Genomic DNA, 126,470 nt, shown 5'->3' on the forward strand with positions numbered 1-126,470 from the left:
ACCGGAGGATGCGTGGTTTTGTGTGCTGCCTGCATCCCGTGAATGGGCCTTTGCTTGATTGTGTGTGCTGGTTGCTGGCATGCTGCAGCCTGGTACTGGTCCACAGACCAGGGGTTGGGGACCCCTGTGTTAAGCCATGGTTTATTTATTCAGGAAACCACAACGGCTGGTCTTACGTAATACGCTAAGCCACCAGTCAGCAAACTGCATTGTAGCATAACCTATGAGTCCAATTACGAGTAGACAAATATCATCTGCTCTAATTGCTCCTGGGCAGGGAGATTTTCTGACTCCTAATCTTTTACACTGTGGTGTCATGGCATGACGTGTGTCCTGCTGCAGGTAGAGCCCATGCTTCGCTTCTGAGCCATGGCTGCAGACTTTTCAGGATTTCTTGCACTTGTTTGATCAAGGGCCCTCTGCTCTGCACAGCAAGTATGGCCACTTTGGTTCTGAGGCTCTGCTCCCTGACCTTCAAAAGACTTGGCCTCCCTATTACAGAACTATGAGAATTGATAGGTCATCTTGGTGGAGCCTTGGTGGAGCAGTGGGCTAATGCCTCCTTAAGGAACACCAGCTGCCTGCAATTAGTGCAGGTTCCAGTCCCACCAGGCTCAAGGTTGACTCAGCCTTCCATCCTTCCGAGGTAGGTAAAATGAGGACCCAGATTGTCGGGGGCAATTAAGCTGACTTTGTAATAATGCCGCTTGGGGGTGTGTGTGAAATCCCTAATAAGCAGGCATATACACAGAATGAAGGCTACTGCTAAGCTTGTAAGCCGCCCTGAGTCTTCGGAGAAGGGCGGGATATAAATGGAATTAAAATTAAAAAAAAATCTTCTGTTCAAAAAAGAGTCATTTGAAAGCTCTATTTATTTGCATCACCCACCATATATATTTTTTGCACTAATATTTTAGCCAAGCGTAAAGTGATTCCAACCTAGATTCAAAACTTGCATCACACCGTATGGCAGTTGATGTTACTTTTTAAATTTTGACTAAAGTAGAGGAGCCAGTGGAGATCCATCAGTCAGGCATCTACCACAAGCTCCTTGCAGGAGCTGGGGAAGAACCTCCTATTCTCAAAGACCTTAGAGCAGTGGTGGCGAACCTATGGCACGCGTGCCAGAGGCGGCTCTCAGAGCCCTCTTTTTGGGCACACGTCATGCCCCAGAGATGGCAACCATCCCTCTTCAACCAGCTGCTTGCTGGCCTCTGTGTGCGGGGGCAGTGGTGTCAGGCAGCAGCTGCCCTGGCCCCTGCCTCGCCTTGCCCCGTGGCATTGGCACCCCCATCCTGCTTCACCTCACCTCGCAGTACGAGCCTCCTGCCCATCACCCCACCTACCAGAGACCCCATGGATGTCACCCAACCCTGTCCGGCCCCCTCGGGCGTCCCTCCCATGAGCAACATCAAGGTGACCACGCCCACTTTGGCCACACCCGCCGTCTGCCATGACCACCACAGCCACGCCCACCCAGTGGGCCACATCCCACCTGGCCATTACTACCGCAGCCACGCCCACCCAATGGGCCACGCCCACCCAGCACCCAACGATAAATAAGTGGGTTTTGGGTTGCAGCTTGGGCACTCGGTCTCTACAAGGTTCGCCATCACTGCCTTAGAGAATTGTTGTTGCCAACCAGTATAAACAATGGAGCTTGCAATGTTTCAAATTCATGCAAATTTAGCATATGTCTGTTTAAGCAGCAACATGTTTTTCCTGACTAGAGATGCTGCTGCTACTGCTGTACAGTCTAAAGAAGAGACTCATTTGCTTCAAAAAGGCAAAGATAGGAGTCCCTGTATGTTCTAAAGCAGGGGTGTCAAACTTGCAACATCACGTGACATGTTGCGACGTATCGTGACTTTTTTCCATTGATGGCAATGGGGTAAGCACGGTTTTGCCATCACGCATCCAGCCCTCGGACTGGCAGTTTGACATCCCTATTCTAAAGCATGTTTTCTACACAATCTGGATAGGTAATGTTGAGCTACTTAGACTAACTAGTTAACCTGGTGCAGTATAAGGGAGTTCTTAGGATACCTGCAACTGAGATAAGAGGAAGAAATATCTAAGATGTTGGAAGGCAGGACTTTACAGAGTTAGTGTAAAATTAACTTAACCTTAGTATCGGAGTAAATCTTGAAGTTCAAGATCTCGCCAAGACTCTTAAAGTTGCAACCATAAGAAGGGTCTCCAAAAATCAGACAGATTGATAAGAAAAGTCTCCTTCAAGATGAACTTGATTCTAACTACATGCAGTCTTCTTGGTCCACAATAGATACAGGCCAAAGAAAGAGCAGCTACAGGATCTAGCTCAATACCTACTTTCACAGCCAGAGGAAAGCAAAGTACCAGGCATCACTCCCTTTCATTCTGGCTCCACTACGTTACTCATCTGCATGAACTCTGTTGCTGAATCTTTGCCTATAACTATTAAAAGAAGCAACATCCCTAATTTGGGGAGTGAGGGCAGAATTGCCATGGCAGATCCAGAGGCCAGGATTCTGCAATCTGCTATTGACGCATTCAGCTTGAGAGTTTCCAGTAAATCCGTACATCTTTACATGAACTTAAACTTCCTTAGACCATTTTTCCATTTAAGCCATTGAATGCTGAGGCTGGCAACTGCCATCTGTTGGCCAAACTGCGTAATACTGATGGGGAACAATGGCAAAGAGCTGGTCTTCATCACGCTCCATTGCCTTGTTGTGATTCAGTTGCTTTTGAATCTTTGTGACATGATGGATAACATTTTGTCAGATTGCTATTTGTGTTCTTAAAAGTTCACGTTTGTGATATCAATGGTGTTTGCCAGTCATCTTGTCTTCTGCTGGCTTCTTCTATTGCCTTTACTTTTTTTCATCCATCACATCTTCTCCAAAGACTCTGCTTCCTGTATTATGTGTTCAAAATACTTAAGTTTTAGCTTCACTATTAGTTATTCCAGTGAGGTTCTGGTTTTATTACCTCTAGGATTGAATGATTAGTTCTGGCAGTCCAAGGTTCTTTCAACAATTTTCTCTTGCACTGCAATTCCTAGAATATACATTCTTCCTTGTTTACCCCTTTGGGTGATGCAACTATGACTTGTAAATGGGAAGGACATGGCTTTATCACTAGATACTTCTGTTGGCAATGTAATGCCTCTGCACTGAATACTTGGTGTACAACTCCATTTGAGTAAAACTTCTGTTTCATAGCTGCAGGATTCTAGATAAATGCTCCCAGCTCTTCTGAGCCCAGAGGAAGTGCTGATCAGCTGGAATGTTGCAGCGTCTCTAGGGTCTTCTGATTTACATTCAGATGCTTGGCAACTGATTCATATTTATGACGGTCACAGTGTCCCAGGTTCATGTGAAGTGACCAAAACCTGCTGCAACCACCCAGCAGAGGGGGGAGGGAATAAAAACCAAACACACCCCACCCCCACTGCCAATCCTCAAGAGAAATCCTCACAACAATAAAAACCTCGGACAGGAGGAAGAGCGCCGCCAGGTGTCTTGCTTGGCTGTGGCTTGGGGGCACTTTTTTCAGTGCCATTGTAACTTCAACCAGTCACTAAGCGAACTGTTGTAAGTTGAGGACTACCTGTACTTCGTCACTTTTTCCTTTTTTTTTTTTGGTCATCAAGTTTTTGACAACTTGCTAGGCAAATGGTGGTACTCGGTTGTTGCCATATCCTAAAAGTGGAACAATGGGTGAAAAGGTTGAAAAGCCCTGTGCTAGATGACAGTCAAGATACTGTATATAGTACTGAAGGCTTAATATTTTGGCTGTCTAATGGATTTCTTCAGGTCAGATATGCTGGCCCTGCTTTTTACCATCAATTTTTATTTAAAATGCAAATAAGTAGTAAAAGGCAAATGAAGTGGTACCAAAGTAAAACATTGAACATGGGATGATTCTGGACAGCTACGTTTAAGAAGAAACTGGACAGCTACTTGTCTAGAACAGTACAGAGTCTCCTGCCTGAGCAGGGAGCTGGACTAAAAGATCTCCAAGATCCCTTCCAACTGTGTTATTCTGTTACAGTTGGTTATGATTTTTTAATTCTTACATAAAGTAGTTATTGAAAAAAGATAGTATTTTTTTAATGTTGAAAAAGCATTTGACGATTAAATACTACCTGGATGTTATCTATTTATTGTAGTCCAGCAGAAATGAGAATTCTTCAGGGGATGACTGTATGGATAGGTATCCACAGGGAGATGGAGACAATGACAAAATGTTCATCATGTTGCCCTGATATAGCTCTGTGATGCAAGCAGAGAGGGGTTTTATGTAAACTAAATTTGCTTTACTTAAACACTGTTTATCAGTGATTGTATGACCTCTGTAGATGCCATGCACTAAATAAATATTGCTAAGCACATTTGATTTGTGCTTAGATTGTAAGCCGCCCTGAGTCTTCGGAGAAGGGTGGGATATAAATGGGATTAAAATAAATAAATAAAATAAATAAGCCGAGAAAGGCGGGATTTGTCTCATGATGACATCTCAGCAACATCTGTTTGCATGCTTTAGTATTATCTCTCAACTGTACATACTGCACATTTGGGAATCTGGAAAGGAGGGTGATAGGATGAATGAAGTCTGCTGGGGGTTTCATTCACTCAATAAAAGGACAGGAAAGACACCAGAAGGTACCATTTCAGCAAGGCATATAACTGTGATTGGATTTGCTATTGCCAGTGGGATTAAATTAGACTGATTAATAACAGGCATTTTTGTCATCTTCAGTAGATCTCTGCGCTTGGCTACATATCTAGTAAATTTCAGTTGCTTTGAGGTAGGCAGTAGAGAAGAGTTGCTTATTCCAGAACTCTAATTGCCAAGGATAAGGAATCAGATGTTGGCCTTAAATAAACCTTTAGTCTTTCCTGAAATTCTTAGGATTTCTGGATTTTCAGTTCACAACTCTTAAGACACTGAACTTGTGCCCCATTTGGGTAATCAGCCTTCTAGCCCCATGTAGAAATCACAAATACAAAAGTTCTGTCCCAGTGTTACGCTGCCATTGGATAGGGCACACTGATAGGCAGGACTGACAAACCAGGCAGAAGTGGATTGAAGTTTGAACCAATTTCAAGGTATTTTACTCCTTCTAAGAAGTGCCTCCAGGACAGGGGTGCCCATCACACGGAGTAATCCTCTTTCTCCCACACTGCCCATCGTTGTTCAGTTTTGTAAAGTTTTTGGGAGGTGTAAGTGCAGGGCTGCCGCTGCCCACTTTCATTTTCCTGTAGCAGGACCGCTCCAACAGCCACATCACTCACATTGGCTTATATAGGCATTGTCTTCATTGGGTCAGGGTGCTTCAAAACTGGCTCGGCTGCAAACAAGCACTTGAGCTTCTCAAATGTGGCTTGGCATTCCACTAATTACTTAAGTGGCTGACTAGGTTTGGGTTTGTCCCCCCGCCTTTTGTATTGAGTAAGTTCATAATGGGAAGAGCTATTTGGGCGAATGAAGGGATAAGTTGCCAGTAAAAAATTGCAAACCCTAGAAAGCTTTTTAGTTGCTTCCTGGGGCGGGGTGGTGCCCAATCCAATACAGCTCTGACTTTTTCAGGGTCCATCTCAATCCCTTCATGCAAGATGTGGTAGCCAAGATAGTCTATCTTACTTTGGTGGAACTCGCATTTAGAAAGTTTGGCGTACAGCTTGGCTGCTTGTAGTTTTCGGAGGACCACTCTCACGAGTTTCACATGCTCTACTTTGGTCTCAGTGTAGATTAAAGTGTCACCATGTTATACATGCTCATGCAGGACCTCATTGATCAATTGCATAAACAGAGCTGGGGCTCCCTGCAATCCAAATGGGAGTACTTTGAATTGGAAACAAACCAGCGGGCAATTGAAAGCAGTTTTCCACTCATCCCCTTCTCTGATTCTCACAAAGTAATATGCCTCCCGCAAGTCCAGTTTGGTTAAGGTTTTTCCTTTGGAAAGGTGGGCCAGCATATCTTTCATCAGAGGTAGGGGGTACATTTTCTCCATGGACACCATGTTTAATCCTCTATAGTCCACAGATAGATGAAAGGTCCCATCTTTTTTTTTCTCGGAACAGGACTGGGGCCACCAATTGTGGCTGTGCTGGCTGAACGAAGCCTTGGGCTAGTTTTTTAATTAATGAATCACCGGAGTTCTTCTGGGAATCATTGAGTATAGCTTCAGCTTTGGCAATTTGGCACCGGGCAGGATTTCTATAGTGCAGTCAGTAGATGTACAAGGGGGGGGGGGGAATTCATCCAAGCTCTTCTCATTAAACACTTCTTGGAGGTATTGATACTCTTTGGGGAATCCTTCCCTTGCATGACTGCCCCTGGTTCATGCTTTAGGATAGTCCCCTTAATAGGTTCCTTTCAGGTTTGGGAGGAGCAGTTTATTTGAAACTTTAGCAGTCCTTTTATCTGGTTCACATAAGGGTTCCACTTTTTTAGCCAAGTAGCCCTAGAACTAGGGGTCTCTCCATCCCCGGTGCTACTATGAAGCTCATAACTTCTGAATGCACCTCCATCTGCATTCCTATGGGTTCAGTGGCAAAAGTGACTGGGATGCTCCCCACAACCAAACTGTCAAGTTGACAAAACACCACTGGGACTTTTAACTGCCTCAGTTGAATTCCCAGCTTCTTGACCAGTGCTGGATTTACTAAGCATCTGGTGCAACCCAAATCTGGCAGGGCTTTGAGTTTAGCCTTCAACCTGGACCCAGGGAAGCTCAGTTCTATAGAGACCATCACTGGTGTGATCGGGTCACTTATCAGGGTGCCAGAGTCAGTGTCCATGAACCCCTGGCTATCTTCTGGTGGGATTGGAGTTCCCTTGGCTCTTTTAGGTGAGGGGGGTGAACTCCATGACCTCCACTCTTTTCAGCGCCGTCTTTGGCCCGTGGTTGCACTTCAGTGGGTTTCCCCATGGGTTTTGGGCTGGTCTTCTTGGCTGGATGGCCAGTTTTGTATTCTGCGGCTTGATGCCCCTCTTGCCCACATTTGAAGTAGGCTGTCGATCTGGCTTGCGAAGATTGAGGTTTTGCCATTTCTTCTCTGGAGGGGATTTCTTCCAGGACCTTGCCGCACGGTATTTGTTACGGGCTTGGTCAATTTCCGCGTCTGCAGAAAGCACACACCAGCTGTACAAGGTCGCAGAGGCTCCTCTTGCCAGACAAGTATTGTATAGGTCATCGTTCAGCCCATCTTTGAAACAGCTGATGAGGATTTCAGTCTGGTCAGCATACCAGGTCGTGGAACTCTTCATTGTACTCCACCAAGGCTCTGCGTCCTTGCCTCTCAGTTTTGAGGTGATCTCTGATTTTTTTGGTCATTGAAAAGGTCCTCAAACTGACAATGGAGAGTGGTCATAAAACGATCAAAGTTCCTCAACTCAGGATCATTTGCATTCTGCTCCTTCCAAAGCCAATGTAACACACTTCACTTTGGCACCTTTGTTAGGGATATCTGGTCTGTACTCCTGGATGTAGGTCAGGATGTGGGCCAGGAAGAACCCCAGTTGCTGGGAGTCCCCATCAAACTTCACATCCAATGGTGGGGCTTTTCTTCTTCGTGGGTTGCAGCAGCTCCAGTGCCCCGTGTGGTGGTTCTGGCACACACCCTTGTGTTGCTCCCAAAGTGCAGCTGCCCTGGCTGGTGTCGCTGAGACTCCCACCATGGTGTCTAGTGGTGAGGCTCTCCTGCCATCCTCCTCCTCTCAGATTTGACAGGTATCCCCAGAGGTCATCCTGGCTAGGGTCTTGTGCACCTTGAGGCTCTGGAATGCTTCCATTATGGTGCACGTGGCTTGCCTCATGAGGCAGTTGGCACTTTCTTCCTCTTCCAGCTCTTCCACAGCTCTGCTTGCCATTCGCATCATCAGCTGCCTTGGGTGAGAGTCACTCTTTTAGTTCTCCCTTCCCAGTTGTCCTTCTGCCTGACACCAATGGACCACCTGGGGTTTGATGAATCTCCCAGGCTGGTGACCTCTTCTGTCCATCTGGAGAGTTCCATCCTGGGGTTAGCCTTGGCAGGTGCTCCGCCCTCAGCATCCAGCTTCCTCTTGGTTGCTGCCTTGTGCAGACATTCCTTGCACAGTCCCCATGGTAGAGGCGGGTGCCTCTCCGGGATGACCACTATTGCAGATTCCACTTAATGTAAGGACCTGCCCCAACTGGCCCTCTCATGAAAGGACAACTCTTGACACCATGTAGTTAAACAAAAGCACTTTTACTGAAAGACAGTGGTTGCAGTAAGGTCAAGCGGAATCTAACATTCCCGCACCAAGCACCAAGCTAATCTTCCCACTTTGAAACCCAACCCCCCCTGATCAGTCCACCAGCAGCCAATACAATGCTGCAAAGTTAATTTTGAGAACACTGAAGCATAGGACAGATATCAGGTCATCTTCAGGGTGCAATGGCCTTGGAGTCAGGTGGAACTGGCTGGAAGTCCGTTCTGTCTCCGAAGATGATCCCCTCCCCATCCCTTTTTGCATTACAGCAAAAGCAAAAGCATGCAAAGAATGCTGTCCCAAAGCGTCCTCCTTCCCCCTTCACCAGAATTTATTTATTATTTATTAATTTAATTTGGCCAGGCACCCAAAAAAGGGGACCTGACAAGGAATTAGCTTTCATTTTTTTATATTGGATACATGATGTAATTCTTGTAAACTCTGATTTAATTATCTAATAGCAGCTCTATAAAGTATTTATTTATTTGGTGGATGTCTCTAGGACTTGAAGAAATACAATGTTAATGTTAGAAGTGGGCTGCATAACTTCTTCAGATTGCTAACTTTACAATTCATTTGAGAAACAAGGTGCTTGAATATTCTTTGTGAATTTATTTATTTTCCACTTAAGAAAATGTTGACTACTATGTTGTGATGGAAGAAATGTCTTCATCATGGTTCAGTCCAAGCCAGCATATCCTTAGCAGATGGATGTTCAACAGTGCCTGAAGTTCTTCAGTATTGGAGTGTCCCTCCATTCCTTAGATACTTGGTTCTGTTTATAGAGTTGCTCATAGAACTGATTTAGCTTTTGTATTCAACAAGCTGCAGTAAATAAATGATATCATTACCATCTTAATTCATCGTTGCTGTGGATTAAATTTGCCTTTTGTTTCTCTTTGCAGGTTCTTCTGGGTCTTCCTGACCAGCTGTCTCTTGCAATGCAAACCATTCTCTGGGGAGTTGGCATGACAAGCTTGAAGCCAAAGCATCAGTGGAATTGCAAAGGATGGGAGTAAGGCTGTAGAAGCAGCCCGGCTGTTTGCTAACTTCTGTCTCTGCCTGGATGTTTTGCATTTTTCTCCTTGCATCTGGTGGGAAGATCAATGACTAGCCAGCCTTAAAGAATCTGAAAGACTGATTCCTTCTCTCCTAGTCGGAAAAAGACAATAGAATCAGCAGGAATAATACCCTAGATTGGCAGTGCCAGTCAGAATAGTGAAACACAACATTTTTCTCTTGGGAATTCATGAGCAAGGAAATCAATTCCGTACTACAACCATTACCACTCCCTCATCCCTCAAAAACCAGACTACAATTGGCTACAATCATCTTCACAGAAGGCATGATGTATTAAATGTTAACTCTGAGAATTCCCACCAGAGGGAGGAGGGAGAAGCTTTTCCTTCCAATGTTTTAAAAAAATGGGAAAAACTAGATTAGCTGTAATTTTACATACCCCACAGCAGAGTTAATAATCAACTTGGTTCCCAGATTGTGCTGATGGAAAAGGCCTACAACTAAATGTTTTACACTACTTTAAAGCTTTAGAATGCTTTAAATAGTAGGGGAATATCCCTTGTATAATTGGGTAGGGGACTCTTTCTACAAGCAGAATTTATTTTTTAAAATGGCAATTTACTTTTTGTAGTTTGGAGACTTTTGTTAAATTTGTAGCATAGATTCATAGCATGGAAACATGCATCCAATCATAACAATTTTTTCTTTTGTTAGTAGATTAGCTCTCTTAAGTGAAAAGACATTGGCCAGAAATGGGTTAATACTTTTTCACATCTATCATATCCTGATCAGTATCATGACAGAAGCTGAAGTGAATCTATAGCGATTATCCCAGGATAATTAAAAATGAGTTTTTCCACACTAGGGATGTTAGTTTTCAGTCCTGTTTCAATTTATATATTTGTGTTCCCTGTGGTTATTTTCAACAACATTTTTAGGCAGGTATTCTAGAAAAACCCACAAATACATTGTACAAGCCTCAGCTTTCACCCTGATTTTAACTTTTTCATAGTGATTTGGCTATCCCTTCCTGCCCCACCACAATTCTCAGGAATTCTGTATCCTTTAAGAGACATCAAGAAGGAATTCAATACAGGTAGTCTTTGACTGAGAACCATTTGTTTAGTGACCGTTCAAAGTTACAACAGGACTGAAAAAAGTGACCAGTTTTCACATTTGATTGTTGTTGTGTCCCCATGGTCACATGATTAAAAATTCAGGCACTTGGCAGTTGGCATATATTACGACAGTTGCCCTGTCCCAGGGTCATGTGATCACCATTTGTCACCTCCCTAGCCAGCTTCTGACAAGCAAAGTCAATGCCAGATTTATTTAATACCACAGGATTCACTTATCAACTGCAGCAATTCATTTAACAACAGTAGCAAAATGGTCATAAAATGAGGCAAATCTCACTGAACAGAAATGTTGGGCTCAGTTATGGTTGTAAACTGAGGACTACCTGTAATTGAAGACTTTCTTGAACTAGAGTATTGAAGATGAATCACATCAGCCAAAACCAAAACCAAAAACCAAACACAATTTGTGTAGTAGGAGATGTGTCTACAGCAGGGGTCTTCAAACTTGGCCCTTTTATAACTTGTGGACTTCAACTCCCAGAATTCCTCAGCCAGGCAACAGGAACTATTGTAATTATTATTATTTATTTATTTATTAAAAGTTGTCCATTCCAGTCTTTTATACATTGGCACATGTAACAAATAGTGCTGGTGAGAATTCAAGTCAGCTCTAATCACTTTCTATATATAGTTCTTTGTATCTCATCATCATATCTGTCCCTCTTTTGCCACAAACTCTCCTGCTACTTATTTTTGCCATATTTATGCATTTTCCCACCCTCTTTCACCCTACTGCTCATATCACCATAACCACTTAACTACTAAACATTGTCCTTAACTAGAAAATCATTGCCATATTTAGACTAACATTGTGGGGTCCTTGGTGGTCTCTGAGCTTGGTTGTTTTCTTGGAGACGTTTAATTAGCCAACTAGGTAATATCATCAGTGCTAGAAGGGAGTGTGTCCTCTGTTTATATGCGAGTTGCTTGCCCTTTCAGTATTGGTGAAATCTTCTTGCCGATTCCTAAAACGGGGTACAGTTTACTGCTTGATTATTCATCTGGTATTAATCCTGGCATTAGTTTCATTTTTCTGGGTGCTGATTGCTGATGAGGTGTTTTTCGTATTTTTGTTAGGTTTTTTAGCTTTGAATGGTATGTTGTTTATCTCTATGTGTCCGTTGATGGCTGATTTGACATAAACCCCACCAGATGATAGTACTGAACAAGAGTCTGTACCTCTCTGCAGCTATCTAGTAGTTGTCCAGATTTTTATTGTCCAGCTCTGGTAACCCTTATTGAGAAAAGAATGGTGGATGAGTTCCATAGCTGTTCATTCCATTCTATATTATGCATTGTCTCCCTTTCATTCAAAACAGGGGGCAATAGAAAACCAACTGCTAGGTGAACCAATGGGCAAACTAAGATATTTTGACATTGATGCAGCAGTTCCTAATCAGAGGGAGTAGTTCCAATCCAGCAAAATGTTAGTATTGCCATTAGTGCATTACCGTATCCATCCACCAGCCAGCAGGCTGTTGGTTGGAAGGATGCGCATTTGACAACAAGCCGATGATCAACTGTTCCTCAGTAGAAACAGCAGCTGTTGTTTCAGCTTTTCTGATTACACAGAGCAGCTTGCTTGGCACAAAAGGCACATATAAGTAGATTCAGTTATGATTTTTTTAGGGACTACTCTGCTTTAACTCCATTTTTTGTTTGTTGCTATGTGACAGAGAGAAAGTCAGCAGGTGAAGGTGTTCACTACTGAACTTTGTGTATTAATTTTACCAGCTTAGCAGTATGTGTATTTGTGTTGCTTTATCTATTCTTTAGCTCTCCAAATCACAGAATCTCTGTCCAAAAATGGATTGAGCAGATAACTTTCCAATCTGCAAAGGAACAAGACATATGTTTACTAATTGGAGATACCACAATTATGCAAGAAGAATAAAAGGTAGTTTTCTCCTTTTTTATTTCACAGGATGGGGTACTGGTGCTAGGAGAGCCTTTCAACATCCTGCAAAATCCAGTGGGCTGAATTGGAATTCCCATTGTCTCATGGCTACAGATGACGGTATTGTGGTCCAAAAAATATTGAGGGCAGTGCAGCAAGGATTTTGTGGGTAGTGTGGGAGAATGCTAAACAACTGCTTCACTGACATTCTTCTCTCTCTCTCTTTCTCTCCCCACAACTGATAAAAGTTCTCGGGGAACATTCAACGCTGTCGGTGAGTTTTGTCAGTGAGGTCAAACCATCGACTGTTGAGTGTACCCTGCGGCCTTTGCAGACACTGGAAGTGAAATCACTTCACTGAAGGACCACCACACTGCTGGAGTAAATTAGTGGCTTGCTCCCATCAGCATGTCACACTTCTGTGCCAGACTTTTCCAGTGTGACTTGTTTTGCCTCCTTGCAGCCCAGTGCAAACCGGCAAGCTTTAATCCTGCTTAACTCTCTCCCCCGCCCACACTTTGCTGGGAAGGTTAAATTCTTTCTGGGAAACCATTGCTGGAAGAATCTTCTACCTACTGGGCAAAAGTCTCCAAAAGTAAAAAGTCACAATCAACATTCATTCTGTCGGTGGGTTGTTATGCTGGAGGAGAAGCTCACTGATCAGTGAATGCAACTGTGGCTGGAAAAAAACACTTGGCCAGTGGGTGGATTTCCCTTTTATTTCTACTCTGTCTAGTTAGCAATGTTTAAGAGGACAGATCCTTTATACCATAGCTGTTAGGGTTACTCAATTGTCTTTCATGAGGTGTTTTTTTTTAAAAAAAGTATACAATGACACTTTTCTTGTGTGGCGTTTCTATCAGTCCTAATGACAAAATGTGGATTTTGATAGTTTAGAAATGTTTTATGGCCCCTCATCTTACATGTGAATTCTGGGAGGTTAGCAATAGAAAACAAAAGGGATATAATGAAATCTCTACTACTCAGATAAACATTAAAATAACATTAAAATAATCACAGGATGGAAACAGCAAAATTCAGTGTCACAGCTTGTAAGCTGCCCTGAGTCTTCGGAGAAGGGCGGGATATAAATGGAATTAAAATAAAAAATAAAATAAATAAAACATACTAGTTAGATTGGAGTTATTTAGCATCCTGGCTCAATACTTTGAAGAAAAGCCATGTCTTTGTGACAGCCTTCTGGATCTCAGGGGAGGCTGTGACACAGGGCAGGCACCCTGGCAGACAAGGCACCATCCCTTTTTTCCTTTTTCAGACAGTGGCTGATAGAATGAACACCAAAATCCAGTCATCTCTTCCTCCCTCTCCACATTTTATTGTGTTTGCTCTATTAGAGGGAAAACAATATAAAGAGCTGCTACCTTTCAATCTAAATATTTTTTTTATAAAAAACAACTTTTATTAAAAGATTGTACATAGCTAATGAAAAATACATCCAAAGAAAGGAAAAATATTTCAAAATAAAAGTGAAAAAGAAAGGAAACAGATGAATATAAAGATCAAAGAGAACAAAGAAAATAGAAAAAAGAAAAAATGAACAGAAAACACAAGTACACACACACACCCCTATCTTCATGTTGGTAATTATACATAAAATTCTAATCAAGCCACACTCTCCCGAGAATTCATCATTTCCTTTCTTTCTGTAACCTTTCTCATCAACAAACCATTAGTCACCAAATTATTTTCTTTCTTGCACAAAAAGTCCATAAGGGGTCTCCCAGTCATTGATGAATGTTAGCAATGACCTTTCTCTAACCAAAGAAGTCTTTTATGCAGACCCAACATTCACAAAGGCATCTTCTGTTAGCTGCTGTCAATCAGGAATGGGACTTCAATGAGACAAGTGATGATGGATTTGTAGAATCCTGATCACAACAAAATTGCAACAAATATGTAAATTCCATTCATTTAGTGCAGACATGTCAAACACAAGGCCCGGGGACCGGATCCGGCCCGTGAAGTGGTTTCATGTGGCCCGCGAAGCCATCCTGGAAAAAGTGAGGGAACGGCCCCCACTGCCTTGGCCCTGGCCCAGAGACCCTCCTTCCACCAGAGACCCTCAGATCTGTCCCACTCCTGCCCAGGCCCCCATAGGCACCCTTGATGCCAATGATGTAGAGCTGGCCATGCCCACCCAGTAGGCCATACGTACTCTAGCCACGCCCACCCAGTAGACCACGCCCACCCTGGCCACACCCACCTGGCCCCCTGAGGGCAACCACAATGCTGATGCGGCCCTCAATGAAATTGAGTTTGACACCCCTGATTTAGTGGAACCTATGTGAAGCTGGAGAGGAGAAACAAAGGAGCCTTCCATCTAGTCACGTTTGTGTAGTTACTGAAGGATAGTGAATTCCCATAGGAGGGACCCACAGCCCTGGTTTTTTCAAAATACCCCAGCCCCGCGACTGCCTAGGGCCTAGGATGTTCAGTATGTGATCCTCAGCCATAAATCAAACTAAGGACTTCATTAGTTTCACGAGAAATAAGTATACCACTTAATTTTTATGATTACATTTTAATCTATAAGGCTAGCAACAGTCATAGAAGTTTAAAAAGTTTATAAAATTGGACCATCTAATTGGAAAGAAAGAAAAAAGAGAACTGATACAACTTAAAACCATATTTAAATGGGAAAGATTAACTTGATTCTCCTTGCATAATGACTGAAATCGAGGTTTCTTTTTGAGAACAGCCACTTTCATTCACCAGTCAAAAAGGAGGAGGGGTGGAAAGTTTCTTTTAAACTTTTTTTCAAATGCCACAACTTTTAAAGCTCTGGTCCATCCAGGGCAGCTGCAGTGATATAATCATTACAGCCCATTTCTTTCCCTTCTAGCCTCCTGGTGCTGATAAATCACTCCCACTGCATTCTCACAGCCTCCCTCTCTCATACTGTAGCCCCCTTTTACAGAAAAGATTTGTGTCAGTAATTGCTTGGCACAGCTTTGAAAGGCAAGCAAGCAAGAAAACCCCTACTTCCTACCGGTCTTTGGTTTGCATTCATTATGCTTTGACATCAAATGGGTGAGTTTGCTGGAAAAGGACTCAAAGGTGCTTTTTGATGACTACTCTCGGAGAAACTGTCATAATCCATTTATACTTCATTTCTAACTGTCTCTTCTGTGCAAAACCCAAATCTCACCTTTCCCTGGATTCTGCCATTCCCAAGGAGGAGGGAACAAGCATGGGACTTTATTACTTTCATTTCCTTAATTGTAACCTTTGTGTATTCCCCTGCTTGCTATCCATCACAATATAACCAATTACCAGGCATTTCCCTTTTGCCCACACCTAAGAAAGGGGGTAGAAAGTGAGGAAGGAATGCTTTGGGAATCTGGATTGTTTCTCTGGATGAAATGTGAGGGGGTTGGAATGATCCTATTTGTCCCATGAGGGGCTTGCCACCTGGAGCTTGGCTGATAAGGAACTGACCGAATAAACTGTGGGGTGGGGCTTGCTTGGGGACATTTAAAAATATCAATCTATGAAGGGATTTCTCAGATCCTGTCTATTATGCCTGCTATCTCCTATTTCTTAGTAAAGGTTCCTGCTTGGATAACCTTATCTCCAAGAGTCCTCCTTTCCTAAGATGTGGGCTGAAGTGGGTTTTGACATTAGACAGGATCTGCATTAAGAGTCAACCTGGAAGGAAGAACCTTACCAGGGGACTTTGCAAAAAATACAAGGGAGGAGGGAAGCCCCATGGAAAGGGAGCTTTTTCCCCGACTGAAATCCCACCAACTATCGGGAGCCTAAGCATCATATTCCTCCAGGGAAGAGGCGGTGGAGACGCGCAACCACAAACCACAAAGAGCCTTGTTGGAGCAGTGGACTAATGCCTCCTTAAGTAAGACCAGCTGCCTGCAATTAGTGCAGGTTCGAGTCCCACCAGGCTCAAGGTTGACTCAGCCTTCCATCCTTCCGAGGTAGGTAAAATGAGGACCCAAATTGTTGGGGGCAATAAGCTGACTTTGTAATAATGCCGCTTGGAGGGGGGGACGAAAGCCCTAATAAGTAGGCATATACATAGAATGAAGGCTATTGCTAAGCACATTGATTTGTGCTTTAGATTGTAAGCCGCCCTGAGTCTTCGGAGAAGGGCGGGATATAAATGGGATTAAAACAAAAAAAAACCCGCGGTGGTCGATGGGTGTTGGAAGGAAAAGTGGGAAAAGGCATCGAGGAAAGTGACCCTGAGACGGGGCGGCCACCAACCAGGATGGAAGCAAGAGATGGAGAGCTCCCTGCACGTCAGCAAAGAGGACGGGAGTTATGCACCACACGCAGATTGGATCCTAGAGAAAGCTATTGACCTGATGAAAAAAACCCTTGGGTCTCTAAGGGAGGAGAAACCTGAGCCCCGCGGCCGCACCAGCACCTGGAGCTGCAGCTGGAGAGACAGTGGGGGGGATCCAGAACCTGTAGCGCTGGGCCGTCCACTGAACCCGGAGCTACCACCTCAGCAGCACCCACCCCCCACCGACCCACAGATGGGGATCAGGATGGGGAGCAATACGAAGGCACCGATCCATTCAAAGACTCACATCTCTGAAACCAAAATTCAGGGGGGATCCGCCACACTTGGGGGTTTTCCTAACTCAAATCTTCAGTTATATGGAAGAATATGGACAGGACATCCCCAGCGACAAAGCCCGCATCTGCATTGTACAATCTGCCCTGGACAGACCGGCCGCAGACTGGGTGGTGAACCTGCATGACTCCAACGCCCCAGAACTCAACGACTTCAACCGGTTCATGTCATCCTTGAGGAAGCGATTCGAGGATCCTTTGGCTGATCGCAAGGCCCGGGAGAGAATCAAAACAGTAAGGCAGGGCAGACGGCCGGTAGCTGAATATACACAAGAATTCCGGGCCATTGCCAACAAGCTGAACTGGCCAGAAGACATCCTCCTTAGCCATTTCAAAGACGGCCTAAACTACGACCTATATGATGGTTGCCTGCCTTGAGGGGACCCACACCACCTTGATGACTGGTATGTCCTGGCAGAGAAGGCGGAGACAGACCTACTGAAGAGGCACCGCCAAGGAAAACCATGGGGCCACCCGTTCCCCGAGCAGACGCGCGAGCCAGCAAAGCTACCGGCTATGGCTAAAAGGTCAATGGGCTGTTTCAAATGCGGGAGAGAGGGCCACTGCACCACAGAATGCCGCTTAAAAGCCCCTCAGTGCAAATCAGACCCATCACTTGGCCAGGAGATCAGGGAAGTCCCCAGCCAAACCAAAAGAACCTGCCATGAGGGGGATAGAGTCCCCAACCCCTGCCAAGGAATGGGAGGAGACTTCAGCCTACACCACAGGGGTGGTGGACAACTCGGAGGATAGCTCAGAGGGCAAGTAAGTGGTAAGTGGATCCATTCCACCCATCCTTAAGACAGTGACTATATTAGCTTCCTCCATGCCTGAAGCCGTCAAAGTAAAAGCCCTAATAGACTCTGGCTGCACCCGCTGCCTCATTAGCCCAACACTAATCGCATAGCCCCACAGGGCATTGAAATGGACCATGAGAAAGTAAGGGCAGTATTAGAATGGGTACCACCCCGCACAAGGAAGCAATTGCAAAGTTTCCTGGGGTTTGCAAACTTCTACCACCAATTCATCCCTTCATTTGCCCAAATAGCCCTGTCCCTCACAAACTTGTTGAAAACGAGGGGGGGGCAGTGAAACCCAGACAGCCCCTGAAGTGGACAATGGAATGTCAAGCAGCATTTGAGAGGCTAAAGAGGCTTTTTTCTGCCAAACCTGTACTGAGACACCCAGATCCCGATAAACCTTTCGTAATACAGGCAGACACGAGCGATGTGACGGTGGGAGCTGTATTATTACAGGAAAATGATGAGGGGGCATTGCAACCATGTGCATATACATCCAGGAAACTCATGGAGACAGAACAACGTTGGGCCATGTGGGAAAAGGAGGTGTACGCCACAGCGGTCTTTGGTTTGCATTCAAGGTGGTCATTACTTACATAGCGTCATTTCCTTGAAGGAAATAAAATTCCCTTCCAGGTCAGGACAAACCACAAAAATTTGGAAGCGCTAAAAACACCCAGGAAACTCACTCCTAAGCAAGCCCGCTGGTCTCAACATTTTCGCCGATTCCTTTTCACGCTCAAAACACTGGGGGGGGGGGAGAATTTCCTGGTGGATACATTATCTCGCATGCCCCAATATAACAGCACACAAGCCACTGACTCTAAACCACTTATGCCCGAACAACAACTGGCAGCACCAGTAACCACCAGGGCCCAAGCTAAAATAAAGCCGCAGGTGGATAGCCAAACTGGAATCGAATTCCGAAAATCTTTAGAAACTGATGAATGGTTCCAGAAAAATAAACATGTGCACAATCAAAGACGGACTACACTGGGTGGGTGAGAAGTTATATATACCTGCCACCCAGAGGATCAATTTCATGCAGTTGTGCCATGATACAAAATCAGCAGGACATTTTAGGTTTGTAAAAACTTTACATTTAACTAAAAGACAATTTTAGTGGCCATCCATGAAAAAGGACATAGAAAGCTACGTGGCCAGCTGCCAAACGTGCGCAACAGCTAAGAGGCTGCAGGGGAAGTCGCCTGGACTGTTACAACCAGTGGTGAACCCCTCAGCCCCCTGGAAAGAAATAGCCATGGATTTTATAGTGGAATTACCAGAAAGTAATGGGAACACTGTCATCTGGGGGGGGGGGTCACAGATTTGTTTTCCAAACAGGTACACTTTATCCCATGCCAAAAGATTCCCACCGCAAAAACCTTAGCGAAACTATTCGTGCAGCACATTTACAGACTGCATGGGGCACCCCAACGCATGATTTGTGATGGGAATGCAATTTATGTCAAAGTTTTGGAAGGAATTTTAATCCCTCTCAGGAACTACTCAGGGACTGACATCTAGTCACCATCAGGGGAACAGTCAATTGGAACGCAGGAACTCAGTACTGGAGCAATATTTAAGATGCTTTATTAATTTCCAGCAAACAAATTGGACGGACCTACTGCCTTTCACAGAAGTTGCTTACAGGCCGTACTCAGCCTGGTTGACAGGCCATACTGAGCATGTGGTCCTCAATGGAACTGCATCTACATGGAGGGAAGTGTGTAGTGGGGTGCCCCAGGGCTCTGTTCTAGGCCCAGTGCTCTTCAACATCTTCATCAACGATTTGGACGAAGGGATAGATGGGGAACTCATCAAATTTGCAGACGACACCAAGCTGGCAGGAACAGCCAACACTCCAGAAGACAGGCTTAAGATACAGGAGGATCTGGACAGACTTGAACACTGGGCGCTATCTAACAAAATGAAATTCAATGGTGAAAAAAGTAAGGTTCTACATTTAGGCAGGAAAAATCAAATGCACAGGTATAGTAGTCTATATAAGAGGAGAGGCTGGGGGAATACCCTTGGGCCATATGCTCAGGTACGTGCCTCAAGGAAGATCCTGCTTGAGACAGGACTTTGTCTATTCCCTGTCCAAGAAGTAGCTGTCAGTATTGTGAACACTGGGTGGCATGACCATAAGCAGCTTCTAAATATTTCTTAGCTTTAACTAAGAATCTTTCTATTCTTCTTTTTGAATTGTTTTTTCTCACTCTATTTTGCAGCACACTTCTAGCCCAGAAACAACTGTACTGCATATTTGATCTCTTCCCCATGGACTTTCAATAGTAGAATAGAATAGAGCTGGAAGGGACTTTAGAGGTCTTCTAGTCCAGCCCCCTGCTTGAGCAGGAGAACCTATATCATCTCAGACAGGTGGATGTCCAGTCTCTTCTTAAAAATCTCCAGTGATGGAGCACCCACAATTTCTGGGGCTAAGCTGTTCCACTGGTTGATTGTCCTCACTGTCAGGAAATTTCTCCTTAGTTCCAGGTTGCTTCTCTCTTTGGTCAGTTTCCAACCATTGTTTCTCATCCTTCCCTCTGGTGCTTTGGTGAACAACCTGGCCCCCTCTGTCTTGTGGCAGCCTCTCAGATACTGGAACACTACTATCATGTCTCCCCCATTTCTTCTTTTCCTAAGACTAGCCAGACCCAACCCAAATCCCAAAGCTGTTCTTTGTATGTTTTAGTCTCCAGGCCCCTGATCATCTTAGTTGCTCTTCTTTGAATTTTTTCCAGACTCTCAACATCTTTTTTGTCTGAAATATCCTATTGCTTTTCAGCTAACTGTGAGATAGTCTCTTCCAGGAGAGATTAACTTTGTTGATCTTTAGTTTAAATCATTCTTCCTTCATGTGCCACTAGATACTCCACCAACCCAGAGCATAATTCAGCCACCTTTAACACACACACACCCCAAAAAACACAACCCCAGCTATGTATTCATTTTTTCTCCAAATATATCTGTTATGCTTGTGGCCAAACAGTTCAATTTTTGTTTCATCAGTCCAAAATGCTTCAGGTTTCCCTTTGAATAATTTAGATGCCATTTTTGTAATAATATCAGATAAAAGATATCTTTCTGACAACTCTCCATTTTTCTGGGCAATTCGCAGAGATTTTTCTTGGTTTTCCAGTTTTTTTTTTCTTGATCTCAACAGTTATATGTAACTTACAGTTCTTGATAATCTTTCTCACATGGTCAACTGGAAGCATTCAGAGATTTGAATAACTTTTACCTGCTTTCTAAAAATGAATTAACTTCATTTTCAAATACCGGTATTCAAAAAGCTATTTAGAGGAGTTCACAGGAAACTACAGAAACAAACAAGATTTTATTTCTGATGTATTCTCCCCATTAGCAAACTAATGAATAGGGACTAAAGAACAGTTGAAACCACATAAAAGGAAGAATGGAAAGATTTATGCTCCTTGCAGACAGCTGGTCATTTGCATTCTTTTAGAGAGTCGTTAATGTTGACTGGAGGCTTATCTGTGCCTTCAGGGTCACCTGAGTAGTGCAGTCCCAATGGTTCCAAGAAAGTTCCAGACCTATTTGCACTACTCAAGGTCTCTGCCTCTCCAGAGACACAGGGACAGAGATTATCAGTCAATGGTGTCTTTTTATATTTGCCACTCAAGATAGCCAATGGAAGCACATGGCACCATGCAAGCAAAAATGCTCTCCAATGGATTACTGTCCCCAACTGGTCAAGATAACTGGTGGGGGTAACAACATAGCTAATGGAAACTGGAGCCAGAAACAAGGGAGTTTTTCAAAATCCGCTTGCTTCTCTATCTCCTCTAGCTTTGTTGCAGGGTTTGGTTTGCTTGGTCATAGTCCAACTTGAGTATTGAGGCTGGAGAAAAGCTTAATTTAGCAAGGTTGGACTCAATGGCCTTGATCCATGAAGAGGAGAATTTGTCTTGGAGGATTAATGATGCAAAGCCTTGAGGAAAAATTTTTTAGCCAAAGATTGCTGAATAGCTCTTTTAGTGACATTCAAAGTTACAGCAGCACTGAAAAAAGTGACTTATGACCATTTTTCACACTTACGACTATTGCAGCCTCTCCATGGTCTCATGACTGAAATTCAGATGCTTGGCAACTGATTCATATTGGCAATGTCATGGGATCATGTGATCACATTTTATGACCTTTTAACAAGCAAAGACAATGGGGAAGCCAGATTGACTTAACAACCGTGTTACTAACTTAATAACTGCAATTCACTTAACTGTGATAAGGTCCTAGAATGGGGCCAAATTCACTTAACTGTCTCACTTAGCAACAGAAAAGTTGGGCTAATTGTGGTTCTAAGGACTACCTGTATACAAGGGGCTTTGGTGTTCTTGGTAGTTCCTTGATTGGGGTGATGCTTACTGATTGATTGTTGGGCTAGTCCTGGTATTAATCTCTTCTTATTTGGTATTGATTGTTGGCAGAGGTGTTTTGATATTTTTCTTTCCTTTTTTAGCTTTTGGATTGTCTTTCCTGTTGGTTTCTGTTTACTTAAGGATTCAAGAGCGCTTACACATTTACATGTGCTGTATACGCAAGAGATGTGTATGTGTAAGTTTGTGTGTATGTAAATATAGGAATGCCTATATTTTACCTATAGCTCTATTTATACAGCTATAGCTGTATATATATATTTTTTTAAAAAATACGGTATGTCCCATGCCAAAATTAGATTCTGCTTACTGTGGGATAATCCCCCTTCCTATAACTGTTAACACTGTTTGCAGGCAGGAGGAAAAAATCAAGCCACCTGCCTTTAAAAAGGGGGAGGAAAGAAGTCAGATCCAGAAAACAAGCCCTTTCCTCATAACTAGTGGGCCTCTCTGGACTTTTGCAGCCCCAATAAAACAGCCATTAGCAATGCAGCAGTACTCAGTACAATTTGGGAAATCTCCTGATCTAAAGATGGATAAAAGCCATCTTTTGCAAAGTTTTTGTAAAAGACATGGTTTTTTAAAAAATCTCTTCCTGGGCTAAGCTGATGGTCCTTGTTTTCGAAGGACTAATCCAGGGGTCTTCAAACTTGGCCCTTTTATGACTTGTGGACATCAATTCCCAGAATTCCTCAGCCAGCAAAGCTGGCTGAGGAATTCTGGGAGTTGAAGTCCACAAGTCATAAAAGGGCCAAGTTTGAAGACCCCTGGACTAATCATATCTTTCACACACACCTGCAAAAGGACATTTTGCACTCTTGAGCTCCTGCTGCTGCTGCTGCTAAGGCCCTTCCTCACCGGGGTGACTTACAAGGTCCTCCAGCATCCTAGAGCCGTCGCTGTAAAAGCCCGTTTGTCCCCCTTAACTGTACTGTGTTATCTTGGGCTGGAGCTCTCGGCCAGGAAGCAACGGGATTTTTTTTCCCCCAAAGTCCCACCGCCTCTCTCTCCCTCCCTCCCTCCCTCCCTCCCTCCCTCCCTCTCTCCCTCCCTCTCTCTCTCCCGCCCCCCCCCCCACAACCCTTTCTTTTTCTTTGCGAAATCAGACTCCTGGCTCCAAGCCATTGTTGGGGGTGGCGACCGGCTGCTTCTGAGAAAGCCATTGGCTCCTCCAGGAGAAGCCCCGCGGCTCTCCCACTTTGGCTCCTCCAGGAGAAGCCCCGCGGCTCTCCCACTTTAAACCCCGCGGGCGTCCGGGCGGAGGGCAGCGATGAGTCCGGCCGCTTTCCAACTCTGGAGGGATTATTTCCAGCTGGCCAAACTAGTGGAAGGCATGGGCCGATGCGAGCCCTCCGAAGAAGAAGAAGAAGAAGAGGAAGAAGGAGAAGAAGAAGAGCCCGGCCTGCAGGCGGCGGGAGTCCCGCCGGACCAGCAGCGCCAACTTTTCCCGCGGCGGCAGCGGCAGCTCCAGCGGCAGCTGGTGGACAAGCCTCCCTGGGCCGCGGGCGGACGGGAGGAGCCCAGCTGTTCTTTTTGCAGGCGGAACGGGGAGTCGCGCTCCATCTACACCTCCCATCGGCTGAAGGACGAGGCCGGCCGCGTGCAGTGCCCCATCCTGAGAAGATACAAGTGTCCTCAGTGCGGGGCGTCGGAGGACTTCGCGCACACGCGGAGGTTTTGCCCTTTAACGAAGCGGGATTATATATCCGTGTACACGCGCTGCGTCAGGAACTCCACTGGGAAGAGGGGGAAAAAGGCAAGTCGCCGAAAACACGAGCCCTCGTTGTTTTCCCCCTCGATATAGACTTTGCATATATATATATTTTTTTTAAAAAAAAATCCTTTTCCCCCATCCCAGATTTGAAAGCCACCGGAATGTATCGGCGGCGGCTCTAATAGGCGAGTACAGGCGATTGCTTGTAACTACCGAAAGGACACAGATAACGGTCGGGGTTGTTGTTTTTCTCCATACAGCAGTGCCAACCCTTAAGTGCTTTTGGCGTTCAGCGGGATTAGGAATTTCTTCCTTTCTAGATCTAAATCGAAGAAGGACCGGGAATAAATACCCTTTGCCCGTTTTACCTCCGGGTGCCACGCTGCCCGGCTGCTCTCCAAGCCATGACTTTAGCGCAGCGTTTCCCAACCTTAGGAACTTGAAGATGCGTGGACTTCAACTCCCAGAATTCCCCAGCCAGCTGGCTGGGGAATTCTGGGAGTTGAAGTCCACGCATCTTCAAGTTCCTAAGGTTGGGAAACGCTGCTTTAGCGAGCTACCCATTTTACAACGCGCCCTCCAAAAGTTGATCTTGAGTTATAGTTTGGCGTAACAGGTGGAACGATTTAGTGGCTAACTCAACAAATTGGATCTGACTGATTTTTTGTTGTTGTTGTTGTTGTTTGTGGGAATCCCTATACAGGGCCAGCAACGAGGAGGAAACGTGAATTCCTGAGTGGGGCCAAAAAAGAGTTTTGTGGGGGAGGTAGGAGAGGATCTGAGATCTAGTTAGCAACATGTTGACATTTCTTAAATTGTAGCCCAATCCTATACTGGGCCTGCTTTTTATCCCATAGAAGAGCCTGTAACTCTTACTATGATCTGCATGTTAAAAAGTACTAATAATTTAATTGTTTGAGAGGGAAATTCTACTTATTTCAGTAGGATCAAGAAGTTTGATGTAGAGATACAATAGTTTCCACTTGTCAAAGATTTTGCTAACATCTCTTTAAACCCACAAGGCGCAAAGGTTTGTGTGCTGCAGCTCATTTCATCAGATGCAGGGGAGTAGTGTGTAGCAGGATGAGGGGAAAATGGAAGGGAAGAACAGGGTAGTTATGCAAATGAAGATCATGTGAGACAGATCACAACTAATGGGTTTGTTCAGGCCTCCCATTAAGAAGTTTTAGGCTTTTCATCACCCCATTGTCATGGAAAAGCCACTTGGTTCCAGAACTGTTATTTTGAGATCTGTACTGGAATATCCTGGATGGTCGAATGTTTTGTTATTCCATTGTCCTGATGTCAGATTTGTATCTCAGAATAGCACTGCTGGCAAATCACATTAGGAAAAAGCATATGAAATTGCTTGTAGCTTTGTTTAGGATGGTGTTGGGACCCATATGTTGGTGGCAGTGTCAACACAAGGGCAAGTAGATATCTGGATTTATTGCTATTTGATTCTCTTGGTGGCATCCTTGCCCTGTTATTTGTTACTTGTGAGAATTTTTTCTTCAGGTTGTCTATACAAGTACGGATATCAGGACTAGTGGCTGAGATAGCGCACTGCCGTTGTTCAGTGTGGCTTGTAGTGTATTAGTAGTGTATATGAATATGAATGCCATGTATATGAGTGCCTTGAGCGGTGAGCTGGAGGTGTTCAGTGGTAGATATATAAATTTTAACAAAGTAAAAACTGTAACAGAAAATAGAATAAAGAAGTGAGAAAAGAAAGATGATAAAGAATTGGTTTCTGATTTTCTTGAGACAGCAGTTATATGTTTTACCCTAAGATTAGATCATACTTTCCTTCTTTTCATAAACTCTTCTTTCTAATCTCCAAACCTATAAATTCCAAGTTTATACTTCTCTTTTTTTTAAGCAAAAAGGCCATGGCATAGAGGTTTCCAAACACTAATAAATGTATTTGTTGATCTGTCACTAATCAAGTTAATTTTGCCATTTCTGCTAATTCTGGCATTTTAACCAGCCATTCCTCTGTTTTAGGTAGTTCAGAGCCTCCATTTTTGTCCATATAGCACTCTTTTGCAATATTCGTGTATAAAAATAATCTTCCTTAGCTCTTTTCTAATTGACTACCCATTACTCCCAACATGAAGTGTTCTGGTTTCAGTTGAATGATGGTTTTTAAAATCCTATCATTGTGCATATTTTCACACATTTCTTTCTGGCATTTTTACAAGTCCACCAGTCATGATAAAAGGACCGTTTGTTCACATTTCCAACATATATTTGAAGTATTTTATACATTCTTAACAATTTTTCTGGAGTTGTTTACCAATGGAACATCATTTTATTAAGAAAAATCACAGGCCATATTTTTGTGGTCAGTAAACTGATGTTGTGGAAGCTGTTGGTTTAGATTGGGGAGGGCCAGGTTCAAACTTAGCAACTCAACTCAGAGAACCAATGGACTGAATCAGTGAACCCAGTCACTATCTCCCAGTCTAATTACTTTGCAAAATTTTTGTATAAGATACACCGGGAGATAAATTACTTATATTGTTCAAATTAACCACTTTGAACGGGTAGCATTGTTTTTTTTTATGATTTCAAGATGCCAAAGCCAACTTGTCTAGTAAAAATTACTGGGACTTTGAGGATCTGCTCTTTTGCTTTGTGACTTTTAGGCAAAAGTCTGCAACCAGTAGTGTGATTGTTACAAATGGTTTTGAGGCAAGGAACTGATGAGAAAAAGCTTCTGGGTGTGGTTTGGATAGTGTTTACTTAATGAGAGTGATTCTGAAAAAGAAAAATGTGCATTTATCTAATTAGGTCCCTGCTAGGCAGTGTGAGTTTTCTGGGCTCTGGGGTGAAAAAGGTAAATATATATTAAAACAATTCTTGGCATCTTAAGTTGTAATTTTAAGGCTGGCAGTTTATAGAGCCCCTTCATCTTTGCTACACAGTTAAACTCTTGGGGAAAATACTTTTTCATGGTATTAGATTATTCATTCTTTATGACTGTGTTGATCCTGTTTTGTGAAGAGAGAACCCCATGTCTTTTTCTTAAAACTACAATACAGGACCAATTTTTCTTCATATTTTGTTGGGCTGCCTCCAAACGTGGCATTCCATCATACGAGTCACAACTGGTAATCCACAAACCTCATTTGCTCAGTTAAATCTGCCCATGTCAACAAGCATTAATTATGCTTCCTTCTGGGTGAGGAAAGTGTTATTGAAATTAGTGATATGTATATTATTTCTTTCAGGTGTCACAATAGCACTTTTCTGAAGAGTAGAGAGACTGTAGGACTAATCATTCATGTGAAGTCACCGGTGCTCAGAAATCAATTTATAAGCAACTTGGAAAGAGATGCGGAAAGGACTAGGTAACAAATCTGATACACCCAGGACCAGCATATCTGATATCAAGAAACCTTTGTTTTTCCTCCACCTGCCTTACATTTTGTTACAACTGTTTGATTGAGTTGCAAGATATTTTATATGATGTCTTCAGTCTACTCTTCTGCATTCAACTAACATGGATGTTGTTTGTTTAAGGTTCCTCATGTTTATTATTTATTTTCTCTGTGTTTATAATTGTTTATACTTGTTTTACAAGTTATTTTGTGAACCAGTGTTTTGGTTTTAAATTTATATAGTTATTGTTTCTGTATGCATACAGAATATTTTTCTTACTTTGGTATAAAAAGTAACTATTATTTTTCCATGATGGTGGAATTAAAAATACATAAATCCACAAAAAGATTTGTGTAGGAAACAGGAAATTTGGCAAAATAAAATGGCCAAGTTAAAGAGTAACTCTTTCAGTTGGAGACATCTAGATTTGTGCTCATCTTTGGCCTTGAAATCAGTATTATTTAAAAATGTTCTACTTTGTTTGACTTGTGCCCAAATAAAGGATTCAGATTTCCGTACAGCTCCCAAAAAGTGAATATAGCTTGCTTTCCACAATTTTGCACTGTCTAGATTTCTAGTAATCTACCTGATGATATGGAATTATGGCAATTGTAAAGTTAATATATTTGGATGGAATCATGCTGCACAAGGCTTTTCTAACTTATTAATAAACTATTAAATAGTTAAACCAAAATGTTGTACACAGTATCTGTAGTATTTTGTAGTGTGACTGAGGTTTTTTACTTTTATTTAAAAAGTAACAGATACGCTATTCTTCTGCATGAAGAAATCATGGGAGAGAGTTAACACTCAAATAATGCTGTATCTTAAGAGACGGGAGAACTGGGAAAGTTTTATTTCAGGATATTAGCTTTAATTCTTCTCAGTTGAGATAATCAAGTAGATGCTGAAACAAAGGTGAAATTTACTTAGATTTATTTTCTTGAAATGAAAAATAACATAATGGTTGGAAAATAAAAACCATGCCTCCTGATAGGCTGACATAGCTAAGGAAACCTATCAAATAGTAGAGCAAACATTCTTATAAATATTGAGGGAATAACAGAATCTACACATTATAATTCTCTCTTCTTTTTCACTGTACAAGCCATACTTGTCATATTGTTAATGCTGTGGGATAGGAGCCTCCCATGTTGTTTGTTTCTCCGAGACTTCAGTCTCTTGAAGGAATCCAGATCTCTGTGTGTACTCATGATCAACCGGCTGGAAAGAAGGTAACAATCAAATTATAAATTCTCACTGTTGTACAGACATAAAAAAACAGAGTCTGAAATTCAATGCTCCATTTAATCATTAGGCCAGAATATGTCTTTCTTCAGTTATCTAAATTCCTAACCATTACCATGTTTTTTTTAAAAAAAAGCAGACATCCATATAGTTAACTTTTATTTCAGGAAACTTCATGCTAGTTTAATTAAAAGTGAACATACATAAGTAAGGTAGTTGTCTTGAATCTGGTGATTGTTAATTTCTAAATATTGTGTTTATGTTACAGCTTAACTCTTGACTTGTTTTTTTCTGCATAAAATGATCTTCCAAATGCTTTTGGTTTTATATAGTGACAAGCACTACTGTTACTTGGTTATCTTTTATACTTTCCTCCAATAGAAGATGGAGGGAATGACATTTATCAAAATACTGTCTGATCTTATGTTTCCATTTTATCTATTGCAATTATTTATATTAGAAATAGTGGCCATTTCGGTCTCACCAAGGAGTATCCTAAATATATTAATGCTCAGATATTGAAAACACAATACAAGCAATCTTTGATATAAATCAGGAAGAGTCTGATACATCTTTTCAGACTAACATTTTAATAAAAGGAATAAGTTTTTTGTGAACTAAGGCTCATTTCACCAGATGCTAAACTGGTATAAAATTTAAAGGGAGAGGAAGACAGTGATTTTACAAATGCAGATACCATGATTGCAAGTACTGGTATCTTATCAGTTAGCAATTATAATGGGTTTAAAAACCCATTGTTTGTTGCCACCCTCTGATATATGTGTTTAATATGGGGAGACGAAATAAAAGATTTGTGAGCAACAGGAAGTCATAGGTTTGTTGCGGGGTCTCCTGCTGTTATCACTTCTTGGTGTTTATGAGAACCCACTACAGGTTTGATGGCTTTCTTTACACAAGCATGATCTGCCACCTAGTACCTGAGAAAGTGCAGTGTCATTGCCTAATATGAGTTGTAGGTTTTAGTGGCTTGAGCTGCAAGTTTTAAGTGACAATCAGTTGTGTTATGCATTCTGATTTTTAATAGGTCCTCCCTGGGAATTAGTTTCTCTACTGATTTGTCTGGTGAGAAGTTCAATTTTCTGAGTGCAAGCTGTTGTTTATTCGTATTTCTGAATGGTTGCTAAGCGAGGCAGTTAGTAGGCAAGGATATCTAGATCAAGAATGGAAAATCTGAAAGTGATAAATTCAAAATATTTTATAAAAAGAACCTGTCTCTTTCATGCTATGGGTATTATGAAGATGGCTACCTATTATATTTAAACTTTTCATGTGTTTTGTAACAAAGAAATATATTCTTACTTGAGATTAGACAGTTCTTTAATTAGTCCATAAACAACCTCTGTTGCATCTTCCTGTTTGGATGGATCACAAATCATCTTCATTTCCTCTCTGATTTTTTTTAATATGACAAAAGAATTAGGGAATTAGATCAATGGCATATCAGTGGTTTTTCAACTGTAAAAATGCCCTTAAATGTCAAATGACTATTAGGCATCATAGTTTTTAAATTCATTTTTCAATATATTTTAGAGCAGGAGACTCCAAACCCTGGGTTGTGGACTTGCACCGGGCTGTGGCATGCCAGAAACGGGGCCGTGCAAACAAGCGAAGCCCCATCCACAGGATGCAGGCAGCATGCAAAACCTCTGGTGCACGAAAAAAACTCTCTACACGGAACCAGTCCCTAGTGCCCAAAAGGTTGGGGGCTGCTGTTTTAGAGTACATTTTAATGTTAAATATGTTTTTTAGCAAGTACTTTTAGCACCAAATCTTAGATATCTTATTCATAAAACTTTTTGCCCCAAAATGCCCTAATATAGGACAAAGGAGCAGTATAAAGCTGCCAAACATTGTTACGTTATTACACTCAATGTGGACATCCTTTTGAGAATAAGCATGTTTTAATTCTGTATTTTGTTCTTTTCCTTTTTTTTTCTTTAACAGTCTGCTGAAAGCACAAAAAAGAGTAGATAAAAATGCAATGTTAGCATAACTTTTCACTTAAATACAGGTAAACGTGTGTGTCTGTGTGTATATACAAAATGCAGACCTTTCAATTTAATCAGACCATGTGGAATGTAAAATAAAACTCACATTAGGAAACCGACATACCTGATACTATTTGCATGTATTTCAGTAGAATCAGGGGGTGAGATTTTATTTTCTCCTTGTTTCCTTGTGATGTACTGATTACTTTTGTCCTCGAAACAAGTCTGTAAATCATTCAGAACACATGTCTGAAACCGAAAGAAAAATGCAGAGATATAGTGGTATTCTACATAACAAAAAGCTTACTTGGAGGTAATGGTGTCATTTTCATTTTTATTCTGCTAGTAATCAATCTCATTGAGATTATGTGTAGGAATTTTTAAAGATCTTTTCCAGTTAGCTTTGAGATTAAGCTGTTTGGGAAGGATCTGTTATGTGGCAAGGGAACAAACCTTGTTCATTTTCAGGGTAATTTTGCTAGCAAGCTTTTCTTCTTCACTATTTCCAGAATTCATGACACTTTCATTTTCTTTTTCTCCCATCCTCCTCCTATTGCTACCCCCTTATAAATGAAGAGGAGGAAAATAACTATAGAAAGCCATCTCTTAATTCAACTTATTAGAAATGGATTAAAATAAAAGAGAAAAAGACTTCTGTTTTCCACCCAGATGTGCCACCAAGAAAGCACACAGTACAACTAAGAAATGAGAGAATAAGGGAAAGAAGCCGAATGTTTCTGAAACAGAAAAAAAGGGGGGGGGAGCTTGGATTAAACCAAGGAACTAAATGGAAACTGGGATTTGACCTATCATCTCAGCAATTAATTCCAGCACTTTTTACATTCAAAACATTTAAAATTACATAACATATAAAAAATTGCACCTCAATCTTAATGAAACTACTGCACTTTATAAATGATATCCCCAGCTTTCAGGGTTCAACTTCAAAGACCCTTTTAGTTTTTAAATGACAAGAATTTGATATATATAATATATAATAAGAGTATATAAAGCTTGTCCAGACTTGCTTTGCAGAGTGAGAGAGGCAGCGTATAAATTTAATAAATAAAGTACAAGACCATTGCTTTCCAAATCAATATGAGATGCACTTTTAATTGTGAAGGAGTTAAACACCATTAATAATATTAATCAATTTTTAAGGCCTCATCTGTTCTGTGCAATTAATAGCGCTTTTTAAATTTTTTAGTCATTAGTAAGTCAGCTTACTTTCTGTGATTGAAATTCGACACCATGACTTTCCAGGATGCCTTCCAACTGAGTGTCTGGCAAAGACTCCAGATCTAGAGAAAAGGATTGTGGGTAAGGAGAATATGCTTGAACTACCATGTCAAGACCATTTGGTGCACTGATGCTGGAATCTGGCCCATGTGCAGCAAAAGACCCTTGCATTTTTGACTGAGCATTAGCTTCCTTACTGGGGTAACCGAACATCTGTGGTGGAAGAATCTCTACAGAGGGAAGGCTGCTTTCCACCTGGTCAGGTGTGCTCCCGTTTCCTTCACATTGAGCTGATTCTTCATCTGCCATATATATATTGCTGGAAAAGAAGGCATTTTGTTTTGGATTTGCCTCTGCCTTGGAAACCTTGATCACTGTTTTCTCGGCAACATTTCTGCTCGGCAATGCATTCATAATATTGTCCGTAATCAAATTATTTCCACTGAGTTCTGATTGCTGCATATTTAACACCAAATGTTCAGAACAAATTGCATTCTCTTTCTGGATCAGCAGAGTAGGAACATTTGGTTCAGTCGGGTTATAGACGCTCTCCTTCGTGCCAGCAGTATCCTCCAATGGAATTGTTCTGCTTTTGGGTAGAACATCCTCGTTAGACGGTGGGGAAATCAGATTGCCTTTTAAAATGATCTGGTCACAAATTGGTTCAGAATGATCCACTCCCTTTTCTAAATAAGGATCAACAGGCTGAACATATGGAAAGCCTTTCCCAGAAATACCTTGGTTTTTGATGTTATTTTGCTCTGCATGAATTGTCTCTTTTCTACAAGAGTCTATGCTTCTAATGCCTTTCTCTACAGGTTTGCCATTTGTTTCGAAGTTCTGCTGATCAGATGCTTTTTTAATCAGTACAGATTTATAGGCTCCAGGTGCAGAAATTTCAAAATTGCTACATCTACAGTTGTCATTTTGTTCTTCAGCTGTTCCACTTTTATATGAAAGTCTCTCTGTTTCATTGGCATCTGCATTTCTCTGTTTACTTGCACTAATTGTACATGGAGAACTGTTCAATTTTCCTGATGTAGGAACGAATATATCTCTAATAACTGGGAGTTGAATCATACTGGTCACCTTTTGGGTTTGGCTATCCATGCACTCAGAATAATGTGAATCTTTCCAGTTTCCATTATTAGTCCAGCCAGGGTCATCTACTTCATCTGTTTTCAAGATAATCTGCATCGATTTACCTTGTTGCACATTTGCGTCTGAACTATCCAGACGCTCTTCTTCATTTTGGCCACTTTTAATATGGTCAACATTCCTATTTTCTGGCAACATGCTTACATTCATCTGTCCTGCCGGTTGGCATTTAAGTGCCTCTATAGGGAGAGCTTTCTTTTCAGAATTATTCACATCATTATTACTTGGTACACAGAGAGAAAAAGAAACTTGCTTTTGTGACATTTCTTCTTCACAGTTGCTTGCTTGGGAATTTGGTTCAATCCCTGCTTCTCGTTGAGAATCAGATAATTCTGATACGGTATCATTATTGTTTATTTTTCTAGTCCCATGTTTATCTTTTATTTTTATATCTAATCTTTCCTTTATTTTGTCACAATGAGGGATTATTTGATCTCTATCGCTCTCCATTTTTCTCATTGATAATTCTGCAGATGTAACTGGGTTCTGGATAGTATTTACTGCAGTTCTAGATACATTTTTATCCACATGTTGATCCTTTCAAAAGGCAAAAAAAGTAGACAAAAAAGAAGTGCAAATATTTAGCATATTCTGGATATATTTTTTTCCTCACCTCATAAAAATATATTTGTTTAATTATCCAATATTTCTATTTTGATCCTTGTCACCACCTCCAAGTTTTCTTCTAATATCAGTGAATATAAATTCATCATATAGCTATAAAAACACTGTAACAAAGTCTTTATTTTTGGATTAATTTTTATTGTATTCCTATTCACTTGGGTGCATGTTGCTCCTTATTTTATGACCTGCCCAGAGTCAAAGTCAGGAGTCATCAAAATCAAATACATAAAATTATGCTAGCATATTCCAAGTGAGATTTATTGTAAAAAGGCCTTTAAATAAAAATATTTTAATAAGACTTTGAATAAAAATATTTTAATATCATGCTTAACATTAACAAGAAAATGCTTAGCTTTAGAAATGCATCTGCAAGACATCACTATTGCACAAATAAATAATTGCAAATAGCAGCAAAAATATAATCTTAGTTGTATTTCATTGCTTTTAAAATATTTCTATTTTATCTAACCACAAGCACTTTTTATGGTGGCAAATATATATTACATTATATATCTATTACATTGTAAACAAACAGAAAGTTTGTTGCTAATATTGGGCTCATACCTCTTTTGTCAAAATTGCTGTAGTTTCCTCAAAATTTCTTTCTTGCCTTTTAATCAATGATTTTTTTGACTTTGTAAATGTTGGTACGAGCTTCCTATTCTATAATAAAAAAATGAGAGTTGTATCCTCAACAACTTTTAAATTTAACAAAGTATTCAATGTGTCCTAGTAAAACTTCATACGCCTGAAGTTTTTGCTTAACGGGTTAAGCTAGAAAAATACACCATGGAAAAGCCATAGTGGTTCTGTGACTAGTTGGTTCTGCGATTGGTTCTGTAATTCAGCAAAATGTTTTTCTGTCAGAAAGAGAAACAGTTTTTTATTTCACCTTCCTTCCTCCTATGCATCACTGCGCTAGTTTCCCTGTTATGGTTCTCCTCTCTGCTCACCCTCCGGAGTACATTTCCATAGTACACAGGAAGTAAAAATTAAGTTAATATTAAAATAATGTAAGACAACCCTGACAATCCCACATTTCACCCAAATACCTTTAACGACCTTCCAAAAGGCTATTAATGGGACCAACCTAGCTTCTATGAAGAAGCCATTTCAGAAGGCTGGGGCAAAGAGAAGCACCTGGGCTTTGGGCCTCAACTTCCCAGGAATGGGGCATTATCAACAAATTATTCTGGTAGAGATGCCTCAGATGTGACAAATCCAATTAAAGGAGGTGATCTCTGAGATCCCAAAACAGTACTTTGAATTATACTTGGAAAGCTACTATTAAGACCCCAAGCTTAGGCTTCTTCAGAACTGTTGTCATATGGTTATACCACTGAGCACTGGAAAATACATAGGCCACTACATTCTGGACCAACAGCAGCTTCTGAGTGGTCTTAAGAGGCAGCCCATTTAGAGAGTGTTGCAGTAATGGTGATGTGCAGTGATGAGGGCATAAGTCACTGTAGCAAGGTGTTCCCGCTCAAGAAGATCTGCAATTGGCATATCAGTTGGACCTGGACAAAAAGACTCCTAGCAATGGAGACTCCTGCTCTTCCAACAGTAGTTATGAGTCCAGCAGTGGTACTCCCTCAAGAGATACCCCCAGACTAAATAGAATATATGTGATGTTCAAGTATAAACAATTTGATAAAGATTTGAGAGGCAACGTTCTCTGGCAACATATGTCATCTTATTAGAAAATCACAAGTAGAAATTACAATAAAATTCCCAGCAGCAGGAAAAAAGACAGTGAAGGTGGAGTGCAAGACAGCCAAAAGTACAAAATGAGGGGAAGATAAGTGGAAGGGGAAGAGTTGAAGTAAGTGCTGTAAATGTTGGCAGCTCAGATGTTGTAATTGGTGGGCTGCCAAGTGCCTAAAAATTTGACCATGGCAGCAATGGAGGTGGAGGCGCTGCAAGGGCCATAATCTCAAGGACTGGTTGTAACTACTATTTGTTAGTGCCATCATCATTTTAAATAATCACTGATCAAATAAATTGTACTTAAGGAAAGATTACTGGGAAAATTTGGAAGATGGTAACCTGCAGGTAAAAGAGACAATATAAATTGCAATTACACTATGAAATAAATACTAAGATGTTGTTTTTGCATTGAAATTGGAATGTACTTACTTGTGAAGAAGGTATTGCAACCTTAGTGTAATCTAGCTCTTTACATTCAGAACAAGCCTTAAGTAACTTCGCAGAGCTGGAAAGAAAAAATAAATTCAGATTTAGAAACAACAAATTACTAATTTAAATCTACCCCAAAGAAGGATCCTGCAATAGGGAAAAGATGGCTTCCACCTTCCAATAAATGAACTTTATACTCGGCAATTGCAACGAAGCAAGAAGGACAAATCTCTCCCTCCATATTCACATTCTGTTTTATTATATTTGTACATTACAGTCACATAGATTCATTTTCCCCTTGATTAAAGAGCATTTGCATTATAAATTCATTCCATGGGAAAAAATCCTGAGATAATTATCATTAATAGAAAGTTTCATGCCCGTTTACACGTTTTTAGTTGCCAGTTGTCCCAAGCTGCATGTATTTAATTAATGTCCAGCCTCCAGTGGTCTGCAGCTTCCCTCATTTTCCATTCCTTAATTAAATCCCAAGGAAGAAAATTGTGACAGACCTCCCTGGACATTTTCACTAAGACAGTGTCTCATTTCCAAGGGATTACTGCAGAGTACCTCCTTCCACTACATAAAATAAATCTATCCAGTTTCATCCTCCATAAAATTGTTTAGGAATAAGCCATTTGTATCAAGTTCAATTTAAAACCTTGTACACACTTTGTGATATTTTAATGGTTTCTCCCAAATTCTGATATGTAATAGCAAAAACATTATAATTTCTATGTTTCTATTGAGAAAAAAATTAAAACTTCACTGTGCTGCTTATGAGTTTATCATCTCCATTATTGACTTGCACTTCTGGTATGCATGTAATGAATTTATTTATTTATTATTTATTACCGTAATTTAATTTATATACCGCCCTTCTCTCAAGAGACTCAGGGCGGTTAACATATACTCAAGAGAACCAATTGTTTATAAACAATTGCAAGCATTTATATAAGAATGTCTGATTAACTCTTTACCTACTTTATGAGAAAGCAGTTATTCTGCCATTTTTTTTTCAAGCTAGAGTGATATTTAAAGAGAAATGAGGACACTCAAATGACTGGCATCTGGTGAGCACATTTAAAGCAGTGTGCATTAAAAAGCAAAACAAAAAAGAACAATGAGGAATTAATCTACTGCTTGGTAAGCTAGAAAATAGTAAAATAGACAACATCGCCACCAGATGGATTTGTAGCTGGCTGACAATCCGTACTCAATGAGTAGTGTTCAATGGTACTACATCCACGTGGAGAGAAGTAAGCAGTGGGGTGCCACAAAGCTCCATCTTAGGCCCAGTACTCTTCAACATCTTCATAAATGACTTAGATGAGGGAATTGAAGGGGATCTCGTCAAATTTGCAGATGACACCTCACTGGTAGGAGTAGCCAACACCCCAGAAGACGAGCTCAGAATTCAAAAATATCTTGACAAACTGGAACAATGGGCCCTATCAAGCAAAATGAGTTTTAATGTGGAGAAAAGCAAAGTTTTACATTTAGGCAGGAAAAATCAAAGGTACAAGTAGATTGGGCAAGACCTGGCTCAAAAAACAGTAACTGTGAGAGGGACCTTGGAGTCCTAAAGGACGATCACTTGACTATGAGCCAGCAGTGTGCAGCAGCAGCCAAACAAGCTAATACAATCCTGGGTTGTATAAACAGAAGCATACAATCAAGTTCACGCGAAGTATTAGTGCAGCTTTATAAAACCCTAGTAAGACCACGCCTGGAATACTGCAGCCAATTTTGGTCACCGTGCTACAAAAAAGATGTTGAGACCTTGGAAAAAGTTCACAGAAGAGCAACTATGACCCAAGCCCTGGAGACTAAAACATATGAAGAACGGCTGCATGACTTGGGTTTGGCTAGTCTAAAGAAAAGAAGAAATAGGGGAGACATGATAGCAGTATTCCAGTATTTGGGAGGCTGCCACAAAGAAGAGGGGTTCACGTTATTCTCCAAAGCACCAGAGGGCAAGACAAGAAGCAACGGATGGAAACTAACCAAAGAGCAAAGCAACCTAAAACTAAGGAGAAATTTTCTAACAGAACAATTAATCAGTGGAACAACCTGCCTCCAGAAGTTTTGAATGCTCCAACACTGAAGTTTTTAAGAGACTGGACAGCCATTTGTCTGAAATGGTAGAGGGTTTCCTGCCTGAGCAAAGGGTTGGAGTAGATGACCTGTAAGGTCCCTTCCTCCTCCTCCTCCTCCTCCTCCTCCTCCTCCTCCTCCTTCTTCTTCTTCTTCTTCTTCTTCTTCTTCTTCTTCTTCTTCTTTTTCTTCATCTTCTTCTTCTTCTTCTTCTTCTTCTTCTTCTTTTATTTTATTATTATTTTATTATTATTTATTATTATCAGCAGTAGTAGTAAGTAGTAGTAGTACTGATCAAGGAGAGAAGCAACCTGGAATTGAGGAGAAAGTTCCTGACAGTGAAGACAATTAACCAGTGGAACAGCTCGCCTTCAGAAATCATGGGCGCTCCATCACTGCAGGTTTTTAAGAAGAGACCAGACAATCACCTGTCTGAGATGATATAGGTTCTCCTGCTTGAGCAGGGGGCTGGAGTAGAAGACCTCCAAGGTCCCTTCCAGCTCTATTCTATTCTAATGCATACATTGAAGAGGGAAATGGAAAATGTCAAGATAAATTGTGCTTAGTATATTGTGTAGGCAATGCATATTATGTGGGACTAGAAAGGGATATGAGGCATAGCAGTACTGGATTAAACAATTAGGATACAAATGGGAAGGGAACCAGTTGCATACATTGCTCTGGCTAGCAAAGAAACGTGTACTACAATTGTTTCATTTCCTGCGAACAGGCATTTAGGTCGTCATGGACATCTCTACTACTTGAGAACTGAGAATTAGGAGGACTTTACCAGCATTTTGAATCCCTCTTCAACCTGTCCCAATACTGTTGAGACATCTAGCTTTGGGACCATGGCGGTTTATGTAATTTTCTCAACAGCTAACGCTAGTATTCAATACTATCACTAGGTGAGAACTGATTAAAGTATATTTTATCATCAAGAGAAGATTGCAGCATGGAAAAGAGGAAGACATGATAAGAATGAATTCTGGTATGTCGATATCGCTTAAATCATCCAAGCAACAAGAACTAGATGACTCATGGAATTTAAAAGGGTGGCTGAAGAAGATAGTTAAATAATGACAACAACAGCATTAGGGTTATTAATAAACCAAGTGACTCCAGGTAAAAATGATGCATTGAATCGAGACTCACAAGATGAAAGTGTAGTGGACCATCCTATCAACAACATGAGAAACCAAATTCCCTGGGCCTCTTTCTTCTTCTTGGAAGTAGCTACAGCAAGTTTGGTTGCAGCATGTACTCCAAAAAGTTGTCAAGAAGAGGCTTCTAAAAATGAAACTACAGATCTCATGTCTAGGCAAAGTTTACTGATGGTGCAGACTGCTTTGTAAATTGTTGATTATTTAACAGAAATAAAAGTGAAAGTAGATTCACTGAAAGAGCCCCTTGATGTATTTACTCAGTCTTATCATAATAAATTAACTCTGTTTCTATTGGGGGAAAAATCTAGTTTAAAACCTCACTGTGCTGCTCCAATATAATAAATTTATAAGTTATGGGATTATCATCTCCATTATTAGTTTGTATTTTTGATATGTGTGTGTTTTGTAATAAATTATTTCTACTTCAGTTTCTGAATCCAAAAATAATCAAGTCGCTGTAACCCAAGTAAAAATTCAATAAGCTGAATCTACTGTGAAAAGGGAACAAACTGACAGATTTACCTATAAATCATCCTTAATAGACTCAATAGCAGACAGTGGGATTCAAAGAAAGCAATACTCATTCCCTAAGTTGGTTACTTCAGTGTCATTACTACGCAACTAACATACATTTGGTGGAGTGGCTTTCTAATAAGATGGGCTTTAAGTGAAATGAGAACCACAGTGGCTGTGGCTGCTGCTGCCGCCGCCAATTGCAAAAATAAGAAACCAGCTCTGTTTTCTGGAGAAGCTTAATCAGATAAGCAACTTCAGACAGAAAGAGGAGGGGAAGATTGCAGTTGAATTTATAGAAGCATAATTAGTTGGCACCTTTGGAGCCTTGTCAAACTGTGAACGGGAAGATTTATTGAAAGAGTCAGAGCAGTAGGTTCTCAACCTTTTCTTCACCCTTTAAATACCTTTTAATGGCTTTCAGAGATTTTGCTCTGCAGTTAACCAGATGTGAAACACTGTAGCTTAAGATGGCCTCTAGGCAATAGTTTGATTTGTGCTGCTCTACCAGCTTCCCTGACTGAGTGAGCTGTTGTTGAATTGTTAACACTTCAGTAAGGTTAACAGTTAACAGAAAATCAAAGCGGTGGAATACCCAAAGCCACTGATTCTCAAACTTTTCTTCACCACGGACCCCCTTTAAATACCTTTTCTGGCCATGGATCATGGCTACAGATCCCCAAGACTTAAGATTTAAATCATAGCATTACTTCAAGCCTTTGCAGACCCGCTTTGATGACATCCCAGCCCCCCAAGGGTCTGCGGACCATAGACTGAGAACCACTGGGTTAGAGGATCTTATGCAAACTTTAAGCACAGTGTATAATAGCAATAGCATTTAGACTTCTATACCACCCTATAGTGCTTTACAGCCCTCTCTAAGCGGTTTACAGAGTCAGCATATGGTCCCCCAACAATCTGGGTCCTCATTTTACCAATCTCGGAAGGATGGAAGGATGGGTCAACCTTGAGCCTGGTGAGGCTCAAACTGTGAAACTGCCAAACTGCTGGCAGCCGGCAGTCAGCCGAGGTAGCCTGCAGTGCTACATTCTAACCACTACACCACTATATAAAATGGATGCCCCACTAATTATTGACTTGGTCTTTGTGCCCTATATAAAAGTTTGCAATGACACAGTTGGCATTAGAGGAACCACTGGATATAACCACCCTCACCCCCCATCAATATTTCCCTGGCAGTGTTTACAGCAATAAGTTTGCCTATCCAAACTAAATGAATGATATTTAGCTAATATTCCCTATCCTTCATTTTCTGGAACATTGCAGGGTGGAAATCCAGAAGCAGATCTTTATAATTGCTGACATATATCTCCAGCTATGACATCCCCCCCCCCATGCAAGAAATATGTTTTTTACTTTCTTGCCACACTGTAACAGTGACTGGTGACCCTTTTGTGCTAAATGAACATTTCAACCACAGGAATAATCATTATCTTTGTTAGAGAGGAATCAATCAAATCCCTTTATTCAGTAATAATGGATAAAAGAATAAGGGGTTCTAGATGGTGATCCACAAGGGCAGGAGCAGTGTTATCTGAGAGCTCAAACTAGAAGTAACAGAACAGAATAACAGAGTTGGAAGGGACCTTGGAGGTCTTCTAATCCAAATCCCTGCTCAAGCAGGAGACCCTGTATCATTTCTGACAAATGGCTGTCCAATCTTTTTTTAAAAGCCTCCAGTGATGGAGCACCCACAACTTCTGAAGGCAGGTTACATTGGTTAATTGTTCTGTCAGGATATTTCTCCTTAGTTCTAGGTTGCTTCTCTCCTTGACTAGTTTCCATCCGTTGCTTCTTGTCCTGCTTTCAGGTGCTTTGGAGAATAGCTTGACTCCCTCTTCTTTGTGGCAGCCCCTGAGATATTGGAACACTGCTATCACGTCACCCCACATCCTTCTCTTCGTTAAACTACACATACCCAATTCCAGCAGCCGTTCCTTATATGTTTTAGCCTCCAGCCCCCTAATCATCTTGGTTGCTCTTCTCTCTACTCTTTCTAGAGTTTCAACATCTGTTTTACATTGTGGTGACCAGGGCTTTTTTTCTTAAAAAAAAGGTGCGGGAACTCTCATCTTGTTTTTTTATTTATATAATTTTATTTATATATTTATTTATATAATTAAACAATTATATGCAATTCTTAACATACATTTAATTTATTGCATTTAAGGCAAATGTTCATAGAAAATTCCAAACTTTTGTCCAATTCTCATCTGGCAAATCTTCTTGACTCCTTTCCTTACTCTTAGTATCTATGGCCAAATGTCGTCCTCTGAGTAACCACAGATCAACGTACTTTGAAGGATCGAAAAGTCTCAGAGCTGGTCTGACAAGTTTGATGAACAAAAGTGCTGAAATTGTCTTAGTCTTTAACGAAGCTCTTGTTGGGGTGGCAATTAGATTCATCTGTGAAAACCCATGTTCACATTCGCTTGAAGAAATAGGAATGGTATTCAGAGTCCGTATCAAATGCAACAGTTTTTCTGGATATGTCTTTTCGAGAATGTATTCACGGAATCCACGAATCATTTCTCTTTCATTTAGTTGCAGTCTGATTGATAAGTTTCTCATTTCCACTTCTCCAAATGTCAGTTGAGTATTAACATCTTCAGGCCAATTTTTTTGATCAAGTACGCGAGACCAATACGCCAACTCATTGTCTTTGCTATCAAGTAATCTTTTTTCAATTGACTCTTTCAATTTTGTATAAAGTATACTTGGGTCAATGGGAGGATCCTTTTTTGAATCTCTTTTGTGAAATAAAACTCCACAAAAGCGAAGATCACTTACAGCAGCAACAGCACATTTACAATAGGGCCCAAAGTTCTGTCTTCTTTCTTCAAAAACTTGTACCAGTATTTTTATTTTCTTATTTGCCTTATAGAAGTCGATGTTGCAGTCCGGTAGATCCAAACTTAAATCTGACAATTCTTGGAGAGCGTCACACATCAATCCTAGGTCCAATAAAAATTCTGTAGATGCTATTTTTCTTTTCAAGCCATCATAAGTGCATTTATCATTTTTATCTCTTGTAGGATCATGCATTTCTTGTTCAAAATGATACACAAGGGATTTAAAATTATTCCATACAGCCAAAACTGTACGCAAACTAGATGACACCCATCAGTTACTTAAAATTCTTCCAATTTTCAGCAGCTCAGTCCCCAGTAATTCTGCACATGAATGTAACTCTCTGCTATTCTTTGGTGAAGCATGGTATATCATACAGTTTATCAATAAATGATTGGAATCTATTTATTCCTGAAGTTTCTTGGCAGCATCACTTACTGATAATTCTAGTCTGTGATTAGCACAATGCCAAAGTATAATAGAAGGAAAACGTTCTGACACCAATTTTTTCACTCCACTTTTACATCCCATCATCACAACGGCGCCATTGCATGCCAGATGTCCAATGTATCAAAAGTAGCACCAACAGTAATTCAGGTCAAAATAGCCAAGATAAGAGAATACTATCCACTTTTGACAAGTTCAAATGTCCAGGATCAGATGATTTACATCCCAGGGGACTGAAGGAACTGGCAAGATGTGATCTCAGAACCATTGAATGCGATCTTTCAGAGTTCCTGAAATACAGAGCAACTACCAGAGGACTGGAAAAGTGCTGATGTGGTTCCAGTCTTCAAAAAGGAGAAATAAGTAGATTCAGGAAACTACAGATCAATCATCTTGACATTGATACCTGGGAAAATCCTGGTGAAGATAATCTAGCAGCAGATTTGTGAGCAACTAGAAATGAACAAGGTAGTTACTAGAAACCAATACGGTTTTGTTAAAACAGATTATACCAAACAAATCTTATTCTCTTCTTTGATAAAGTGACTAAATTAGTGGATTGAGGAAATGTTGTAGATATAGTATACTTAGATTTCAGTAAGGCATATGATAAAGTAAACCACATCCTACCTCTTGGTAAGATATAACAATATGGAGTAGAAAGGACGCAAACAGATTTACAATTGGCTGACCAACTACACTCAGTATGTGGTTGTCAGTGGAACTATATCCACATGGAGAGAAACATGCCCTGGGGTACCTCAAGGGTCTGCCATGGGCCAGTGCTCTTCAACGTCTTCATAAATGACCTAGATGAGGGGATTGAATGGCATTCATCAAATTTACAGATAACTCCAATCTGTGGAGAATTGCTAATACTTTGGAAGAGAGACTTAAGATTCAGAAGGATCTTGCCAAATGTAAGTATTGAGCCCTATCCAACAAGATGCAGTATCCTACACTTAGGCAGAAAAAAAACCAAATGCACAGGGACAAAATAGACAGTATCTGGCTCAACAATAGTGCCTGTGAGAGGGAGCTAGGTGTACTGGTGAACTACAGCTTAAGTATGAGTCAGCAGCATACTGCAGCTGCCAAAAAAAGCCAATACAGCCCTAGGCTGCATGAACAAAGAGACAGTATTAAGATTACAGGAAGTTATAGTACCACTGAATACACTAGTGAGGCAACACTTGGAATACTGCACCCAGGTCTGGGATATAAAAAAAGATGCGGACCCTAGAAAGAGTGCAGAACAGAACAACAAAGATGATATTGGGTCTGGAGGTCAAATTGTAAGCTAAGCCTAATGAAGAGAAGGATTAGGGGGGTAACATAGAAGCTTTTTTCCAATACTTGAAGGGCTATTCCAAAGAAGAGGGGATGTGGTACCAACCACATCAGTGAATTAGCTATATTCACTGTCTTGCTAGAATCCAGTCTGTATCTGACAGGAGTTTGACTGCCATCATAACTGTCCACTAGAATGCAGTTTATTGAACAAGCATATCTAAAAGATATCTGAAAGAGTCTATCTAGATGTCTATGGAGATTCTCAGTCATTCAGTTCAGTTCAGTCTATTCAGATAGACCAGGGGTGTCAAGCTCAATTTCATTGAGGGCCGCATCAGCATTGCGGTTGCCCTCAAGGGGGCCGGGTGGGTATGGCCTGGGTGGGCGTGGCCTACTGGGTGGGTGTGGCTAGAGTGCGTATGGCCTACTGGGTGGGCATGGCCAGCTCTACATCGTTTGCATCAAGGGTGCCTATAGGGGCCTGGGCAGGAGTGGGACAGATCTGAGGGTCTATGGCAGAAGGAGGGTCTCTGGGCCAGGGCCAAGGCAGCGGGGGCCGTTCCCTCATTGTTTCCAGGATGGCTTCACGGGCCGCATGAAACCACTTCACGGGCCGGATCCGGCCCCCGGGCCTTGTGTTTGACATGTCTGAGATAGACTGTCCCAAAGGTGCTTTTTCAAAAGGCAACTGAACTTGAAAAAGCACCTTTGGGACAGTCTATCTAGACCAATCTTCTCCTTAGTGCCTTATTTTTCATATGTATTTGGATAAGCTGGCTGAAAATTCAGGAGTTATAGTCCTAAAACATCTCCAGAGCATCTGGTTGGGACACTATTTTGGAATTAGATATACACAGAAGCACTCTTATTTCTTAAAAAGTAGGGGAGAAGATGTATTACTATTGTATGTTAACAACGATTCATATACTTTAAAAAAAATAAGATTGTTACCTTAGCTCCCGATCTTCTTCCAAATTTTCTTTATATTCTTCAGATACTTCTGGTATAGAGAGAGAATGACTAGTTTGAGAAGCTTGGGTTAACATTTCTAGATTACTTTCTCTTGTCAAATGCATTTTCTTTCTAGTATTCTTCTTTGGCTTAGAAATGCCTTGCTCCTTCTTTTCTTCTTTTGAGAGAGGGTAAAAATAATATCAATAAACTGTAATGTATAAGAAACACAGCTGTTTAATAAATGCACTTACCAAATGAAAGTGAATACCCTATTGATTGAATTACAAATATTATATACAATATGATGCATACTGTATACAATTCCTATTAATATAGCAATTAAATTAAATGTTCCATGTGGAACATCATTCCTACTGGAAATGATGAGATTGGCCCCCACTTTAACACTCTTTCACAAGGCCCCAAAGAACTGGTTTTGCAATGGGCCTGGGGACCCCAGAGTGGGACGGAGCCCATCAAATGTCTAATTTGATTGTTGCCAAGGGAGTGGGCAGTATTGCTTTTTATTGCTTTTATGATTTATGTTTATTATTTTGTTGCTTTGCATGTATACTGGGAGCTTCTTTATCTGAGACAAATTCCTTGTGTGTGTAATCACACTTGGCCAAATAAAATATTCAATTCAATATATTGGGGTTTTATCCTTGTAAACCATCCAGAGTCACTGAGAGTAAGTTGGACAGCCATGGTTTTCTTAAAATAAATTTTAAAATTTTCATAAAACAATAAGCAAATAAACAAATAGCCTATGCTCAATTTATTAAAGCATAGACCAGGGATCTTCAAACTTGGCCCTTTTATGATTTGTGGACTTCAGCTCCCAAATTCCTCAGCCAGCATGCCTGGCATAGAGTAGACTATCAACATCATTTCTAAAAATGACAGGCATTGGATAGTACTGAATCACTGCATCTTTGGACAAATCCTTTAATTTTTCCTGTTAGGGAAATAATTGAAAATAATTACTTTTTTAGTAATTTATAATATATTTGCATTTGGAATATTCTGTTTAGTTCTAATTGCTGTATTTGAGAAAGGATATAAAGATATAATAAACCTGAAAAAAATACAGAAGAGGGCAAACCAAATGATGGGGGGGCATGAGATTTATAAAATGATGCTAGCATGGAGAAAGTGGGTCAAGGCAAGGGAAGGGAAGTACTGTATGTGTCTGAGTGAATATATTATGATGTATGGACTGCTCAGCAATATTTTTTTTATGCAATCTGAATTTAAAAGTATTTTGATATGCTATGCATGTTGTCTAAACTGCAAGATGGATGGCAAATAAATTTGATAAACAATAAACAAATAAATAAATGTTTTCTTGAAAATTATTGCACTGTATTTCAAAGTGGATTGATTCCCAAGTAATAGTGCATCAGATTGCAGAGTAACTAACTCATTGTAGAACAAAGTTTTTACTGAATATATCTATATCATCTATCTATCTATCTATCTATCTATCTATCTATCTATCTATCTATTTGTTTTCTGAGGTTTTCGCGGGTGTTCGTATGTGGATCTTTGGTTATTCGGGTTTTTTCCCCGCGTAGAACTAAAGGTGTAGGGGCGACGTTTCGACGGAATCCCATCCGTCATCATCAGGCTGGTGGCTTCTATCTATCTATCTATCTATCTATCTATCTATCTATCTATCTATCTATCCACACACACACACACACTGTAGGTTAGGATACATTGTAAATTAACATTTTTAGTTGTGATGTAGAAGAGTCAATATCTGCCCCAATAAGATTAGTTGTGGCAATACAAAAACTGATACCCACTGTTTAACATTGTAGGTGTACTTTTAAAATCACAAACACACACACACACACACATACATTGCTGGAATATAGAAGTACAAAGAAAAAACAATTATATCTTTAAGCAAAGCAGACTTGTGAAAAACTATCTATACTTAGCAGAAAGATACTTGACTGCCTTATCATAGATTTCCATATATTTAGCTTAGTATGTTGGATGAACCCAACCATTGTGATTTATCAAATTATAACTTATTGACTTAGCATAGAAGTGGACAACCTCTGTCCTATATGTGCTTCCATCATTCCTGCTGCAACTTGGAATGTTTTGTTGCTAAACAATTTGATTCCAATAATGAATACCTTAATATTTAATCTGAATATTTTATGGCCTCCCCCCCAGTACTTAAACTGAAGGATGTAGGAAGCTATATTGTAGCATCCAGTCAGGTATTAAAGACTTTAAGAAGATATAAATAAAATAATACAAAAGAAAAATATTTTTATGTTTCTGTCACCTGAAGTCTGAGTGTTTCTTCTTTTACTCATTTTGAGGAGGCTTGGCAAATTGAAAAGGAAGTTTGAGCAGTGGTGACAGATTTCTGTTTTTTTAAAAAAAACACATTTCTCTATTGGACATTTTATCACATTTCATGTTATTTTGAAAACTGAACCTGAAACATTTTAACAAACATTTTGAGGGTGAAACTTCATTCTCTGAGCTTGTAGGTTCATTCTCCAACCTATACGCTTGAAGAACAAACCTTCACCCTCATCCTACACCCAAGCTACAGATATTCACCACTATTGCATAAACATTTTGGTTTACATTTTTCATGCTTCAGTATTAAAGTTTGAGCTAAACAATTCTGGTACGTCACTTTTCTATTCAAAACTGAAATTAATCTTCTTAGCTCACTTTTTTCCCTGAGGGAGTGAGGAAGAAGCTAAGTAGGAATAGCCACCACCACCACCACCACCCTGATAAATGAAAATAAGACTTTCTGCTGGTCTAAACTGTTTACCAGCTTAATGGGATCTACTGTAATTTCTGGAAAAAAGTGAAACATCTAAAATGTATGCATGTTTCCTTCAAATTCTCAGTTCATTTTTTAAAATGTCCGTTGTTTATAGAGTTATGGCTTATTAGAGAGATTATGTAAAGGACTCCTAATACAATAAAACTGATGGTGTAACCAAGCATGACGCAGTGAAAAATATGTGGCTACAAGCCTACTGATGTAGATGAGATAATTAGATGTGGACTGAAATGTTGGAGAATTTTTTCTTATTTTGTTTTTTCCACATAAAACCACTGGTAGTGAAAAATGATATCCTATTAGAGAACACTTGATATTATTCACGTCTTCCCAGACGTTAAGCGTGTAATTTTTAAAAAAATTTGTATTCAAGAATAACATTTATATTTGCAGCCTGCTTAAGAAAGCATTTTTTTAAAGTTCATTAACATTCATCTCATCAATTATTATTAAAGTAGGATTTTGTCTTTAGAAGCAATATATTTGAAAATGACTGTATTGGGCTGTTATGCGCTTGGGGTATTATGTGGAGACAGATTTTGTTTCTTGAAAGACAAGGGATTCAAAAATTACACTCTTTCCACGCAGCAATTTGCCCAGGAGTATTTATAAATTATTATGCGAGTAACTGATCCCACACGCGTCCAGGAGCCTAAAGAACACCAGCTACTACTTAAACCGACGAAACTTTTTCCCGCCAAATCAAAGCATGCCGTTTTCAACAGCGTCTTAAAGTAACCGCGTTCAGCCTCGATTAGCAATGGCTCCTCCTATTATATTCCTTAACGCCACGCCCCTGGATAGAAATCCTGCCTGCTCCACTTAGATCGGCAGGAAGATAAACGTATCTGTAGCCAGGCTTCCCAATCGGAATATTCAACACGAACCCTCTTTAATAAGGACAATTATGTGCGATTATTTTTTTTTCCTCCTCTTGCAGCAAGAAACAGTTGGAAGGCAACATTTCGATTTTCAGAAATGATCTAGTTCAGGGGTAGGCAACCTCGGCTCTTTTATGACTCATGGACTTCAACTCCCAGAATTCCTGAGTCAGCATAGCTGACTCAGGAATTCTGGGAGTTGAAGTCCATGAGTCATAAAAGAGCCGAGGTTGCCTACCCGTCATCTAGTTTGTTCCGCTGCGTCCAGCTTAAATCTGGAACTCTTCGAGAATGTCGGGTGCTTTAAATCCTTAATTTACTGTGCCATTTTTAAGCTTTGAGCAACCTATTGCTGCCAAAAATAATGCAGTGATACGCCCGGGGCTCTCTCTCTCTTTTTTTTTTTTTGACCCTTTTAACGCGATAATCCGCCAACGGCTCAACAATCGGCAACTGCATTAAAGAGAAAAAAAGAGCTACGATCGCAGACGGCCGCCAATCGGCAAAAGACTGGAGGTACCGTAAAGCAGGAAAGGCATTGCCGTGAGTCCATCAAGGCAGGGGAGCCGTAAAAGCAAGCGCGGTGTCGCGGGAGGCTTCAGGAGAGAAAAGCAGGAAGTGAGTGCCTTTTAATACAAAAGGGGGGTGACATTGCCCCCCTTCCCCGTTGCATTACATGTTGCCCGCGCGGGGTGGGGAGGGGTGGGGGAAAGAGATCGCTGCATGAAAGTTTATGGGGGGGGGAGAAAGAAGGGAACCCGCAAATCAAGATAATCCTGTTAAACCTTGTTATTCATTTCCTTGTTATTTGTGCGAGTGGCCTGTAAGCCAGAACGGTATTGTGATTCCTGTATTACGGAAAGAGAAAACCGGAGTTTCCCTTGAAGAACTAGGGCAGGGGTAGGCAACCTTGGCTCTTTTATGACTCGTGGACTTCAACTCCCAGAATTCCTGAGCCAGCCATGCTGAGGGGAAAGGGAGAGGTTTCCAAGCTGAGCCATGCTGGCTCAGGAATTCTGGGAGTTGAAGTCCACCAGTCATAAAAGAGCCAAGGTTGCCTAGCCCTGAACTAGGGGTACTCTTACTTCTTGTCCTGATTTGTGGTAGAGATAGGCCAAATTGGACGCCCTTACTTGAGAATAAGCTCCCAATGCAAACAGAATTCGGTGGGCCTTTTTCTGATTAACATTTCAGCTGATGAGCCTCAGTATTCCACAATAGGGAACAATATGGGCTGACTTAACAAGGACAAGAATACCACACCGAGTACATATAAGTAGCAAGGTAATTCCTATTAAGTGTTAAATGCTATCTGTTATTGTTAAATTTAGTTGTAGAACTAATTCTACAGTTTTAGCATAGACTGTTAAGGGGAATAAGAAGTTGGAAAGATGGTCTCATGTATGTTTTCTGGAAAGTCATTCTGGAATTTATTTGTAAGGATGGCTGGGACATTGAGTTTAGTGATATATGTGTACAGTGTCCCTTTTCCATGAAGGCTACTGCTAAGCTTGTAAGCCGCCCTGAGTCTTCGGAGAAGGGCGGGATATAAATGGAATAAAAAAAACAAAAAAAGGACTGTCCTTTATGGTAAAGGACATATTATGATTTATTACCTAGTGATCATAAGTGTTGTTAAAATTGATACTCTACACAACTCACATCAGATACTCTTAGAAATAAACTCCCATGGATTTCAACAGCATGTCGACAAAAGTATTTGGGAGATATTGGGGTGTGGTGGGAAGAAGTAGGTGCTTCTTGATTTAAATGTTAGTCATTATAGATGGCAAAACCTAGGCATCCTTGGCTGTTTCTGAAAAAGCTAAGACATTTGTACCTGGTTAGTACTTGGGTGGAATAACACCAGGAACCATGATCTTCTTGACTGAAATACAAAGAAAATTGGAAGAGAGGAATAGCAAAACGCTTTTATGCTGTTGCTGAGAAAACTGCATGGATCTGTCTATTTACAGTACTAATTGTGAGTTAGACTGAGCTCAAAGCAGTCTTTATACTTCATTTTACAAGGTATTAATTTAACTGTCTCCTGCTGTATGAAGTCTATGTGGAGAAGGAAGTGAGAGCTGAAAACAGAAAGAGGAGATGGATGATGGGAAGGTGAGAAACAGAGACGAGAACTTATGAAAGGCTTTCTAAATATCTTTAGATCCATCTGTCTAATGCTATCTTGCACTTACTGAGGGCATAGTAAAGGAAAATGAAGAAGAACAAGAAGCCGCCACCACCTTCACGAGGAGGCAAGGGGACTGCTGCAGCCAGACAAGTAAGTCATTATACATTTCTTCTAACCTTTGACATGTGGAATCTTTAGGAAGTTCCTGGCACTTGGTTCTGTCACCATCCCTGGGGCTTTGGTGATAGTGGGGAGCTTTTACAATTGTAAGGATGGGTTCTGCCTGTGATCATGCCTTTTTGTTTTACTTTGATTGTGGATGGTTGTTATATAGTTGTATATTAGTTTTTATTGGATTGTGTTTTTTTTAACTTGTTGCGAGCTGCCAGAGTTGCTTAAATGAGATGGGCAGACGTATAAATTGAATAAATAATAATTCCAAAGCAATTGGCACACCATTTGAACACCATTGGCACTGACCAGAAGGCGGCTTTACATCCTGAAGTACATTTAATATTATTGAAAAACAATGTGTACTTATCCTTGGTCCTTGGGAAGGACTCAATAGGTGGGCAAAAATGCCAAATGCAACTTAAACATCTGGCTGACTGGGCAAGATACCATAATATCTCTTCCAAATCCCTGCTGTCCTATTTTTGTTGCCTATAGGTCAAGTCTTCTCTCTCAGGAAACTATAGCAGGGGTGTCAAACTGTCAGCCTGCGGGCCAGTTGCATCATACAGAGGCCACGCCCACCCCAGCTCCGGCAATGCAAAAAAAGTTGCAATACGTCATGTCACGTGATGCAGCAAGTTTGACACCCATGTTTTATTTCAATTACATAGGAAATACTGCAGTGCTCATCACTGCCAATTGAAAGTGACATATGCTTTATATTATGACTTTGGAAAATATGATCTAGTATTTCCTTAAATTGTCCAGCAGAAATCCAAGCATTGATTTCTGCTGTTCCTTGTGCAGGAAGAGATGGCATATTTTATGAAATCTCATACATATCAAACAAGATTCCTAAATTCCTAATCCTAACACAGAGTGACTCTATTGACTCATAAATGACAGCTTAAATGACAAATAAAGCTTAAATCCCAATACAGCTATGCTTGGAATTAGTTAAAAAAGCATCACAATATAGTATTTCTTTTTCTTAGGTCCTGAAAAGTTGTTGGAAAAAATCTTAAAATATATTGATGCTGATATTAAATGTCACAGGCCTTTTAATTTAGAGCAGACCTGCCTGAGTTGTAAATGGAAAAGACAATTGATATATTAAAAATAATCAATTAAAAAAGTTTGCTCAGATCAGCTGTTCAGCAGCTACGGTACCAGAGTAATGGCAGTGATTGAGCTGGCAGTGTCAATAAGGCCTGGAGGCATTGGAGACACTCAGCAGCATACCTTTTGAGACAGGGTGGCTCCTAATGACTACCATTATTATTACAAAAAAATCTTTTGTTGGGACAGTTTTTCACCCAACTTCCCCACATTAACATCTGCAATTTTATGCATATAAACAATAACTACAAAGTTTTCATTAAAACCATCTTTCTTTTTGTACAGCATCCAGCTTTATTAAAAAAACGTTATTAAGATATTTGCTCTTTCACAGAGATGCTAGCTATTTTAGAGATCCTATACCAGATCAAGGGACGCGGTGGCTTAGTGGGTTAGGACGCTGAGCTTGTCGATCAGAAGGTCGGCAGTTTGGCGGGTTGAATCCCTCCTGTTACTAGCCGCAGCTTCTGCCAACCTAGCAGTTCGAAAGCACATAAAAAGGCAAGTAGAAAAATAGGGACCACTACGGTGGGAAGGTAACAGTGTTCCGTGCCCCTTTGGCATCTAGTCATGCCGGCCACATGACCACGGAGACATCCTCGGACAAGCGCTGGCTCTTCGGCTTTGAAACGGAGATGAGCACCGGCCCCTAGAGTTGAAAACGACTAGCCCGCATGTGCGGGGGAACCTTTACCTTTACCTTTATACCAGATCAAGCCATTTTGTTCCCAAAGAAGCCAACTGAGTGCTAGATGGAAGGACTGAGTATATACTCTTTAGCAACTGGTATTTCCTATAGCAGATGAATTAAGCATAATGTTTAATAACTGTTGACAATCTTATGCATGAACTGACCTGTAAGAAAAGTTGGCTACTGATAAGGCTACATTTTGGGATAATGAATTTCACAGTTTAACTCTGTTCTAGATAACAAATTATTTTCTTTTATATGTCCTCAATATCCTTCCCTTGAAATATGAACTAATATTTCCTTATAATAAAATCAGCACCATAAGAATTTATCCATGAAGCAACCTCTAACTTGGTTGAATCCTATTATACAGATGGGTTTGCTTTTGGATTTCTCTCCTGAAAACATGATGGCTGGCGACGGAGAGGATAATCAAGAACTGGAAGCTGAATTGCTGGCCATTGTTGGAGGCCAACCGGATCCCAAAGAAAAGCGAAATGGAAAAAGTAAGTGGACTCTAGAGTTATATTTATTTATTTTATTTTATTTTAATTCCATTTATATCCCGCCCTTCTCCGAAGACTCAGGGCGGCTTACAAACTTAGCAGTAGCCTTCATTCTATGTATGAGGTTGTTATGACTTAAAAGTAGTGATTTATGAGGTCTACGAAGTGGATATATGCAAGTTTTTTTTTAAATTGCTGCTGGTTTGTTGCATCTTTCTGGAATTTCATTATTAGTATTTTTGTGCTGGCCTCTTCCAAACCAGCTCGAGGTGACCTACAACAGAAATAAAGATCAGAACAATAAATTGTAAGTAATACAATCTTGAGCTGATTTCACTTTACACCCTCTACACTTAGGACTGCACCGCCACTCATCCCAGCAATATTATTGTTAAATTTGCAGATGATACAGCAGTGGTGGGGTTTATCTCCAAGAGGGATGAGTCTGCCTACCGGGATGAGGTGGAGCAGTTGCTCTTGTGGTGCAGAGACAATAATTTGGTTCTCAACACCACTAAGACCAAGGAGCTTATTGCAGGAGGAATAGATCAGACATTTAGCCCCTGATCATCAGCGGAGACTGTGTGGAGCAAGTGGCCAGCTTTAGGTTTCTGGATGTTGCCATAAAGGAGGACCTGACCTGGAGTGCTCATGGTATAGCATTGGTTAAGAAAGCCCAGCAGAGATTATATTTGGTTAAGAAGGCCCAGAGGATTATTGGCTGCCCTCTTCTCTCCCCCCACCCCCCCCGGATGAACTGTACAGTTCCCATTGTCTTAGGAAAGCTCAAAATATTCTTAAAGACTCATCTCAACCCAGACATTCTTTTTTTGAACTATTACCATCTGGCAGACGGTAAAAAAACCCAAAGACAAATAGGCTGAAAAATAGTTTTTATCGCAGAGCTGTAACCATTTAAATACCACTGTATAGTGCAACATTGAAGTGCAATACTAGGGGCAGTGCAATGGCGAATAGAATGTGAACGATGTGTGTATATAATGTATTCTTATTTGTGGTTTTTACTTGTGTGTAGTGTGCACAGCACTTAATTTCGTTTTGAGTGACACAGTGACAGTAAAGATATTCTATTCACGGCACACAAGAGCGACTGCTGGTTGATGCTGCTACTTTTTCTTTCTTAGCTCCTTTGCCAATGGAAGCTATTGAAAAAATGGCTGCCCTCTGTATGAAGGACTTTGATGAAGAGGTTGGGGTAGAAGAGGAAGATTTAGAAGATGATGATGAACTAATGGTAACAATACCTTGTGATCTAGTAACACCCGGTCAAATGAAAAAAATGTAGTTTGGAACACGATTTAATAACATCTAGGTGCTATGTTATATCGTCAAGAAGCATGCTCTGTAGAGGCAGAAACAAAAATTCTCTTGTTTAAATATCATATGTAGCTTTAACAATATTTAACAATATATTTGCCTGATTTGCAGGCTGAACTAACAGAAGTACTTGAAGAAGATGGCAAGGCCTCAGATGCTGTGGTATCCACTGCCACTAAGGTGCATATTTTCATATCATCTTGGCTTTGTTGTTCTTGCTTACTTTTAAGTTGCAACTCCAAAAAAAATGTCCCAAAAGGTTCTTTTTCTAAACAGCAACTAGACTTTCTCGGGGGGGGGGGTTTCCTTTGAAAATATTTCACTTCTCATCCAAAAAGCTTCTTCAGTTCTAATTAATGAAGTTTCTTGGGTGAGAAGTGAAATATTTTCAAAGGGAAAAAAACCCCAAGAAAGTCCAGTTGCCTTTTAGGAAAAAAAATCTTTGGGACAATCGTGACTGCATGATTAAGAATCTTCATAGAAAATGAGGAAAAAATGTGTTTTATTTTGTACATGCATCACATGAGTTGATCATGAACAGACACTTCTGTGAGATCTTTGATGTAAGTCATCCACGGCTCCCATCTTTCAGAGATCTTATTAAATAATATTCTTCTCCATCCAGATTTCTTCCAGGCACAGTACTACAAGATCTTGACAGCATTGCTTGGCTAGCCAAGGCTGACATGTACGACTGAGTATCAGTATATCAATGACGCCTAACCCCGAACTGATGGTCAACCTCTCACAGATATTACACAACCTCATGTAGATATTAAACAAGAGGACCAAGGGCATTGGGTCTTGCAGTACTCCAGAAATCAGGGACTCAAACTCTTTCCCCCTCCCCAACACTGACCTTTCACAGAGGAAAGAGGAGAACCACCATAACACTTTGCTTCCCACCCCTATTCTCTGCAGATAGACAGAAAGGATATTGTGCCTGATAATACGGAAAACTGCTGTGCGAACAAGGAGTGCCAGGATTACTGCACCACTCCTATCCTGGCTCCACTCTTAAGTTATCCTGCCATATCTACACTAGGCCATGGCCTGAATCCTGACTGAGAGAAGTTCCGACAGTCTGTTTCTCCCAGGCCCTGTGTAGCTGCAACCTGACCATCTTCTCAACAGCCTTCCCTCAAAAGGAGAGGTTGAGGATTGGATAAAAAATGTCTAGGATAATTAGAGCTAGTGATGCACTCTTGAGAAGGGGGATGCAATACAGGTATCCTCGACTTACAACCATTTGTTCAATGACCATTGAACGATGACCAGAATTACGATGGTGCTGAACAAATGGTGGTTATGACCAGCCATTCCAACACTTCTCTGGTTATATGATTGCATCTGGGCACTTGGCAACCAGCTCACACTCACATATGTTTGCGGTGCTTTCTGTGCCTTTCTGGCACCTCCCTTGCCACTCTCATGCAGCCTCCCCCACCCTTGCACCGTTGCATATGGTTGCACACCCTCGCCGTGTTTTTCACGCACCCCATTGCGCCCTCTCCCATCCAGCAGCAGCCCCTTGCCTGCCTGCTTGAAAGCCACCATGGGCTTGCAATTTCCTGCTGGCATTACCACTGATTCGGTTGTGGGAAGCTGACAGGAAGTTGCCTCACTTAATGACTATGGGATTTGGTTAACAATGACGAACAGAACTGCAGGGATTGTCATCACTAAGTAATGCAGTCACATTCCAGTGCCAGTTGCCGGCATAAGTCAAGGACTCCTGTATTGCCTCTTTCAAGGCTTATGGATCATTCTTCCCCCAAGGAAGTGGATTCTATCTTATGGATCCAATGCCCTGTGACCTCCCTAATCTTGCTAGCTAAGAGGGGAGAGATCTAATAAAAGTGGCTGAGTTAGCACCTGAAACTCCTGTTTACTCAAGAATAACAGGATCAAATCCTTCCAACTAATGAAGCTGACCCTGCTCCATCTGCCCACAATCACACATCTAACGCCCTCCCCACATTCCTAAATAGTCTTGCTGTCAGGCCTCCCAATCAGCACACTACTCCTCCAGATGCCATCTTAAATGTACTTATGCAGCAATCTTTCCAGCAGCCATATAAAATCCATAGTGATAAATTGTGCCCTAGCTTTTTTCCTCATGTCTAGAAAATGTATGTAACAAAACCCAGGAACAATAAATCATATGTCCCAAGGCAAAGACTATAACAGTAATTTGAATTAAAGCAATAAGAATACCAGAAGTAAAAAGTTCATCTAAAAGGCAATCTGAAGGCATGTTTGAGCAGTTCTGCAAATTTCTGGGTAGACAAAAATAAACTACAAAGGGAGAACAGCATTTTTTTTCTGGGAAGAGTGTATAGTTTTGATTCCAAGTTAGTACCCTGTCCTGTTGTTTTTTTCCCCAGGAATATGATTTTCCTTCTCTTTTATATTGCTGTTTATGGTTTATTGCTGGAGGGGGAAGGACATGAGCATATGAACATAACCTGGGACTCCTGGGTTTGACCTCAGATATACACTATGCCAGAGTAACTCTTCTGCAGTTGAACTAATGTTGGTTTTCAGTAAGAAATAAGGTTTGGTGTTCTGCTTTGCCAGGAACACAGTGCTCCAGCTGCTTCCAGCACATCTGAATCCATTTTGCTGGAAAGACTGGCTATGTACAAGGTTGCAATTGCTAATGCAAAAGAAGCTGGGGAAAATTCCAAAATGCGTCGCTATGAAAGAGGCCTCAAAGTAAGTCACTGAATATTTGCTGGGATAGATGTATTAGATCTTTAGTGTTTCTTAATAACATTAATAGGAAGCTTGGGCTGGAAAGTACTTTCATGCCTAATACTTTGTGTTGTGAAAGTACTTCCATTGGAAGCCATCTTTAATCATCATCATTTTGTGTTTCATTGCCTAGCAGTACGAGGAAGTCTTTTTTTTTTTAGTGCCAGCTTTGAGAGTGGCAAGTGAATGTCAGCTCTATACAGCAGACATGTCAAACACAAGGCCCGGGGGCCGGATGCGGCCCGTGAAGTGGTTTCATGTGGCCCGCGAAGCCATCCTGGAAACAGTGAGGGAACGGCCCCCACTGCCTTGGCACTTGCCCTGGTCCCATCTCCTTCTGCCAGAGACCCTCAGATCTGTCCCACTCCTGCCCAGGCCCCCATAGACACCCTTGAGGCGAACAATGTAGAGCTGGCCACGCCCACCCAGTAGGCCATATGCACTCTAGCCACGCCCACCCAGTAGGCCACACCCACCCTGGCCACACCCACCCGGCCCCCTGAGGGCAACCGCAATGCTGATGTGGCCCTCAATGAAATTGAGTTTGACACCCCTGCTATACAGGATACTAGAGTACAGTAGTGATACGGTTAGCTATTGGGATCTTACCTGATCTAAGAATTAAAACCTCTACAGATCTTGGCAAGATGCAGAACTTATGGAAAGACCTGGGTAACGTTTACAAGAATCTTGGAGGTACTAACAAAGCTATAGCAGATATGGCCAGAGGAAGGAAACCCAAGATAAAGATGAAACTTTGACAGATATGGAAAGCGTCACTTGAATAGCTGATAAATGAAATGGGAAATGTTTTTTTTTCTTAACTTCAGTGGTAAATATTCTTTCCCATGAGGATTTTATAATGTTCCAGTCATTCCTGTCTTGAAGATCCTTTTGGGTGGGTAAAGGATGTGAGTGTTACAAACCTTGTCCTTTGACTGATGGCATACTCAATTTATGGATGAACCTGCAAGGTGCTGTTATTATATGAAGTTTTTTCCCCCCAGACTCTAGAAAACCTACTGATCTCTGTAAGGAAAGGCAAAAAGATCGATGAAGATGAGATTCCTCCACCAGTAGCTACAGGAAAGAGTAGTAATTGCCAGCAGGCTGCTTCTTTGAAGACCACTCCAACCTCACAACCCTCCACACCAGAAGAAAGTGAAGTGTTAACCAATCACTTTACTCCAGAGCCACCAGCTGCAGCCCTTGAACAATCACCATCTAAATCATCCCCTGGGTCACAACTGCCTCCCAAAGTTCCACCACCAAAATTTCCAAAACCAAAGATTTCTTCAACAACTGATCCACCCCTCAAATCCTCAGAAACACCACTGGAAACATCTGCCCCAACAGCATCTTCCCTTTCGTCAGGTTGGTACTGAATATGACCCAGCTTACGGTGACCAAGAGAGGAAAGGTGTGATTTGTATGGAGAAATAGGATTTTCTGCAGTGGAAATGGATCCTAAAGTTCAGTTTAGCTTTGATTCTGGATCCAGTACTGTTTTTAAGGAGTTAGGTATAAGGTAGTTCAAAGGACTAAAATGCCACAAGAAAGTGACAAGCTTTCTAGCTCTCCAAAATCTCTTGTCATCTCAGTCAGCCCAAAAACTAGGAAAGGAGAAAAAGCAGTAGAGAAATCTGTCAATTTTACCGGGTATCATGACTGTGAGGTTGATATGTCAACTGTCCCACTCAGTCATCTAGTAAAGAAAGAGATGCAGCCATGACACCATAGCAGATTCTCCAGGTTGGAAATTCCAGACTGACAAATTGAATTATACAGAAGAGCTGTAAGAAGAAGGGAGATTTAGGCATAATCCCGTTGATGCTCATTCGGTCATGAATATAAAACAGAAATAAATCTGTAAAAGAAAATTAGAATACAGAATAATTACAATAAGATGTTTTGCAGGACTTAGAGATCTCTGGATTAATATTTATACAAGCTAAGTACTTGTAATAGATATATAGGAGAGCTCTGTCTCTCTCTCTCTCTCTCTCTCTCATGTCTAGCTGTATTACTTTACTTTAGGACCATTATTCGTGTTAGGGTCTTTTTTGTTAATGTTCAGCACCTTAATGTCTGAGATTTAGATTTGATTTAATCTTCCTTGCATCGTTTTGAATTGCCTTGAACCCAATTTAGCATTAATTTTGTGTATAGCTAGGATTCTTCAGTTAGTTGCACTAGGCTAGGTGTAGCCAAGATACAACATGCTTTTTATTCGTTGACTAGGTCTGCTAAAAGCAAGTGAAAGGATTAAAAAGGATAGAATCAAAGCAAGCTTTATTTTTGTTCTTCTCAGATCCCATGCATTTGATGTCTCGTGTTTGATACAAACCACTTAAAAAAATCTGTTGCCAATCATAAACCTTTGAAGTTGGGCCAGAGCATAAATCACAGTAAAACCTTGTGCTAATATTTTCTTGTGGCAGGGTATAGCCTTAGCAGAACCACTGAGATCCAAAGAATAGCTTATGTACTCATGGCATATTCTTAAGCCACTATTCCTCTTGGCAAGTTGCTTTTGAAACAGAGGTGATTTTTGAAAAGCTTCTGACATAGTTCATGATGGGCTGTCAGTCAAATGCGGTGGGAATAGAGACATACAGTTCTTGGAACAAATCACTGAGGGCCTCTTACTCAGATCTCTTCATCAGATCACTTTGATAGGGAAGGTAGCATTGTAATCGCCACTAGTTTCTGATCCGTTGTATCAGATCTGTATTTTATGCAGCTTTTCTCACACCAAGTATAAACTTGTATGCCACAGTACAAGTAGATAAGTAAATTGCGAATACATGTATCGTAATAGTGACTTGTGCAAATATTTATATATTTCTTGATTAAAGTATAGAAGCTGGAAAGCATAATAACATGTCTCTCACACAAGTAATTTTTGACTCTTCGCATCAGCCCCAGAAGTTTTCCAAAAAGTGCTTTCTTTCCTATGGCTGAGCAGTCACCCAGCTGATTTTGAGTCTACGTTGGGACTAGAATTCACAATCTTCAAGTTTCTAACTCCATGTCTTAACTTTTACACCGAACTGGCTCTACACTTAGATGCTTACAATTATAAGCTGATTAGTCACTGATAACTGACTCAATCAATATTTTGTAAGTGTTTAATTTTTTTTATTTCACATGCAGTGAAAGAAAAAAATTAGAAAAAGTAAAAGGATATAATAAGCAGTTATTTTTAACTGTTTTTCTGTTTTTATGGTTTTAACTGATGTTGTTCACCACCCAGTGTCAATTGGATTGAGATGGGCGATTACAGAGATTGAATGAATAAATAAATTGGATAGCTACCTTTAATTTTTCCTCCCGTTTTTTCTCTCCTCCCTGCATGCTTTATTAATTTAAAGATGGGAAATTCTGTGAAGGTTTTTATAATGGTTTTATTAAACATTGTATTTAAGCAGATATAAACTAATGCAGACTACAAAAAATAAAAGAAAATAAAAAGAAAAAATAGTGCAAAAAAGAATACCCAAAAGAAAAAAGAAAAAGAAAATAGGAATAAGAAAGAGAAGAAATATCTAAAGAAGTGACTTCCTCCATACAATCAGGATAAACAATTTTATTGCTTTCTGTAAAAATACAACAATCTCTTCATCCTCTATCTCATCCCTTACCTATAAACAAATCCTTAAAACCTTGTCATTCAGTGAGCAAAAGTCCATGAAGGAAAATTTTATAAAGTTACCTATGATCACGGACCTTGTATAACCTGAAATTCAACACATGTTAATTCAACTTTTTTTGGCTGGAGGAGTTGGATGCTCCTTCACGTGAGGCAAACTCTGGGGTCGTGCCAGTGTGGCTCTAATTGGGCCCCATACATTCTGCTCCCTCCTTCCCCATCTCATGATCTATATTTTTATTGTGATTAGATATAATATTTCTTAGGATTTTTAATGTAAGCCACCCAGAGTCGCTTCGTATCAAGATGGGTGACAAACAAATTTAATCATCAAACGAACTGCAAGGCTGAGAAAGGCCTGCTTGCCTGCCGGGCCTTCCCCAGTCTGTGAGCCTTGCGGTTCATGCAGTGTGGGGAGCTTGAATCGGACTCCTACTGGACCGCGACTCAGGAGCCTGGAGTTTTGAAGCACCAGAATTAGTATTTGGGGGTAACTTAATTTTTTGTGAGCTCAGGTTATCTTCTGTGCAGAGTAGAAGTGCATGCACATACATGTACTTGTTCAATAGAGTGCACGCACATACATGCGCCCTTAAGTGGGTACATAGATTGCGACAGCATCTCTCTTTGTCCTCAGATGCTCCAAACTCCAGCACTCAAGCTGTCCTGCAAGCCAGAATACGGGAATATAAGCTGGCCGCCCTGCATTCTAAGCAAGAAGGCGACATGGAAATGGCCACCAAATATTACCGCCTGGCAAAGGTAGGTGTGTTATACCCTGCTGGATAGTTTAAGTGTACAGTGAATTAGACTTTAATGTGGCTTGCTTGGCTTGGCATAACATGGGAATCCAGCAGCAATATTTTATAATCCATGTGTGAGCCAGTCGGGACTTGATGAATAAAGTATAATTTTACAGAAAGATATAAACCAGACCAATATATGGGACATGAACAAAAGCAAGAATCTGTATAGATTGGGTTTTGGCCTGTATTCTGGGATGGCTCATATTCAGGTATATCCCTTGATTCTGATGTCTGTGAAGATTCTCAGTCATCCAGGTCACGGTCGTGCTTTTTCAGGAGGCAACTGGACTTTCTTGTTTTTCTTTGGAGACGTTTCGCTTCTCATCCAAGAAGCTTCTTCAGCTCTGACGGGATGGTGGGAAATGGAAGCATTTATACTCCTTGCAGACAGCTGGTCGTTTGCATTCCTTTAAAGAGTCATTGAGGCCATTTTGGAGGTCCTCAGGGTCACCTGAGTAGTGCGAATGTGTGTGGAGCTTTCTTGGCTGCAGGATGTTTTCTGCCCTGTGTCCCTTCATTGTTGAAGACAGGCACAGGCTGTTGGGGATGAATCTGTCTTGTCTGCATCTCAAACCGAAGCGCAAATTTGATTCCGATTTGAGTCACTTAGGGCTGACATCCCTAAAATTAGAAGGATGCCTTTGCCCGAATTATCCGGGTTTTATGGCAACCATGCAAAAGCAGCCATTCAGATAAGAGCTTATGTAGTATTTTGGCTTAGGGAAAGTCTGTGTCTCTAGCCTCTGAACCGTAATTCTACTTTCATATTTTCCCCTTTGGATAACAAGGATCTGTCTGGTGGGCTGTTAGTACAGATAACAGAGATAATGAATGAGGAATGTTTCTGCCTCGTGAAGCCAGGAGAAATTACTTGATGGGGAAACTGTAGGTAGGATATAAAGCAACTGCTGTATTTCCTCTCTTTCTTGGCAACTTCTCTGATCTACCTTCTTATGAAGTGGTTGGCAAGATTCAGATGATAGGTTTCATGCTTTTTTTCATCTAAAATTCAAGTGTGAAATTTAATTGCTAAGTTACAGTAGTTTTTTATCCAGGTATACAGGTAATCCTCGATGGGAATTTCTTTTGTAAATTGGGGCGATCATAAAGCGACTTATCATGTAACCGGATATGATTTTATTACCATTTTTACTGCAGTCTTTAAGCAAATCCAGCTTCTCCAATGGAAGAAGTTTCTTGCTGGAAACCAGTATAAAAGGATGCAGAGCCTAATGACCTGACCCAAATTGCAATTATGTGATCATAGGAGGTGGTGCAGTGGCATAAATGGAACAACTATAGGTCATAAAGCACATTTTCTGAGGCCATCATAACTTTGAACTGTTGTTAAATGAGGAGTTGTAAGCCAAGGATGATGTGTATAGAAGAACAAATACTTAATTGCTTGTATTCCATGTTTTTCAGAGTTTTGAACCTATTTTAGATTCTCTTGTTAAAGGAGAAGCTGTGGATCTCAGCAATCTGCCGCCCCCTCCAGGTGAGAATGGAAAATAGGCTGTATTTGTCTTAGGCGTTATCTTTGTTGAGAATTTGATTATATATTATAAATCATGCACCAGAAAGTCAAATCAGATGGCAGTGAAGATAGTAAGTCTTGTTTCTTTTAGAGTTTCACTATCAAATGCCTGCGTTGCAACATGAAATGCCAGTCAGACTACTAGATGAAAGTAAGCGGAAGCTTATTGATTTGTTCCTTAATCCAAAGTATGGAATAATGCCCAAACAAGATATCAGTTATCATAATAGCTAGACATTCTAAAGCTGACACGCAGATCTTTACCAAAACTCTGGAATAATCCTTGAGTGACAAATGTTTTCCATCTAGATATAGGCAGGGAAGTTGATATGGCTCCTAATTTCTCAGCAGCCTTCGGGACATAAAATATTTTCAGTGGAAATAAATATTAGGGAATTCAGTAGCCTTGCTTTTAATTAGGATATGTTTCTGATCTGCACAAAGGTTCTGTGACACAGTAAGGCATGCAGAATTGCAATAGTCTGCATGACAGGTGTTTGGGACTTGTAAATGTCTAATGGAATTTTATTCTTCTTTGTGGCTTCTGTGTTGTCCTAGCCATGATCAGTGAAAGAAGGACAATTTTAGTTTTGCAATCTGTTTTAGCTTGATACCAATTCTTATGTCATCATTTCAGGTTCTTATAAAGGAGAATATCTGTAGCTCATGGTTGACATGGAGGGTCTTTGGTGTTCTCTGTGCTTGCTTGTTTTCTTGCAGACATTTCATTACCCAAACTAGGTAACATCAGACCAAAAATCAAGTAAATGTTACCCCAATCAAGAAACTGCCAAAGAAGCCAACAACAAACAGCCCAACCAAAGAATCTCTAAGACCACCTCCACCAACACTGACAGGGCAAGCCACTAGAATATAAACTGACAGCAGACAGCACTCCTTACTAGCATTGATGAAGTTGCCTAATTTGGGTAATGAAACGTCTGAAAGAAAACAAGCAAGCTCGGAGAGCACCAAAGACACCCCTCATTTCAGGTTCTTGCTAAGAATCCAAACTCTGCTTTTGTTTCTAAGTTTGGCAGATATAAATGAAACTGACTCTAATGTTGAACTGCTTGGTCTACCGCTTCAGTGCAATTTTAGGGGATGTTGTGGTAGAAGGGGAAGTGTTAAAGGTATAGGGATATCACTTTGTAGTGTCTGCTTAGTGATGAGAACTGAGAATTCTCAGCTGGAGAAAGATGATGGAATCCTCAAGATTCATGTCCAGCTCAGAACTTTTATTTATCTGCAGAGTTTCATGTCCCGACTTTTATTTGAATGATCTAAAGTCATTACATAGCTTGTAATAAAGCGGATTCTCAAGTCATATAATTTCAGAAATTCTATCCAAGGGCAGAGACCACAGTGTCCTTCCTTACATTCTACCATATCGAGCAACTGCGTTGGAACAGAAAGCATTGTTAATCTATATTTGAATGGATCGGTATGCTTTGAGTGCCTGAGTTAGGACTTGGGCTGGGAGGAAGAGGTAAATTAGGGGCTGTGGTGAAATGTAATCAAGAATCGCAGGAGGGAGGGGCTGTTTCCTAGAGGGCGAGAGACAGTGGAGCTTGGAATGCCTGGTAGACAGGAAGAGAGCAGGGTTGGACCCAGCCTAGCAATTCACAGAGTATGCCTACAGTTATTGCAGGTAATTGCTTTAGTCTGGCAAGATTCCTATGTGTAGATGAACAACAATAAGAAAAGCTACTCAGAAAAATTCTTCATGTAGTTCTTGGTTCTTTGAGCCTGACAGAGTCAGGCTCAAATGTTATAATTGCATCTTCTTTCCTGAGCTGAAATGCAGAGTCTTTTGTTAGTTAGCTTGGTTATCTGATTTCCACAGATCAGTTACCCAAGGAGAAGTTATCTTCACCTGTACAACAGAGTCTGGTGGCAACAGCAACACCACTTGCTCAAGCGGTAAATCATCCAACCCAAGGCGTCTCAAAGATAGCAGGTGGGAACTCCAAAACACTTTTCTTTTTTCCGTTTCTTGATGATAGTACTTCTTTATTTATTATTTCAGTTTGTATGACTGCCCATTCGAATTCATTTAGGTATCTAACAACAGTTAAAAATACCATAAAACAACAGAATACAATAGAAATATTATATATGTGTGTGTGTGTGTGTGTGCGTGTGTATGTATGTGTATACGTATACACACACACACACACACACACACACACAGACACACAATCCACAACTGAAGTAACAACCAAACCAATCAGCAATAAATCAACAAAACCTTTGCATGGGCTCTGCAACATGGCTGAATCCCTCAGCTCAATGAGCCAACCATGTCTTTAAGGCTGCACAGAAAGCCATCAGGGTCAGGACCAACCTAAACTCAGGGAGGAGGGGGATGTTGACCCAAAGGGTGGGCACTAAAAGAAAAGCAATATTCCTGGGTCCCACCATATGGCACTTCCTAATAAATGGGATTGGGACCATGCCTTTTCTGCCATATCTGACAATCGGGGAGGTGGTCCCTGAAATAACTTGGCTGCGTGCCATAAAGGACTTTATAGGTCTAGCCCAGTAGGATAAGAGACTGTGGCCATGTCCTCTCAGAATAGCTCGCCCTCTGTCACCCCAACCAAGAGCTCTTGTGGTGCATCCTTAATCCCCCAGAAAACCCACCCTCCCACAACTCATACTAGCTAGCCCCCAAGTTAGAGGATCCCTGTGCAGTTCAGAGAGTTTGCAGTTCAATTTGACATATGAGTGAAGGGTCACGTACTGCTGCTGCTTTTTCCTTCTGTGGTTAGCTTGGTGACTTTCCTTCAAAAAGACATCTTTTTGAAGGAATTTTTACAGCAATTAACAATTTTTACAGCAATTAAAGAACTGAAGATGGATAAAGCACCAGGTACGGATGGCTTGACTGTGGCCTATTATAAAAATTTACAATTAGAGATGATAAAACCGTTAAAGGAACTGTTCCAGACAATCCAGAGGGGGGGAAAGGTGCCACCGTCTTGGAGAACAGCTTTTATTTCTTTGATTCCGAAGGAAGACCAGGATGCTACTCAAGTTAAAAACTACAGACCGATATCGCTTTTAAATACAGACTATAAGATATTTGCTAAGGTTTTGGCTAATAGATTGATGAGGGTTCTGCAACAGGTGATCCATGGGGATCAAACGGGGTTTATTAGTGGTAGGCAAATGAAAAACAATGTGAGACATATAGTTGATGTGTTAGAGTTTTTGGAAAGGCACAACCAGATCTCTGCAGCGCTAATCTTTTTAGATGCTGAAAAGGCCTTTGATCAATTGAATTAGCAATTTTTGTTGAAAGTTTTAGACAAAATGGATTTTGGGGAAAAAATTTTACAACCGATTAGGGCATTATATCGAAAACAAACTGCCCGAATTATAGTTAACAATAGCCTGACGGCAGCATGTAATATTGAGAAGGGCACAAGGCAAGGGTGTCCGCTATCGCCCTTGTTATTTGTGTTAACATTAGAGATATTACTGGTTAAGATTCGGAATTCGGAAAAAATTAAGGGGATACAAGTTGGTGATCAGGACTATAGATTGAGAGCATTTGCAGATGATCTGGTTGTTACAGTGACCCAGCCAGAGAACTCTGTTGTGGACCTGATGGAGATAATAACACAATATGGGAAGGTTTCTGGATTTAAAGTAAATACACAGAAAACTAAAATTTTGGCTAGAAATATGACAGTTTCACAGAAGGCCCTCTTAGAAGGATTAACTGGATTTGAGATTGTTAAAAGGGTTAAATATTTGGGGGTGATTTTGTCGCCCTCTAATACAAAGCTATATAAAAATAATTATGAAAAACTATGGGGGAAAATTCAAAAAGAATTGGAGAGTTGGGAAAAATTGCAATTGTCTTTGTTGGGACGGATTGCAGCAGTGAAAATGAATGTCCTGCCCAAATTTTTATTTTTATTTCAAATGATACCGATTCTTAAGAAAGATTCTAAATTGGAGGAATGGCAGCGTGGTATCAATAAATTTGTGTGGGCAGGGAAAAAGCCACGAGTTAAACTTAAGATTATGCAGGATACTCGTGAGAGAGGTGGCCTTAAATTGCCTAATTTTAAACTATATTATGAAGCTGCTGCATTAGTAGGAATAAGCGATTGGATTAATTTGACGCAACCGAGGTTATTAAATCTTGAGGGCCATGATTTGTTGTTTGGCTGGCATGCATATTTGTTGTATGATAAGAAGGTAGATACTGTGTTTAGGATGCATATTTTAAGGCAGGCATTGCTGAGAGTTTGGAAGAAGTATAGACATAAGCTAAGCAGCAAGATACCATTGTGGGCAATTCCAAAACACGCAATAGAAAATATACATGCTGGTTTCAAACATGATGTGACTACGTACAAGGAAATTTTAAGCTTGGAAAGGAATGTTTGGTGTTTGAAATCATATAGCCTCTTGCGAGAAGAGAAGATTGTTCAAACTTGGTTTCAATATATTCAGTTACGGGCCAGGTGGAAAGAAGATCAGAAAAATGGATTTGCAATGACTGATGAAAATTTGATAAAGCAAATTAGAAATCAGGGACCAGCACATATCAAACGGATATATCTTGCATTGATAGAGATTGACTCAGAAACAGAGCTTGTTAAGGATTGTATGATAAAATGGGCCCAAAACATTCAGGAAGTTATTACAATGGACACGTGGGAAAAGATTTGGGTGAGGAATGTAAAATTTACTCAAGCTCAAAATCTAAGAGAGAACTTTTACAAAATGTTTTATAGATGGCATTTAGATCCCAAAAAGCTTGCAAGTATGTATCCGAATTACCAGCCTAAATGTTGGAGGTGTGGTGATGAAGATGCAACATATTTTCACATATGGTGGACATGTAAGAAGGTTAAGGCTTTTTGGATAAAAATCTGGTGGAATATGCAGAAGATTTTTAAACGGAGGATAAAGTTTTGTCCGCAACTTTTTTTGTTGGGAATAATTGTTGACGCTACAGTTGTGGACTCCAAGTTGATGTTGAATTTAGTTACGGCAGCAAGACTTTTGATAGGTCAATATTGGAAGAAAGAGGAACTGCCGACCATAGAAGAATGGACTTTAAAGGTTTCCGACCTGGCAGAGATGGCGAAGATTTCGGCCTATTTGAAAGATCATTCGCAAGAACGTTATATTATGGAAGGGAGAAAATGGATTGAGTTTATCCAGAACAAGTATAGGGTTAAGAAGTTTTATGTAGCATTCGAATAAGTCTTCTTTCGTTGTTTTTTTCTTTTCCTATTCAAGTTTTTTATATATATTTAATATTGCTAAGGTTTGTTTTATCCTATATAAGCTAGAGAGTGATGGATTTTAGTATTTATAGTTGTTAGTATATGGTTGTTTATGATTGCTTTTTTATATATATATACCTTGTATTTAGCTCTGGGAAGTCGGGGGGGGAGGGAGGGGGGGAGGAGGGAGGGGGGGAGGTGGGGAGGTAGGGGGGAGGTAGGGGGGGAGCAGGGAGGGGGAAGGGGGGTTTTTTTAAAGGAAAACTGTATTTTAAAACTTTTCAATAAAAAAAAAAAGACATCTTGCTTCAGGGTACAGTCTGGACCTCTCAGACTTGATGATGTTTCAAATTCAGTTCTTCCAGAATTAATATATCTCAGACTAGGTAGTATTGGGTTTCTCATTCAAATGATGACGAAGTGGAAAAATAATAGAGAAAGTTCAAAGAGCAAAATTCATAGTTACCTAGCTTGATTTACCTGTGAAAAGGGTGGAAAACTTTCTAAGCCTATTGTATTACGTTCCCTCTGTGTCTTAATAAGACCAGCAGTGTCCTGTCACAGGACAACTATTTTATATGAAAGATATGGTTCTTTAGTTAAACCTTCCTTTGAGTCCCTGTGAATAGAGGTAAGGGACGTTTGTGCTTTTAATATTTAATATTTCTTCTAGGGAGGTACGCTCGGTCATGTGACCTTCCACCCTCAGTCCGAAGTGACCATCTTGGGTTTAGTACCTAGCAATCTAACCAAGCTCTTGTCTGCATATCTTCCTGGGTTCCTGAAGGCCTCAAGCTTTTATAAGATATGTGATAGATCCTTTTCTACCAGCATGCTAACTGGAATTCTACCTTTGATTTCCAGAGAGGCCAGCACCCCCGCGAGATATGATGGAGGCCTTGCAGCAAAGGATGGACAGGTACAAGGCGGCGGCAACCCAGGCAAAGAGCAAAGGAGAGGACAGGAAGGCCAGAATGCATGAACGGATTGTGAAGGTGAAGTGGCTGCACATTGTGACTTTGGATGTTCCTTTGCTGCACCATGTTTTGGAGCAGAAGCCTCAGGGCGTAACTGGGAAGAGCCAGTAAAGCAGAACTGGAAATTCTAGAATGTGCTCTGCTTTTTCCTATTGTCTCCCTGTGGAAAGATACGGTGGAATTATAGGTTCTATTAATTGCACAGATACTGCAACCATGCAAGACTCAGGTTTTGCTGAAAGGAGGAGCTAGTGGAGATTAAAGCAGCTTGATGCTTTTGTTAATATGCAGTATCTTAAATTGGCATATAATGTTAGTGTCAAATGTACCACTTGGTTGCTCTTTAGAAAAACGATCACTAGTGGGCTACTCTCAGAACAGTTAGAGTTTGCTCTCCACTTCCCCACCCCCATTTCTTCTGCTTTTTATTTCTTTATGGAAAAAGGAAGGCTCCATACTTTCTGCTTCTTGAAAAAGGAATTTCAGCCTGAATTCCTTCAGAAATTCACCACTACACGTTAACAAGACAGGTCTTTGAACAAAGCAATCTATTTATATATTTTTAAAAAGTACACATTCCAGAGGGAATTGCAGAATAGCTTCACAGTATTCAAGTGACATGAATTAAAGAGCTCCAGTGTCAGCTCATCAAAGAGCATTCTATTCTACGGTACTTGTATTTGATGTGCAATAGAAAGATTTCAGATTATAACCTCTTGGCGTTGCTGGCATTGACAATAGCAGCAAAGCAAGCCAGGCCTTCTAATGAACACATCTTATAGTAGCCTTCTCCAACAACGTACAAGGTGTGTTGGGCTATAAATCCCATTTGTCATTGCCAGAATCCTAGGAGTTATATGGAGTATATCAAGATTGCTGTTATATTCTTTCTTAGCAGTATTGACTGAACGATTATTTGAGAATATTCTTGAAGTTCCTGTTGAAGATATAACTGGAACTATAAATACTTGTATTTGTAGTTTTTTTTGTTTTTTTTTTTTAGTTTAGAGTTATGTGTAGTTTGTGTTCTGTTCTTTTTTTTTTTATTCATGTGGTCCGATGTAGCACCTTGGTCCTGGGGAAACGTAGTTTCGTTTCACTGTGTACTGTATTGTATATTGTTGAAATGACAATAAAGTCTACTACTACTACTACTACTACTATAGCAACTACTTGGACAGAACCAATCTTGTTATACAAAGACCATGTTCTTGAAACTTGTAGCTTATTGATTTTTTTTTATTCTCCCAGCAATATCAAGAGGCTATCAGAGCTCATAAAGCAGGGAAACCCGTGGAGTTTGCTGACCTTCCTGTGCCACCAGGTATTTAATTTCCAATTCTGCTAGTTGTGTTGTTTGCTTCAGGGTTTTTCTAGGCTTTCAGTATCCTTAGGAAAGCATATCCAGGAGTATGGCAAGTAACGGAGCAGATTACATCTCTTCCCTCTGCAGGTAGCCTTTTCCCTTTTGAAAACTCCTCTGCATAACATTCTACCTACAAATAAAGAAGGGCACATTAAAGAGAGTTTTAAGCTTTACCCACTCCTGGCTATGCAAGGATCTTTTTATAAACAGCATGTGAGAGTTTTATTTTCAGCCTGAAGTATGTCAGTTCATTTCAGGTTTTGCTCTGCTTGATTAAATCAGATTTGTGTTCATAGGGCTGCTAATCAAGACCGCTTGGTCTTGCCATTGGCCTCTGTGAGTGAGTGGAGACTGCTTCCTAAAACACTTTTAGAGAAGCTTCTTTGCCGTTCATAATTTTCTACAGGTAGTCCTTGAGTTACAACCATTTGTTCGGTGACTGTGACGGCACTGAATGAAGGGACTTACAAACAGTCCTTGAAATTCCAGCCATTGCAGCGCCCTCATGGTCAGGGAAAGAAAATTCGGGCATTTGGCAACCAGCTTGCACTTACGATCGGTTGCAGCATCCTGCAGTCACGTGATTCCTGACCTCTGCCAGCTTCCTGAAAGCAAAGTCAGTGGGCAAGCCCGGCAGGGCAGATCACTAGTCTCTTGGAAACATCTTCACCCCACCACTTGCCTTTCTTTGCTTGCTCGCACTACATCTTCCTTCCCCCTGGCTTGCACCCGGCCTCCCTGTGCTCTGTCTCTCTTCCTCTCTCATACACTCACACCCTTCACCTCTTTCCCCAGCCTCCCTGCGCTCACATATGTGCCTGCATCACCCCTCTCAACTCACATGTAGCTTACGCCGGACCTCCCCTACCTTCTGTGGTACCCTCATGCCTCTTACTCCTTCCGCTTCACAACCCATGTTGTGGTAGTCTTGGGGACTATCTGCACTTGGAGAATTGGTGATCCACCAGAACCCAGTGTTGTAATTCATAGTTTGCAAGGTAGCGATAGAATGCGATATATTTATTGCATCCGGCCCACAGCATGCTTACAGAGGCATCCCCTTGATCTGACAGGAAGAAAAGGACCTGTTTGTTAAATTCTGTCCTCACAGTAGCATAAAACTCTGACTTTACCAGTGCCAACCTAATGCCATCCCACAGTGTTGAATTTTCAGTTTTCATTATTTATTTATCAACTTTAGAGACCTCTCAGAGCGACTCTGGCTAACAATAACAATACTGGTTGGAAATGTTGGCAAATGTAAGACGACATATCTGAAGGGGTCTCAGGTCGGGAAAGGATTTCTTAGGTTTTTCAAGGCAACCAATGCCAAAATAGCTTCCATTCATAACCAAAGAGGCTGTGATCTCAGTTGTGCTCCTTTGTAGCACAAAATCTTCAGTTCTGTGGATGGCATCTTGGAAATCCAATTGTAGTTTGTGGCACTCTGAGTAGATCAAACTCTGTAGTTTTATTTAAATACATGAAGAAATTGATTCCTTACTAATTAGTGAGTGAATGACTGCCAAGCGGCCAAGAATGACATCAGGCAGCTGGCAATGACGCCATATTTAAATGAACTATCATTTCACCTTTAGCGTTTTGTCATCTTTGGCAGGTTTCCCTCCTATCCAAGGAATGGAATCTTTGCCAGGAGATCAGAGTTTGGGAGGGATCCTTGAAACAGCGATGAAACTAGCAAACGAGGATGAAGATGCAGAAGAGACAAAAAAGGTTGGACTAAGTACTAGGCAAGATCTTAAATGCTTTCCTCCAACAACACGTGTGTGCCACGGTTGACAGAACTGGGTATAAATTGGGAACAGCTAGAAACCCTAATCAGACCAAGTATATATTTTCACCTATTTGTAGCTGCCACCTTCTCTGGGTGGAATTGATTATATTGTTTCCCTTTTTATTTTAAATTGTGTAACCAACCCAATCACTTCTTAAGCTACCTGCAGCAATTGCACCTTATGCTATAAAAGGTAAAGGTAAAGGTTCCCCCGTACATGCATGCTAGTCGTTTCCGACTCTAGGGGCCGGTGCTCATCTCCGTTTCAAAGCCGAAGAGCCAGCGCTTGTCCAAGGACGTCTCCGTGGTCATGTGGCCGGCATGACTAGATGCCAAAGGCACACGGAACGCTGTTACCTTCCCACCGTAGTGGTCCCTATTTTTCTACTTGCATTTTTACATGCTTTCGAACTGCTAGGTTGGCAGAAGCTGGGACGAGTAACAGGTGTTCACTCTGTTACACGGCACTCGGGATTCGACCCGCCAAACTGCCGACCTTCTGATTGACAAGCTCAGCATCCTAACCCACTGAGCCACCGCGTCCCTTATGCTATAAAAAAAGCCAAAGTGCTACATAGACCAGTCCCACGGCAGCCCTTTATGTCTGCTTTGGTTGGCATTGTTTTATCAGGAGTGCCAGCAGCATGTTGCAGTTCCTGCCACCTCTTGCTGGGGGCAGTCTGGGAGGAATGGAGCCTCTGTATCACAGGATGACTTTCAAAGTTGAGTTGCTACAGAGAAGGCCCTTTTTCTTCTGTGGGTGACAAATGAACTTGCAAGAGACAAAGAAGAAAAAGTTTCCTTTAATTATCTTACTGTGCAGAGGTAGGAAGAAGTTTAATCAAAATGATCTAAGTTTCTCCTTAGCCAGAGCCAAAGACCATCTTGATTGGAAATTATGCCATACTGTACTTCTTACTGTGTTGCACAACTACGGTAAGAGCAAAGCTAGATATGGGAAAATATGTTCCTTCATCTCCTACTCAGGAGTGCTAAATTAATTTCATACACATTTGGCAAGTAAATGTGAGAAGAAGACAGCTTCACTATGTGTCTGCTAATTTTCACTCTTGCATTTACAGAATCTTACAGAACTATAATGTTAAACTCTAGGTATGGAGAAAAACTGACATTCCCAAAAAAATATATATATGGGTATAGGTATGTAGGTCTTGGCGTATTCAGGTCTTTTCCTGTGTAGGATTGAGGGTGTCTTGGTGACGTTTCGACGAGGTCCCACTCGTCATCTTCAGGCTGGTGTCTTCAGTTTCGTGCTTCGCTCCACAAGCACGAAACCGAAGACACCAGCCTGAAGATGATGAGTGGGACTTCGTCGAAACGTCACCAAGACACCCTCAATCCTACACGGGAAAAGACCCAGCTTCTGCCAACCTAGCAGTTCGAAAGCACATAAAAATGCAAGTAGAAAAATAGGGACCACTACGGTGGGAAGGTAACAGCATTCCGTGCGCCTTTGGCGTCTACTCATGCCGGCCACATGACCACAGAGACGTCCTCGGACAAGTGCTTATAAAATGATAAAAATTAGTGTGTTAAAAATAGCAAACATTTTAAAATGATATAGAGTGAGAGTCAATGAAAATGAGGTACATATGGTTATGTGAAAGAGAGTCTTGCACCTTTAAAGATAACTGAATTTGATGCACTTTGTATGTTAGCAAACAGTGATTTGAAATTTAGCAGCTAAAGGGAGCAAAACCCACCACAAATACCACGGAGGTAACATAAGTATGTATGTATGTTTTCCTAGCAAAGGTGTGACTTTGTGTTTTTGGCTAATTATGAAAAAGTCGGGAGGAACGAGGTTTATTTTTGAACGTGGGATTACTTGAATAGAGGAGGATGTGTGATTTGAAATTGCAAGAGTAGACAGGTGATAGAAACCAATAAATAGAAAGTTTAAAAGCAAATCTGAAAAGCTTTTAGAGAACAGTTCTTATGAATTAGAGTTGAAAACTATCCAGAAGTTCTGTGAAGTGAGATATGACTGGGGAAGGCAGCTAAGTGAAATGCAGCGAGTGGGGTCTTCAACTCTCCTACCCACCACCAGGGAAAGTGTTGACTGGTCTGGGGGGGGGGAGGAGGAGCAATCTTATTGCTGAAGGGTGGAACAATGACTGTCTCCTGCTCCTTCCCTCAACCTCATACATTATATATTGAGGGATTCTTGACATCCTAACACAGCATGTGTACACTTGTGCTACTTGAAGCAAACCTAGTAGGAACCTAGGCACCGTGCCATTTTCCACTTTGCCCTTCAGGGCCAGACCTATTCCAATAACAAGGACTCACCAAAAGGGCTCTTGCAAAAGATCAGTATTCTGCTTGGCCTAAATGGTCATAACTGAGGGTTCTCCTCTGTCTTCCTGAGAGCTGGGATGGCTATCTTTCTCTTAAAATAGCACTTTGATATAGGGCCTTTTTTAAAAAAAAAGCAAATAATTATGGTTGAGAAAAGTAGAAGGGGAGGACAACAGATAAAAGTGGACAGAGTGGGTCAAAGAAATGCCAAGACTACTCTTTGAAGAGATTCAAATTATGACTATGGCAAACATTTGTGCAGGTAACAGGAGACAGATCTGTCTTGCTGACACCTAACTAACTTGTATGCATATATTAATTAAGCCCAAATATTTGAAGAATAATTATTGTTCTTTTTTGCAGTTCAGCTGATAAGAGGATCATGTCATCTGTGTAATCTAGATTGTAGCACGGAAGACCACGTCACTAGAGTGGGTAACCTAGTGCCCTGTTCAGAGGTTTGGGGTTCAAATGATCCTCAGGCCTGGCCATTAAGAAGGTGGTCTGTTCTGGATGAAGTAGTCTTCCTTCTAAAGGAACAGATGTGTGGTTTGGGAAGTGTCCTTAATGCTAGTCTGTCACTGTAGGCACAGGTAACCGTATTGGTAAGAAAGATCTGTACCGCTTCAGCTAATGCACCACTATGACCCAACCTGGATCAGATTAGCTTTGATCAGAGATTCATACCATAATATAATCTTGACTGAATTCCCACTCATCCTTTGGCGATCTTTGGAAATGCTCCGGAAGGTACAACAAGGGCATTGTAAATAGGATAATAGGGACCAAATAATTTTGGTCTTGGAAATGCTGTCCTAGATCACTGTGATTTACTGGGCTACATTTAAAATGTTGATCAAGATTGACAGATCCCAGCACCATCCATCTCAAGCATTGAGACCGGACAGGAAGGCTCTGCCTCTGGCCTATTAGAGAGTTTAGCTTTCAGGAGAGCGACCAAGAACAGAACCTTCTCAATGACAGCACCCCAATTACGCAACTTCTGAGGAGTGTTTCTTTGCCCCACCCCCACCCCAATTTATCCCTTTTAACATATAATCAGCTACTCCAGGATCTGGGTATCTTTTAGATTGCCTGATAGTCTGCGTTCCTTGTTTCTTATAATGAACTTATTTTGATTTTTTTGTAATATTTATTGCTTTAAAACCTCATTTGTTTTATTGGGATGGTTTCATCTTTGGGCTCTTCCTCTGAGAGGAAGAACGTTATAGAAATAATGTTCAAAAGAAGACTGAAATAAATTTTAATACTATCTTGACATACTAGAGAAAAAGATTAAAAATAATAGAATGAAATGTAATTGAGAGAAATACAAACTCTGTACATACGAGGGTCAGAAATGAAGTGCACGCGTGTAGATGGGAAATGCCAGGTTTGGCAATAGTATTTTTGAAAAAGAATTTGGAATAATTAAGATAATTAATAATGAAGAGGCAAACATCCTGTTGTGGGAGTTCCTGGAGGTTTCTAAATAAGAGATTGGACAGCCATTTATCTGGAATGATATAAGGTCTCCTATTTATGTAGGAGGTTGTACTGGAACACCGCCAAGGTCGCTTCCAACTCTTATTCTGTGATCTGGATGGGGGGGGGGCAAATGCACTTTAGAAGTCAGAGAAAGTAATTGTTGCATTTTGTTCTGCACAGGTCAGACCCACTTGGAGTATTCTGGCTAGTTCTGAGTACCATACCTAGGAAGAGAAAATGAGAGCAAGGATGATCAAGACTGGGCACTAGATCCTGAAGAGAGATTTAAGTGTATTTTAGGGTGTATGCTGAGTATGTTTTTAGCCTTGGGGGAAAAAAGATGATTGGGGGGATTTTTTTGCACTTTTCAAATATCTGAAAGGATGTGACAGAGTAGTCAAAGCTCTCGTTCCTGCATGGAATAATGAGTTATAGAAAAGCAGATCTCAGCTGAATGTTAAAATAAAAAAATGGGGTATGAGCAGTTTGATAGTGGAACCAATTACCTGGAAAATTAGTGGGTTCCTTTTCAGTGGATGTGTTCCAGCAGAGATTAGACAGCCATCTGTTGAGGATGTTTTAATTTGGATTCTTGAACTGAGCAGGTGGTTGGCCTTGCTGATCTAAATTGCCCTTTTGCAGTTCTAGGATTCTGTGATTTTATTGCAGTAATACACTTTTCAGTAGACGCCACTGAACGCATCTGCCATACCTCCAGTACCGTTTGGACTTTTTAAACTGTTGAATATACCATTGTATATTCAATCAGAAATGAATTGGTCTGACCCATCAGGGCAGTTTTTGGTGCTGAATCACCTAAGGAACTACTTCATAGACGTGATCCTTGCTCTTTCAGCCTGACACCTCTCCACCGTCGTCCAAGCCAGCCCCTTCAGTGCAGACGAAGCTGCCCCATCAGCCAGGCTCACAAGCTGCCTCTTCAGCTTCAAAGCCAGCACCCACTGGTAAAAGCGCCCCAAAGGTGATTGCAAAAGGTAAGTGTGTGTTTTATTTCACTCGTTTCCTTTTTCTTCTGCATCATCTTGCCACTGGTGTCCTCAAGCCAGTCAGTAATGTAAAATGGTGGCTTGCATTCTATGGAGTCCATAAAGATTGTGAGTCAGACAGGGAAGAAGAAAGCAGGCAAATTCAAGTATCTGCTCTGTTGCGCTTTTTGCTGATGATCAAGTGGTTGACTAGGATGGACAGAATTTCTCAAGAAATTTCTCCCATATTTGGCTACTGGTGCAACTCTCCAGCTACATGTTACTTCCTTGATAGGTTTCTCCCTGCTTTCTCCCATGCAGTATGAAATTATACCTTTGCTTTTGTCACGAAAGTGATAATTTCCCTCCTGCATATTTGTGTATCACTTCTGCCCAAGAAGAGGTATCTAAATGCTTTAGCTAGATAACTAGGATGACCTTCACCATTGGGTGTTCTTGTTGGGAGTATATCTTCTTGGTGTACACATTCTTCACTCATTCCTCCCAGAAACACACACACACACACTTACACACCCATCACACTGGGGCAACATAGCAAGACCTGAGAAAGGGGACAGATTTACAAATATTCAAAATCATCTGAGTATATGTCTTCTCATACCACCAGCGCTGTTGTTAAATGGCGATTGTTTTGCACAGAACATGACCAAATTAGTGCATGGATTGTACGACGAGTTTCCCACATCCACATGGAAAATTTCCTTTCTTGTGTTTAGCAATTACTCTGAATAGTATTTCGTCCCTGCAGCTCAACAGCAGCTGACATTCTTAGAAAACCGGAAGAAGCAGTTGAAACAGGCAGCTCTCCGAGCAAAGCAGCAGAATGACATTGAGGGGGCCAAGCTGTTGCTATGTCAGGCCAAAGGGTTGGACCCCATGATTGAGGCATCACAGAGCGGACTCCCAGTCGACATAAGTAAGGCAAGTTGTTTTCTGTCCATCTAGGGAGGGAGAATGTCCCTTGACTTGTAGATGAGCTGTCTGACGACATCCCACTTCTTTAGCCTAATCTTCTTTCAAGCGTGAAGCAATTTTGATGGCAGAAATTGGAGTATCTGGCTTATGAGACTTCCAAGAGAACTTCATTTAAAATGAGTTGGCAACTTTTTCAGTTCAAGGAAATGCCTGAAATCTGATGATATTTTAATGATCTCATACAAGAATATTGTAATCTTAGAAGGTTTTGGCCAATTGAATGTTTTCGATTAATCTGAGTGCCCGCAGCCAGGATTTTACTCTATTTTGCCCTTTTTGATTTTAAAGAAATGAAGGGGGGCTGTTAAAATCTTCATTTCAATTTAGGCATGGCCTGAGCTTTCAAAAGTACAAACAGAGGTCATGTTTGTAAAAAACGATCATACCAATAGAATCTGGGCCAGAGCAAAACAAATGGATCTGACCCAGCAGGGCAGTTCTTATGTCAGGCATGGGAGCTGAGTCAGATTGGAGGACTGGCCCCTTCACCTCCATGGATATGCCAGATAATGTTAGGGGCAGGGCTTTCAGAAGGAAAGCTTCATCTCTAGCCAGAAGCTGCACCCCCAAGGCTTTTTTGTTGTTGCTTAGTACCATTACTCTCAAATCCTCCTGCAGAGAGGGCTTGGCTTTCTCTTTGAAGGGGGAGAATGGAGCCTGGGCAAAGTTGAGCTGATCCTCTTAGTGCTGATTGGTTTTAATTCTGTCCTGTGTTTCCCCCTTGAGGTGTGAAAAATGCCAAACAGGTTTAGGGGAATGTTTAGGGGACATTGGGAGTTTCACCTGAAGCCCGACAGGTGGATCAGAGGCTGGGATTTGAGCCCATTGTACTCCCTATATTACATTCCTCTGGTCCCTTGTCAGAAAAGGGCCTCCAGCTAGGCATGTTTTTTATATATATAAAAGTTTTATTATTATTTTTAAAATTACACTCTTTAGTGCTTAGTAAACAACATGTTTTCTGGGTCCAAATATTTAACATTAACTTCTTCAATATAAATCTGTTCAATACTACACAATCCAGTATCCCTGATTCTCGTTTCTTCTCCATATTTTTTCCATTTTCCCTTCATCACACCATTACAATTTTTGGTACTGTTAATGTATACAGAGGTAGATATAAGCATCTTCATCATATTTAATATCATACAAATAATAATATCGATTCATAAATAAATAATGCCAATTCATTAATAATTATCCTGTTTTTTGTGCTCTTGTTAAAGTTTGATTTCCCATCAGTATTTGAAATATCTTTATCAGTTATGATTTTCTCAATATTAATTACATTTTATAGCCGAAAGTTTATTCAAATCAATCCTCCTCTTATCTTCATATTTCCCATATCAAAAAAGAGAAAGAAATGCTATCTTAATTCTAAATCATAGTTTTCATTATAAAAGTCTAATTATATCTAAGGGTCTTCCGTTCTTTTATACAAATAAGTATTTAAACATGCCCCCTCTAAAAGGTCAAATCTTCTGTTTTTTTTAAATCGGACTCTTGCTTTTTTTCTTTGCCAAGTCACTTTCCAAGCCAGGGCAATTAGATCACCCAGGAATTTTCTTTCTATTTTTGTAAAATTTCCTTGGCTTGAGGAAGAAAATTTAGGTAGGGTATTTTTAGGCGGGAATTCCATCCGTTTATATTCCTTAAACAACTCCCAGTTCCTTTCTCCCTCTATTTCTCTTTTCATTCCCTCTTTCCCAAGTTGTGACATTTCCCTTAACGGCTCTATATTCCCTTTTTAAATACTTTTCCTTGCCATCAGATACCCCTTATAAACCTAAGGGGTTAAAGGTTTTTTGCATTTTCATTGTTATAGCTAAGTCTTGCATTATTTTGTTTGCATATAGTCATTTATATTTCCCTTGTTTTATCTCTTCCATCTCTAAATCCATTTCCTCTCTTTTGTCTTCTGATTTCTGGATTATTTATTCATACGTTGTAGTTGTTATCTGGGACCTTTCTAGTTGTAGATTTAATTTGGAGATTTGCTCATTTATATTGTCTAAATTGCTTTTAGTCTCATTATGATTTATTTTTATGTCCTCTTTGCATTCAACAATTGTTTGGTGAATTAGTTGGAACATAGAATATATTTCTTTCTAAAAGGTGTTTGTTTTTTCTTGAGGCATCATTCCTGGAGATAGATTTTCTGGTCTTTAAATGTATCCTTTATAATGCAATAGATTTCAAAGTATAGGTTTAGTTCTGAAAGCAATATTTTATAGTAATCCATTGTCTCAAGTATTCCAAAAATTGTCAGTCAGGCAAGGCAATCCAAAGTGTTCGAAATGTTCAACCTCTCTGAAAACAGTTCAAAAGGCTCTCCCAGCCAGGTATAGTCAAAGGTCAAAATTTTCTTTCTCTCCCACTAGCTCTTGAAGTTAAAAGTCCAAGCTCAGTAAGTATTTATAATCCAAGAAGGTCAGGATGATAAGTATGCCAAAATATTTTCCTTTATTGCCAGCTTTTTCCCCAAGGTAGGAATCACCAAGCAAAGCAAATTATGGTGCTATACACAAATCTACCACTAGATGTCATTCAATGTACATTTTCCACTCTTAAAACAAAGGATTGATTTCTTATACTTCACCTCAAATTTTTTAAAGAGAAAATCTTAACAGTTATCTCGGTTCTCAAATTTATCAAAACTGTAGCTTTATGTTTCTTCTACTTATATTGTTGTATGTTTCTGTCCCCCATAAAATTAAAACGCTGCTTCCATTTACATTCGGAAGTTTTTAGCTTCTTGGGATCCTTTCCCAGGAAATTCAGTTGTAAAATAGTAAAGAAAGGATCAGTATTCTCACCCAGTTGCAAACATGCTGTTTACAATGTATTAAATAGTGCTTTTTTTCCCCTTCGGTTGTCAGCAGCTAATGGCCGGCCACAGGAATGTAGCTGGTCTTTTCCCTGCCGATTTGGAGGGCTTTCCTTGGATCGAACTGAAAGACCACCACCTCTCTGTGATCAAGAAGGCACCTCTCCTCTTCATCGCCTCTTTGGGGGGATTTTAGGCCTTTTTCTGGGCCCCCAGCAGGGCAAAATTGGGCACGGAAGGCAGAGCCCTGCCTTCCTGTGTCCCGTTCCGTGACACAAACCAGAAGTCCCAGCTAGGCATTTTTTTAAAGTCTCTGTCTGGTGCAGAATATTTATGCAGATCTCCTCAGGATAAATCCCTGAAGTATAGCAGTTCATCTGTATGCTTTCTTCCATGACCTAGAAAAGCCTATATCATTTTTTGTAGAGATTGATTTGGCTTAAGTAAAACAGAGCTACGATATGATTTCCCCTTGCTGGGATACAAAAGGAGGCATCCATGAAGGCATAGTATTTTAGAAGTGATTAATTCCAATGTTTGCTTTCTCCTTTTCTTCATTTAGGTGCCCTCGGCTCCCATGAACAAGGAAGAATTCATGCTTGTGCAGCGTGGTGGGGCCAACATTTCCCCAGCAACAGCTGCCCGATACACTGAGCTTGTGAAGCTAATGAGACAGCAGCATGAGGTAATAAAAGCCAGGCTGAAAGAGATGTCTCATCTTCTAAGAGATGAGACAGAATCCAGAAGAGATTCTAACTTTTCCTTACTATGTATATAGTTCTTCCTGAACCCTGGAATTGTAGTTCTTTCATTCTTCATCCAAACCATTTTTCTGATTGTTCTTTTTGGATCTTGGGCAGAAATGATGGCAGTGGTCTAAAGGCCCTCTCTCTAAATGTGATGGACTTCAACTCCTAAGTTATTCAGGGAGCTAGCCTTTGGTTATAATCCAGTACATCTGGAGAAGGGTCTAGCCTCTTTGGATGACAATCTGATTTTGGCTATTTTTTATAGGAGGCAAATTTTAATGGTAGCAGCCACATTTGTTATTTACCTGTCTTCTCAGTATGCATGTGTGTGTACATTTTTGCGGTGGGAAGTGAGAATTTCATCCAAAGGGATGTGTGGAATTAGGTGAGAAAACATCTCTGCATTCTTCAAGCAGTTTTTCTCTCACCAAACTCATTTTTGGTATAAACTGTGTTCAGGTAAAGAGTTAGGTGGTAGACTGGGAGTGGGTGGAATTGCTTGCCTACTTGCTATTTTTGTTTCAAAAATCCTCTTTCACATATGGAGCAGATGTCTGGGCCAAACTGAACTTGGTCTCTTAGGTTGTTTACCATCCCAAAAGATATTAAAGAAGTTATTGTTTAAGGAAATAATTTATCTGGAGGAGGTTCAGTGGTTTTTAAAATAGAAATTTTAAAAAAGAAAACTGCCCAAAGACATTCACTTGATTCTCATTTCATTGCTGTTCGGTTACATCCAATTTTTTAATGAACCAATTTCAGCAGGATTGTCTGTTAGTAAGAGCTACTTTGAGTACTTGTATAAGCTTATGTTGTCACTAACAGAGATCTCATGTAGCAACTTGGACTTCTGTTGACCCCTTTTTGATTTACCTTTGATTTTCCCAAGTATTAGGAATTACTCCAAAGACTGTTCTCTTCAAACTGTGTGTCCAAAATATCAAGCTTTAGCTTCCTTATTAGTTTTCCAGTGAGAAGTCCTGTTTTTCTTTATGTAGAATTAAATTTGGATTCTTCTTGTGATCCAAGGTATTCTCAACATTTTTCTCCAGTACCATAATTCAGAGACATCTATTCTTTCTCCAGCTTTTAAAGTCAAGTGTTAACAGTATTTATAATTTCTCTGCATTTTGCCTAGATCTGTGATATTGTTTCTCACTAGCACAAGCAGTCCACACTTAATGGTAGTAATTGGACAGGCAACTCTATGCTAAGTGACGTGATCAGAAAGCATGCTATCAGGTGACTGCATCAACCTACTACAGCAGTTGCAATAGTTTTGCTTGGCACAGTTAAGCAAATCCTGCGTGGCCATTAGATGTGACATCACATGATTGCCATTTATGATCTCCTGCTGGCTTCCCCATTGACTTTGCTTGTCAAAACCAATACCAGTACTATTTGTATTTCCCCTCTGCTCTTCCCTAGTCACTTGTTGAATACCTCCCATCTTGAAGTACCATGCCAACATAGTGTTCTTGTCATTTCCCATTCCACTGGATTGTATTTAGTCTGTTCCCCCATCTGTGATGCACCCATCCTGGGTCACCCTTCTTTAGGATCCACGCCCAGCAGTAGAGCATCATTGGGATGTGCAAGCCCCTTCAGCACTATGAGGTAGCAGTTCCTGAAATACTGTTTGTGATCTTATGCTTTGAAAATATAAATGTTCAGCTCATGATGTCTAACAATTTTCAAAGTGGTTGGTTTTTATGTTCTACATCCTGTGCTGTTAGCTTGCTGTGCATATAAGGATGCCAATTCATTGAATTCCACTTAGGGCGAATAAATTGCAGCAGTGAGATAGGCCAACCGAAGGTGAAACAAGAACAAAATTGAGGACAGTATTTCTTTATCTCCTCGCCCCCTCCCCCATAGTTTCTGACCCAATAGTCATTTGATTCCATGATTTGCAATGTTCTGAACTCACAGAGCTATCTAGAGTTTACTTTAGATTTTCTTGGTCTCTTTCTGAACTCGTCAGTCCTCTCCTCAGCTACGTGTCCTATTTGTTTGCTTCATTCCACAGCTGTGCTTTGTGTCGTACTGTTTCTGATATCATCCATACATTTTGATATGTAAAGCTTAGGCATGCATTGTGTTTTCTTCCTTGTTGATAGTGTAATGCTTTTTCCTTTAAGTTGTTTAGCAGAAAGCCAAGATGGTGAGGGAAAGGTGGAAATAATCTATTTGCCAGTTCTGTGCCCTCTTTGGTGCACTGTGCTCTGCAGAAAATGGTGATGGTCCAGTAATCTCCAGCTAAAGAGATCTAGCTCCCATGCCTCAGATTGGAGCGGGTCACATACGTGTCTGTTGATCTTCCCAAAGATTCAGTTCTGACAGCCAGCAGCAACTGTGAATAGGTTGTCCACAAGGCCCGAGAAAGAGTTAACTACAGCCACTGGATGGGGGATGGATTCCCCAACCTTATAAAATTCAATAAAAAACTTTACAAAAAAAATACGTTCCTGGATTCTGTGAGGAAAGAGGCTGCAGACTCTTGCGTAAGAGTTGGGCTTATTAAAGGAAAGAATATGAGTGTTGCCTGAGGGATTTTGAATGGAGAGGAGGCAGCCAAATCTATCACATGTTTGTCTGCTCCTCATGTGGCTTCCTTTTTGTTCCAGATGTGCATCAATTACTCAAAGCAGTTCACTCATTTAGGGAACATCACAGAAACCATCAAGTAAGTATATCAGTAACCTTACCAATATGCTTCTCTGATGTTACTGTTACATGATCTTCATGTTGGCTAGACATATCCTTGTAATGAATATTCCTTTGGGGAGTTAAGCCATTGAATACATTTCCTTTGGATTTAAGAAAACAACCTGAAGCAAATTATAGAGTAATTAGAGATAACAGTAAGCCTTTTGCATTAGGAAAAGCTTCAACTTCTTGGGAAAAATAACCAGTAATCAGGAGAGGCCAAGTCAGACAAGAAGCATGTTTTCATGCCATAGGTTCACTCCCAGCATCTCTCAAATCATGCTGGAAAATATTGCTGTTTCAAACCTTAGAAAGCCACTCCCAGTTGCTGTGGACACTAAGGAGATGTAGTTTCTAAATCAAAAGTAATAATTAGAAAACAGTGGTAAGTGATGAAGTTATCTTCTTTGCTCCAGAACAGGAGAATATAACTAAATCTTCTAGCAGTCAGGTATCCATATGCACCAGATCTAAAGCATCACATCTCTGTGTGTCCCATCTTTTTCTCCTCTAAAGGTCCATTTTTGTATTTAGCTTTTATGGTATGATTCATGGTTCATGTGCCTAATGTGTTACTTGGTATTTGGTAAAATTTGCATTCGGTAGGCAGATCTGGAATCAGTACTGATGCAAAACACTCTGGTTTGCATGGAATGTTCCACTTTCCCCATGCAGTTCTCAAAACACAACTTGTTCCCAGACGTCAAGATCCACTGCCAATTGGCTGTGGCTGGAGAAGTTCCAGTTTTATTCACTGTTTGCAAATAATACTGCTTCAGTTTGCTGGGGTCAAAATTAACTATTTTAGCCTGAATTCTTCGGGCTTTTTCATATTCTTTGGCAGCTATCAAAAACCCAGAGTTTCTATAGAAAATGCATTGAGATGAAAAGGATGGGATTACAGGAATTCCAGCAACTGAACTGCTCTCAACTAATACCACTATATCCCTGTTTATATTATTTACTTTATTTGTGCGTGTTTGCTTTATTTGTATTCTGACCATTCTTGAAGGCCTTTTATGAATAAGTCCTCAGTGATGTCTCATTAACACAAAGAGTTTCTGATTTCCTTTGTGTGATCCAGTACAAGTTTCTTCTTTGGTAATGGGGAAACCTGCAGCTTTTTGTTTACATAATGATCCCAAGAACTTTTATCAGTCCGGGTCCAGGATCAGGGTTGCTGGTTTGCTAAAAGCCATATTTTAGTTGGGATCTATAGTTACCTAGTCTTGTTTCTGATATAGCCTATCTACTGCTGTGATATATTCAATGTATCCCTGCTTTTATAGCTCAACCATCCACAGTTTTAGATGATTGCTTTGTTGTAATATTTTATTTATTTAATAAGTAATTTTATATGCTGCCCATCTCACTGTTGAAGCAACTCTGGAGCACTTACAAAATGATAATGGCAATATAGTCTTCAGATTTACACAGTGCAATTCATTGTGTAAATTGGCTGTTAATGTGTCATCCAGATGAGCATATGAAAGATGTCTGGTTAAATTTTATGAATCAGATATAAACTAGATATTTGTTTTGGTCTTCCCCTCTCCAGATTTGAGAAGATGGCTGAAGACTGCAAAAAAGACATGGAGATATTAAAACGAGCACATGCCAAAGGATTACCACTTCCAAAATATCATTATGAGCAGCGGACCCACAGTGTGATCAAGTGTGTGAGCTTGTCATGATTACGGCAATTTGTCCCTGCTCGATGCCAAATGCTTTTCCGTTACTTTCCTCATCAAAAGTGGTTTCAGGTTTTGGATGTCCTGGTTCAGTTTCTTTCTGAGTCCCAACAATTAACAATCCAGAAAAGAACAACCCAATCTTCATAAGAAGAATCTTGCCACAATTTAATGTTCGGTAGTGTCAGCAGGGTAGGGTTTGATAGTGAGTAAGAACTATCCCCAGATTGACGTGGGGTAGAAATGGCCCCAACATGAATTTGGTATATTGCCAAATTGACCAGTGGCATTTTAATCGAAGCATTGAGATAATACTATTGAAGGTTGCAAGAAGCCCATCATGATTTAAGTTGATTTTGTGAATTGTTTTTCTGACCTGAATGAGTTATGCCAGCCTTGACGTGGGCCTGGGGATTTAGAACAACAACCCCAGATCCTTATAGTGGGGATTGTAATCATTTTGCTGGCATAGGGCTTGTCTGGTACTGTGGAAGGGGTTGGAAGGCACAACAATAAAATATCTTTTTAAATTGTTTAGAATTTATTTTTACTCTTGATAAATCCTGTATGCATTTTTAATGACTGCTCAGCCTTCCTTATGCTGGCCTATGAAGAAGACACAGAGATTGGGGCCTTATTATGATAGATGGCACTGGATTTTCCTTTTCCCCCCTAGGTTTCTTTTAGGGATAATAGACATGCCTCGTCAGGAGACTGTTCATTTAAATAGATCTAGCTCAGTGTCTTTATCACCTACAACAAAAATAGAAAGCAAAGGGATTTTCATGGCAAAAGAGCTAAAAAGGATTTCAAGTGTACAGCTGTTGTACAAGAAAAAGAAAAAAATCTATTAACGTCAATCATTAAACCAACTGAAAATACAGGTAGTCCTCAACTTACAACAATTAGTGACCGTTTTTCACACTTAAGAGCACTGCAGCATCCTCATGGAGGGGAGGGTGGGAGGATTGTGGCAGAGATGCCATGTGGATTGGGGAGGTTGTGCAGGGGTGCAGTATGGTTTAGGAAGGGAGTGTGAGGATGTGAAGGAGGGTGTGCAGAGATGCACGAATGTTAGGTGAGGAAGTATTTCTGAACTGATGACCCAATGAGTTGTCTCGTATGACTAAAACTATTGACTGCCCCATCCCATTCTTTTTTTTTTCTTTTCTTTTTTCCAGGATCTTTCCAGAATTAAACAGCAGTGATATGATTCTTTCAATAGTGAAAGGAGTTAACCTCCCAGCTCCTCCAGGTAATCCATAAAACGAGCCTGGTTTTCGAGACTATCAAAACTAAGTGGGGGAACTCCCTACTTTTGCTGCCATCCTTTTTAAGGATGTTGAAATGGCTGGCCTCTGCCTTCATGTATTCTGTAAAATGGTCTTTTTCTCTTGGTCTTTTTTCTCTCTTGGTCTTTTTCTGTGTTATTATTCTCCTGGCTTTCTACGAGTGGCAGAAGCTGAAATATTCACACCAGTATTCATCCTCATCATTGGTACAATTGTTGATTCTTGGCTGTTCCCAGCAGATTGACAAGATGGATGCTTAAAAAGCATGGTTTTGTCTCTCTCGCCTTTTTTTCAACAATGTGATTTTCTTTAAGAGCTGATTTTTCATTCAGTGTATGCCCTACATTTTGTTCCAAAAGAAAGATCAGAAAAATAAACAATTTTTAAAAAGACAATTTAGCAATAAACATATAAAAGGATTGGGTTATCTCATGTCAGTTACTATTGCAGTTGGTTTACTGCAATAGATAGAATATGTAGTCAAAAAGTACATGATTTTGTTGATTCCTGAACAAATCTGTTGCTAGCATCATCGAGCAAAATAATGACCTGAAAGGGCATCCTCCACCAATTATGTCCAATGGACTAGACTCCATTCATGCTGACTTGCAGGTTATCAAAGGCCGAGCTTCTCTTCTAGAGACCACCCCCGGTGTGCAAAAATATTTCTGACTCTATTTCTGTTTCAGACCTTAGTCTAAATTTGTTTGCCTTCATTGGCAGATAATCATGTTTGTGGTTTGAAATGAATGTTTAATAGCTGCCGTCACGCAAGATTGTGCTTTGTGAAGATTTATTTTTAGCTTTCAGATGTCTGTCCTCCCAAAAAAACAAACCTTGACTATTTGCCATATTCCTGTTACCTTTTTTTCAGGCATATCTCCTGATGATTTGGATGCTTTTGTGCGCTTTGAGTTTCCCTATCCTAGTGCGGTAAGTTAGTGCAGGTTTAAAAGCTACTGTTTCCTCTACATCAGACATGTCAAACTTGCAATGTCACATGACGTCATGCAACGTATCGGGATGGTTTTGCCATTGCTGGCAATGGGGTGGGCACAGCTTCCGCATAATGCATCTGGCCCGCGGGCCGGCAGTTTGACACCCCTGCTCTACATGGAAGTTATCTGAGCATCCACTAAATTCAAAGATAGTACCCAAGATAGTATCCATAGATCATATCCGTAGCCTTTTTGAGCCTATGTAAACATTAAGAAAGTGTCATTATGGTCAAAAGACTATTGTAGGTGATGAGTGTCAAGAAAGATGTAGCATGTTATAGTAGCCATGGTGACTGATGCATTAACAATCCTGTTCTTGGGAAGTGAAATAAACTCTTGATCTATTTATAATGATCTCTCATAATATATCTCAGCAGGTGGCAGCATTTGACTGATCTTGTTTGTCTTTGGAAGCTAAGCAGGGTCAGGCCTGATTAGTACTGTATATGGCTGCACGGGAGAAACCCTATTTAGATTGTAGGCTAGACTGCAAAGTCAGAATAGTATCCTGTAAGAAGACAGTGGCAAATTAATTCCATATTGCTCCCAAGAAAACCCCACAAACTCATTACACATTAAGGTTGACATGAAGAGATGTTACCTGTGCTGATATGTTACACATAGATAGAAAAAATAGATACAAAGAATAAAACTGCTTGTGTCAGTTATCAGAGACTTTAAGTTAATTCTCAAAGAAGTAGTTATTGCCTTTCACATTTCTGTGTTTTCTAGGAGGAAGCTCAGAAAGACAAGACCGGCGTAATCAAAAACTCCAACTGTCCTGGTAAACCTCTGTGTTGAAAATCGAGAGTGCAAATTTTATTTTTCCAGGTTTAGATTAAAAGTGCATTGGCAGATAGTATTTGGAAATGCAATAAGTTTTCACATTTTTTTCCTTAAAGCTGTGGTGTATAATCCTTTATCATCCTCAACTGTATTTTTAATCCCCCTCCACAGCAACCCAGGTTAGAAATGTGTGATTTATTTGGGTTAAAGAGGAAAGTTAAAAATAACCCTCCTTCACAGACTTCATTTATTTCCCTCTTAAGGATGTGACTCCAAAGGCTTTGACATAGTGTGTTCTTGAGCAGTAACAATCCCACGCTTTTAACTGGAGGAGGTGCTACAACAGATAAAATATTGGTAATATTGGGAACTAGTGCTGGTCTGTCTTTGATGAGATTTAATTATGACGATTGGATGGTCAGATTCTTCATCTTCTACATTATCACCTGTCCCTTTCCTGTCTCAGGTACCAAGATTGACTGCAAGATCTGAGAAAGAAATGAAGATGCCAGATTAGGAATATAGCAATCACTGGGAGTATATACGCATGTATGTACGCACCCACACAAGCCCCTTTCCTCCCCCCAAAAGGAAGAAAGAGAAATGGGAAGGGGAAGGGACAGAAAGCCATAATCACTAGAGAAGTTTAATAATCTGAAATGTCCACTTATGGAAGGAATAAAGCTGCAAGTGATCAGAATGCTGATGGTTCACACCCTAGAGAGATAGTAAGATTTTGTGGACTGTATCCTCAAGAACCTGCCATTACAGGTCCTTCAGTTGGCTTCAGAACATATTAGCTTCTTTCTCTGAAACTGTTCTTACCTGGAGAATCCTTCTGCAGTTATTGTTTATTGGCTGAAAGTTGAGAAGATGTGATCAATAGAAATTTGAAGACAAAGGAGGGGGCTGTTGGTTCTGAGTGATTCAGGAAAGGCTGTTGGAGCATTATTACTGGCATGGACTTGCTAGGATTGCAACAGAATCTTTCTTGATAGACAGGGCTAGAAGCCAGAAAGCATAAAGAATTTTGGAGAAACTGGAATAGAGAGTGGGAGATAGTTGCCAAGCTTTGCCTGCATTTCTTGGAATTTGCTGACTGTTATCTTTGGGAATCTATTTCCTGCAAAGGAACAACTAAAAAAATATTCCATGACTAAGTCTTCTCTTTGCTTTTCTGTCAGTTCCTGCTCCCAGTTCAGAATATTAGAATTCAAATTTCCTAAAAGATTTGAGACCAGCTTATTTGAAGGATCATTTCCTCCCATATTCACTTACCTCTGTGCATTTATCGAGAGAAGAGTGGGTATTTTTACTGCCTAAGACTCAGTTATAATTGTCTTCCTCAAAAAGAGACTCAACTGGTATTTTTATATCAAACAAAGGCTTCTCTGTTTTCTCACGTTTTTTAACTTTTCCATTATAAATATGCGTTGATTCTTTTTTGAACCTTACACATGTATTGCTGATTTTACTTTGATTTTATTCTGTGGCTGTTTGAGTTAAATTAACTTATTAAAAGTCCACAGGCACTGGCTTCAGAAAACCCACCCAACTGTCTGTATGCCAATTTTATAATTCCCCAGAAGTTTTCATCAGGTTAGATTAAAAAACAAACTAGGACTACTACTTTTTCTGCCCCTTCCTTTTGGATAACGTAGTCTATTGAACAATTCAGAAGTAGAGTTTAGGTGCCTTGGTGGAGCAGTGGGCTAATGCCTCCTTAAGTAACACCAGCTGCCTGCAATTAGTGCAGGTTCGAGTCCCACCAGGCTCAAGGTTGACTCAGCCTTCCATCCTTCCCAGGTAGGTAAAATGAGGACCCAGATTGTTGGGGGCAATTAAGCTGACTTTGTAATAATGCCGCTTGGGGGGGGGGCGAAAGCCCTAATAAGCAGGCATATACATAGAATGAAGGCTACTGCTGAGCATATTTGATTTGTGCTTAGATTGTAAGCCGCCCTGAGTCTTCGGAGAAGGGCGGGATATAAATGGGATTTTAAAAAAATCTGTCTCAGAAACTAACACAACTGCATCATTGGGTCGTTGATTTAGATATGTTCAGTTCCTTTTTTGAGTGGGGGGGGCAAGAGAAAAAACACTTGAATTGAGGTCTGTAAAGCTTTCAGCCTACCAGGTAACGCAGACCTTCCCCTAGGCTTCTTATAGACCTTGCTAAAGTTGCTATAGATTTGCATCTCAACCCAGCTAATCTTTAGGTTTGCCATTTTGCTTTTGCAGAGTTCCAAGAGAAGTTCAAACTGTACATTAATCGGAGCCATCGAGGATTCAAGAGAGCCATTCAGTCCAAAGGGATCAAATTTGAAGTTGTCCATAAAGGGTAAGCAAGATGCATCTCAATGCCAATAGACAGCTTTGAAATCAGAAATCTAGTAGTAACTTCTCCAATTAACAGACTTTATTCTAAGGTAGAAAATTTGGTGCTCTTTGGTGACAAAGTCAGCTACAGGTCATAAAATCTCATGCCTTTTAATCAAATCTGGAAAATAATGTGCTTGGTGTTTTGGTTGGAAGATCAGTCTGTAAAAACGAAACAGCTAATGATTGGTTTTCACAGGTGAAGTGTTAGTACCGCTTTATAAGACCTTGGTAAGACCACACTTGGAACACTGCATTCAGTTTTGGTCACCACAATATAAAAAAGATGTTGAGATTCTGGAAAGAGTTCAGAGATCAACAAAGGACTGGGGTGACATGATAGCAGTCTTCCGATATTTGAGGGACTGCCACGAAAAAGAGGGGGTTAACGTATTTTCCAAAGCACCTGAAGGCAGGACAAGAAGCAATGGATGGAAACTAACTAAGAAAAGAAGCAACCTAGAACTAAGGAGAAAATTCCTCACAGAATAATCAACTAGTGGAACAGTGTGCCTTTATAGGTTGTGGATGCTCCATCACCAAAGACTTTTGATAAGAGACTGGACAACCATTGTCTGAAATGGTATAGGGTCTCCTGCTTAAGTGGGAAATTGGACTAGAAGACCTCCAACGTCCCTTCCAATTCTGATGTTCTATATTTGCAGAGCTGCTTTAAATGCCAATTACTTTCTGTGAACAAAGGAGAATGGCAGCTGTGTAAAAAGCATGGCACATCTAAGCCCGTAAGCTTAATTATGAGCCTTGGTGGAGCAGTGGGCTAATGCCTCCTTAAGTAACACCAGCTGCCTGCAATTAGTGCAGGTTCGCATCCCACCAGGCTCAAGGTTGACTCAGCCTTCCATCCTTCCGAGGTAGGTAAAATGAGGACCCAGATTGTTGGGGGCAATAAGCTGACTTTGTAATAATGCCGCTTGGGGTGTGTGTGTGAAAGCCCTAATAAGCAGGCATATACATAGAATGAAGGCTACTGCTAAGCTTGTAAGCCGCCCTGAGTCTTCGGAGAAGGGCGGGATATAAATGGAATCAAAATAAAAAAATAAAATAAAATAAAATTAGATTTTACATCAAAATCTGGGATGGTTATCTGTCTTCAAATCAGCACTGACTCCTGGTGACTGCCCGGACTAGTCCCTGGAATTTTCTTGGTAACTGTTTTGGAAATGGTTTGTCCTTGCCTCCTTCCCAGGGCTGAGAAAGAGAGACTGACCTAAAGTCACCCAGCTGGATTTGTGCCTCAGGCAGGACTACAACTCTTGGTCTCTTAGCCTGGTGCCTTAACCACTACACCAAACTGGCGCTACTCAAGGGGGTAAATCTTCTAAAAGATACAAAGTCTGGATTAGGGCTTTGAGTGATAATGTGGATTTGACTGTTATGAATCATCTAAAAAAACCATCATTTAAACAACTCATAGCCAATAAGGCAGGGTTATTTTGAAGAGGCTCTGCGGTATTTTTTTTTCTGAAATGGAATGAAGGGTGGGATTAATTATTGCTGTTTCTCTACAGGGGGCTGTTCAAAAATGACCGTGTGGTGGGAACAGCTCAATTGAAGTTGGAAGCCCTGGAAACCAAGTGTGAGCTTCGGGAGATTTTGGAAGTATGTTTTCTCTTTTTGTGAAATGTTGAGGGACAGTATCCCTGAAAATCTGGGCCTTGTGGCCTAACTAGGTAGAATGCTAGGTAGAATAGATTGCTTTTGCTTGACCTCTCAGTTCTAATGCAAGGCTTGCTGAAAAGATGAGTATTTTTTATACAATGCATAATTAAACTTTGGGATTTGCTATCATATGATATGGTGCTTGCTTCCAGCTTAGCTAGCTTCGAAAAAAGGTTGGATTTATTCACAGAAGCCATAGGGATCAGTGGCTGTTAGCCTTGCTGGCAGCCTGATGGTGAAGCCACTGTGAGAACAGACTGCTGGACTAGATGGGCTGGAGGTCTGATCCAATAGTCTAGTGTTTATGTTTTTATGCTGCTTTTTTAACTTTTGACGTAAGCATCGTTCTTTAGCCTTTTGTGCTAGAGATCAAGGGATTTTTTTTACTGTCAATTGTTTATTGCCTGCTTTCTGTTGGTCAAAAGTTTTAAAAACTGAATTGATTAAATTTCTTATTTGTATTCTATTTTTAACTACCTTTAAGTTATTTTATTTCAATTTCCACGGAAGAAGCTGTTTTAATCTATTCCAGGCAAAAAGTAGGCCCTATGTCCGTGGTGGCGAACCTATGGCACGCGTGCCACAGGTGGCACGCAGAGCCCTCTCTGTGGGCACGCGCACCGTCGCCCCAGTCCTAGGTCTTCAGCTGGGTTTTATAAAACCTTTTCGTTTTAGGCCTCCGCTGCCGTGTGCAAAAAAAAAAAAAAGGTTCAATCAATCAATTTCAACTTCTCGCGGGGAAAAAAAAAGATCTCGCAAAGTTGGAATTGATTGAACTTTTTAGTCCCATCCAGTCTGCTGTTACCACCACAGCCACGCCCACCCAATGGGCCACGCCCACCCGGCACCTGACGATACATAAGTGGGTTTGGGGTTGCAGCTTGGGCACTCGGTCTCTAAAAAGTTCGCCATCACTGCCCTATGTCATTGTGAAGACTGACCCATTTAAAATAAGTCTACTTGTCTTCACTGTGCCTAAAATTTCTCTGTGCTTCCAACTTTTGTTACTTGATTTAACTTTGTGTAGCATAGTATGTAATATAGTAGACAAGGAGAGGATACATAATTGTAGGTATCTAATGGGTTTCAGGGCCTTAAACTAGCCTCTGATGAGGAAGGGTAGTTCCCTGAGTGCCATCATGGTGCAGAAGAATGAGTAAAGTTTTAAATTAGGACATGTGACCCTGGTTCTAGTCCACCTGCAGCCATGAATATACTTCCTGATTGACTTTGGGCCAGTCATAGTCACTCAGTTGAGCTTACTTTACTGTAGAGGATTGTTGTGGGAATAACATGAAGGAAAGTTTCCAAGTAAGTCTCCTTGAACTCCTGGAGAAAAATGGGATAGTATAAAAAAGAACTGTTGTCCCATTGTATATTAAGATAGCAAATGTTTTCCCATCCGTAATGAGAATAATCATTCATTCCTTAACTGGGGTTGGAAAAATACTGTACACTGAATGGTTTTAAGATGCAAGTTTAAATAATGTGGACTCACTTGGACTCTGATTTCATATGGAGGTGATAAAATGTATCTCAGAGCCTCACAGCTTCTTTCGAAGAAGCCATCGTATTTGTTACCACCAATCTTTCCCTGTTCTTCTTTCTAGCTTTTGGATGGTCGACGGCCGACAGGAGGCAGGTTAGAAGTGATTGTTCGCCTCAGAGAACCATTGACATCCCAGCAGCTGGAGACCACAACAGAGAAGTGGCTGGTCATTGATCCTCTCACTGGGCCCCCAGTAAGACCTGAACCACTCTCTGCATTCTAGAGGCTTTTTTCAGGGACAACAAAGCCTCCATTTTATGGCTTTGCATAGAATTCTAGCCCGGTCTGAGCTTTTTTATAGCTGAGATTCCTGTCTGTGCAAAGTCTGATTATAGTGTTCCCTTCAGTCAGTACAATTCCATTTTCTAGCTGCACATCCCGAGGCCAAAATTCAGGCCGGGTCTTCAGAAAGAGAAGTGTATTGAAAGCTTTATATTCACGTGGTCCCTCTTGAGACTTCAAGGCCTGCAACCCTTATGGCTCTTAAGAGGCTGGTTTCCTTATACCTCAGGGGCAGCTTGTGGGGTGTGAAGGGCACAGATTGCATCCAATCCTGTGCATTCTACAGATATAAGGGGGAAAATGCACCAAGATATCCTAAAGTGTAGTGTGCATAGACCTGGCAAATGTGTGAGAGTTGGCTTGCATAAATTATTTTGTAATAGTTAATTACTTTGCATTATTGTATTTCAATTTTCCAAGTATTGGATGTGTTAGGAGATATCCAAGAGGGCATTGAAGCTTGTGCTTGTCCCTTGAGATGTCACCAGACCTTATTTCACACCATTTCATCTCTATCTTCACAACCCATCAGAACCATAAACTTACTCCTTCGTCTTTCAAATAAAAATTGAAATAATAGGAACCTAAATTCCATATCCAGAACCACATATTCTATCTTTATCTGCACTGCTGTAGAATCTTTAACATATATATAACTATTTTCAGTTTAGGCTAATGGCTCATGTCATCTTGAGACACCTGAATGAAAATGACCATCTCTGCAAGAGGACCTAATAGACTCTTTTTTTCTTCATGTAGGCTGCCTTTCCCAAACCTAAGCCAGCAGAAGCTCCTGTGAAAGCTACATGCAGTAGGTAGGTATGTTCTCTGACTATGCTGAGGTCTTCAGGATTCAAATATCTACACACAGTGATCTGTGGGGGTATCTTCTATCCTTGTAACCCTACTCCTTGATCTTGTGGACATTGTTCAGCACATGAAATTGAATACAAGGTTTGAGAGTTCAAATGAAAAGACTAAACAGGTCCAAGATGGCCACTTCAGAGGGAGCTTCTGAGTATCATTCAAGGTAATAGAATGGAAAGTAGGATAAGATAGATAAGATAACCTTTATTGTCATTTTTTACTATGAGCAAACTGGCCCATATTAAAAATGAAATTCTGTTGCCTGCTCTCAAAAGAAACTATATATCTACCAATACACATACATAACACACATAGACATGTGCTACATACATACACACACACACACACACCATTATATACACACACACACAAATATATACATATATACATACACAAATATATACATACATAAAAAGGTAAAGGTTCCCCCGCACATGCGTGCTAGTCGTTTCCGACTCTAGGGGCCGGTGCTCATCTCCGTTTCAAAGCCGAAGAGCCAGCGCTTGTCCGAGGACGTCTCCGTGGTCATGTGGCCGGCATGACTAGCACGGAACGCTGTTACCTTCCCACCGTAGTGGTCCCTATTTTTCTACTTGCATTTTTACGTGCTTTCGAACTGCTAGGTGGGCAGAAGCTGGGACGAGTAACAGGCACTCACTCTGCTACGCGGCACTCGGGATTTGATCCACCAAACTGCCGACTTCTGATTGACAAGCTCAGTGTCCTAACCCACTGAGCCACCGCGTCCCTTCTATATACATACATACATACATACATATATATGTCCCTAATAACTCTAAAAATACCAATCCCAGGCATATTTGTGCAATGGTATAAAATCCTTGAACTCTGGGATAATTGTAAAACAGCTGTTTATAAAATCAACCATTTATAAAATCTAAAAATCGACTGCCTTAGCTTTCACTGAGCCACTGTCAGCGTCATCAGAGTAGGTATTAGGGGGTGGGGAGTTTGCTTATAAACCCAAGTGACTTCGCGCCCTACTCAATGATCATGTGATGGGCCCGCCTGTTCTAATTGACCGTAGTTGCTCTAGTTGTCCCGCAACTCCCTGTTCACGTTTTAATCCTATCGCCCTCTTTCTTCCCATTGTTTCTTTCTCCACTTGTTTTGTTCCACTTGCTCCAGTCATTGCTCTCTCTCCTCGCTGTGTCTTATCCCCTAATGTGTATGCTAATCCTGGGGGTTCTTCTCTCTTTCTTTTCATCTTCCACGCCCGCCTTTCTTGCAACTGGCTATCTAGTGTTGTTGCCGGTCTATCCTCCTAAGGACCTGCTTCAGTTAAACCTCCCAAGAAAGCAGAACTCTTGAAACTTGCATTGTTTCAACAGGAACTTTTATCGGAAGATATTGACAGCAGAATAGAAGGCAAGAAGATTTCCCGCATGAAATGTTATATTAAAAGGACCCTTTCAAACCCCACCCCAACTGTCTATCTGGCCAGTTCAAATAAGGAAGTACACAGCAGAACATAGGTCCCCCTCTCCCCCTTAAAATGGCAGAACTTGAAATTGAAAGTATAGGAAAGCAAGGAAAATGCATAGAGATACTGACATGCTGCCCCCCCCCAAAAAAAAATGAAAGATCCACCTGGAGAAAGATAAAATAATAAGGGAAGAAAACGAAACACAGTGGTTAGTCGGGTTTATCGGGATAGCGGGCATGAAACCGTTGTAGCAATCTAGGGGCTCTGACAGGTTTTTTATGTACCCACTCATTCTGAGAGGCTGGGAGGTCCTTCCATGCTATCAGGCATTGGGTGGACCCATGATGTTTTCTGAAATTTCTTTAATTTCAAAGTGTTGTTCTTCTTCCACCATAATAAGCTATGTTAGGGGAGACTCGGCTGGCCTTAAGGGTGAGCTCATTTCTGGTTTTAGTAGACTACAATGAAATACCGGCTGAACCTGTCTTAATATTTTGGGGAGTTCAAGCTCTACTGTGACTGGGTTAATGATGCGTTTGATAGAGAATGGTCCCACAAACGTTGGTCCTAACTCAGTGGTGGCGAATTTATGGCACACGTGCCAAAGGCAGCACTCAGAGTGTGTGGGCATGCACAGGTCCATTAGGCCGTTGCTGCTGCCCAGAGCAGCAGCCCCACCCAGCACAAAGGAGGTGAAGCAGCCAGTTAGCAAGCTCGAGTAGAAGTAGTAGAGCACGCCTACACCCAGCAAGCCAAAGGCCATCCCGAGCAGGGAAACCCGGATCCCCATCGGTGCCATTGCCCCCCAGTCCCAGCCAGGATGGCGTGCCTCCACCTCCATCTATGCTGGGCCTCCTGCCCAATGCTCCACCCACCAGAGACCCCCTGGATCTCTCCCAACCCTGCCCAGCCCCCACAGCCATTCCCCCCCATGAACAACATCGAGGTGGCCATGCCCACCCCAGCCATGCCCACCAAGTCTGCTGTGACAACTGCAGCCATGCCCACCCAATGGGCCACGCTCCCATGCCCCCCCTGAGGGCACCACAATGCTGATGCGGCCCTGGCACTTTGCGATAAATAAGTGGGTTTGGGGTTGTGGTTTGGGCACTCGGTCTCTAAAAGGTTTGCCATCACTGTCCTAATTTCTTTGAAGGTTGCATAAACTGCAGAAACCTGGTGGAGAGATATATCCAGTCTCCCACCCTAAAAAATTGGGCTCCACCCACTTTTTGTCTGCCTGCACTTTATAAGCTTCTCTAGCCTCGTCTAGGGCTTTTCTGACCACTGGCCAGGTATTTTGTAGTGTGTAATGCATTCCTTTAGGGAAGGGATGGTGGGTTCATTGGCAGTTCAGGCATCGGATTGAAGCTCTGTCCTGTCGCCACCTGGAATGGTGTGTAGCCAGCACTGGAGTGCACTGCATTGTTGTAGGTTACCTCAGCGAAAGGTAGCAGGTCAGTCCAATTGTCTTGTTCATAGTTTATAAAGCATCTCAGATATTGTTCTAGTATTGAGTTCATTTGTTCTGTCCCCCCATTCGTTTGCGGATGATGACTAGATGACAGGCCCTGATCTGTACCCAATAGGTCCAAAACGGCTCTCCAGAACTTTGAGGTGAACTGGTTCCCCCCCCATCTGATATTATGCACTGTGGGGCTCCATGTAACCGATAGATGTGTTCAACAAACATCTTAGCCAAGGCTTTAGCAGTTGGGATTTTTTGGCAAAGTATAAAATGGACTTGTTTGGAGAATAAATCTGTCACTACCCAAATGACAGTGTTTCCAGCACTCTCCAGTAGTTCTACGATAAAATCTATAGAAATCTCTCTCCAGGGTACTGAAGGGTTCGCCAGCACTTGCAAAAGGCATTTCCCCTTGCCTCTGTTTTGCTGCTGCACAAACGGGGCAACTGGGTCATTAAATGAGTGCGATGTCAGGTAAGGAGCATGGAGTTCCTCAGGAAGAGGTAGGGGAGACACCGGGAGACTCCGTTCAGGAACTTAATCCTTCCTGCTGAAATCCAAACAGGATTTTCAGCCCTTAAGCAAAGAAACATATGTGAGCAGCCTGCACTGGGCCTCATTCACCCCACCCTTACCTTACTGTGCTGCCCCTCTGCTCAGCTTTCATCACCCTCTCATCTCTGGGGGCAAGAAGAAAGAGCAGCCTGTACAGAGACTTCAGCTCCCCTTCACTGCACAGAAGGGAAGGTTCAGGAAAGGAGCTCAAATATTTGGGAATTGAGCATTCCTATACCCCACAAAGCAGTATTTTGCTCTTCTCTGGAAAGAGAAAAACGTTATGCTTAAGCAAGCATTTTTAAGCAGTCTTAAGAGGAGAGATACATGCTGAATAACTACATCAGAGTCCACCTGGGGTATTTTGATGCCTGCAGTAGAAATATCTTTTCCCACAGAAGAGATGAGGAGACTGCTCACACAATTTGCTTTCTGAGAAGCTTATGAAATAGAATATCCTGGTGGACTGTGCACATGGAACAGCTTGGTTTGCCTCCCATCCTGTTGCTTTTTAAATGATACCCCAGATCAGTTAATTCCTCCATGATATCTGTGAGTAATTTGAAACAAATCTTTCTTTGAGAAAATGGAAAGACCTTTCCCAACCTGCCAGCTTTCACATGTTAAACGTATATCAAATCTGTAAGGAAACAGTGAACAGAAGTCCCCACCAGGGACAATTCCCTAAATAATTGAAATATTTGGATGTGGACAGTGATGCTGATTCTTCCCTTAATTCCATCTGGCTGAGACTTTTTGATGAGCTGGCGTAATTTTCCTCGGAAAGTATGCTTTCTCCAAAAGTAGTAGTAATGGCCTTTAGTTTCTGTTTTGTAGGCCTTGTACTGTGTTTCTGTGATGGGCCAATTTTGAGGTAATGCTGTATTTTGTTTTTCCCTCCAGCAAGCTGATCTCTTCTCTGCAGAGCTTCAATGTATTAGCTTTTGACAAGGAGAGGCTGGAGAAGAAGGTCAGTGATGTGGATCTTGGTTTATGTGTGTGCATGTGCACAGACACATGCAGGGAAGGGGTGAGGCAATCACATTGCACAACCTCGGTATACACTGTGCTTTGCTTTGCTTTAATTTAATTTATTGAGCCTTGGTGGAGCAGTGGGCTAATGTCTCCTTAAGTAACACCAGCTGCCTGCAATTAGTGCAGGTTCGCATCCCACCAGGCTCAAGGTTGACTCAGCCTTCCATCCTTCCGAGGTAGGTAAAATGAGGACCCAGATTGTGGGGGGCAATTAAGCTGACTTTGTAATAATGCCGCTTGGGGGTGTGTGAAAGCCCTAATAAGCAGGCATATACATAGAATGAAGGCTACTGCTAAGTTTGTAAGCCGCCCTGAGTCTTTGGAGAAGGGCAGGATATAAATGGAATTAAAAAAATAATTTACGCCAAAAAGCAGGCCCCCAATTTTCCGTGCTTCAGATTAAATCATTTCTAGGAAGTGAGGGAGAAAGAAAGGAAGATGCATTCATGCATGCATGCATACATATATAGGTTCACATACATAGGTTCACAGCAAGGGGGCTTCTTTTCAGTTGATTTTATCTTTTTATAAACATTTCATCTTTTTATAAGCATAGGTATTATAATATTTGTTTCACATAAATAGCCCTAATATTACCAAACATTTCCATGTTTTGCTTTTGTTCTTCTTACATTATGTGAGTTTGGCCATGTAAGCAGTTTTACGTTTTTCGATTCTTTAGTAAACATACACCTTGTATGATGTAAACTAAATTTCAATAGCACAGTAGACAGATATGTGAAAGGAAGTAGGAAACATACAACAAATGGTGTATAGGTCACGAAAATTCTCTGGTTTTGGTTCTGAGCATCTTTTTTCATTGATCCAGAAAAATAAAGGTCATGAGAATCTTCCAGAGTAGAATTGCAAACCAAATATTAATTGCAGTGCACATCTACACACACTCATACACACAGCCAGAACCCTTGTTCTTGTATAGCATGGCACTGAGAACAGCATTAGCCACAGCTGGAGAGAGAGAAAGAAAGATGGACATTTATGTTCTGCCCATTTTTGCTGTGAGATGTTTTTGTTTGCTGCTGCTTCATAATCTATGTTTTATTTTATTTTCAAAGTAAGAAAAATATAACTAGCTTTTAGTTTAGCTTTATGAAACAAGATCCTTCCTAAGATCTTATTTTGAAAAAACCTTGTGCCAAACTAAAAGAGAAGATGTAAGTGCTTTGTTCAAGGCCTCTAGTGCTCAGTGTCTATAAGTCTCCCCCATGGCACCTGTTCAAGAGAGTAGTTCAGAAATGCTCTGAGGTTGGAAAAAAAAAAGACATTTCTGGGGGCTGATTACTCAACCTGTTTGACAATTAACTTGCTAGAATTAACTTGCTTAGAATGTTTCTTGTTGTATATTTTGCACTCTCCAATCATTTTGTTAGGGATTTACAAAAACCTCACTTGTTAACAGATAGTGGCATACAATCAAGCTGGTCAGCCTCCACCCAGTGATCTGGTAGACCAACATCAAAGCATAATTCAGAAGATCAACTGGCAAAAGTCCCAGCTACAGCATGGAGGAGCTGCAGTCATGAAAGGTATTTTGATAGGAAGGCTCAGCTGTGAAATCTTGTCTCTCCTCTGGACTGACCTTGGTACACCAATCAGCCTTAAGGCATCCAAGTGACAGTTCCTGACCATGTTTGATCTTCATTCTACAGAATATCTGACTCGATTGGAGCAGTACCACCAATGGTATACAGAGGCAGCCAGGCGCCTTGGAAATGACGGAAACCGGGTATGGAGTGATTTTGTAGCATGGTGGTTGGGTGAGGGAAGCAGACCCATTTTCAAGCCTCTGAGCTTGGTTTACAATGGAGGGCCACATTTAAAAGCGCATGGAATCTGTGTCGATACTAGGGCAGTTTTAACACAGGCCTCAGCTAAAATGCTGTCTGTTCTACTGTTTGGCAGGAGGCAGCGAAGGATGCTCTTTACAAGCGCAATCTGGTTGAGAGGGAGGTGAGTAGTGCCCGATTGATTCTTCTTTTCCCTGCCCAGTTGGTCAGAACACATTAAGTCAAGCCTGGAACCTTTTCCATCTTTTGTCATGGGTTCCCCTTTGGGGGTCCCTTCTTTCTTTTGGGCGGGTACAAATGGTTTCCCTGAAGGATTTTAACTTGTACAATTTTACTGAATACTAGTATTGCAGAAAGTGTTCTACAAATCAGGTGTTCCCCATCTTGGCAACCTTAAGACATGTGGACTTCAGCTCCCAGAATTCCCCAGCCAGCATGGCTGGCTGGGGAATTCTGGGAGTTGAAGTCTACATGTTTCTAAGTTGTCAAGATTGGGAAACCTTGCTACAGATGATAAGACCATTTCCCAGGTCCTCATTGTTGGTGCTTTTTCGTATTTTTTGAGGGAGATTATTTAAATGATTGCCAGTTTCTACAGATATTTCTCAGGTGATTTTGTTATCAAACATTAGGCCGGTGGCTGCTAAGGAGACAGTCTTCACGGTGATTCTTACAATCTCAGCGTGTCTTCCCTGGATTTTTTTTATTTTTATTTTTATATTAGCCTTGGGAAAAATTGTATGTTAGTGGTCTTTGTTTCTTATATTTTTTTATCCTGCCTGTATTATTTTTATAAATAACTCAAGATGGCACAAACACACCTAATACTCTTTCCACCTCCTATTTTCCCCACAACAACTCTGTGAGGTAGTTTGGGCTGAGCGAGAATGACTGGGTTACAGTCACCCCTTGCATGATGAGGTGGGACTAGAACTCACAGCCTTCTGGTTTCAAGCTAATGCCTTAACCACTAGACCAAACTGGTTCTTGTGAACGCCATAAATGTATTACTTATACTTTTGTCTTTTCTTGGAAACATTGATGTACCTGTATGTTTTTGTCTTTCAGCTGCAAAAGTTTCAGAAATGAAGCTAAAGCACTTAAATTATCTATCCAAGCAACAATGCTTTCAAGCATGGTCTTTTCACTGTTAGAGGTGAAGGCTAGTGGAAAGACCAAAATGCAGAGGCTGTATGCTGATGGATCAATAATGCCACAAGTTGATTCTTCATTAATTGACTTTGCAGAAAACACTTCCTATGTTTCACCATAAGTACATTATAACCCCAATGACCTGAAGAGAGACAATCCATGTGACAGGTGCCTTATAGCTATATCCACCACTCCTTCCTCCTTTTGCACTAAGCGTTTTGCACATGCCACTTGAGCTGTTTTTTTTAACCCCTTCTCAGTGGTCAAGGAGACTCTTGTGTGTGAAGTCTTTATGCCCATGCCCATGGGATTTGTTTTAAAATCTACCTTGTATACCAGTTGAGTTAGAAGACCCGTTCACCTGGTATCCTTTTTCCACTGACCAGGGTATTTAATAGTTGTAGAGGTGTAGTGTAGATATCAATTGCAGTGATGGAAAGATTCCAGAACATCCCAAATTAACTGAGTTGGCCCAGTTTGGAATTTGGCACTTTCAGTACAGTTAACGGTTATTCCAGAAGCCATATAGTCTGCATTCATTTCCTAGTTTCCCTTAGAGCTACATCCACCACTCTGCTCTCTTTTGCACACTCTGTTTGAGCTTTGGTTTTCTGACCCTTATTGGTGCATACCAACAGCTGAATAATTCACTTTTGACTCAGCTAATCACTTTTCAGTGGTTTTCAGTGATCAAAGAGATCTAGTTCAGATTCCTCGTGTGCAGTCTTGCATGTCATCTATACCTGCCTTGTATGCCAGTTGAAGGTCCTACATATGTGGTATCCTTCTCCACTGAGAGCTAATTAGTCTGCTCCTTAAACAATCTCTAATGTGGAGAAGTATGTAGCCACAAGACTCATACTTTTTGAGACTTTCTCGTTTTTAACTTAGTCTTGGAGGGACCGAGAGACGAAGCATCTATGAGACTGCTAAATTAGATGGTTCCTTTTTTTAATGTATAGAGAGTAGCAGAGCAGCCTTTCTTCTAGGGAAGGAATAACTGTTCAGTTCTGGGGTACAAACAGCTTACAGAACTCATTCATGGTACTCTTATGCAGGTTAGATTTCCTTCTCATAATATATGTAATTGTACTATTTTTGTTGAATGGAAAATGGTGTCTGATAACCCCTGCTTCCTGATACATTATAGAGAGAGACTGCGTCACTTAGCTCCTTTTTCCCTACCCAAAGACAGGAGAAAGGCTACTGAAACCTGTTGGGCTGCTTTTCTTGTATAATCCATTTTGGCAGATGGAAATGTGATCTTTCCTAGTTCTTTTTTCTGTAAGATTGAGTATAAGAAATTAACTCAGGATTGCTGCTGCTGCTGCTGCTCAGGATGAAATGAGGGAATGAACTGTGGGTTTTATCCAGGTGGTCTTCCCTGCCTCTGCCTACATACCTTTTAAAACCAAATTTTAGTTTATTGTAAAGATAATAAAAGGAAAACAAATGTATTATATATCCTTTTCTCTCATGACCCATTGTCACAATCTCATTTTTATAAAAGTGCCTGTCTCTGAAATTATTGTTCAGCCAGAGTCTTTCAGAATTAATGTTAAAAGCAAAGGCTGCAAATCCGTGTTATGGCTTTATTTTATGTATAGGATGACATAAATATATAACATTTTTAAGGGAGGGAGGGGAGAAACTGTGCTCAAAACAAAAACTCTTTCATGTACCAGTAATAAATTCTCCAAACTTCCTTTTAATCTGGATTCTGTTTATGTGTCTACTCAACAGTAAAATGCCATTCTCATGGAATCTTCCATCTATTTTATCACTTTCTTTTTTCCCCCAGCCATCTCTGAATAAAAACAGTTTAATCTGCTAAGCTAACACAAGTTTAGCTTGTGAAGCCATTTGATATTAAAATAATTTAGTTTCTATGGCTTCATCCTTGATACAGGGATGATGTCTTTGATCTCAATTAAAGCTATATTTTCCATAGAAAAATACAAGCTTTATGACTTTAGTCCTGTTATGATGGACCCTCGGTTGGAACATAGAATAATAGGGTTGGAAAGGACTTGGAGGTCTTCTAGTTCAACCTACTACTCACACAGGAAATCCTATACTATTTTGGACAAATGGCAGTCCAGTCTCTTCTTGAAAACTTCCAATAATGGAGCACCCATGACTTCTGGAAGCAAGTTCTAGAGGCAAGGTTTTTTGAACGTTACCTCAAGTCTATTCAAACAGTCATAAATGTGGGAGATCAAAATGCTGGCTATTAATTCTGTGTGATGGTGAATAGCCTAGCTATCACTTCTGTCATCTCCTTTGCAAATGGAATTTGACACATGGGGAAGAAAACCTTGGAATTTGCAACTTTCTAGCTCCTTGCAGCAGCTGGGCTGTTAGATTAGAAATACATACGAGAAGTGATGCAGAAGAAGCAACTGTGGGGAAGTGCTCCACTGAATATTTTATGTCCTAGCCAATATGGCAAGTGAGTGCAGGAGGAGGCACTAAATTCTTCCGGGTATGATTGTCACTTTAGTTCCAGGAAAGCTTAGCCAAGCCAAATGTAGATCCATTGGCAATCAGCATTCCAGTTTTGCTCCCAAGAAAAGCAGCTCGCTTGCACTGGCTTTGTTGTATTTGGCTGACTGAAACCGGGAGAATAAGCACTATACAGCAAAATCTCCTTCAGATGTTAGGTTGATTAGATTCATCCAAAGACCTAAGGAAGTAGAGTAGTGCAGAGAATTCCAGATGGTAATCTGCAGACGAAAGAGATACAGTCAGCTGGATTTGATGTCCAGAAAGTTTGGCTGTATTTATACTTGCAATATGGGATCTTATGCACATGCAGAAGCAGCACTGACAGCAATACTACACAGGTTGAACTGCGTTGTTGATTGGGAAAAGACTAGGGTGGGAAGGGAAAGCTCAAGGCAATAAAAATTGCCAAACAAACCTCCTTGGGTAATGAGATCCTCACCCAAGGATCCAATCCAAGCGGGATTATCCACCCTATTTTTGTAGAATCTGGCATCATTTTAGTGCTAGGCGAAAACATTAAAAAATTCACTGCAGCTTCTGCGGATGTTCAGTTTGCTGCACCATGTGAATGTTTATAAAACACTGGATAAAACATACAGTTTTTGGGAAACTTAAAAAGCAATGTACAACTGATTAAGTCAACCACCCATCAATTTGCAATTAGGTTGTATCAAATTGCAAGTGGCATTTTACATCATACTATTCCTACATGAAAGCCAGCTTGGTATAACCTAGAAACCAGGAGACCCTGAGTTCTAGTTCACCTTAAGCACAAAACTAACTGGGTTACCTTTGACCAGGCACTCTCACAGCCCTAGGAAAGAGGCAATGGCAAACACTTTTGAAATCTTGCAAAGAAAACAGCAGGGATTTGTCCAGGCAATCAACTGGGATTCAAAACTGACTTGAAGGCACTCTCCCCATGTCATTTTTTTTATATGTATAGGTAGTCCTTAACTTATGACCATAAGTTGTCATGAATTTATGACCTTTTTTGCAGCAATCGTTAGCGAATGCCAGAATCTTTAAGCAAGTGTGGCAGTCATTAAATAAATTCATTTTATCCAATGGGCTTTATGTGTGTACTTTCCAGTGCTTTCTGGAAGTACTGTCAAAAACCAGCAAGAATTGTAGTGCTATAAATACAAGCCAGCTGCCAAGCATCCCAAATGCAGTCATGTCACCAGGAGGAGGTGCAATTGTCAGAACTCTGGAAGCAAACCATAAGTAAGTTTTTGTGAGTGATGCCCTTGACGTGATGTCCCGGTGCCTGGAGGCGGTGCGGGTCTGGATGGGAAGGAACAGGCTCAGGCTGAACCCCTCCAAGACCGAGCGGCTGTGGATGTCGGCATCTTGTACTGTCCAACAGGTTCCATCTCTTCTGATGGTGGGGAGCTATTGGCCCCCTCAGAAAGGGCCCGCAACTTGGGTGTCCTCCTGGATTCACGGCTTAATTTGGAAGATCATCTAACTGCCGTGACCAAGGGGGCTTTTGCACAGGTTCACCTGGTACGCCAGTTGCGCCCCTTTTTGGACCGAGATGCCCTATGCACAGTCACCCATGCCCTTGTCACCTCTCGCCTGGATTACTGCAATGCTCTTTACATGGGGCTGCCCTTGAAGTGCGCCCAGAGGCTTCAACTGGTGCAAAATGCGGCCGTGCGGGTGCTTATGGGAGTATCTCGATACTCCCATGTTACACCACTCCTGCGCAAGCTGCATTGGCTTCCGGTTGCCCTCCGGGTGCGATTCAAGGTGCTGATAATCACCTTTAAAGCCCTACATGGCTTAGGCCCGGGGTACTTGCGAGACCACCTGCTGCCAATGTCAACCTCCCATCGCCCGGTCCGCTCCCACAGAGTCGGCCTCCTCAGGGTGCCGTCGGCCAGGCAATGCCAGCTGGCAACCCCCAGGGGGAGAGCCTTCTCTGTGGGTGCGCCGACCCTCTGGAACGAACTGCCCCCAGAGCTGCGGATGGCCCCTGACCTTCAGTCCTTCCGCCGTGACCTAAAGACCTGGTTATTCCAACAAGCAGGCCTGGACTGATCATAGTTTTTAAATTTGGTTTTTTATTGGTTTAAATTGTTTTTATTTCTTATATTGTTTAATCCTTTTTTTAATTTTTGTATTTATATCTTTTAACTTTTTATTGTTGTAAGCCGCCCTGAGTCCTCAGGGAGAAGGGCAGCATATAGATTTAATAAATCTAACCTAAACCTAACCTAGTTGTTAAGGAAGAAATGCCTGTACACATTTCCTTTAAGGCAACTACCATAGTAGGGAACAGCACCAATTTCACTTGTACTTGCTGAGCGATGAAGATGAAAGCTACTTTGTATGTTCACATGAATCTCACTGAACTTTGTAGTCCAACTTTCAAGCATGCATTCATTGCCCCGCAGATGATTTTCTATATATTTTTTTCCTGTAAACTCTTGCATTATTCAGCTCTTCTACATCTGAAAACTTAAGGAATAATATATTTTATTAATGTTTTTATATAATTAAGTCACTTACCAGAAATTTCTGATTCTGAAGAATATATACAGTAGGGTGAATGTAAACTTATAAGTTAGGTTCACGGAAAGCTCTAAATCTAACCTCTTCCAGGCTGCCTTCCTAGGTGCCCATCTGAGTCTGGGCCTGGTGTCCAGCTTGCAGGAGAGAGGTGCTGATAGGCTCTGGGTTGCCTGCCAGGTCTACTACTTCCAGGAATTTCAGGTCTGCAAATGCCTCTTCCGACACATTGGCTGCCAATAATCGATTGGATCTGCAAAACGAGGAGGGCAGAGTAACGTCACAAGAAATTGGAGCCTGACCTTTTTGTTTCTTCAAAGATTTTTTGGAGGGAATTCCAAAGGAGGCTATTTACATTTAAAATACAGACCATTTGTTTTGCTTAAAGTTGTTTTAAAGATGAAGAGTAACACATATTTATAAACCTAAACTCACAATTTATGAGCTGTAAGCATATAATATTCAGACTACAGTAGTTAGGTATTTGTTCGTCTATAAAAGGCAGTTAGTTGGTCTTTCATTTACCTGAGAGAGATGACCCGTATGTTGGGTGTTGTCAGGAAAGTCTCAGCCATAATGAGAATAATTCTATTGTGTTGCAAGTATAGATATTCCAGTGATTCTGGAAGGTCTGGTGGAACGTATAACAACTCATTAAAACTCAGATCCAGGAGCTGAAAAAGAAAAACCCACTAAATAATTGGGTTTGGGTGTCATTTACTATGGCAATAATTGGAGATAAAAGAAGCTTTCCTCCATAAAACTAGCTAATCTGTAATTTCTGCAGACTTTTATAATGCACTTTGTAAAGCAGCTTTTCCTTTTGTCTGTCCTGAACCCATAATAATGCAAATTTACTAGATGACAGGAAGTTACTTATTTGCAAATTCAAATTTAATTTTGCATGTAGGTATCTACATTTGTTTCAACTTGATTTTGGATGTCAATTCTCAGTTTGCTTTACTTACACATAGGAGTTTATTCTGAAAAGCTCTACCATACTGCCGTCCTAAAATGACATTTTTTAGCCACAAGAATATATATTGCGCAGTCAACCTCCCTCCCTGTTCCTTCTTGCCTCACCTTGAGCCCATGCAGCTCATGCCAAGTGCCTGGAGAAATACTGCTGATCTTCAGCCGGTTGTGTGCCAGATGCAGCTCTTTAAGCATGGTGAGGTTAACTAACCGTTCTGGAGAAAGAGCATTGAGCTGGTTCTTTTGAAGGTTGAGGACTTGAAGACTGTTGGGCAGCCCAGCCGGGAGCAGCGTGAGTCTATTGCCAGAGATGTCCAGAGTTTCTAGGAGCCTAAGCTTACGGAAGGCCAGGCGGTGGATGTGGGCACTATAAAGCCGGTTGTAACTGAGATTGAGCTCAGTCAAAGCATACGTGGCCGCAAAGTCATTCAAGCCAATGCGTGCAATCTGGTTGTGCAGTAGCATCAAGGATCGGACACGTCGCGGAAGTCCAGGTGGGATTCCATTTAGCTGATTATTGTACAAATGGAGTGTGTGCAGGGAGCGCAAGTGGGCAAAGGCCTCTGGGTGCATCCCTGAAGTAGTCAAAGCATTGCTTTGCAATAGGAGATACTGCAGGCCTCGCACGCGGCTAAGACGCTCAGGCGGTAGTCCCTTCAAGTGGTTTCGACCCAAATGTAGTATTACTATGTTGGCAGGAAGACCAGCAGGCACCTCTGTCAAGTTGTTATTGGAAAGATCCAGATATTCGAGTCTCTTCAGCTTGCTATAGAGATAAAAAGCCTAGAAAGTCTTCCAATGGCCCCTACTCCAGCAAGTCGTCTACTCAACATCCAGAAGCCCTGATTTCAAATTACAGTGCTCTGCCACAGCCAATTTCACTTTTTACCATTCTTACCTGAAGGTGGAATGGCCCAGGCCTTCACTGGATAGATTATTGTTCTGCAGGTAAAGCTCCCGGAGGTGCCCCTGGCTGTTCAAGGCCCCTTTAGGGATACGAGAAATGTGATTATTCTGAAAAAGGAAGCCTTGTGGTCAAGGAAATGCTCCACTCTCATTCCCCCAACAATCTAGAATGGGGCTATAGATGAGAGTGGCCCAAAAGCTCTCATGGTATTACTCTCATGCAGAAGCAGAATAAATAGGAGATGAACATCCATAGCTGGATTGTGGTAACTAATCACAAATCTGGCATTTTTCTCAGAACCTCCTTGGCTTTTCAGGCAGTTTATATTAGAGAAATCAATTTTAACCTATTTCCAAGACTGATTCTGGCTGCGCAGAGCCCATATTCTTGAATATATTTGTTCATAATTTAAACTTAGAGAACATGGAAGAATGCACCTGTTTTTCATGCCCATTTTCCTATGATCAAGTAATACAATTTGTCTAGTAGCGGTAGAAAGAGTACAGGTAGTCTTCGATTTACAACCACAATTGAGCCCCAAATTTCTGTTGCTAAGTGAGACATTTGTTAAGTGAATTTTGCCTCATTTTATGACCTTTTTGCCTCATTTGTTAAGTGAATCACTGAAGTTGTTAAGTTGGCTTCCCCATTGACTTTGCTTGTCAGAAGGTTGCAAAAGGTGATCACGTGACCCCGGGACCCTGCAACCGTCATAAGTATGAGTCAGTTGCCAAGCATCTGAATTTTGATCATGTAATCATGTGAGGATGCCACAATGATCATAAGTGTGAAAAATGGCATTCTGAAGTAATAACATTTCAAGAGCAGTTTCCATGATTCTGTAGGTTTCATACGTTAGCCCATAACAGTGTTTCCTAAAAAGAATTAACTCTGATTGTCAGTTAACATTTCTATTTAACACAGGAGACAAGATCTGACAAGGAATTTGCAACATACAAAAGATTGTGAGCATATGTGTTATGCCACTTTCCAACCCGTTCCAGGTGCTCCACTATGGAGGATGGCCTGGGTTTGTACAATTGAGAATTGAGAAACAATTTAAAAACTGAGTTTAATACAATAGATTGCATTGTTTCTGCTAATGGCGCACTCTCTTACAACTTTCCAGTTCATATTGTTCCAGCCAACCTTTTTTTTCCCCTACCCTGACAGGATAGGAGATAGCTACAGACCTGCAAATGGAGGCGAACAACACCAGAGGGTAAATTCTGGGGCACATAGGTGAGCCGATTGTTGGAAAGGATCAGGGTGCTGACAGCATCTGAGCCATTGAAAGCATCAAAGGACAGACCAGTGTTGTTCAAATAATTGTTGTGCAGATAAACAGACCTGAATGGAGAGAAAAAAATGCAAAGAACACATTAAAATTGGCCTAGACCAATATCAGAGTCCTAGAGATACGTTGGCACTAAAATATCTTGATGGGATAGAAATAAAAGATAGGACTTGTAGGGCATATTCTCCTCCTCTGAATACAGGTAATTCTCAATTTACAACAGTTTGTTTCGTGACTGTTCAAAGTTACAATGGCACTGAAAAAGTGACTTATGACCACTTTTCACATGTCCGTTGCAGCATCCCCATGGTCATGTGATTTACATCCAGATGCTTGGCAACTGACTCATATTTATGACAGTTGCAGTGTCCCGGGGATCATGTGATCGCCTTTTGTGACCTTCTGACAAGCAAAGTCAATGGGGAAGCCAGATTCACTTACCAACTATGTTACTAAGTTAACAAGTGCAGTGATTCACTTAACAAATGCAGCAAGAAAGGTTGTAAAATGGGGCAAAATTCACTTAACAAATGTCTCAGCAACATAAATTTTGTCTCAATTATGGTTCTAAGTTGAGGACTACCTGTATTCCACTTTCCCAACAAGCAACAATGGCCAGCGAAGAGCCCAGGGACTACATGCCCTTACGCTATTTGTTCTGTTCTCTGCCATGCCTACAGGGTTTCTCTGTGTGCCTCTCTGAGATGAAGAATTTCAACCTTCCCTGCTTAGTAATTCAGGTCAGGCCTTTTGCTGTTACCTGAATAGAGGGTGTGATTTACATTGGCATTATTCCCCCCACCCCCCACCCCAGGGTGCCATTCTTGTTATGTAGTTTTACAGGGAGTTGGCCAGCACCTTGTAGTGCTGGCTTTACTTTTAACAAAATGTGGGGATTTTTTTTCCTTAGCTTTACCTGAGACCAGGTTTATGCCCAAAGGTGAGTGGAAAGACCCACGTCAGGTGGTTGGCAGCAAGGTCCACAATGCGTAGTGTGTGGGGTAGGAACTGTGGTGCCACGGATAGCTGGAAAAGAAATGTGAAGATAGCTACTGAAAGAAGATTTTCTCATTTTACCGCATACAGTTGGAACATGGAAAATGGGAAACATGAACCAGGAATAACCCAAAACAGTCAAAATGGAAATAAGGCATACTAAAATGAATGCTTTAATAATATGAACTTAGGTGGATTGGGATCATGGAAGCATGATTTAGGACACGAAAGCATACGAAGGAATCAAGTAGCCACAATATTCAAAAAGGACTTAGGGTTAGAAACTAAGTTAAATGCAGTTTTGTGAAGAGAATGCTTTATCACTAACCCCTGCTTCAAGCAACATAAAACACAACGAAACCAACCATATGGAGAAATGGAGAAATATAATCCAGTCTAGGTTCAGGTTGTGCATGAGTAATAAACTATTGATGTTAATATACGGGTTAGACTTTGAACATTAATTCCCTAGATATACCAGATTTTAACCGGTGGACAAATTAAGTGAAAGAGACTCTAAAGTGCTAAGAGAGATCACTGAGTAAGCAAACAGTGGAAATTAACAGGTGTCTGTCAAGGCAGTTTAAAGGAGATTCACTAAAATTTTCACTTAAATCAAGAGTCAAGTACTTAACTAAAATAGGATTCTAAAAAGAAAAAATGAAATAAAAACATTTTTACTGGCAATACTCGCTAAGAAGAAAAAAATGAAACTGAACAGTATGCAACTGATTTGCAATCTTTGCCACAGGTCTTCTTGCCTAGAAATAACTGGAGATTAATTTGCAGCACAGTGGAAGCAAACTTAATATGAAAACAAAGAAAGAAGCAAGGGCAGAAGACAATAGTATCAATCAGAAGGAAGAGGATTAGAGGTCTGGAAATCTAATTATTGGACCTTTTGAAGATAAAACAGGTTCTGAATAAACTTTTCCTTCAAACGATGGAGAAAGCACCAATTGTTCTTGACATGCTGTTAACCGGTAGGAAAGGCTCAAGTAAGAAAAAAAGAGAAATTTAAATTGAGCATGCTCAAATACATACCTTGGACTTCAAAAAAGCAAATGTTAATAAACTCAAATATAAGCTGGAGAAGCTACTGAGAAAAACAGCTTAAGAATGGTAGGAGTTCCTAAAGAAGGAAGAATCACTTATTTTGTGAGGTGGGTGGCTACATCAATTGAATAAATACCAAAAGCACAAGTGCAAATAATTCCAATAATGTGGAAAACTAGTTAGGCTTCAAAAAAAGAGAGAAAAACACGGAAAGAGCAAAAGAATATAAGAGCAAGATTTGCCTTTTTTTTAATTGATGACAAGCCTTTGATTATATATCATAAACATGAAATATATTAAAGATAATAGACATGCCAAAACATCTATTTTTTTGAGAAACCTTTACAAGGAATAAGCTCTTATTGTACTTTAAAAATGCTGAATTCTATCTACCGTAGTTCCTTCTGTTTGTATTTTTATTCTATTTTTTATAAAGAGCTTTTAGGGTGTTACCACTGTTCTATATTTATTTATTTTATACTGGCTGTAAATAAAATAACAAAGAATTATTGCAGGAAATGAATTCAGTCATGAGGTTACCTTCAGTGGTGTTAGATGGGAAGTACAGTAGGACTAAATGCAGGCCCATTCTTACCAATTCTTAACAAAAATAAGGGTGAAGCAACTTTTCTACTCACAGTGCAGAACCCTATTATTCCTTAATAGAGTTGCTGAGTTTCTATTTGCCAGAGTTTCTGCAAGAAGGCATAAAAAGTCTTGGACTGATAACATCATGATTTATGTTTTTATGTTTATTTTCTTTACTCCTAATTTATCATTCATGCAGTTTTAGTGCATTTCATTGAAATCTCATTCTTTGGTTTTCAAATCCTAATTTTGTAGGTTTTATATTAACTTTCCACTGTCGTATTTGGTTATTGCTTCTGAATTTGGATAGGGTTTTTTTAATTTTGCTTTTTTAATTTTATTTTATCCTTGGATTTGAGAGTTAAAGCTAATATTCTAGCACAGAGCATGCCAAAACATTTATGGGATAGTTAACCTGGCTGTAATCCCTTGCTTGGGATTTGAGTTTGGAGAGAAGACTATTATTGAAGGGTTAGGAAAAAAGATTGAGCAAATAGTCTGAAAATTAAAGATAATTTGATGGGATCTTCTACAAGGGATATCAAACTGCCGGCCCATGGGCCGGATGCGTCATGGCGGCACCGTGCCCACCCCATTGCCGGCAATGGAAAAAAGTCATGATACGTCACGACACGTCAGGTAACGTTACGAGTTTGACACCCCTGTTCTACAAGAATATTTTCTTCTGAATTGATTCAGCAATTTGAAAATCCAAATAAATCTAAAAAATCCAGTTCAAATTTAGAAATCTAAATAGGAAGGGAGGTGTTCCATTTTAGCATAAGGTAAAGGTAAAGGTAAAGGTTCCCCCACACATGCGTGCTAGTCGTTTCCGACTCTAGGGGCCAGTGCTCATCTCCGTTTCAAAGCCGAAGAGCCAGCGCTTGTCCGAGGACGTCTCCGTGGTCATGTGGCCGGCATGACTAGATGCCAAAGGCGCACGGAACGCTGTTACCTTCCCACCGGAGTGGTCCCTATTTTTCTACTTGCATTTTTACGTGCTTTCGAACTGCTAGGTGGGCAGAAGCTGGGACGAGTAACAGGCGCTCACTCTGCTACGCGGCACTCGGGATTCGACCCGCCAAACTGCCGACCTTCTGATCGACAAGCTCAGCATCCTAACCCACTGAGCCATTTTAGCATAAATCATGTCTATTCTTAATTTTTTTTTGATCAGCCAAGGAAGTTATATATTTCTGGAAGAGAAAAAAAAAACTGGATGAAGATTGATGCCTAGTGGCTATATAGAAATAACCATGCACTCCTCTTGGCAATAATATGGAAGTGGATTGCCACTGCCTTCATCTAGTTTTTTTTTTCTCAATCTAGCCTACAAGCCTGGTATCTCTTGGTGGTCTCCGATCCTAGTACTAACCAAGTCAAACCCTGCTTACTTTTAAAAACCAGCCAGATTAGGCCAGATGAGGTAAAGTAATGGTCATAGATGGTGACGATGGTCCAGCGGTCTACCCTGAGTTCTTTGGAAGAAAAGTGGGCAAAAAATATAATAAAAATATATCATAAATGATTCCTTCTTTTAAACAATCCTAGTTCTTATCCATTAACCATTTGATTTTTATATAGAAATCTCGGAGCCTAATTATTTCATCTCGTGGTTCCTTAATTTAGCATTTCTTATCTTCTTTGCTGATGTTTGTGTTTTTCTGTGTTTGTGCAAGTAAAAACCCACATCACTACATTGTATGCCCTTATTAATCTAAACATGCTCACCTTGTTATTGGCCAGATAGATGTACTGAAGTGACTGCAGTGGCTCAAAGGCTTCATCCGGAAGACCTTTAAAATGGGACAGACTAGAATAAGATCTACATTTGGGATCTTGCCTAAGTTGCTGTGTCAGTTAGATTTGTTACCCCATGCAAAACCTCTCAGTATCCACTCATCTACTTGGTATTCACCTCTCGCTACCCACTTATGCCATGCTCAGAAAGTGAAAAAGACTGGTTTGCAGTCTCCTGCTGATTCAGTCAGCTTTGATTGGGACTGAGCTGCTATTTATCAGTCCTTCCACACAGAGCACCCACCCACACCCACACCCACACCCAATCCTGCAAAATATATTTGAGTTCTATCCTGCCTTTTGTAGGAGCTAAAGCAGCATATTGTATGTAGCATTCCCTCCTGTTTTTTTCCTTAACCACCCTGTAAGATGAGGTTAGACTGAGAGGGAGTGACTGGCCCACAGTCACCCAATGAACATCCGTGGTTGAGGGTAGACTGGCCTTATTCTAACCAGTTCAAGTTTTTAACCCTCTGTTCAATAGAAGAAAAGGAAGTGATACTTTACATTTGAAAGAGCCCTTCTACTCACCAAGCCCTCTATACTTAAAGGGAACAATGATCCTACGACAATTAAGGATTAACTACTGTTTGTGTACATTAAACTCAAGGACCTCCTGAAACACCTGGGAATACCAAGGAATGCTTGCTTACCATCAGAGGTGACCAGATTGTCATGGAGATTGAGGGTTCTTAGGTTGATGAGACGGGATAGTTCATGGTAGGGTAGCTCTTGCAATTGGTTATTCTACAGAAGGAAGAACAGCACTGTATAACAAAAGGGTAGCAAGGCATCCATACCACCAGGTGTCTTCTTTCTCTGAACACCTGAGAAACACCTGAGTTTTCTGAGAACTATTATTTTACCCCACAGAGCAAAGCTCATTATCTGCCCCATATGTATCAAGGTAACATCACCTGCAGTGAAAGATGCTGGATGTCTGTAGAGATATTGCTGGGGAAAATGTGCAGGTCAAGGCCACCACAATCCACTGTCTCCTCTGTTGGGCAGGTGCATTGAGCTGGACAACCAGACACATTCTGGGCAGGATCCCCACGGGGCTGGGATGTTGACAGTGACAGGTCATCATCTTCATCCTCATCCTCCTCATAGTTTTTCAGCAGAAAGCTATAAGGTATACTTGCCAGGAGTAGTAATAGATGACCACTGCACAGCTGCTGGGGCAGAAGAGGGAGCTAATCAATGGTGCTCTGTATAATATCATAACATGCTTTTCTCTCAATGCTTCTCCTGTCTGAGCAGGCCAGGAAACACCCCTTCCCCCTCTCCTCCCAAATCTGTCCCTCCGGGAATGTAGACAGAGGTCCTTCATAGTACTGAATGCCTTGCTAATTGAAATTGGGTTTTTGTCTCTCCCACAGGGTATTGAGTAAATGATTTTTTTTAAAAAATAGAGGCTGACAGGCAGGATAGGACAAACAGAGGCTTGCGCTAAATGTTTGGGTAAAGTTCATGAGCACATGGAACAGTATCAAAAGTGTTAGGAATGGGCTTATGCAAGATTTTCATTAATGTGGCATGGAAAAAGCTTTTATTGACTAACTATTTCTTTTCTTTTCTTTTTTCTTTATTTTTTTTGGGGGGGGGGGGAGAAGGAATTCTTCCACTGCCTTTTAGCATCTTTACGACAGTTTCAGTTTTCATAGGCAGAGTTTCCTCCATAGGGTGTTATAGAAATAGAATTAAATAAATTATAAATATACAAAAGAAAACGTTCCAAATAGCTGTTTGAATTTCTGCCTGATATATACAGTAGCTGTTCGACAGTAACAAGAAGAACTGCGAAGAATTTTCAGGCTAGTCGGAGAGATTCCCCGTTTTCTTGCTACATCCACAAATCGCACCTGAACGCTTGACGCTCCTTTTAATTCGAAACGACCCGTCTCCCCGATTTCTCCCAATTTCGAATACCATTCCCGCTTTTATCAGTCGGCATTGCGTGATAGAAAATGGGAAATCCTTTACGGTGCTTTACACTTGGAACAAAAATGATTATCAAACGTAGCTCGTCCCATTGAGAAGAGTCTCTAACCCAGCGTTTCCCAACCTTAGGAACTTGAAGATGCGTGGACTTCAACTCCCAGAATTCCCCAGCCAGCATAGCTGGCTGGGGAATTCTGGGAGTTGAAGTCCACGCATCTTCAAGTTCCTAAGGTTGGGAAACGCTGCTCTAACCGCACTTCTGAGCCGTCACGCGAGGGAGGTAACCCCTCTGAATTAAGGACCCTAATTAACCGCATCTCCGCCCTCCCATTCAAGCACTTGTGACCTGTCTTCTTCCTCCTCCTCCTCCTCCTCCTCCTCCTCCTCCTCCAGTTCAGCCCCAGATGGGTGCGTCGGAGCGCAGACCGTGCCAGGCCCCCCCGACGGCTCCGGTCGTTGCCATCCAAAGCCCGCTCCGCCCTTACAGGCGTCTGTGTCGTGCAGCTGCCGGGCGCCTGGCTCCCGGGCACCGCGCGGTAAGAAACCTCCCGGGCCACCTTCGTTCACGCTTGCTCGCTCACCATCGCCCTGTTTGGCCGGAGCGTCTCTCCTCCGAAGGATGCCACGGGATCCCCGATGGGGTCTAGACCCGCGCAGGGCGGTACCTCTTGCCCCGCGGGCCCTGCGCGACCTCCTTCCTTCTCTTTCCGAAGCCGAGTTGGGGAATCCCCCGAGAGCGCGGGAAAGGAGCTCGCCTCCCTTTTCTTCCCCTAAGACGGACGGACGGACGGACGGACGGACGGACCGAGCTGCTCCCGCCGTGCAGCTGCGGGCGACGGGGAGGGCGAGGGAGAAGAACGCGGTATTTCTTGCTCTCTGTTTCTCATCCGATCAAAGTCAAGAAGGAGGGGCTGTGATTGCATAACGTTCGCTTAGCCCAAGGAGGCTGGGGGGACTGCCAGCCAGGCGCAACTCTTCGGGAAACCGAGCGGCTGCGATTCGCCCGCTGCTGCGCGCCTCCTCTCTGTTTTCTCTGGTGCGGTGGAAAGTTTCAGCTTACGGCCGCAAAAAACGCCCGAGGCATCTCTTCGACTCTTCCTCTGATAGGTGTACGGAATGCAGTACACCAGACATGTCAAACACAAGGCCCGGGGGCCGGATCGGGCCCGCGAAGTGGTTTCATGTGGGAAACAGTGAGGAAACGGCCCCCACTGCCTTGGCCCTGGCCCAGAGACCCCCCTCCTGCCAGAGACCCTCAGATCTGTCCCACTCCTGCCCAGGCCCCCATAGGCACCCTTGATGCCAACGATGTAGAGCTGGCCACGCCCACCCAGCAGGCCATACGCACTCTAGCCACGCCCACCCAGTAGGCCACACCCACCCAGCCCCCTGAGGGCAACCATAATGCTGATGCGGCCCTCAATGAAATTGAGTTTGACACCCCTGCAGTACACCTTTGTTTTCTCTCTACCGTATTACCCCGTGTCAGCCCTCACAGCCTTCCTCAAACCGGTAGCAGAAAAAGGTTGTTCTGATCTGAAGTATCATAATGAGGCATAGTGAATCTTCAGGTCCTGTGAGCTCATCCCACCGCACGCTGTCGAAAAAAGAAAGCCTTGCTGAGTTGTCACTCTACAAACTGCCAAAAGGCAGGAAAGCAAGGCAGGGTGGTTTTTTTTCTCTGTTTTTGGGTGACAAACAGGCAAATGGCTGGCTCCCACCTTCCGAGGTATTTTCTGACTGGCTAGTCTAGCCTGTTGTTATTCAGTCGCTCAATCCCTTCAAGATTTTATCGCCTGTCTCCCAACCAATGAATAACCACACCCAACCCTGCCTAGTTCCCAATCTCAGACCAGGTCAGCCAGATTACCTGTTAGGACCTGAAAGTCGGAGTTTCAATAGTCGTAACTTCTTCTGTAAAAATGCTAAGATCAATATCGTAATGAAATGAATAACACATAAGATGGCAGTTATATTAATATTGCATGCATTTTTGTATTGCTTCTGCTTCCAGCACTTAAAAGTCCTCTCCGGAAGTGCTCCTAAGACCCGACAGCATGAATGTTATCACTCACCCAGATGGCACCAATGTCTGTTTCTTTAGCTCTGGAAGAGAAACCACAGAACCAATATCATTTCTGCCTTGAGACAATAGCTAAAACTGAATTTGATCACAAAATGTCCAATTCTGCTCTCTCCTCTCCAAATGTACACACCTAGGAATACTATATCAAACATATGGCACCTTGGTCATATATTTAAGAGCACGCATATCAGTAAGGAAAAAAAAGGATCATCTTCATTGTCCTGAACGTAACCCATTCCTTTATGACATTGTAAGACATTTGAGTATCATTCCAATCTATGAAGTTCCATCCTCTTCTGAGGATGGAAACAGACATCCACTGTCTTGTCAATTACCTTTTCCTCTCTAAAGCCTAAAATATTATTAGCAATGCCTTGCCACAGGGAATCAAATGGTAACCTTCCATTAAACCTTCCATTAACCAAGTTATTGAATAAATGACATTGTCTAGATTCAGACAACTAAACCATTCATGTGGTTTCTTTGTAATTTAGTAGATTCCATGAACCTAGGCATAGTCATAGATCCAAACTCTGAATCAGAGCCAGATGCCAATGCCTTTCTGAATGTACTCTGGCAATGCTAGTATAGGATCTAATCAATAATGTCACCAAGAAGATTAGGCATGTACGCTTGCTCATCTTCCAATGTCATACAGGTAGTCCTCAATTTATGACTACAATTGAGCCCAACATTTCTGCTGTTAAGGAGACAGTTGTTAGGTACGTTTTGCCCCATTTTACAATTTTTCTTGCCACAGCTGTTAAGTAAATCACTGTAGCTGTTAAGTTAGGAACATGGTTGTTAAGTGAATCTGGCTTCCCCACTGACTTTGCTTGTCAGAAGGTGGCAAAGGTGATCTCATGACCCTGGGACACTGGATCATAAATATGAACCAATTGCCAAGTATCCAAATTTTGATCATGTGAACCGGGGGATGCTGCAACAGTTGTGTGAAAAATGGGCATGTCACTATTTTCAATGCCGTTGTAACTTCGAATGGTGACTAAATGAATGGTTGTAAGTCAAGGACTACCTATATGCTGACTCTGTAAATTGCTTAGAGAGAGCTGTAAAGCCCTGTGAAGTGGTATATAAGTCTAAGTGCTATTGCTATTTATTTCTCTGTTGATTTGATTTCTTGTGCCACACAATCATCCTGTAAGTTTTATGTCAGATATTAATCTAATACCAGTACTGGCAATATACAAAATCAGCACTTTAATATTTCAAGACAGTTTGCAACTGACCTCAAGGTGACTAGAGTCAAGTAAGACATCAAGGGCATATTTCCACATCAAAGAAGGGAGTACAAAAACAAAAATGTTCAGCTCTTATCTGTAATTTGAGCAAAGACAAAGGATTCTTTTTTAACCATCCAGTACAACAGTTTATTTTATACCCAGTGATAACTTTTTGCTTTTGGTGACAGCATATACTTATAAATCAGCAACAGAGCCCTGGCACTCTACATGAATCCACAACAGGCCAACATCTTCATAGCTGACCTAGAAAAACATTTCAACAGTGAGGACAATTAACCAGTGGAACAACTTGCCATCAGAAATCGTGGGCGCTCCATCACTGGAGATTTTTAAGAAGAGTCTGGACAGTCACTTGTCTGAAATGGTATATAGGATCTCCTGCTTGAGCGAGGGGCTGGACTAGAAGACCTCCAAGGTCTCTTCCAATTCTATTCTATTCTATTCTGTTCTATTCTATTCTATTCTATTCTATTCTATTCTATTCTGTTCTGTTCTGTTCTGTTCTGTTCTGTTCTATTCTGTTCTGTTCTGTTCTGTTCTGTTCTGTTCTGTTCTGTTCTATTCTATTCTATTCTATTCTGTTCTGTTCTGTTCTGTTCTGTTCTGTTCTGTTCTATTCTATTCTATTCTATTCTATTCTATTCTATTCTATTCTATTCTATTCTATTCTATTCTATTCTATTCAAGACCCTTCTGATTAAATTTTCAAAATTTGGCCCCACAGAAAATACTTTCCATTGAATTTTATCAAGATCTCAGTAACGTCCACTCCACCATCAACCTTAACTTCAATGAATCTATAGAACAAGGTTTGATGTTACAGTAAAACTACACAATGGTCATATAAACAGCCTATAGTAATGCTATCAGGCTTCTTCTGATATTTGGCTATCATATATTAACATGGTTCTCCTCTTGCAAGAGAGAGCCAACCTGGTACAGTGGTTAAGGGTGCGGGCTAGAAACAGGGAAACTGTGAGTTCTAGCCCTGCCTTAAGTAAGCACAAAGCCAGCTGGGTGACCTTGGGCCGGTCATTCTCTCTCAGCCCCAGGAAGCAGGCAATGGCAAACCACTTCTGAAATCTTCCCAAGAAAACTACATCAAATTGTCCAAGAATCAACACTGACTTGAAGGCACCCCTTTCTTGCAATGCTTCAAGAGATAATTCTCATTTTTAAAATTTCATTTCCTTTTTATTTCAATATCTGCAATAGATACATCTTCCTAGGCAATGTTTAATGTAGGTGCAACTATCTCAAGATAACATTAATTACATCTGATGAATATGATATAAAACTTTATGCCACAATAAATACATTCATCAATAAAAGACAAGAATATTCTTTGATTCCTAATGTATATTCTATGACATGAAGAGAACAGTAACTAAAAACAGCATGTTGAGCAGACATCTCTCTCTCTCTCTCTCTCTCTTTCTCTCTCTCAAAACACTAGAGTGCACAATCACTCAGCAAAATTGATGGGTACTTGATTCAAAACAGGCAAAAGAAACTCCTTTTTTTACACAACATACAATTAACAGTGTTTGAATTTGCTCCCTTAAAATGCGGTAACAGCCACAAGCTATTTAAAACAGGACTACACACATTTGTGGACTAAAAGTCAATACTAGCTATGGTTCCTTAAAAGGAATGTCCATATTTAGAGGAAGCCTACCGCCAAATACTGGCTATTGGGGAATAAGCAGGAGTGAACTTGTGCGCAAGTGTGTTTATGGGCCTTGTGCTCTGCAGTGGCACCTGCCTAGCTACTATTAAAATCAGAGAGCTGGATTAAATGGTCACTAATCTTAATAGGTTCGTTTCTGGAAGAAAGTTGCACCACGTTGTTTCTTCCATTCTCTGTAGATCCATCAGAGAAGCAGCAGGACTAAAAAAAAAACACCGAGTTCTGCTAGCAAATGAAATATTGCACCTTAGACATGTTTGTGATATAAAGGTAAGCAGGTGCAATTTTACTGAAAGCATCCTCAGCCTTTGTCTCTAAAGACTAGCATCTCCTGAAGGTGTCAAGCAACTCATCTTTGGCAAGTAATGAATTATGTAAAGAGACAGCCTGTAAATAAGAGCAGGTGGTTTTGGTTTTTCTGTTGTTGTGCACATTTATACAACATTTGATGCCAAATATTCCCAAGGATGTTGGAACCATCATTTATCATTTCCTGAAAATTGCATAGGAAATTAGAAAATGCTGTGAAGTGTTGGGCAAGGCCTCAGTTTTACTTGGCTCCTACGTAGGAGATTTAATCTGACCCACAGCTAAGTTCCAGAAGCTCTGTGCTCAGAGCTCAGCCCCCAAACATAAATTTGATGTTAACGTATTACATTGCAGTGCTCAGCTGTGGATAAACTGTCTCCCCAAACAGTACATCAAAACAATACATCAGGTGATCTGTTAAACCTTATGTATGCATAGCATGCATACAGACATGGCTGAAATATCAACGCAGGAGCAAGTAGCAACCTCAAGTAGAATTCAGCTGCTACTGAAAAGCTAAATGGTTCTTGGATGGAAAAACAACAGTACATCTTGAAAGTGAGCAATGACAACCCACTTCCTTATTATTGTGAAGAAAACCACACTGATGTCTCCAGTTAGTCACGAGGAGTCAAATTTGATTTGAGGAAAGTTTTATTTAAAAGAGAAATACTGACAGTGAGGACAATTAACCAGTGGAATAGCTTGCCCCCAGAAATCGTGGGTGCTCCATCACTGGAGATTTTTAAAAAGAAGCTAGGCAGTCACTTGTCTGAGATGGTATAGGGCAGTGATGGCGAACCTTTTAGAGACCGAGTGCCCAAACTGCAACCCCAAACCCACTTATTTATCGCCGGGTGCCAGGTGGGCATGGTCCACTGGATGGGCGTGGCTGAGGTGGTCATGGCAGATTGGGCGGGTGTGGCCAAGGTGGGCGTGGTCACCTCCATGTTTCTCGTGGGGGGGATGCCTGTGGGGGGTGGGCAGGGATGGAGGAGATCCAGGGGGTCTCTGGCAGGTGGGGCCGTAGGCAGGAGGCTCGTCCTGCAGGGTGAGGTGAGGCAGGGCGCGGGTACCATTGCCATGGGGCAAGGCAAGGGCCAGGGCGGCTGCTGCCTGACACCATCGGCCCCCAAACACAGAGGCCAGTGAGCACATGGGGGCCGACTTGTCCGTCAGCAGCCACAGCAGCCACAGGGATTCCCCTCCCCACAGTTGCCATGCCGCGGCTCGTGCTGAACCCCCACCCGGAGCTGCTCCAAACCCCGACCCAGAGCTGTGTTCCTCGTGGCAGTGGTCTCCAGCGCCAAACAGCCTCTTTCCAACCACATCCATAAAAATTTGTAACAAACACTGGAATACTTAAGGCCATGTTTGGTATTTCCCAGCAATCTGTTACTGGAAGGAAAAAGCAATCCCTGCTGCGTTACTGATCCCAGAGAAGCATTTGCATGTATGCAGGTATCCTTAGGGTGCCATAGTTATGGATGAGAAATATTGGTTGCAAAGTTGGCATTTTTGGATGTAATACAGATATTTTGGACTTATTTTTGTTTCTTTGCATGTTTGATATTTTAAATAGGCATATGCTACTGACTACACTTATGCACATATGTAACATCTTTTGCTAGGATACATGACCACTGCTTGTCCAGAATGTGAAAAGTGAAAGATTGTGACTAAACAAAATTTTAATGTACAGATAATACCACCAGAAATTATTTTAGCCTTTTAAATAAATGTTGTCAGGGCTTTTTTTCTCATAGAACGCTCAGAATGGCATTCCAGAACTTTTTTTTTTTGCAAAAAAACCCCCAAAAAACCAACCCAGCTCCCTTATTGGTTTTCCTAAGCCTATTGCAGGGCTAGCAATCTTGGCTCTTTTTTATGACTCATGGACTTCAACTCCCAGAAATCCTGAGCCAGCCATGCTGAGGGGAAAGGGAGAGGTTTCCAAGCTGAGCCATGCTGGCTCAGGAATTCTGGGAGTTGAAGTCCTTCAGTCATAAAAGAGCCTGCACTAGAGGAGGACATTAAAATTATTTACAGGATTACTTCTTTAGGAACTAAACTTTTAGAATCTAAAACAGCTAATTCAGAAAAGCCAACAGGAAAGAACCTCACATTTTTCAACTGCTTCTGTCTTTTGGAAGGTAAAATTAGATAACAAAATAATCTATTTCTTATGTTAACATCTCTGCAATGAAATCAAAGGTAACAGGAAAGAAATGAGAAACATTTTTCTCAATGTAATATGTCTAATTTAGCTGATTCTAGAAAAAAAATAGTATCTTTTGTACACTCTTGAAAACTATTTTGAATCTAAACAATTCTTAAGAATGAAATATTCTTAATTTGGACTTTACTTTTACTGTTTGGACTGTTGTGTGTTTTGAAAAATAGATTATTTAGAATCTAGTTATGTTGCACTTCAGTCTTTAAATAATTAACCTAGTATATACATAACAATATATGATGTTTTCCCTTGAGCTTAACATCAATAACAACATTTATTAAAAAGGCTAAAATAATTTCTGGGGGTATTATCTGTATAGTAAAATTTTGGACAAGCAGTGATCATGTTATATATGTGCATAAGCGTAGTCAGTAGCATATGCCTTTTTTAAAAATATCAAACATGCAAAGAAACAAAAATAAGTCCAAAATATCTGTATTAC

General features: G+C 41.0%; 3 protein-coding genes and 1 long non-coding RNA gene across 7 annotated transcripts; 3 read left to right on the plus strand and 1 right to left on the minus strand.

Annotated features, from left to right (window-relative positions):
- Positions 1–9,223: 9,223 nt before the first annotated feature.
- LOC310636793 lies at positions 9,224–12,619 on the plus strand. The gene is made up of 3 exons (XR_014491793.1): positions 9,224–9,244; positions 12,313–12,405; positions 12,534–12,619. It is a non-coding gene; the product is annotated as an uncharacterized lncRNA (long non-coding RNA).
- Positions 12,620–23,378: 10,759 nt separating this feature from the next.
- NANOS3 (nanos C2HC-type zinc finger 3) lies at positions 23,379–23,912 on the plus strand (the record flags this gene model as incomplete). The annotated part of the gene is made up of 1 exon (XM_083356607.1): positions 23,379–23,912. The coding sequence occupies one exon, from the start codon at positions 23,379–23,381 to the stop codon at positions 23,910–23,912; it is 534 nt and encodes a 177-aa protein (XP_083212733.1).
- Positions 23,913–48,937: 25,025 nt separating this feature from the next.
- CC2D1A (coiled-coil and C2 domain containing 1A) lies at positions 48,938–105,311 on the plus strand. Of its 3 annotated transcripts, XM_083356781.1 has the most exons (30): positions 48,938–49,296; positions 50,849–50,965; positions 53,173–53,305; positions 54,451–54,560; positions 54,755–54,823; positions 57,224–57,361; positions 58,408–58,774; positions 61,690–61,814; positions 63,284–63,356; positions 65,242–65,355; positions 69,515–69,645; positions 70,879–70,951; positions 72,612–72,727; positions 77,455–77,593; positions 78,354–78,526; positions 81,970–82,092; positions 84,784–84,842; positions 86,424–86,540; positions 87,738–87,811; positions 88,723–88,781; positions 89,579–89,630; positions 91,874–91,973; positions 93,541–93,631; positions 95,302–95,433; positions 96,282–96,337; positions 100,763–100,829; positions 102,315–102,441; positions 102,565–102,641; positions 102,818–102,865; positions 103,771–105,311. In XM_083356781.1, exons 2-30 carry the CDS (start codon positions 50,900–50,902, stop codon positions 103,789–103,791), a joined length of 3,030 nt encoding a protein of 1,009 aa, XP_083212907.1. In that variant the 5' UTR covers positions 48,938–49,296; positions 50,849–50,899; the 3' UTR covers positions 103,792–105,311. The 3 variants fall into 3 exon arrangements, with proteins under 3 accessions (XP_083212907.1, XP_083212905.1, XP_083212906.1); XM_083356779.1 differs by having other exon boundaries at positions 102,818–105,311; XM_083356780.1 differs by lacking the exon at positions 48,938–49,296 and adding an exon at positions 49,891–49,962 and having other exon boundaries at positions 102,818–105,311.
- A 219-nt stretch (positions 105,312–105,530) lies between these two features.
- Positions 105,531–119,713, minus strand: PODNL1 (podocan like 1). Of its 2 annotated transcripts, none has more exons than XR_014491771.1 (11): positions 119,024–119,713; positions 117,416–117,673; positions 117,152–117,245; positions 116,430–116,494; positions 112,975–113,084; positions 111,955–112,111; positions 110,753–110,868; positions 109,963–110,620; positions 109,405–109,553; positions 108,880–109,132; positions 105,531–106,580 (listed from the first exon to the last, which is right to left on the minus strand). XR_014491771.1 is itself a non-coding variant. In XM_083356782.1 (11 exons), the coding sequence occupies exons 1-10, from the start codon at positions 119,024–119,026 to the stop codon at positions 108,982–108,984; spliced, it is 1,761 nt and encodes a 586-aa protein (XP_083212908.1). In that variant the 5' UTR covers positions 119,027–119,712; the 3' UTR covers positions 105,531–106,580; positions 108,964–108,981. The 2 variants fall into 2 exon arrangements, 1 of the variants encoding a protein (XP_083212908.1); XM_083356782.1 differs by having other exon boundaries at positions 108,964–109,132; positions 119,024–119,712.
- Between the last annotated feature and the right edge of the window lie 6,757 nt (positions 119,714–126,470).

This window comes from Vipera ursinii, assembly GCF_947247035.1.
Source record: "Vipera ursinii genome assembly, chromosome: 2".
Taxonomy (NCBI): domain Eukaryota; kingdom Metazoa; phylum Chordata; class Lepidosauria; order Squamata; family Viperidae; genus Vipera; species Vipera ursinii.

Excerpts from the sequence above, each read along its gene's own strand:
- CC2D1A (XM_083356779.1), top strand. The coding sequence starts at position 50,900 with ATGAAGAAGAACAAGAAGCCGCCACCACCTTCACGAGGAGGCAAGGGG. Across the intron at positions 53,306-54,450 it reads AGAAAAGCGAAATGGAAAAA|CTCCTTTGCCAATGGAAGCT; the intron begins GTAAGTGGACTC and ends TTTCTTTCTTAG. Across the intron at positions 102,642-102,817 it reads TTGGAAATGACGGAAACCGG|GAGGCAGCGAAGGATGCTCT; the intron begins GTATGGAGTGAT and ends ACTGTTTGGCAG.
- PODNL1 (XM_083356782.1), bottom strand. Across the intron at positions 110,869-111,954 it reads TTGTTCGCCTCCATTTGCAG|AATAATCACATTTCTCGTAT; the intron begins GTCTGTAGCTAT and ends TTCCTTTTTCAG. Across the intron at positions 109,133-109,404 it reads ATACGGGTCATCTCTCTCAG|ATCCAATCGATTATTGGCAG; the intron begins GTAAATGAAAGA and ends CTCGTTTTGCAG.